This window comes from Rhipicephalus sanguineus, chromosome 8, assembly GCF_013339695.2.
Source record: "Rhipicephalus sanguineus isolate Rsan-2018 chromosome 8, BIME_Rsan_1.4, whole genome shotgun sequence".
Classification (NCBI taxonomy): domain Eukaryota; kingdom Metazoa; phylum Arthropoda; class Arachnida; order Ixodida; family Ixodidae; genus Rhipicephalus; species Rhipicephalus sanguineus.
In genome coordinates this window covers 111,270,405-111,412,790 of record NC_051183.1, presented here as the reverse complement: position 1 = coordinate 111,412,790, position 142,386 = coordinate 111,270,405, and the positions used below count along the sequence as shown (strand labels likewise).

General features: G+C 47.3%; 2 protein-coding genes across 2 annotated transcripts; both read right to left on the bottom strand.

The window, feature by feature from the left end:
• Positions 1-38,778: 38,778 nt before the first annotated feature.
• On the bottom strand, positions 38,779-62,768 carry LOC119403439 (TNF receptor-associated factor 6-like). Its single transcript, XM_049418587.1, has 2 exons — positions 62,239-62,768; positions 38,779-40,031 (listed from the first exon to the last, which is right to left on the bottom strand). The coding sequence occupies exons 1-2, from the start codon at positions 62,524-62,526 to the stop codon at positions 38,919-38,921; spliced, it is 1,401 nt and encodes a 466-aa protein (XP_049274544.1). The 5' UTR covers positions 62,527-62,768; the 3' UTR covers positions 38,779-38,918.
• On the bottom strand, positions 57,460-110,730 carry LOC119402311 (TNF receptor-associated factor 6-like). Its single transcript, XM_049418588.1, has 3 exons — positions 110,421-110,730; positions 94,850-94,956; positions 57,460-58,834 (listed from the first exon to the last, which is right to left on the bottom strand). Exons 1-3 carry the CDS (start codon positions 110,706-110,708, stop codon positions 57,829-57,831), a joined length of 1,401 nt encoding a protein of 466 aa, XP_049274545.1. The 5' UTR covers positions 110,709-110,730; the 3' UTR covers positions 57,460-57,828.
• Between the last annotated feature and the right edge of the window lie 31,656 nt (positions 110,731-142,386).

Below are 142,386 nucleotides of genomic sequence, written 5' to 3'. Positions count from 1 at the left end.
ACTGCAATCTTTCGCTTTAAGCTTTTAATTTTTCGCCTTTCAGTTCAGGAGTTCGATGTGGTCGGTGCATGTTGCTGGTGTGAACTGATCTGAGCTTTTAGTCCGCGGTTGAGAGATGTAGAAAATAAGAAAGTTGAAAATAATGTGCATCCGGCCTCTGCCTCTGCGCTGTTTCGTATGAAGGGTACGTTAGGCGCACTGTAATTTTGCAACGCGAAAAGGTCATTTTCATATAAAATCTGCATGAAGTGCCTTGTCAAAGGCACTTAATAGGTTTCTCTAGTGCTATGAATGCAGAGTGCCTTATTTGGCAGCAGTATTTTCTGTTTCTGAGAGTTCTTCCTCTTTGGGCAGTGTGGTTCCTGTATCAAAACATATGACGCGTCCCTGTAATGATGCCGAATGTAGAAAGTATTTCCTGAATAATCATTTTACCATTCTAACTGCATGCATTTGAATGTCAGCATGCCTCTCATATTTTGCTTTTCACCTCTATTTGTAAAACAGAAATTCAAGCAGCTATGCTGAGCAAGCAAGCAGCAAGCACGGACGACGCGACAAAGCTACTCACGGAGAAGCTTACGCATTCCATCATTAGTGGCGCTCCGTCCCGTGTCCTTTCTTGTGTATGTCCTGCTTTGCGCCTTAAAAATCATTATGAACGTTCACCAACTAGCCCAACAAAAAGTTCTCCTAATCCATCATGGAACACCGTGAAGAACTCATCGGGGCTCTCAAGGGAATCGACAGCATACGCGACGAAACCGATGAGCATGTCGGACCAGTGACGGCCATAGTTGCGGCTATCGTAGGCGCTGTCGTATCGGGAAGTCTTGGACCCCTTTTCGAGAAATTATATGGATAATGGTGACTCTATCTTTCGTGACACCATTTTCAATAGAATAAACTGTTCCACATTTACAGTAAGGAAGTGTCCTGTTTTGTCTCCAGATAAACGTTATCTCGTGTGCCTACATAAGACACTTTGCGACAGGGAAACACACGCGATTTCCAGTGGAACGCATAATTTGCAGTCAAAAAGCATATTCCTACTACATGCAGCGAATACGCACCCGCAAAGGCATGTTCCTGCGTAAGAAATTAATGTAACTTGACCTATTGAAAAAGAATGAGCGCTCGCTAAAAATCGACGAGCACAAACGAGGAGATCACACTCCTCTTTAACTGCAGCTAAATAATCTGGCACATCTATCAATTCATGTCACAGACAGAATTGCGAAAAAAATGTGCAATTTACGAGGCGGTATCACAATTTTTATTTGTCGCGTCTATAAAAGAGCATGTAAACGATGGCAACAGGCCGGTAGCGTCATCTGTCGTGCTACGGCCAAAAGCGCATTTTCTCCGTGACGCTATTGCGCTGCCAACGGGCCCTGTGGGCGCCACGCTCTGCGGTTTCGTTCGCCGCCCACAGAAAGGCGCTGCAGGGTCTTGGGACAACGGGAACGCATGAGTCCGAGGGCGGCTTGCGGTCCGCTCATGCGTCCTGGCGGCTCGCAAATTTCTTGGGTCCCCAATTCTAAAACTGTCAAGTGTTTCGCCGAAGTTGGGATTTCGGCCAATGACTTTTACTTTGACATACACGGCGTGGTCGACCGTGCATGCGCGATTATCTCTTGAGGGTGAGTTTTGTACGTGTGGTGTTTCATCGCCATGGATGCGTTGAAGCTATATACCACACGAAGGTCCCTTTGCTCACTGCAGCGGTCGCTTTTACTGAAGGAGGGATCTGCTAATTAGAAGACCAAAAGTAGGGGTTAGTTGAAGTTACAACTGTAACAGTTCGCGTTCGTCCTATGTATACCTGTGCGTTCTTTTCGTGTGTCTTTCTTTGTGCTGGAGCAGCGCGCTACAAGTTTCGACCTGTGACTGTTTTTCGTTCGCAATCACCTTGTAGATTTTCTTTCGCGGCATATTTTGTGCTTGAGCAGCGCGCAGTACGTTTCTAGCTGCTTGCCGTTCTTGCTGTGGCATTCCAATTTCTTGCTATCGCATTCATTGCTTCGCCGTTGAGGCGAAACTGTGACTTTTTTTTACCAGTTGAACATTTTTCCAGGCTACACGAAGCGATTTTGTCTGTGATCCTGGCTCTACGAAGGCAACTTGGTGATGTTCGTGAAATGTGCTGGGGTTTCATAGCAGTGATCAGGTGGAAGGTTTCTGACAGGATGCAGCCGTGCAGAACATCAAACAATAGTCTTTAAAGATGGTGTCTTCATAATGGGGACATATTCATTTAGAAAATAAATAGTGCTTTCATTAATAGATATCAGCGCTGGATCAGATTCATGCTTTTTAGCCAGGAAGCACTTGATCACGCACATATTACAATCCAAGGATAGCTGTAGATTGGCTCTGAAACCTATTGTTCATTAGGAATCCCTTTATTGTCACATACCTAATATGATGAGTGCATTCTATGTCGCCTTTCCCATTGATTCTCCTACGAATGGGCAAATCAAAAGGGTAATTTCTTTTATTTTTTAAAAAAATTTCTGTTCTATCGCACTGGCGGGTCAGTGGCTCTGTTGTCTTCTTTTTAAAATAATTGAGAACATATTGATGGGTTTGAACTGCGCCGACTGTAGCCGCATTCCAATGAATAAGGCGGCAAAATCTAGTTGAGCTAGTACTTGGGGGCTTATCTATCAATACATGTTTGCGTTCCCAGTGCACCGACACGCGTTTGTGTTTTCTTTAATGTAGAAAGAAACAGATGTACTGTATTATGCCTGCGTTACGAACGTATAAACAGCGCAATGCAACTTGTTGTTTTACAGCGAAGTTGTGTTTAACGAGGTCAGTCATAACCCTCCGCGCAGTATCCCCGCGGAAGGAAATCCTTAAGTGTAAGCCTATAAATATGGCGAAAATTAAGAGGAAAATGGAATCTTGAAGAGATGAGAAAATTCTTGAACATGGGGTGTCGCTGCAGCCAACGTTTGAACTTCTTCAAGGCTGCAGCAGTTGCGACCTTGGAGAAGAAAAGCCCGCTTGTCGCAATGTCGGCTCCCGCCACATTCCGTGTTGAAGAATTTTTCATCTAGTGCCACAGAAATTGGGCAAAGCCCAATACCCACGTCTGTTCCAATGAAATGTCGCGAAACGGAGAATTCAGCGAAAATGTATACGACTGCTCGGACGGCTGCTGAAGATGATGCACGAAACGCCAAGCTGATCCGGCAAGCAACGCAAGACGACGCACGTGGCGGCAAAAAGACGCTTGCTGCTCGAATGGAAAACATTAGAGACTCCACCGCTCGAAAAAAATTTTCTGATTGTGGTGAAAATGAGAAGATCGTTCGTCACATCGGCGGCAACGAGCATGTTTTTGCCCCGTAAAAAAGGAATTATATTTTGAATTTGATGTTGAAAATCGTGAAAGAATGACAGTTAGAGTCACCCAGCTGCGATGTGGCCAATTTACTGGTAGGACAAGAAATCTTCGCAGGTAGGCTCATTTTGCCTAAAACCAAAGTCGTATAACTTGAAGAAAATGTACGTATTTTTACGCACTTGAGGCAGCTTTCGGTTGCGTCAGAGAGCTGTTTTTTTTCCTCAAGCATCCAAAAAGGTGCCTGGTGGCGCTGCTTGCGGGGACGCGTCTTCGATTTCGTCTGCTTCAACTCAGGCGCTATGCCATGCGGCTTTCCGGGCTGGTCGTACTGTGCCGCTATACTGTAGTTAGGATGTCTCACATGTTCTGCGCTGTGAAAGCGTCCATTTATTGTCACTTTTTTAATACAGTCGAAACCCGCGATAACGAAATCCCGAGGGAACGAAATTCTCACCGCAACGAAATATTTTCGGAGCACCGGCGAACGCCCATAGGAGTCAATGCATTTCGTAACTCGCGACTACGAAAGATATTCATACCGCAGTCCCTCATTAACAAAATTTTTGAAACGAGTGCGCAGATAATCTACTCTCGCAACATTAATTACATTCCAAAACTGCTGAAATGCATTCATGCTACACTTAAATTGTGCAAAACTATCGCTACAGCGCACTTGAGCAGCAGCCGCCATCATTGCTTACAAAAAAAAAACATAAAGCTGGCGACAATGATGATGATGATGGCTTGCCGAAACACCTGCTCGTTGTCGCGGACTACGTAGGCAAATCCACATTCCTCATGGAGTTTCGTTCGTTGGCTTGGCTCCGTGCTTGGCTTTGTAGGCTTTGCGCGCACATGCTCGCGTGTGTGGAGCCATTTGTGGAGCGTTTGCTTGGTCGCTTGGTGCAACGTGAAATGTGTGTTGCGATTGCTTCGTCCGATTTCGCTGCCTGCGAAGATGCCGCTTCCAACGAAAAAGCGGAAGTTCACCACGCTGGAAGATCAGGCTGTAATCATCAGTGAGGTGGAAAAGGGCAGAAAAAAAAATAGACATCGCCGAAGAATTCGGCGTTGCGTGCAGCTCGCTGTCTACGATTCTGCGCTGATCCGCGCTGATCCAGCGGAGCCGGAAGGTTCGCCTGTAGGCGCACTTGATGACGGTACTGGTGACAGCGCGGTGCCGCCGTCACTGACCAGTGCAGGGGGCGGACTTTGTGCTGTGGCAAATGAGATTCCCGATCGAGAGGCATGAAATTGCTGCATGGTAAGGCCCGCCAAAGCAAACTTACTGACTTTTGGAAATAAAATGTGTTTTTTGTAAATTCCATGTCTTTTTTGCCGCATTCTCGCGCCAACGAAATTCCCGCAAGAGCAAAATTTTGTGCTTTCCCCGCCGATTTCGTTATTGCGGGTTTCAACTGTAGTCGACTTGGCTTGGATTGTGGCAGCAGTGCTAAAATAAACATATAGACGGCGATTGAGCAAAACAAGTGTTCTGTAATCGTTAAAAAAAGGCTTCATTTAACCGCTAGCGAGCTGAACACGACTGTTACATACATTACAACAGTGTTCAGCGAAAATAAAGTAATCCTACACAAATCACAAATGCTTTTCGGTTTTAAATTTTACCAGCACTACAATCGTCATCGTGTCCACTAACCTGTGTTGTGGGCATGTTTCTCGCCAATGGAAGAAAACCGAAATCACATAAAAATTTCTGTTTTAAAAATTTCTACTCACTTTTCAGAGACCGCTACAAGGTAGGACACTTCAGACGATACGCTTTCCATTGCGGTACAAAACAGAAAAGCCATGAAGAACGTTAGACTGTCCCTTTAAAGAAGCAGATACGTTACATTCAACAACCGATTTTCTGTACATTTCCGTACTTGTACTAAACATTCAGGGCATTTCTGTGCCTTTCATCAAAATTTAGTGTCATCTCCGTGCCGCATGGTACACAGCATCGCTTGTTATCCACCGTCACAAAGGGAAATGGCTCATCATTTTTTTCATTTCATTTTATTTCATTGTAAGAGCCCATTGAAGGGTTATTACATAAGCGGTGGGTACATAACTGAAAAAACATGGCTGATCGCTCTGTCATATGAATAGGTATAACACGAAAGTGAAACGTGTCTTCACAGACGTCGTTGAGCGTTTGTAGTTGTGCATTGTTTCGTCAGAAGGGCGAAGGAATGAATGCTATAGCAACAAATTGTATTGCCACGCGAAGAACGAAAAGCAGCTCGAAACTCGCAACGCTCTGCTCGAGCAGAAAATACCCACGGAAAGAGCACACATATGAGCGCGAACTAACTGCTGTCACAGCTCGGCAGTTAAAGCGCGCTGCTCAAACACTCAAACACATAGGAGCACGCACGAAACGAACGCACAAGCATACACAGCATGAGCGCGAAATGTCACAGTTGTAACTTATTTGGGTGCGAGCAGCGCACCCCTTTCGGAAAATCGGCTGTTGCAATGAGCGGTGTGACCTTCGTTCTCTTTGTAACTTCAACGAAAACTTGCGATGAGAGCACAAGACGTGCAAACCACCCCCATCACGTGATCAGCGCGCGCGCATCGCAACACGCGGGGCGACCACTCTTTAAGTGCCCCCTTCGAGCCCTTCGCGCCATCTCGCTAGTGATAACGAAAACACGCGGAAGAGCCACCAATATCTGAGTATCGCCAACGGTAAATGTATATAACTAGGCGGCCGTTAATATGCTGAAGAACGGCCGTCTGTAGCCGAGTCGGTTCGCGCCGCGCGCTGCGAACCGAGGGTAGCAGGTTAGACTGCCGGCGACGGAACTTTTGTAGCGTTAGCGACACTTGCGTAGCCGGAGCCGTATTCGCGCGGATCCTCATGAGCGGTGCTTCGCATGCGCGAGGATCAGTTATGTCACACAGCTGGCTCAACGGAGCCGGCATCTCACGCGCTCTCCGCCACCGCCGCGCGCGGCTCGCCGCTGCTGGTCTGCGCGTTTGGGAGGAGTGGCATCGTAGCCGCGGCAGGCACAGTGGCGCCTGCGCGCGCGCAGCTATTCGCCTTCGCTGTGCAGTCGCCGTTTGACACTGCGCTGGAGCTGCTTGATAGAGCCTCTGACTGGCGTTTTCAGGTGGGTAACGCCATAGTGAAGGAGAGCTCAAATGCTGCTCAACAGCGCAGAAGAGCCGAGAAGCTTATCTCATCGGATCCCGAAGTAGTTGCCTGACAATTAGCGGTTCAGCGTACGAAGAATGAACAGAGGCAGGCTAATAATCCTAGAAAATCTGGAAAGCTAAGAATAATCAGCATAAAAGTCGAGCAGGTAGGAAGCCCACATGACGTAATAAGGGCTCTGGGTCTCCGCGGATTGTTGAAAGCGCGAATGCGGTGACGAAACGCGAATATGCACGTAAAATCTTCGAGATAAAGCTTCACGTAGTTTTGCAAAATAGTGAGATGTTTAGAGCCGAGGGTGAGCCACCAGAGCGGGTAACTATCCTCGACGTGGGCAGAATTATGGAAAAGATCTACACATTGTCGCATTAGCATGTCATTAATTTCTCTCTGTGTTTTTTGATTTTCTTTCCTAGTTTGCATTAGGCAATAAATGAAAAAAGAATGTGTAGCGTAGCTCTGAAGACACTCGCCTTCGGAGCCTGGCAGCCGGGTTCAAACCGAGGCACCGGAGTGGGCGCTTTATATTTATTATATATATTACTTTGTAGCGACGATCCTGTTATGTGACAGACAACCGGACGGACAGTTCTTTGTTGAATCGGCATGAGAGTGCTTACACGTTTAAAAATACAAGTATCTTGCAACACAGGTGATAAGTGCTAAGAAAATACGGAGTTCCAGAAATTGACCCTCAATGATGTTTAAATGTTCGCAGGAAAAGGCGCAACGATCCAACTATGACATTTTGTTATGTTATATAGAATTTACAAGCGTAAATCTCTATTTCTCAGAGAGCTGCATGTTGTATTTATGTTGTATTTTGTTGTATATAAATGTTGTATTTAAAAAATCCGACAAGTTCGAAAATGAGCCTTGGTTAAAGGACGCGCCAGAATATGTTACATGGTGTACAAATTTGTACAAATTAAAAAAAAAACATTGTTGATAATTATTGCACAGTCAGGAATCAAGCGTACAGACGTTCTTACAAAAAAGAATCAAACTATACCAGGGGCGGGGGGTTGGGGGGGTTCAAACCCCCCCCGAAATTTTTCAATTTTGCTTGTGTATATATACACGCACACATACAAACGCACACACGAACATACATAAAGTATGGTTGAACCGCCCCCCCCCCCGAAAAAAATTTCTGGCTACGCCCCTGAACTATAATACAAAAATATGGCTACAAATGGACACACTTTCAAAGTCGACATCAACAAAGAAAATGTGCAGCTTAAAATGCCACTTGACAACAGGTAAAGTGAATGTACTATTCAGAGAGAGAGAGAAGAAACTTTATTAGCACTTGGCCGGCAGTTTGGTCTTGGTGGCCTCAGATGGCGGCGCTGAGTCCCTGAACTCGGGCGGCATCTTCGGCCTGCCGGACGGCCCAGAGCTGGTCGTTGAGCTCCGAGCTTCTGAGCGCCGCCTCCCAGCGGCGGCGTCGCCGACGGAGAAGGTCCCCCGCGGCTCCCGCAGCCGGGACGGCGGCGGGAACGAGTGAGCCCGAGGCTTCCTGTTGCCTGGTATTGGCAGCAGCCATAGGCGCATCGCGAACGGCGGGCGTTTCTCGACTGTTGTTGCCGGCGCATTCCCAGAGCATGTGGCGTAGCGTTGCTCTGTGCCCGCATGTTTTACATAGATCGGTGGTGTATAAGTGTGGGTAGCAGTGGCGTAAGACGACCGGGCTGGGGTAAGAGTTTGTTTGTAGTAAGCGATAGCTTACAGCATCGTGCCTGTTTAATTTGTCATGCGGTGGCGGGAACTTACGCCTTTCCAGTCTGTAGTGTTGGGTAATGTCTCGGAACGTGATGAGACGATCACCCCACGACCATTGTGGTCCGTGTTGTTGCTGCGTGTCTGTCGAAGTGTCTCGATCCGGCAGATCAGAAGCCCCGTTCTCGGGAGCGGAGGCGGTGGCCACGGAATGTGCCACGGCTCGGCGAGTGAGACCTCGAGCCGCGGCGTGGGCTGCCTCGTTGCCCGCAAGCGGGACCTCGGTGTGTGCCGGGGTCCAAAGGAGGAAGACTGTTGAATTTTGTGGTGGCAATCGCGACGCTGAGTCACCATCACCGCACATCTTAAGGATGCGGGCCGCTTCCCGCGAGACGCGGCCGCGCGCGAAGCCGCGGATTGCCGCCTGCGAATCGCTGATTACTATCGTAGCGTTGGGCGCCGTGGCTATTGCTAGAGCTATCGCGGCTTCTTCGGCCGCCTCCGTATGTCCCGTGGTCACCGTGGCGCTCGTGAGGCATTTGCCCGTACGGTCAACGACCGCAGCGGCGTGTGCGTCTCTCCCGTCCCCATATCTCGCGGCATCTACGTACACAACTTCGTCGCTAGTGCCGTACTTCTTTTGAAGGTCCCTAGCTCGCTGGTTACGGCGCCCGACGTGGTGCGTCGGGTGCATATTCTTAGGAAGCGGCGGAACAATTAGGCGGTCACGAACCGAGGCAGGAACATCCGCTTTTTCTCCCTGCTGAGTGTGGTATCGGATGCCAAGCGACGCGAGGATGTGTCGACCAGTCTTAGACCCCGACAAGCGTTCGTTTTGCGAAACGACATGGGCCTCAATTAACTCATCGAGTGAGTTGTGCAGTCCAAGTTCTAGAAACTTTTCATTGCTCGCATTCAGTGGAACTCCGATCGCTCTCTTGAAAGCCTTTCGAATCATGCATTCAATCTTGTTTTTTTCTGAGCCTAGCCATTTGAGGTAGGGGGCAACGTATGTTATACGGCTTATCGCGTACGCCTGCACGAGACGGATCGCGCAGTGCTCGCGCATTCCGTTACGTCTGTTCGTGATACGACGCAGAAGTCGGATCGTGTCGTCTACCGAACGACGTAGTCTTCGCACCGTCTCACCATTATGGCCGTTTGCCTGCAAGTGTAACCCGAGAATTCTTATTTTGTCCACGTGTGGAATAGGAGTGCCATCTGCCAATAGAACGCTTATTTTGTAGCACTCCCTTTCCTCGTCGCGCGGGGTTTTGCGACCTCTACTTGTTGGTTTGTAGATTAAAAGTTCCGACTTGGTTGCCGAGCATTCGAGGCCCGTTCCTCGCAAGTACTCCTGAACTTCGTCTACACCCGCCTGGAGCGTACGCTCGACGTGACCATCACAACCTCCCCCGGGAACCCAGAGGGTGATGTCATCCGCGTAGATACTGTGACACAATCCGTGTATGCCTAATAATTTCTCTGGTAGCCCCAATAGAACTAAATTGAAGAGTAATGGTGAAATTACGGAGCCTTGCGGCGTGCCCCTAGAGCCCATCTCAAATTCTTGCAATTCCACATCTCCAACGACGACGCATACGCGCCTGCCAGCAAGGAAGTCACGTATGTAGTTATATGTTTTTTGTCCTAGTCCTAATGTTTGAACTCTGTTTAAAATTGCTTCGTGTTTAACGCTGTCGAAGGCCTTTTTAATATCTAGGCCAAGAATCGCTTTGGTTGAGCTGGTAGTGTCATCAACAATGTGGTGCTTCAGCTGAAGCAACGCGTCTTGTGCGGAGAGATTACGGCGGAATCCTAGCATGGTGTGCGGAAATACATCGCGGGCCTCGAGAAAGTCGGTCACGCGATTGAGAACTGCGTGCTCCAGAACTTTTCCTACACAAGATGTGAGAGAAATTGGCCTTAGATTATCAAGCGCAACCTGCTTGCCCGGTTTAGGAATCATGATGACTCGAGCTCTTTTCCACGCTTCAGGAAGGGAACCGCGTTGCCAGCATTCGTTGATATAACTTACAAATCGGGAGATGGACTCGTCATCTAAGTTTCGGAGAGCCTTGTTCGAAACCCGGTCCAGGCCAGGCGCCGATCGGGTGTTTAGTTCAAAAAGGACATTCCGAATTTCCGCTTCGCTAAATTCGGCGTCTAGTTGCTCATTAGCAACGCCGTTATAATCTGGGTGTTGGACGCTCTCTGCCGACTCAAAGTAACGGTCACGTATCGCGCCGAGCAGGTCATCGCCTTTATGATCGGTCACAAGTCTCCGAGTTTTATGGCTTTGAGCGGCACGCGTATCTTCCGGATCCAATAGGTGCCGGAAAAGGCGCCAAGCACTCGCCCCGCGCATCTGCCGCTCGAGGCCGTTGCACAAGTCTTCCCATTGTGCCCTACAGACTTGGAACGCATGTTCCTCAATTTCTCTGTCTAACTGTGCTATGCGTTTCCGCAACGCCCGGTTATGTCTTTGGCGTTTCCACCTCTTGAGTAGGGCTTGCTTTGCTTCCCACATATGCAGGAGCCTGCTGTCGATTACTTCGAGCTTCGCCTCGGGCGGGATGTGGCACGTTACCGTGTCTACGTCCCGATTGAGCGTCGCGGTCCACTCGTCTATATCCGTGATCGGCTCATCGCCTCGCCCGCCTTCTGCTCGCTTTTTGCGGAACGCGTCCCACTGCACTAATTTGAGTCTACGGCCTGTGCCTTCAGAGTATGTTCCACGAACGCTCGCGCCCGTGTCTACCGTTATCTCTATGAGCGAGTGGTCACTCCCCAAGTCCTCCTGCGTGTTTTGCCAAGACACCGCGGTGACATTCGACACGAACGCAAGGTCCGGTAGCGTGTCTGCGCTCACGCTGTTTCCCCGTCGCGTTGGATCGGCAGGGTTCGCGATCAGTTCAAGCCGTTGGTCTTGCGAGTCTTCCCAAAGGTGTTTGCCCTTGAGCGTTTCACGCGTGTATCCCCAGGCCCCGTGGGGCGCATTAAAATCACCCGCAACTAGCAGAGGTGCACCGTTGGCGGCCGTGCTTGCTCTCCGGAGCAGCTCCCGAAATCGGTGCTGTAGCGTGGGTTTACTGTAGACGTTAAGGACAAACAGGCCTCGGCCGCGCTTAGGAATTAACTCTACAAAAACATGCGGTATCCTTACGCACTCAAGTTCGCGCTGCGCTACCGTGATGTTGCGTCTAACTAGCACGGCGGCGACCGGCGGCGGGGGCGACGGCAGCGACCGCGGTCGCGCCGATGATGAGAGCGAATCGCCCCGCCCTCGGCGACCCGCGGCCGCCCCCGGCGTCCCACCACGCGCCGAGCGGCGCGTAGCACGTTTTTCTCTCAGCCTATTGTCCGCAGTGGCCGCGTTTATGGCTTTGTAACCAGCTAGTTTTGCCGCATGATTTGTTTCCTGCAAAAGAATAACATCCGGTTTCGTCTCACGGCTGCGAATAAATTGCTCGAGATTTCCCCGCTTCCTCCTATAACCCCGGCAGTTCCACTGCCAGATCGTGTACTGTTGTTTGCGAGTGTTAGTGTGAGTGTGCTCGTGTCTAGCCATGGTGATGCTTGTGTTTAATTTAGCCCATCGCCGTCCAGACGACTGGGGTGCGGCTGCAGCTGCGGCTCGGCGTCTGGCAGCGCGTTCTGCTGCTGATTCTGTTGCTGTCTAGCGTACGGCTTACTCACCGTTCTAATCGGTCTGCCCGCGGATGGCGGGAGTCGCGCTTCAATGTTTTCTATGCGCGCCGTGTGCGCGGTGAGCATTTGTGTCATTTGTTCAGAGAGCTTAGCCAGCGCACTAGTGAACATGTCATTCATCTGTGCCACCTGTTTAGCAAAACGCTCATCGAGGCTGGTCTCGATAGTATCGATTTGTTTCTGTAGCTTATCATAACGGCCACATCGCTGTGTGGACTCGTGTCTGGCAGGATCTAGTGCTATCCTTTTCGCGGTACACGGGCGGTCTTCGCGTCCGCCTGCCCCCTCTACCGAACTGCACTCGTCATCCCTGTCCACCCCCGCCGCCTCGGGTCGCGACGGCGTCGAAGACCGAGGCGTCGGTGGTAGCGGCGTCGCCGCCTGTTGCTGCGGTTGTTGTACTCGTGGAGCCTCTCCTTTCAGTTTGGAATTTTCCGCTCTAAGGGCGGCGTTTTCGCGTTTCAGCTCGGAGATTATCGATTGTAACGGTCCTAGTCGTTGTTCTAGCGCTCGCTCTACCGCTAGCTCGAGCTCGCTCCCACCGCCGCCACCGACGGCGGGACCGCCAGGACGACCCGCCGAGATAACGCCGCCGGCGGGAAAAGCGGCTACATCCGCCCATCTCACCTGCTGCCACGCGCCCATGGGTCCTTGTTGTTGCGGCTGCCGCCATGACTGATGCTGCTGACTTTGTTGGGTGCCTTGGTTGAAAGCTGCGGCGCCCGGAACGGCGCCACCGCGCGTCTTGGACAGGCTTCTCGGTTTCGGTGTCCGGCTGCGAGAGCTGGACCGCGATTTACCGACGCCTCCTCTCGCGTCTCGGCTTGTCGAGCGTCCTCTTCGGTTGGCGTCGGATGAATGACTGTCAAGCGCCGGATAATGATTGTAGTGACCTCCGTTGCCTTCGGTGCTGATTCCGCTGTTGTAGATGCTGTCGGACGCTGCGGCCGCTTGCTCTTCTTCACGCCTCTTTCGCTCTAGTCGGCGACGCTTCACTATGTATGGAGTCTTGTACCTCGCCTTGCAGACGCGGTCACCTGTGAGATGATCCTTGCCGCACAGTTGACACCGCGGCTCGCAGCGATGGTCAGACGGTGGGTTACTGCTTCCGCAGCCACGGCAAATCTTGTCGGCAGGGTTGGGGCACACGTCGGAGCGATGGCCTAGCCTCCCGCACGCGAAGCACACGTCAATGTGCTTTCTGTAGAGGGAGCATCTGACAAGCATAGGTCCATAGTATACGTGCCTGGGAACATGGAAACCGTCGAACAATACGATGATGTTGTCCGTGGTGCCCATTCGCTTGGCATGCAGCACGCTGGGGTTGCGTTGCGTCACAAGGTTGTTAACGATGTCCTCCGGGCTCTCGTCTTTGGAAATGTTCTTAATCAGGCCCTTGGAAGTGTTCTCCGGGGCGGCCTGATAAGCGTTCGCCTCGAACTCTCGGTTCCCGATGCAAAGCTTGCTGATGGCTCCGTAGCGTTTGGCTCTGTCCGCGGAAGGAGTGCTGAGCACCACAACGTTCTGTTTAACGTTGAGGCAGATGCTGTCCTCTCGAGCCGCTTCTCTGTCAATACCTGCCGCGTTACGAAGGCAGCAGTAAATGCGATCTATCTTGTATTCGGCCCCGTTGAATCCGCCGCGGGGGCGCACAATGATCCTATAGTCATCGGGCGGTAGCTCTGGCATTCGGCTCGCCTTAGCGAGGTGCTGCAAGTAACGAGCACACTTCTTTTTGTTCTGCGCCGCTGTGGCAGTAGCCGGGGCAATCCCTGTAGTCGACGCGGCAGCTGCCTGTTGCTGCGTCTCCGCCTGCTGGTCTTGCGCTGACTCGGACGCGCCGTCGCCCTGTTTCGTTCTCTTTACGCGGCACCATCCTGCTCCCTCGCCGAAATCTTCCGGCCGAATGTCCTCTCCTTCTACCTCTACGACATCCATTTAGCCCTGGCAAAGGCCCTGTACGTTGCCGTCGGGGATCGGGAGCTCCAAGGAGGTCCGGCGACACGTTAGGCTTTCGGGCCCCACCGCCGCAGCGGCCGGCCTATGGCGTCGTGCGCAGAGACGCTGGACTTGGCGTTCGTGCCTCCGTGGCGGAATAAAAGGCGCCAATAAGCGGCCGAGAAATGGTCCCACCTGGCAAAACTTGGTGTCAGGGAAGTCCTTGAAACTGCCGCCGATCGATGGTGAGAAGTGTTTTCCACGATAAATTCGACAAGCCACCAAAAACATAGGAAAGTTGCGGAGCCGACGCGCAACACGCCCGCACTCCCTGTACTATTCAGTGCATATTTTTTTTTACACATTGTCTTTGCACGCCACTCTGCCTGAACCAAATATTCAAATGAAATACATGCTATTAAGACTTTTTTACAGTATCTCAGCCTGAAGAAATTCTAGTCAATGTCGTGTTGCAGTGCACAGCCGCCAAACAGCACGAAATTCTACGTGTATCAAACTAAAAATTGCATATATTGGATCGTACATTCGCTGACACCAAATGTGGTGGTCGCTTACAGTGATGATTACAGAAGCTCCCACACGACACGCAACATGTCGTCGTATACGTAGCCGCCACTTTTCAGATCCCCTACATAAACAATTCACTAAAAACAACGCTGTTATTTGGATTAGTCAGCTCCTTATAATTTTTCAGTGCTCGGTTTGTCTTAAGGATTGATACTTTTTCCGCGCATTCGAGACGGTGCAGAACAGTACATTTGAATTTATGCTTGAATGGCCACTGAATTATTTCGTCGTGGTCCCCTCTGTGCAGCTTAAGCAATGAGGGAAACAAGACACATTCTCCGTCCCTTTTTAGTTCAACACCGGGAGATATCTTGTAACCACAAAGGTAAACCTGCTCGTAGTAATACTCGCCTTCGCCGTCTTTCATTGCCTTGGCTTCAAGCGACTGTATTCCTGGAACGAAAAAGTCGCAACGCGTTCCACTTTTTTGACCATATGCTAGTGCTTTCTTCTGCACCTCTAGCGTTCTCTTCGCGCTTGCTCGTGCGTCTTCTTTCGCGCTTTCGATTGCAGCTCGCACTCGAGGAAGCTCTTCGTTTTGCGTTTTTACGACAGCCATTTCACTGTTCAGCGCACCATGTAGTGTGTTGATGCCATTCAACACGTATTATGCCATTTCACTGATTTCCCCTACAGGCGCTATACATTGGCTCACTGATTACTTTAGAGAGTTCATACATTGGCAGACCTCGAATAGGCTGTCATTAAGGGTGCCGTTTTCTCCAAATGCTCGCTCTAGAAGTCCCTTCATTTCAGCTGCCTGTTGCAGCACTATTTTCTTGACACCTTCTAGTATTTCTGTCACCACAGCATCCCCTGGCTTTTCCACGCACTCTGTTGGCTGAGGTGGTGCATGTACGCTGCATGAAGCTCTCATATGTTCGCCCATGTCATGGCATAAGACCATCGCCGAGCATCTTGGACAGGGTGTGCAGTGGTATTCATATTCTCGGTGTAAGTGCTTGTGGACTTCTGCGGCAGCCATCATATGTGGGCAACCGTTTTGTTGGTTCCAGCATATAACCTGCATTAGAGAAAATTTGAATCCACCACAAGTGTTTAGAGAAATGCAGTGGGTTAGACGCCCCACATACATATATAGCTGATGCTTTTGTATATATATATATATTATATATATATATATATATATATATATATATATATATATTATATAAGTATATATATATATATATATGATGCCTTTTGTGCTCAAAAACATATATATCAGTCCAGAAACAAAAAAGAAACAAAAACGAAGCAAAAAGGACACTTACAGCACCTCATATTGCGGTAAACCAACTAGCTTAATCACAGAGGTAACATGCAAAGGTAGGTAACTGTGTTAAAAACGTTAGAGCGCAACGTACAAGACTGACGAAAGGAAACCGACACCGCACACGTTTGGCTCACACGTGCGAGTTAAAGGCGTGTTCTGGCTGTTACATTTTGTAGCGTTAGCTACACTTGCCTAGCCGGAGCTGATTTCTCGTGGAGCGTCATGCGCCGTGCTGCGCATGCACGAGGATCAGTGATGTCACACAGCTGGGTCACCGGAGCTAGCATCTCACGCGCTCTACGACACTGCCGCGCGCGGCGCGCCGCTGCTGGTCTGCGCGTTCGGGCGGAGGGGCGTCGTAGGCGCGGACGACCAACCTCCTAGACAGCTTTTCAGGCTTGTGCGTCACGTGATGTGACGTCGACGACGTCACATTGCGCCAGCCTACCTTGGCTGCATCAGCTGCGAGCGCTCGCCGCACGCGCGTTCCTCACGCCAACTACTGCCTCAGCCCACTTTGACGAGGTTCCTTGATCGCCAGGTCCGCACGATTTCTCCGGGTAACGAGAAATAATGAATACCATGAATGGAATAATATATTTTGTAAGGGAAGAGACACAGAAACAAGAGACAACGCCCGTTCGTAGGCCGGCTGTTCTTATTCTACCCTTCGTCCTTCTCTTCCTCGCACTAGCTGGGCATGCGCCCGTGCCCGAGCGCCGCTGTCTTCATTACACACGGCCACGCTGCGAGCATCGAGTCCTGTCCAAAAATGGCCCTTCTCTGGCATTGGTCATTTCCTCGCTGGTGAAAACATTCAGAGGTCCTGGGAGCTGTACCACCATAGGTAGCACTAATGCTTCTGGCGGGCGGCATTGGCTGCCTCGCAGAGGCCGGACAAGGCCACGCTGCGACACTGCATGGACAGCTGCTGAAACTATCTCTGGCGGTCGGCATTGACTGTACTGCGGTGGTTCGTCTTGTGAACGCCGCGACTTGTCTTGCAGAGCTGCCGAACATTCTGGGGGCGATGCTGGCTGTGTCGGGGGGGGGGTCGCAGAAGGCATCGGTCGCGATGTGGCCTAACTTGGTGAGCGGCGGAAGACGACCCGAGCGGCTGGCAGTTTGATCGAAGTGGCATGCCATCGATGTCTGCAGCCGTGTTGGTCTCTCCGGCCTCCATCAGAGTGACATCTTTGAAAGGGATGGGAACGTCCCTGCAAGCACTTCCCTGTGCGCGTCTGCGATGTGGTAGAAGCGTCGGCTGTAGAGTCATGGATGTGACAGCATCGCTGCGGACGCCATCGGCGCACACGGGCTGTACTGGTCGGTCTCTTGTACCAGCAGCTTGGCCCTTACTCAGGGAAAGGTAACTATCTGAGCACTCGGCCAATGACTGCGCTGAACTTCGCGTACGGAGCTCCGGTGGGTCTGAGAGCACATTAAGATCGATTGCTGGAGTTGGCTCGTCCAGCTTGTCAACGGGTATCGTGTTGCCAAATCGAGGAGCCGGCTTCTCCACGTGCCAAGCTGAAGATAAGCCTGGGGCTCGCGTAATCGACTTCTGTGACTTGGCCGCAATCTTGGTCAGGAGAAAGGAAGGTCGTGAGGAGGGTCGCGACAATGAGTTTAAGTTCTCGACCACGAAGTGTACCTGGCAGCCTGTGTCGGTGTCTGTCGCGGAGCGTTCCGCGAAGCTTGCTGTGAAGGAGCTGCAGGAGACAGCTGTGCCATCGGGCCGGGGCTCAGGAGCGGAGATGTTGGTGCAGGGCACAGCTACACCATCGTGATGGAGCTCTTGATCTCGGTCACCGAGGGAGGGCAGGGTAGTAGGGGCCCGAGATGCACCGTCGAGGTTGTGAGTCTCACAGCTGCCATGAGTGGTACACAGTGAGTCAGTAGGGAAGGGCCTATGAAAAAGCGGGCGAAAGAGACTCGTCAACTTCGCACACCACTCCGACCACGATCGCTGCCGGACACCTTCGTAGGTATGCCATGCCTTGGCAGCATCGCGAAGGCGGTCGATGGTAATGAGCCATTTTTGATGGTCCGACCAAGCGTGATGGGTGCCGAGCGAGTTGATAGTCTCAACCCACACGAAGACGTCATCCTGGAAACTGCGGAACACCGGCACTGCCCAAACAGCCGGTGATGGTGCTACGGTAGGCGAAACTCCGGGGCATGACGACGCCAACCAGTCGAGTTGGTATGAGAGCTCCGTGAGGGCACACCGCAGCTCTCTGCGGCTCTCGGGTGAGCTCTCTTCATGGTCTTGCGAGGCGGCGGCGGCCAACGCGGCATTGAGCGAGTGCAGTGCTGGCAAGGCGGCAGGACACAGCACGGAGACTGACGCTGCCAAGGCGTTCACCGTGACTCGGAGTCGCGCGATGGTGGCGGAAAGCTCGGCGGCGCTCTCGGGCGATCCGCGAATGGTGCCTGTGGTGACGTCCGAGGAGTACTATACGATCAGCGTACTCACGGAGGAGGGACCCTTGTCCGAGGGAGCTTGGACAGCACCCCTTAGCGGCTCGGGTGCCGCTGGAGTAATGATTAAGCCGTTGTCGCTGCGGGAAGCATGGACGGCATTCCCGGGGTCCTTGCCGTTGGAAGCGTCAACCGCGTTTCGAGGTAACCGGTACCCCTGCGATGTCTTGTCGTGAACTGGTACTGCGGCGTCTATGAAGGAGGCTTGAGCCGCCGTGGAGACTTGGACGCCGTCTACGGACGGTGCCTGAAGCGCCGACAGATTGGCAGGTGGTGGCGAGGAGGCATGTACGCCGTCCCTGGGCGAGAGGAGCCCGTGCGCATTGTTGCCGCGAAGTAGCACGTCACCGGACAAGTAGTTCTCCGGAACCACAATGGATGCCTGGACGCCGTCCGCTGGTGGTGGGATGGATGCTGGCCGCGGTGATCTACTTGCGGGTTCGCCGAAGCCTTTCGACGACTGCGCCATTGTAAGGGAAGAGACACAGAAACAAGAGACAACGCCCATTTGTAGGCCGGCTGTTCTTATTCCACCCTTCGTCCTTCTCATCCTCGCACTAGCTGGGCATGCGCCCGTGCCCGAGCACCGCTGTCTTCATTGCAATATTTATTTATCGCAGGGCAGACGCTGTCTGCATAAAGATCACAGTGCACAGTGTTCTCGGCCCAAATAGACGACGCCCAGCAAAATATATTTCACTTAATACTGAAGATGTGCCAAAAGTACATAATACAGATTTTGCCATAAGAACTGCGCAGCATACACGGGTGAATGATTGGCAGAGAAAAGTTATGGCACTGATTAGAGGCAGACAGTTCTTCGAGGGACGAAAAACGGTCTCTTTCTTGTTCTGCTTCGTATGACGCCAGTGATTCTTGCAAAGCATGGGCGAGTTGGGAAGCTTCTTGTCGGCTCCTGTTGGCATCAGGTGTTTTTCTCGTGCTGCAGTCTGATACTGAAAGATAGGACGGGCAGCCGGGAAATACTGTTGGCACAGATCCAGGACGCAACCGCGGTAGTGGCAGTGCGACTTCGATAACCCTCCCTGTCCTTGGATCCGTGTACGATGTCGTCTTCTCGATGCATGAAGGGTCGAAATGATCCGCGCACACCTGCACAAACGAACAAACGTTTCATGAACATCTGAGAAGCCACTTTTTAAAAGAACTAAGTGCGCTCCCACGAACGGGCCCAGGCGACTATGTGTGAACAAAGAGCAGCCGGAAATCCTTGCTACGAACGTGATTTTGTGGCCGATACTCATCGACCCTGTGTCAGCGCTTTGCAAGAAACAACGCCTACACGGCCTCACATTTCATATCATACTGCTTCTACTTGTACAATCAATGAGGATCTGGGAACGAGAACATCATAAATCCTTACCTTAGTGCACGACATGGGCACGAAATTCTTCCTGGGAATGGCGCGTAGCCACTTGTTGAGAGTGTCGCCGCCTTTAGGGAAGCAAGACACTTGCATCTTCTTTCCCGTCTTGTAGTTTCCGGTACACCCCGGCACCCAGCACTTATTCGGCATTGTCGTATCACTAGAACATCACGCACGGAAATGAAATTGCCGAAAAACAACAGCGGCAAACAACGAACGTGACTGAACCTACCCGCGCTGCGCTCGGTGCTGCTGCGGCTTTCCCGAGTGTCAGCCGGTCGGAACTGACGTCAGATCACTCGGCGCAGGCCTCAAAAGCTGTCTAGGAGGTGTTGGGAAGACACGCTGGCACAGGCGCGCGCGCAGACTCCGCCACCACCGCGCGCGGCTCGCCGCTGCTGGTCTGCGCCGCATTCGAGAGGAGTGACGTCGTAGACAAAGTGGCGCTGGCGCGTGCGCAGCTATTCGCCTTCGCTGTGCAGTCGCCGTCTGCCCCTGCGCTGGGGCCGCTTGATAGCGCCTCGGACTGGCGTTTGCAGGTATGTAACACCATGGAGAAGGAGAGCGCAAATGCTGCTCGATGGCACAGAAGAGCCGAGAAGCTTATCTCATCGGATCCTGAAGTAGTTGCCTGGCATTTAGCGGTTGAGCGTACGAATAATAAGCAGAAGAAAGCTAATATTCCTAGATAATCTGAAAAGCTAAGAATAATCAGCTGAACTTTTGCTAACGCTACTTATATCCTGGCATAGCCGAGCTAAGCCACTGCAATTTTTTTTGTTTTCTTTTCGTGACTTCTTTGGCTGTAAGTTTCCAAGTATTGCACTGAGGACTAGCCCACTTACATCTCCTGTTTCAATGTTAGTAAAGACCTTGCGCAATCGAACGCAACGCCAGGATAGCTAGTCAGTAAACTTCGCGCCTATAAAAACTGGAGTTTATTTAGTATGCGAGTTAGGAAGGAAGAAGACAAGAGAGAAGGCAACGAGATGAACCAGGCAGAAGCACGGTTGGCTACCCTACGCTGGGAGACTAGGAAAGGGAAGTAGAAAGATGAGAGAGAGGGGGAGGGGGAGGAAAGAAGTAAAAGATCAGTAAATGCCCCGACGCGTATGTAGCGGTGGCACTCTACAATAACCAAAGCGTTCACTCTGGACAATTTTTAAATAAAGTTCATTGGCTGACTGACTAACTGACTGACTGACTGACTGACTGACTGACTGACTGACTGACTGACTGACTGACTGACTGACTGACTGACTGACTGACTGACTGACTGACTGACTGACTAACTGACTGACTGACTGACTGGCTGACTGACTGACCTAGGCCCGTAGTCCTCAAAAAAACGCCAGGCCTGCGCTGAAACCGCAGCACAGTCACAGCGAAAGCTGGAAGTGCGGCCTTTCTAGAGCCCGTTGTAAGCTCTCTTGGGACTACGAATACAAGTACACTGGCAATGCTGACCCGAAGGTCGCGGGATCGAATCCCGGCCGCGGCGGCTGCATTTTCGATGGAGGCGAAAATGTTTGAGGCCCGTGTACTTAGATTTAGGTGCACGTTAAAGAACCCCAGGTGGTCGAAATTTCCGGAGCCCTCCACTACGGCGTCTCTCATAATCATATGGTGGTTTTGGGACGTTAAACCCCAGATATTATTAAGTACACTGGCAAGGTGCCCACTACGCCATAAATTGCAATTTTTGTGAAGCTGGGAAGCATTTACTAAGCCATTATTCACCATTCTGCGGAGAAGCGAGGTACCAGCTACACGTCTGTAAGGCATTATGTGCACTTTGTTGACGCGAAGACTGATGACGGTGAAGAATTATGGCTCATCCCTTTGTAAGGGTTTGGAAGATTTAAACGGCCCACCAGTTATGTAATTTGTATTGGGTGACGCCCGGTCGCTATTTCCCTCTCCCGTCATGCTGTATAACATACGTTGAGGTGGGACAGAGAGGGGGGAGGCGAAGAACTTTACTGAGACACCGAGGAAATGGATCATGCGCTTGTGGGCTTCCTTGGTAACCAATAGAAGTGTAGTTGCGAGGAACCCACTACGCTATAAATCATTGTAATTTTTTAGAAGTATGAAAGCAGGCATTATGCCATTTTTCGGCATTCTACGGAGAGCCGTGCTGCCTGCTAAATGCATGTAAGGCTGCGCACTTTGTTGATGCTGTGCTTGATGACGATTAAGAATTATTGCGGATCCCTTTGTAATGGGTTGGAAGCATTCAACAACCTTCTCGTTGCGCAATTCGCATTGTGTGACGCCTGGTTACAGAATTCGCGTTGTGCGACGCTTGGTACTTATTTTACTCTTCTACCGCGCTATATTGCACATGTTAATGTGCTTCCTTCCCGACATGAAGCCTGTATAGGACCTTTTTGCAACGCAGTTTCAAGCACCGGCATGGCTCAGAGGTTGAATACTGGGCTCCCACGCAGAGGGCCCAGTTTCAAACCTCGTTCCATCCTGGAATTTTTTTCTCATTTCGTTTTTTTTTTTAGTTCGAGCGATTGTGGTTACGGACACCGGCGACGGCGGCGGCGGCGGCGCACAACTACTGCGCCAAAAACGGTCGCTGAAACGATCTCATAACATCTGTCGCTGTAAAAGCACAAATGCGCTTTAACTGCCTTGTGAGCCGACGAGCTATGGGGATGGTGAGTTTTGTGAATGCATCTCCGGGAACGGCAGGCGTCAGCAAGACAGTCAGGAACAACTCCACGTTCGCATGCCAGAGGAGGAACTAGGTTCTTCTTGCGTCACAGCAACCATGCCTTCAGGTGGTGCCTGCCTACGTGCAATTCGCCGAAGAATACCGCGTGAATTGTGGAACAAGGAAATGAGGTTATAGTATATCAACGTGTCTGCTCAACATAAAAAATCTGGGAAGCTATTTTTACAGGTGGGTGAAGTGAAGTTTTTTAAGGGCGTAAGTACTGGGGGTAAGAAGCCGAGGGACCAGGTTTAGAGGAAGTATGGACGTGGTGCCATCTCTAGACGGTGTTCCTGGCGCATCAGAGTAACTGAACAGTAAAATGGATTAAAAAAGGTATCCGACGCACAAAGCTAATAGGTGGATAGCAAAATGACGTCTTCCGGTTCGATGCCTAGCTCTTCGCTGCTTCAAGGTGTGTGCCGTTCAGTGTAATCGGGGAGAAAACACGTACTTTCTGCGACGCGGTTGTTACCAGTTATCTTGCCTCCTCCCCGATTACACTGAACCGCATACAACTTGAAGCAGCGAAGAGCTGAGCCTTGACGTTTCCTAGAACCGGAAGTGCTGTAGCAGACGACGCGCCGTCTTGCTATCCACCTATTCTCAAAATGGGCTCTTGACTCTACGCAGTAGAAATACACCGGAGCATTGTGCGAAACATGTAGTGTCGAGCCACGAACTGCGCCAGTGAAATCGCCAAATTGTGTATTAAACGTCCTGAGAATGTACGTACTTTATGCCACATTGCTGTTATTTTCCAAACATGTTGCAGTGGGTCTCTACTATAATAAACAATGAGGCAAATTTGATAACTGAATTTTTTCGTCGCCTTGAGTTTTTTTGTACTTATTTCTCAGGGAGTTACAACGAGCCGCCGTGATAGATGCCGAATCATGGCTCCACGTGCAGATGTTCCCTAAATTCTAGGTGTAAGGATATCAAGCGAACTAGCACAAGAAATATTTTAATGCTCAAGTGAACTGTGGGTGAACAGAATTTGCAAAAGCAATAACGAACAAGAAAATATTTTCTACATCTGTAAGAGCGTTAGGATCATCTAGTAGGAATTTGCGAACCGTTATTGAAAAAAAAACGCGACACATGTATTTTAGGAAAAGATATTGTGCGTTACATGGACATAGTTATTAGCGATTGTTTTGGCAATCAAGCAAAGCCTAGTTCTAGATAGTGCAACGAAACTTTTGAGAAATATATAAGCAGAAAATGGCACCATGAAATTTTCCTAACGACACTCTAGCAGGACTAGAACTAATTCCAACACACACAATTAAGCGACTAGCTACAAAAAGCAAAGTCCCGCTAACTAGCGTCATATTAAAACACAGAAAATTTCAAATGGCTCGGGTAAAAAGAATATTAGCCATACTGACAAAGATTATAGATATAAGACAAGGTCGTGTAGGCCAGTTACAGTTGTTTCGGTGGCAGAGAGCATGATAATGCAAGCGAAAGAGTTAGAGCTGTCGATGTCTGTAGAATAAGGGAACAGCAGCATACGTTCAGGTCAGGCAGTCGTTGAGAGAACCTAATCACTGTACTTACACAGTGCGCAGAAATTTCAAAACCTCTTAATGGACCTTTGTCGGTGTAATTTCAAATGATAATAGGTTAGTTTACGACAACGTTCACCATGAGCTGCCACACGAAATCAGAAGCAGAAGAGCCTAGATGGTCATTTCACGAAGGTGCGACAAACAATACTTAAGTATAACCACAATAAGGCTTTCAGGAACGGCGGCAACAACGGCAATTTGTGGAAAATAATTGAGGACTACAGCAAGGATGCCATTGATGTTCACGCTTTTTCACGCGCGTATAGAGGGATTTAAGCTTGATTTGTCCTAATACGTAATGGGCGAATGGTAAAACTGAGGTTTCCAAGATTAATATAGAATAATCAAACACGTGTACAAGCGGAGAAAGCAAATGATTTATAAGAACTGGGAAATGTATGTGGCGATAGCGCGACGCACCTAGGACCTAATTCTTGCGCAGAGAAATCGGGCACAATGACTTTCAATGAAAAAGAGGGTATTGAAGTTACACCAATCGAATAGCGAGTCACTGCTAAAGCCAGTGATTATAAGGGCATACGTGTGTCCATGAATAAAGCTGAAGACATGCGCCAAACATACACGAATATATTGTGCCAGCAACAGACCACAATAGGGCAGGAATAATGGAACACAATGAACACCTTCAGGCTATAATAATCATGAGGTGGTACGAGGAAATTCCAGATCGGAAATGCAATTCTTTGTTCCGATAGTTTTTTTTAATTGGCACTTAGCGATAGATCAGTGGGCCAATCACGTGTCGCGAATCGAGAAGGGCTCTAGGTCCGACAGAATGGCAAGGATGGAGACATTTAGAGATTTAATAAGGCGCAACAAAAAGAAAAAGAATGAGAAGAGAAAATATTTATGATAACAGAATCACAATGTACAGCGCTTTTTTACTCGAAGCAGTAGGGCTGGCTCTCTGAGAAGAAGCACAAACCGGAGAAAATATGCGCAAAAGTACGTCGCATATGCGCGCTGCAAAAATATATCGAAGCTGATCAGCACAATCTGACGGAATACCAGGATGTTCCCCCAAAAAGAAATTTGGAAGGCAGGCATCTGTATCCGGCTCAGGGGTTCCAAGTGAATGGAACTATTAACTGGTCAACGACTTACTAATACTGATGGCTTCGATACTCCGTGATGCGAGATGTGAGCGCGGTTGTTCAGCTGTTTCGATTTTGCCATATACAAGGAGAACATTGTTAGTGACTTATACGCGCTGCTCTATGACTAGACGTAGATGTCTCTATGACACTATGATAGAACTGTAGGGCTAAACGCTGAGGAAAATACCTTTTGCATCAGAAATGCGAAGACCGACCGACCACATCAAATATTTGCCTAAACAAATCTAAAATCGATTCAATGCGTGGCTGATCACGCTGCTGCTCTCTGCGTATGGGCTCTGGTGACTTCCTCAAAAGTAGTTCATCTCTCTCTCTCTCTCTCTCTCTCTCTCTCTCTCTATATATATATATATATATATGTATGTATATATATATATATATTTAAATTGGCTTGAGCGAACGAACGTAAGAAAACTTTTATTGTTCCAACGTTTCGGCCGGGGTCCGGCCTGCGTCAGGGAATTCCCTGACGAAGGCCGGACCCCGGCCGAAACGTTGGAACAATAAACGTTTTCGTACGTTCGTTCGCTCAAGCCAATTTTTATTAGTCACTGGATCCACTGAAACCACTTGCCTGATATATATATATATATATATATATATATATATATATATATATATATATATAAATTCGAAGGTCGCAGGTTCGGTCCCTGCCCGCGGCCAGCTATCTTTTCGTCCACTTTTCTTTCTTCACAATTACCTTACATTTATTACTAAAAACATCCCCTATATTTTCCTTGGCATTATTGTCTGTTAGTTCTCATTAATATTGTGTATAACAAAGAAAACGAGCCCTTGAAATTAACGCTTCTTTCCTTCATATATATATATATATATATATATATATATATATATATATATATATATATATATATATTGTGAGCGCTGACTATATAGTTCATCTTCATCTGTACAGAAATCATTGTAATCATCAGCTTCGTTTAGCACGCGAGCTGCGCCGCTTTGGGCTCACGTCGTTACTACTACGTTGAAATATAACCTTTCGATCACCGAACTGGGCGTCGTCTCATAATATATATTGTGAGCATTATTCATACTCGTCATCTTCTCACCCGTAAATACTCATCATCACCGCTTGGGTCTGAGTAGTGGGGCTCAGGCTCGAGGGTAAGAAAAAGAAGAGTCTTGCGGCCTGAACGTTGTCTCGCAATATATATATATATATATATATATATATATATATATATATATATATATATATATATATATATATATATATATATATCTGCTGCTGATACTTCTTTCCATATAGCCCCGCCACGGTGGTCTAGTGGTCATGGCGCTCGACTGCTGACCCGAGGTCGCGGGATCAAATCCCGGCCGCGGCGGCTGCATTTTCGATGGAGGCGAAAATGTTTGAGGCCCGTGTACTTAGATTTAGGTGCACGTTAAAGAACCCCAGGTGGTCAAAATTTTCCGGAGCCCTCCACTACGGCGTCTCTCATAATCATATCGTGGTTTTGGGACGTTAAACCCCAGATATTATTATTATTATTCTTTCCATGTATGCGTTCTATACCTTACTCAACCAAATGCATTGGTGCCACCTTTAGGTTCGCCCAGCAAAAGGAAAAAAAATCACGCCATATGCACGAAGTGAATGATGATTGAGGAGCTGGCTCGGAGATAACCGGGTAAACCGTGAATGCTCCGTACAATTCCTCTACTGTCCTATAGAGATGTCACGTGTTGTTATGGCAGTGATTGTGGTCAGGTTGTTGTCGAACCACTAGCGGTCGCAGACCTTGCAGCTGTGGCCGAACGTGTGGTCGAGAAAATCGCGCTTGAAGTGCGCGTCGGCGCCACCAACTTCAGGCAGCGGCTGCTTTCGGCGCTTGGCTGCTGCATCCCACGCCCGTACCTCTTCGAGATTCTCATGCCGCCGCTTCTGCGCTGCTTCGGCTTCGTGAGATTGTATCTCAGGGTTCCCACGAAGGTGACGTCTCTCTGCGGCCTCGCGAGGTCTCGTCGTAGGCTCGTGCCGGCGAGCCCGCGCTACTGCTGCCTTGCGAGCCCTCTGCTCCGCCGCGTTGCCTTCTTCGTTCAATGTATTAGTATCGAAGCGCACTGCCTGAGTGGAGCGAGCGCCGCATGCTACATTTGGCTATGCTATATGTGCTTTTGCCTGCGTTAATATCATCATCAAGGCACTCGAAGAACAAGAGAAAGAAGACTTCTCTTTCGCGCGATCGTTCGCATGCTGCAGTTTGCTACCCTCAATATGGTTTTGGCTGCGTTAATATCACCATCCAGGCGCTCGAAGAACAAGAGGAAGAAGGCTTCTCTTTAGCGCGAGCTGCGCCTGCAGCGGTCGTATCTGCAACTAAGGTTACGCTTACGACGCGGGACTTTGACCCCGCTTAAGAATCTGGCGAGCCAGTTACTAAAAAAAGGCTGCTTCGCACTAGTGTTTCGAATCCTGACACAAGTGCGGAGTTGAGTAGCCTTCTTTGTTTACCTTTGTTTATTCATCCCTGTTTTTCTTTTCTGTCTTCTCTCTATTTTTCCTATTGATTTCTTTCTCTGTGTATTTCTATTTCTTTGTTTCTCTCCGTATACAGCTTTCTCCCTCTTCCTTTCTTTCTGTCTCTCTCTTTTTCTGTCCATATATTTTTCTTTCTCTTTGTTTTTCTGTTATTTCATTCCTTTCTCTGTATTCCTCCCTTTCTCTTTATTTCTATACTATGCTTTACTCTCTCCCCTCCTCATTTCCTCCTCCTCACCCTCTCTTCCCTTTCCCACGCTCTTGCTAATAATAATAATATCGGGGGTTTAACTTCCCAAAACCACGACATGATTATGATAGACGCCGTAGTGGAGGGCTCGGGAAATGTCGACCATCTGGGGTTCTTTAACGTACACCTAAATCTAAGTACACGGGCCTGAAAAAATTTCACCTCCATCGAAAATGCAGCCGCCTCGGCTTGGATTCGATCCCGCGACCTTCGATTCAGCAGTCGAGTGCCATAACCAGTAGACCACCATGGCGGGGCTTAGCACCCTCTTGCTAAACTATACTATAAAAGGCAATGTTTTGCTATGCGAGCGTGCTTTCGAGAGTGCATATCGGAATTTGTTCAATTACAGAAAGAGCAGGATTTGTACATCAGTAGTTGTCGAGGGGGGAACCCGTGACACTGCACAAGAAATTTTAAAATTGACGTCCGCCCAGTAGGACTGGCGCTAGGTCTTATTATTACCTCTATGTGCTTGTTGATATGCATCATGTCTGGAAACAGGCAAGAAAGCAAAATAATAATAATAAATAGTTAGTTATGTTGGATTTAGTGGACCAAAAGCAACTAAAAGGCTGTGCTGTGCCAGCCATATTGTGAAAGGAAAAAAAACGACATTGTGCAGTGAATGTTCAATTAAAAAACAGGTACAAAAAGAGAAATACACATGTCACAATTCCACAACGATGAGAAAAAAGCACTGTTGTCACTCAAGTTCACTATACCTTCGGGAAGTTCATTCCAGTCTCTAATTGTTTTTAAAAAAGAAGGAGTTGGCAAATGTTGTGGTTTTGAATGCGTATTCATGTATTTTATGTGAGTGCTGGCATCTTGTGGAATGGTATGTTGGTGCTAGTAGGTATTCCGACTTATTAATTCCTGTTAGGTTATAATATACACTATGCAGAAGTTTTAATCGAAGTTTCCGTCTTCTAGATTCCAGAGTTTCCCAGCTTAATGTGGCCTTTATTTCTGATATACTAGAAAATGGGTCGTAGTTGTTGCTGACGAAACGGGCTGCCTGGTTTTGGAATTTTTCTATTGTTTCTGCAAGATACTTTCGAGCCGGGTCCCAGATAACGCAAGCATATTCAAGTATAGACTTTGCATGCAGGACGTAAAGAGTTTCTTTTACCTATTTTGTTGCACAATGAAAGTTTCTGCGAATAAAAAACAACATTCTACTAGCCTTTAAGATCATTTGGTCTATGTGTCTCTGCCAATGAAATGATTCTGTTAAGTAAATTCCTAAATATTTACACTCAGGTACTTTTTTGACTGCCTCGCCATCAATACTGTATGTGTGCTGGATTTATGAAATGTTCTTTGCAAAGTTGACGTGGTTGCACTTTGAGATATTTAGGCACATATTCGGCGTGGAGAACCAACGTGTTACTGTATTTAATCATCTTGCAATAATTCAGTGTATGCGATTGAAGTAATGTGACGGTATATGACGCAATAATCTGCGAAAATTTTATGCAAGATTTTATGTTATCTGCTATATCATTTATATCAACCAAAAATAACAGCGAACCTTTAACGCTACCCTGTGGCACGCCTGAAGTTACGTTTACATATGAAGACGTTTTAGAATTTAAAACAACACACTGTTTACGACCACTTAAGTAATTCCGGAGCCATGTTTGCAGCTTAGCATTAATACTCAATGAAGCTAGTTTAATATATAACAGAATATGTGGGCCCGTATCAAATGCCTTGCGAAAATAGAGAAATAATGCATCAACAATATTGTTACGGTCAAGCGCAATCAGTATGTCGTGCTGAAATTCAGTTAGTTGTGTCACGCATGAACTACCCTGCCGAAATCCATGCTGGGAGTGGGCGAAAAAATGATTAGATTCGAGATATTTGATCAATGCGCTATAAATAACGTGCTCTAATAATTTGCAACAGGTTGAAATTAAGGATATGGGACGATAATTTTGTGCATGTTTTTTGCTTCCTGCCTTGTGCACGGGAACCACATTGGCTGTTTTCCAATCCCCTGGAATCACGCCGGTGTCTAGAGACAACTTGTACATTATGCATAAATATTGTGCAATAATAACGCGACACTTTTTAAGTACATGAGATGATATACCCTAAGGCCCTGTAGCCTTAGAAGTGTCGAGAGTACGCAGCAGACTATCCAAACCAGTATATTCGATTTCAATTTCCGCCATTTCATTGCCAATATTTTTTTTGATGAAACGTAGTTTTGCCCAGGAGATTTTCTCAGGTTTCCTACTAACATATCTAGCTTTCGCTTTCGCTTTTTTGAAGGCGATGAGGTTATCGTACGTCGGGTACCTCCAAAATATACTCCAAGCTTTGTTTTGGAGTTTTTTGGCGTCTGTACTTTCGTGCGTCCACCAGGGCTTCAATTTCTTTAAAAAAAAAAAAACCAGAAGACTGGGGAATTCATCGATATTGAATTCCCCAGTCCCTTGATATTCCCTTGATATTAAATTCAAGGACATTCCTAATCAATAGCACCAATATTGGGACCGAACTGACACTGTCATTACTCCGAAGCAGACCAAGCATACTGAGTAGATGAGCCACGTAAAAAGCTGGAAGAAGCTAGGTAATCACAAGCTCCTCCGATGGCTCCAGCCTTGCACAAGTAGTGCAAGCTGAACAAATTATATGCAAAGAAGCTGCTGAGTAGCGTCCACCGAATAAAACACTTGACAAGCACACCGGCACTATGACAGTTACGAGTTGAACTGGGGCCTTTTCAGAATCAACGAGTTTGTGCCCGAGTTCGCGCGTCAATCACTTTGATTGACAGACGGCCGCGGCGAAGAGCGGGTCCGCCCACCGCGTTTCCTCTTGCAGAGAAACAGTGCTCACGACAAGATTCATCTATGAACCTAATCGCACAGACTATGCACACACGCACGAAGAACTAAAGGTTATATCTTCACGTGGGTACGATGTCTCGCATTCACTTTCACCGCTCTCATGACGTACCACTCACAGCTATGAAGCAAGCGCCCCTGGTGGGATTTTCGGCGAGAACTATTTACTTGTTTACTATTTACTTGTTTGTGGAGGCATTGTTTCTACCGATTCGCTACTACAGCAAAATCTTCAGACGTGTTATGTAAGTATAGCAGTAACCTGTCCGTTTATTTATCTGTAATATTCCAGAGAAGCGAAACGAGCTGCACCAGAGTGCTGCGTGTGCGCCCTTATAGGCACCGTACAGTCGAGTTTTCCAGTGCGACTGCAACGCCAGAACGCAAAACCTAGCGGACAAAAAACGCAATAATGAGACGGGGTTGCTCAAAATGGAACGCGATGTGCGCGTCTCCCTCTCTGAATGAGTGGGCGGACTGCGGCCGGGATACACGGGGGACGCGTTCGCGCGTCTGTTTTCTGCGTGCCCCTAACGGCCAATGCCAGCGAACTTGGGACGGGCCAGTGCGAGCAACGCAGCTCCCTCTGGTCAGTGTACGGTGCCTATTGCATTCCAGATTGGAAATTTACATGCTGCAGGTGGAACGAAAGAATTTTCCGAAAGAGGACAAACGCCCACGAACACGCCCGTGGGAGGCGCGATGATCAGTTGGGAAAAAGATAGCGCGACAATCACGCTGACGTCGCTGCACTGTCAAAATGTCGACTGAGTGGCGGCGCTGACGCGTTCGCTCGCGGTGTTCCTTTGAAAACCGCCGCAAATGCCGCACATGCGTACGTACGCCATGCTCGTTCTTGCAGCCGTTTTTATCAACGCTTCTATGGCGTGCTCCGCACTGTCTTCCTGTCATGACCGCCGTAATGCAAGCTCGGAGCAAACTCCTGTGCCCGAGAAAGCTCGGGCCATCCTGCATAGCACCCATGATGAGTTTTATGAACGGCCGATGCTCCGTTCGCCGCTATCAGTGTACAGTGTGTATTGCTGTAGTTTGACTTTTCTTTTCAAGGCCACAAGTTCGGCCAAATAAACAGTTTCATCTTGGACACGCCCACTGCTGCCTTCGTCGACGTCACGACCACGTGACAATATAAATGGGAGGAAATTAGAGTGAACGAAATGACAACTTGCCGCCGGGAGGAACCGAACCTCGGAACCGAACAGCCGGCAGGGACCGAACCACCGTAATGGCTACGACCGGCGCTGACTGACACTCCCAAGTTTAAATGCACAAATATACCCAAATGAATGGGAGGACAACCGCCGCTGTAGCTCGATTGGTAGAGCACTAGACGCGTTAGTCGGAGTTTGCAGATCCGGGCCCAGCGGCAGCACATTGTCCTTTCGTGTACTTTAATTCTTTCCTATTTAGATCGTAATTACTACATAAAACTGACCTATAATTTCGTTTGCTTCATTGTCTGTAAGTTTGTTTGAAATTGTAATTCCCTGCTGTAATCAGAAGTACACTTAAATTAGTCTAGAACTCTTTTTTAAATGCGAAGCATTTCTTTGCGCACCAAACTCACTCTGGCGGTTTCTATCTGCCTACCTGCCTACTTACTTACCTACCTGCCCGCCCGCCCGCCTGCTTGCTTTGCTTGCTTATTTGCCTCCCCGGCTGTCCGGCCCTATATATCTAGGTGCACTCGTGGTGTCATCTTTATCTTTTTATGCACCGAAATTGGCATAGGAGTACAGGGGTGTATGAGAACATGACTAATATCATATTATGTAATGACATGATTAAAATGACATTCTGTTCGCGTGCATCCTGAAAATCTTTCCCACAGTCACTTGTGGCACATACCCACGTGCCTAACAGGTGATGCCATGAATAACATGACATGCCTGTCGCGTGCGTCGTGAAATCCTTCACCGCAGTGACTTTTGGCGCACACCCACATGCCATGGCACAATTAAGCGGGTAGGCGCCACAGGTGACTGGCAGTCTATATCAACCGAGAACTGTGAAAATAAACATTGAGGAATTTGTTAACTGGAGCTATGTAAGCCGAACTCTACTCCGTGCAGAGCGAACAGAAAACTATCATCATCATGCACCGGCACGCGCCCTCTCCGTCGTCGCCTTCATCTTCATCGTCTGCTTGGCTCCCAGAACACGAGCGCTGATTAGTCCGGCGTGGGAAGCAATAACTCTGATGGGCTAGAGAAGTAGTATGGAGAGAGAGAGAAATACAAAAAAAACGAACTAGGGAGAAAAAAGGGAATAGAGAAAAAGTTTGACAGACGGAGGAAGAAATAGACAGACGGAGAATGATATACAAAGAAAGAGACACAGAAAAGCGATAGAAAAAAAGAAAGCGAGACAGCAGGAGAAAGGAACAGAAAGAAAAGAGAATCAAACAAAGGGATAAAAAGAGATAGAAAGAAAGAGGAAGAGAGATATAGAGAGGAAGTCATGAAAAAAGCAAACGCAAAAAGAGCGAGAAAGAGGAAGATGGAAAATGAAATACACAGATATAGAGAAAGGCAAAAGACAAGAAAGAGATACAAAAAACAGAGAAAGAGAACATAGGTTGGAAAGAGAGGAAAAAAGAAAGAGGAAAAAAGGCATATAGGGTCCGTCGTGCATCCGCCCCAGTCGACTCGAAGAAGAAAGGCATCTTTTTCTTCGTTTCCTTTCAAGTCGATGTATTGAATATCCCCCCCCCCCCCCGACAGCTTCTGCAACTATCGTGGTTTTGCATTTACTTCCAGGATCGGAGGCACTGTAGGCTTTCTGCGTCGCACCTTGTTTTGCAGTGCCTCCGGGATCGGCCCCCCTTTGACCAAGCAATGACGTCGTAGTGACGTGAGAAATTTTGGCGGTGTGTGTCATCATAATGACATCATGCAGAGACGTCACCACGTGATGACGATATTTCGCATCACTGCTGCTCACGCTGCCGACGGAGGACGCCGACGCTGGGCGCTGGTCGATTTTCGCGTTTGACGAGGCATATAAGGCGTTCGCCTTGATAAAGAGAAACAAGGCAGGACGCCCGGCTCCGCACTTTCTTCAGGCTTGGAACCACTAGTTCGAAGCTGCCTTAACCTTTATGACACATTACGTGGACGAAACCAGAAAACGTCGTGCTGTTTATAATTGTTGGCGATCGTAACATAACAGACAAACGCCTATATATGTACTTCTGTGACTCAAGAAGCTAGAGCCAATCATTGCTCGTTCTCGCTGGAATGCACAAACGAATCCTTCTCACAATTAGTTTCGATAAAAGTGACGCCTGTGTTGCAACGAAAGTACCGGCGCTTCGTTACAGGGCGTTACCCTTTAGATATCAGAGCTCCCCTTTAGATAGCGTCGATCCACCTCGTAGGATTTGGTTCAGAGTGTGGAATAAGCAGTCACTGGCTGACTGCTTCGCATGAACTCGCTTTCTACAGTGCGGGAAATCTATGGGAATTTATTTCTGGAACGAAGCTATCGACTTAATACCAAATGTTCTGTCGGTTCATTTGGAAAATTACTCATAGCATCTAGATGCGGTACAGCAGCAACATGCGATTTTACCATATATTTAGGCCAAGCCTAAGAAACTAGAGCTAGAAGATTGAGGCAGAAACACAGCTGATACACGCCAATTTTGAATTTGTTTCTTTTACTTAGACATGATTTCATTACGAGGCAGATATTATTGAAATTCGCCACTACAAATTTGTACCTGAATTTATAAAAGACAAATTCGGGGGAAGTGCAGCCCTATACCTAATTAAAGCTTGGCTTTTTGACATCCAGTTTGTATACACCGTTCTTTACGTGTATTTCAAGTCTATGTGTGTAATTCACCGGATCTTTTTTTACTATTGTGCCATACCATTCCCCGCAAGAAAACTTGGAATCATTTCCCAAGCATTCTTAATCGTTCTTAGAAACTACGAATTCAAGTAAAGTCCACGTCATTTCACTTGGTGATTTAAATTTGGATGTTATACTGAAAATACTCTGGAGTGTTTTCACGTACGTTATAAGTCACCGCTGGCCTTTCTTTGTTTTTTTTTCTTGTAGATAGCCTGCGAGTCACTCTCGTATAACCAATTATTCAAGACATCACTACTTTTTGCGAGCTGATAGCAACAACAAATTGCAGGGTCATCCACTGCAAATTAAAGGTAGGTAGCCTGTGTAATTGTTTTTTAAAAGTGGGAAGAAAACCGACCTCAGCCATTGCCGCCCAATTCCTGTGTAGCTAATTTTTCACAGCGTTGCTGAAAAAATAATTTATGCGTCTTAATAATGTGATCAGTAATGATCAATACGGTTTCCAACCCGCAAGTTTACAGAAACCCACTGGTTCACATACAAAACATATTATTCTTAAACACTGAAATGAAACTTTGCACTATCGCTCTGTTTCTTGACTTCAACAAAGCATTCCGTTATGTGCAACAGAATATTTGACGTTTCTTAGGATCGCTTCATATATATATGTTGCAACGTTCTGCGTGCGTCGCTCAAATTTGCACTATCCAAGCATTTTCTATGTCAGGCGCCTGAAAGAAGCGGCCCGCGGACCTTTCGCAAGCCCGGCCGGGCCCGCACATGGCTGCCTTCGTACCATTTTTTAAATATTGCCTAAACAAGGATTCAAATTAGCTATACAGGCGTGACTGGTCTCAATTTTCCTTCGTGTAACGCATCCTATCCGGTCACCATTTGTTGAAACCTAAGCGTAGAACAAGAACTCTGTATTTCCAAATCGGCGTCCACATTTCCGACATTCTCGAGATCAATATTGATATGTTTCCGGAAAGCTGACGCTTAATCCCGTTCAAAACTGACCCATATAGCAGGTACGCAAAAGGCCTTCTTTCAAGTGGCACTAGTAGTTTACATTATGCTAAAGCTGCGCCCCCCTCCCCCCACTCCAACCTTCTTCATCATCCCAGCGAATCGGGAGAATGAGTTCCTGACCCCTGCTCTATCTTAAACTTATCTTTACCTTGCAGGGCTCTCGAGGCCTTATTGGCAAAAAGGAGCGTCCATAGACCAAATCAGCAACCTAGAAAACCACAAAAAATAAATTGCGAACAAGTAAAAAAGAGTCACAGTTTCGCCGCAAGCGCGAAGTAATAACTGAAATTGCAGCAAATTGGAATTTCACGCGAATAACGGCGAACAGCTCGTAACTTGCAGCGCGCTGCTCAAGCTCAAAGGACGCAAAAAACAGCACGCAAAGGACGAGCGCGAACTAGCAACTGTCACAGCTCGACACTGAAAGCGCGCTGCTCAAATACCAAGAAGCACGCACGAAACGGACGCACGGTATACACAGGACAAGTGCGAACTTACATCTCTCAGAGTTGTTACTTTTGTGTTTGAGCACCATGCTCTTTTCGGAAACGCAGCCGCTGCAACGAGTGAAGTCAGCTTTGTGCGCTCTGTAACTTCAACGCAAAATATCCGTTGAAAGCACAAAACGTACAAACCGCCCCCATCACGAGATTAAGTGTGCGCGTACGGGCAACCACGCCTTGTAGGGCAAAGTAGAAGTCGTAGTAAGGCGCGCGCGCATTGCAATATGCCTAAGCAATGACCTTTAAAGCACGCCCTTCGCGCCTTCTTGCTGGTGATACAAGAGCACGCTGAAGGCCTCTGAGCTCTGAGTACCGCCAGTGGTAAATGGTGTATACAAATATTTCGCCGTTAGCATGCCGCACGACGTATGTTCCGTGCCCTAGTCGTTAAACGCTATGCGCTTCGGAGCGAGGAGTCGAAGATCAAATCCCCGGTCGTGTGCTTCAGAAAATATATGTTCGACATAATTTTGAGTGGGTTTTATACGAGGGCTATTCAAAATGTAAGGGCCGTTTTTCAATATTTAAATATTTGAAGATCTGTTTGTGCAGCGCCTACTGTTAATTCTTTACGAAGGTAGTGAATTTATTGTTCTGACTCAGTACTCGTCTGCTTGTCGGGTAATGCAAACGATAATGCCTGCAAAAATCGTTGCTCGCGCCTGTTGGGAAATGCGACCTGTAATTTGATTTTTACTTGCGAAAGGATCATCAGCTTCTCAAATTTATGCGGAGCTGTGCCCAGTTAATGGACATGAGGTGATGAGTGAAGCAATAGTCATAAAATGGTGTTGAGACTTCACAAATGGCCGCACAAATGTTCATGAGTCGACCAGGATTTGGGATTACATCGACGACTGACTGTTAATCGTCTGTCGGATGATTTTCCTCTTGTCAGCCGTACTACAATTTGCACGATTGTAACTGAAAAGCTCAGATATTACAGAGTGCGTGCAAGGTGGGTACTAAAAAATTCGCAGTGGCTTAGCTCGGCTATGCCAGGATATACGTAGCGTTCGCAAAGGTTCAGCTGATTGATCTTAGTTTTCCAAATTGTCTAGGATTATTAGCCTTCTACTGTTCATTCTTTGTACGCTGAACCGCTAATTGCGAGGCAACTACTTCGGGATCCGATGAGATAAGCTTCTCGGCTCTTCTGCGCCGTTGAGCAGCATTTGCGCTCACCGTCTCCATGGCGTTACCCACCTGCAAACGCCAGTCAGAGGCGCTATCAAATCGGCCGCAGCGCAGTGTCAGACGGCGACTGCACAGCGAAGGCGAATAGCTGCGCGCGCGCTGGCGCCAATACGTCTGCCAAGGCTACGACGTCACTCTGAAAAGTGCAGACCGGCGGCGGCGAGTCACGCGCGGCGGTTGTGGATTCTGCGCGCACGCCGGCGCCAGTATGTCTGCCGCGGCTACGACGCCACTCCTCCTGAACGCGCAGACAAGCAGCGGCGAGCCGCGCGCGTCGGTGTCGGAGAGCGCGTGAGATGCCAGCTCCGGTGACCCAGCTGTGTGACATCACTGATCGTCGCGCATGTGCAGCGCGGCTCATGACGCTCCACAGGAAATTGGTTCCGGCTAGACAAGTGTAGCTAATGCTAGAAAATGCTTACCGACCAACTCAAGCAGCACAGAATTCCTAGGCGGCGAACTTCCATGCAGAGAGACTAAAGAAACTGGTGCAGCGGCACGAAAAGTGCGTAGAATTTAATGGTGATTATGTAGTGAAGTAGTTTTGTGCTGAACTAAACGCACAGCCATATATATATATATATATATATATATATATATATATATATATATATATATATATATATATATATATATATATATATATATACGGGACAAGACGGCGATGCCGATGGCAAAACCCAGCCGAAAGTGTTCATAGTGCAATAAAACGCACTCACACCACTTGCCATGTCCTCAGCGGTACGCACGCAAACAGCTGTCGCGACTGTCCTTCGACCACTCACCATTGGCTGTCCATCGCCTCTGCTTTCATACCGTTCTCCACGAATGGCGGAGTGGGCGCAGCGCGTCAGGTGACGGCGCTTATCGCACCGTGTTCAGGAAGGCGGTGAGGAGGGGCATCATTTGAGGTTACCACAACCTCTAACGATAAGCAAGAAATGTAGCACAACGAAACACCTTGTTTAATGATCTTAACTTATTTACCTGTTCTGTCGTCCCTGTGTCTTAATTTGGTCCTTGGTTGTAATCCTTGTTTTTTTTTGTTGCACTGCTTTACTACTGTATCTTCTGGCTGTGTATTTACGCGCAAGCGTAATTGACCCCTTCGATAAATCAGTGTCGTGGAGTGCGCCCCCTTTATTATAACACTGGTGCTTCACGTTTCTGTCTGAACTCCTTTTTGTGTTCTTTCCATAGCACACGTTCACCATTACTAACGCCTAAAGGTGTTCGTGGGCACTTTTAATAAAATGAGCGAATGGTGTAGATATTGAAACAGTAAATACGTGTTCTTTATTTACTTGGAAGTAATCGAGTCAATCAAGTAGCGAACATGCGCAGAAGATAACCGCGGCTGAGGGCATCACGTGGCAACGGCTAATGTTAACCCTGTCTTGCTCTGTATAATTTCCCTTTTCAGCTCGATCGGCTACTTCTACCTAATATTAAAGAAAAACTTATATCGAAAAACAACGCATTACTTCGAATCCCTTTTTCCAGCTTTGAAAAGATACAAGTGCTGTTTTTTGCGATTTTTCAGCACCCATATGTAGAGCAGAGCACAAGTTTTAATGGGCGTCTTCAGGCACCACCTGCACGTTGTAAGTGCACTTAATATACGCCCAGTACTGCGATGATTAAAGAAGCTCCACTACGACACGCAGCGTGTCGTTGCACACGTAGCCCTCAGCTTTCAGTTCTTCTAATTTAAAACGATTTAGGAAGCCAAAAGGCATAGTTCTTGAATCTGCTGGCTTCTCAGTATTTACAAAAGTACGGTTTGTCTTAAGAATTTCTTCTTTTTCTGCGTTTTTTTGAGGGTGCAGAATAGCAAACTTGATTTTATGCTCGAATGGCCACGGAATCACATCGTCGTGCTCGCCCCTGTGCAGCCTAAACAATGGATTAAGGAAGAAACATTTCCCATTCCGGTTAAGCGAAACACCGGGAGATATGTTGTAACCACGAAGGTAGACCTTCTCATAATAATAAATGGTACAGCGGTCTTTCCATGCATCGGCTTCAAGCGACTCTATTCCTGAAACAAAAAAGTCACAACGCCCTTCATTTTTTTCAGCGTATGCTAGTGCTTTCTTCTGTATCTCCAGAATCGTCTTTGTGCTTACTCTTGCATCTTCTTTCACGCTTTCGATTGCAGCTCGAACTCGAGGAAGCTCTTCGGCGTTTTGCTTTTTTATGTCAGCCATTTCACTGTTAAGCGTTCCATGCAGTGTGTTAATGCCGTCTAACACGCGATGTGTCATTTCACTAATTTGGCCTACAGGCGCTATGCCTTCGCTCATTGTTTCCTTCAGGGAGTCCACACATTGGCAGACCTCTCTTATTTGTTTGGAGACCTCACCTGCAATTTCATGTTTCACTGATTCCTTGAGGACGTTAACACTTTGACAAACTTCAGTGAGACTGTCATTAAGCGCGCCATTGTCTCTAAGTGCTTGCTGTAGAAGCACCTTCATTTCACATGCCTGCTCTTGCACTACACTCCTGACAACTGTCGATATTACTTTCTCAATAGTGTCGCTTAACTTTTCCTCGCACTCCGTTTCTTGAGGTGCTCCATGGGCGTTGCATGAAGCTCTCACATGTTCGCCCATGTCACGGCATAAGATCACCGCCGAGCATCTTGGACAGGGTGTACAGTGGTATTCACATTCTCGATGAAAGTGCCGGTGGACTTCTGAGGCAGCCATCATAAATGCACAACCATGTCGTTGGTTCCAGCATTTAACCTGCATTGGAGACAAGAAGGGCGCACCGAAAGATGTTAGAGAGATTAAACTAAAAATACAAACTTCCCTAGCAAGGAGCTTCCTTTCTTTCTCTCTCTCTCTACACACACACACACACACACACACACACACACACACACACACACACACACACACACACACACACACACACACACACACACACACACACACACACACACACACACACACACAAACACACATGCACGCACACACGCGCACACATATCATATATATACGTGTGTATGTACATGCACATACATGTACTGGCGGTATAGCGCTTAAGGAACAAAGGGCACAGCAGCCCAAACAATCAAAGGGGCGCCTTTATATGAATACGCGTTCTATAGCACAACAAACCATCAGAATCACAGAGCAACTGTAGAACGGGAGATAACTTTGTTAGACAAAGAAACGTTGGAATGTACCTACAACATTAAGAAAAAAAATTGGCTGAACTGAAAAATGAACTGAATTAGTCGCTAGACGGGTCTCCCTTTTATATATGAAAGCGGGAAACACACACAGGCAGAAGGTACGTGCTCCGCTTCTTTCGTAGGCGCCGTTATCTTCCATTATGCGGTTTGCACTTCACACGAGGGCTTCGAATGACGTCAAGCGAGCCTTTTAAAATCAGCTGCAACCTAATCTTTTTCGGTTACGCATGGGACCACGCCGTTGGCCTTCAGGTGTTAACCTGGGGTTTTTTGTTTACGCCACGAAACTACCCGTCCAACGAGAGGCATACAACTTCGCTGTAAATGGAACGGATACCACGGTTCTTCGGCTTAATGTGCAGTTATGTGCGAGCTCAGCGCGCACGGCGTCGCCTCTTTTTTCGTTTCGTGTGCTTCCTGCGTCCTAAGAATTCGAGTAATACCGGACCATCTACATCACCTATCTACGCTATTCAACTTTCAATTCACAGGTTACAGAACACAGTTTCTTCTAACCACGCTAAAAAACAAGGCAGAAACCCACCCCTACTTCATTTCGAGGGTCAAGTGGCGAAAAACGCATGTGAGGGAACGGGGAGGCATCCGCAGCACGTCACGAGAAACTAACCGCCCAGTGCGGGGGGAAGTTTATCACGCAAGACGTGGAAGAACTGTCGCTTAACTCTCACTAACCATCACATGGCGCCATTGCGCGAACAGTCTACGAGTAAAAACGACGGTAATAACCGACTAAAGAAAAACAGGAAGCTATAGAGCGGCGAAGATAGCGTAGTAAATTATTTTAAAATTATAGTTTAGCTGCGAAGCTGGACTTAGAGATAGGAAATGCAGTGCTTGGATAAAGCAAGTACATTAATTAGATGGAGAGATGATTTATTAGAACACAGAGAGGTCGGCCTGAGCTAGTGTGCTCTGGCTTACTACTCTGCACAGGAGAAAAGGGAAAGCGAAAAAAGGAGGTATGAATGGTGATGATGGGAACATAAATAAGTAATGCGTACACACAATAACTACGTAACATAGTGGTTTCGCTAGAGTCACGTGTCCCATACTGAAGTGCATAATGAAACCGGGCACTCAACGGGTTTTGCAGAGGCATTCGCAAGAGATTTGCAAATAATTCACAATGTACTCAAGCAAAAATGATGTTATACTCACGCATTTTGGTAAACGTTCAGTAGGACGACTGCAGGAAAGTTACTAAGAGTTTGGCATGCATTGCAACATATATTATGGGCATATAGGCATATGATATCTAGGCGGATGCATAGAATAAATATATAAACATACAATCAGATAGCTTTCCCAGTAGACAATGCAAGGGATTTAGAAGTACATACCCGTATGTAAACGAAGCCACGCACCTTGACTTAAATTTTAAGGCGCCTTAATTGGAGAATTATGATTTCTAATTATTATATGTTGGCCTTTTACATTCGACATCCGCGATTTGAGCGTGAGGGACGCCGTATTAGAGGTCTCCGGAAACTCTGACCATCGGGTGTTCTTGTACGTGCCGCTAAATCTGAATACATGGACCCCAAGCAGTTCGCCTCCTTTGAAATGCAGCCGCCGTGACCAAGATTCGATCCCGCGTCCTTCAGGTGAGCTGTCGAGCACCATAAACATTAGACTACCAGGGCAGCCATGACATCGCATTGACAAAGGAGAATTGCTGTTATGTCATTCCAAAGGCAGCTAATTCATTTCAAAGGCAGGCCTGCATAGGAAGTGTTCTTTTTCTATGTTTGGTTTGCGCCGCAGGTACAACGTATTGTTATAGTTCAGATATGCACGTATTGACATTAATTAGGTGTGGTTGTGTAGTCCGGTCGTAGAGACTCGCCTACGGAGCGCGAGGTCTCATGTTCAAACCCCAGCACCCGAAAAAAAAGAGTATTTTCCTTCTTATTTAATCTATTTGATTATGGCTATGGTCACCCCCAATCTCGGAACGCCTTACTGGTCCGACTAGAGGCACTGGCAGCAGTGCAATATATCGGCCGCTCGGCCCTACGGAAGTGTCCACCCTTTACAAAAGTATGCTTCCCTTTTCTGTTAAATGGGAAAAGAGGGCCTCTACAAGCCCCCCCCCCCCCTGATATTGCGCTCTTCGCTTCTATCGTCTAACGTGATCAATGGCGTCATGAATGCGTCGTTTCCCTTATGAATTATTTCAAGTTAGACAGCTGGCAGCAGGTAGTGGTGGGAGCGGCGCTGCCACTACTAGCGGCTTTCATGTTTGCTCTCAAGGGGATTACCACGTAAGCGTTCGACTGTATAACATGTAATCACTAAAGACGTCACAGCAGTTTATCGCCTACGCTCGTTGAGTAACTTTGAAAAGTAACTGTTGTTTTACGACGCCAGTGATGCGGCACAGCGCACGTCGAACGGCCGAGATAGAAGTGACGTGTCAGTATCACACTACGGTTATCACCGTTCTCTAGCTTCCTTATTCGCACACATTCGTCGCGTGAGATACTTATCTACTCACCTTAGCGAAACGCGTTTGTCGGCCCGATATCGCTTTTCGTAGTTCCTCAATATTGCGTGGAGCCAGCTACAGGCAAAATATTATTCAAAAATTCAACTATAAAGGTACATAGATTCTGACAATTTAATAATTAAACGCCTGCTGCTTATGATGATTATTATGATACGAGTTATTTCCACATGCGCACTGTCGGTCTTTCACTGGTTACAACTTTTGGTATCCCATTTCGCTTCCGGTTTTTAGTTCTTTGCCCGCTTTAAATAGGCTAAGGAAGACCTCTAAAACAAGCTGCCTAAACAGTCGCCAACCTTCATCTTGTCAAGAGATTTCAGAAAGGCATCGTTACTCTCGGTGCGTGTACAAACGTGATAATTACACCCACTGCGGAACCAGCTGCGCGTCTTCTTGCATCGCTGGCTTACCTCTCTTTTCAGCAGATTTTCAGCAGGGAAGTCTATCCAGCCAGCGTCGTCTTCCAGGCAATCGGACAAGCGTATCCTGCAGCTGTTCTGCACTGTTCGTAACAGAAATGGCACGCTACGTGGCCGCATGGCAGGTTCGCGGTTGTCTTGCGTACGAGTCCGCACACACTGCATAGCCTATTTCTAGGAGGGGGCTTCACAAATTGCAAAGGATTCCAGTCTAATTCTTCCGTGAAGCCGACCAGTGTGTATTGCTGGGCTGCAGGCGCCATCATTAGAAGCGGCTTTCTACTCTGAAGGGTAGGTTCGAACTGGGGCCTTTTTCCTCGAGCGAACTACGCCGTCTTGCTATTTGAGCGAGCAGTCGCCGCTCTGGTGAGGAATATCTGTTGCAGCTACGTTGGCAAGCCGTATTGAACCTCCCTTATCGGCCGTCTCGTCGACGTGTGCTGGCGCGTGTGATAAAGTGATAAGCGTATTGTAGGCGCCCCGAGCATCGGTCTACCTTTCAGTGATTTGTGCCAATAGAGGTATTGTATGTAGTTATTTTCCCTTGTCCTTATTCCAACAATTTTAAAGTTAGATTATTTAATCTACTTTCTGATATTTTTCTGTTTTCATTGCATCTGCTAAAGCAGAAGTGGCCTGTATACCTGCATGCTGTACCAACAGTTGCTTTAGGTATTCGTGATAACTGTAATGTGTTGCTTTCTTCTTGCACAAAGTATAATAATATCTGGAGTTTTACGAGCCAGAACCGCGATACGATTATGAGAGACGTCGTAGTGGAGGGCTCCGGAAATTTCGGCCATCTGGTGTTCGTTAACTTGTACTGATATCGCACCAAGAGTTATCCTATCGTTAATTGTAGCAGCTCTGCTTTTGTAGAAGAAGCTATTCGCGGGATCTCCATTCCCTGTGATATTTTTTCCAGTTACGTATGGCATGAACTTCAGGTCCGTCGCACTTGTGCTTTACGGCGCTGTCAAGTTGTTAGTTAAAGTACCCGCGCGCGCGAGTTTTTCCCTGGAGACATTGCCAAGGAATGTTTGGGCATAAAAGAGCTTGTGCACAATGATCACTTCTGTAATGTGGAAAGTTGGACAACGTGGTAACACTGCTCTACATAACAGCGTAAATGGACGGCATACGAAAACTGTGCTTGCCACGTGGGTTTCCTCTTTTTTCATTGGCTGTACTTGCGCTAACGTATTATGCAGTGTCACGTGCAATTCTTGTTTTCGAAACTGAGAACGAATGCCTAAAATGAAAAATTGTCGTTCGTTTCATCTATATAGTACTCATACAACACAACGAATATTATTTCTGCAATATTTATTGGTTAAGGTGGCGAAATTACCTATTTACTTAGCGGCAAATCTGGAGTATTGCTAAAAAGTTGTGTGACATGCTTCGGTCTCTCACTATATGACGACCGGCGTACGCAGGCAGTTTATGTTTTCTTCTGTTTATTGGTGCATTGTCGGGTCAACAAACCATCGCTCACTTTTGCTTAGTTATTTCTCGCGTACTATGCGCTGACTATTTCTTCGCCTATGTGCCGTTACTGGAGCCAACACTTGACTAAAACTAAACTAGCTCACAGCAGCCCTTATACAGCATACTTTTGACTGCATACTGGTTTTGCTGTCGCCCTTCGTGACGATAAGTGCGGAACGCCACGTGAGGAGCCGCAGCCTTGTGTACAGCTTCAAAAGTAACCCTTCCACGGCTAGTGTTTGCACCATCGCTTTCCCTTTCATTGTGCTACATGACTATTCAAATTTCACGACCATTACACTCGTCAGCATTTGTGACATCGTATTTTTTTTTGTGCGTGTAATGTATTTTGGTGTGTAGTACAAGTGCAATATTTAGATAATAAAAGGCAGCTTACACAAAAAATAATTCTTTATTTCGTCTTCCTGTTGCCTTTCATGCGGCCATTACCAAACCTTAAAGACAAAAAAAATCGCATAGCTATCGAAATCAAGTAATGAGGATACACCCTGGGAAATATTACATAATTTAGTACCATGTACAGTATAAGTGGGCCATCGTTTCCACTTCCGAATGTAATCTCATTTTTTGCTTGCTGTTAGCTTACCCCCGACACGCACATGGCGACGATAGGAAGGAGCTGCCATTTTCTGGGCAATTAGGTATGTATGGAAGAGGCGCTACCAGCTTGCACATACCTTGGTGATGTAACCAAAATCCAGTGCGCAATGTTTTCGCATACGTTATAAAAACGCCATTGTCCCCAGCGCGTTCGTTGAGCAAGTTTTCAATGTCACTACTGATGTTCGCAAGAAGAAACGAGTGATCATAACTGACGAAAATTCGAGAAGAAATTGCTGGAGAGATAAAAAAAGAGAGAGAAAGAAGTTACTAAAGACTACGGAGTCTATACTACGTTACAAGTCGAGATAGTTTGTATTTTTCCCGTTAAAAGACCCACTTCCAACCAATGGCGCCGCCGTGTCAATGGGACGTCGCGGGCAACCACCTTGCGCTTGCAGAGAGGGCTTCGAGCCCAACGTTTCTGGGAGAGTGCGCGCCGAAACGTAGTTCCTCAGTACGTCTTTGTCCTGATCGACTGTAAACCTTATCTGAAGTTCATTTCCCCGTTAGAATACGACCGGTGAAAGGAATCATTTATCAGCTGGAGTAGTGTGCTGCAACTTGATAGCTGACGGGGAATTTCTGCTCTTCCAGGTCTTCACCCACCCCTGTGATCCTGGTTTATCGCATTACCGCCTCTTTTCCGCCTTGGAGCACGGCCAGGTGAGATTGGAATGTGCTCTTTGTCGTTATTGACTCAGGACTGTGGTTCGTTACCATCCACGCCACGCCGATGGTACAAAAAGAACAAATGCGGCGGGGTGATCTTTAGCTAGCTATGGGATGTGATCCCGGACACCGTCGGCTTGCGGCGTCTGCACCCGAAGCGCAGCTTAGAAGAAACGGCCGCGACACTGTGCCATCCTCTTGGAGTCTTCGTGTGCTTAGTGTTGGAGGTGAAGGAGATGATAAGTATAACGGCGAAAATACTTCGACGCCGTTCCAAAAGAGTCCGCAAAGCGCGGGCAAGAGACGACGCACAGAAGTGTGCGACGATTTCATATAGTGCATGTTGCCGTCTCTCCTGCACGGCTTCTTTAGCCGCAATGACATACCGAGAGTGAATGTGGCTGCCGCAGATTTCAGCGCTAGCGGCTATGGCATTTTACTGATGCCGCGGAATTTGGTCCACGTGCTCCATGAAATCTGGTTCACGTATGCGAACAGGCGCCCGAACTCGCTGCTGATTGAACGGGACGACATCGTCGCTTCGCAGCAGATGTACCTTCATGGCATCGCCAGGTGCAGAAGGAAGATCGAAATATCTTGTATCTGGATGAAACCTCGGTGAAAGCGGAATACCCTATCGACTGTTTGCACAGGCACGGCGGTTTCTTCTCACCACGACGCCTTCGTGAGTGGTCGGATGAAAGATTTGAAGCAGCCGTTAGGGAAAGCTCAGTACCTGATAGCGACGCACATCGGCAAAGAGGAGAGCTTCGTGGATGGGTTCATGGATGCCTTTCGGGGTACGAAGACAGGCAAATAAGACGAGGACACTCGCGCCACTCGGGGATGGAAGAAGCGGCGCCTGCGACTGATTCGCGCAAGGTCATTCAGGACTAGATGACGTCAAAAGGTCTTAATTAGGATAAAAAAAATGGTCAATAAAAACTTGCAGGACACTTGGGCTTTGTCCCAACAGTAGAACGCGATAGCGTAACCGGACCCCATCCGCATCGCGTTCTCAATCCGTAGCCTCCCTTCGCTTCTGGTAAGACACTTCGACAGTGCCGCAAGAAAGGTAACGTCGGTACGCGAAAAGTTTGTCATTTCAAGCTATCCTACAATGCCTGCTGCAAGTTCACCTGTGAAGTGCCCACTACACCAAAACCTTTTGTAGGTTCGCCTATATTTTTGACACGATGCTACGAAAACCGGCTGTGGGATATCCATATAGACAACAAAGAAATAGTATAAAACAAATTTCATCAAAATCAAGCTAGTACATGGCTGGAAAAAGTCGGACACGTGTGTCCCACTCACTCATGAAGGTACCATCATGCGACCACATCACCGGGTATTTGGAATCAAACGGGCAAACCACGTGGCGCAGAGGAGCCGTGGCCAAGTTTTGCACAGGAACTTTGTGGGTACCTCATTTGCAGCAGCAGAATAGCACATGCATATTCGCCTTACAGGCCTTAAGGGGCGTGGTCTGTTCCTGTAAAGCTCGCTTCGGTGCATACATCAACCATTTTTTTGTCGATTTTGTTTTCCCTTCTTTCACTGTCAAAAAGGTCGAGTACTGATGCTGTCCCTGAATACCTGCCCACTTTTCAAGAGGTATATGATATCAAGAAAATTTTTCCCATCAGCATTGTTGACAACTAGGCTTACCGAAGAGCGCGGCAGTTTCCCATAGTACTGTACTTTGAGGCATTTAACAATCAAGTTACTGCAGAAATCTACAAAATAAACACGTTTACTGCGAGTTGAAATCATCTCTCTAGTAATCCAGAAAAAGAATAAAATTACCTGGCATCCTGAATAACAGCTTTTATTTTTTATCTCAACAAGACTAAAATTTACAAGCTTCCGTAAAAAATGGAACAAACTTGAATGGCACTGTGGCACTACTGCCACCTACCAAAACTGCACTAAAACTATTTTTCTCTAGCTTGCATAGACATAATTAGGTAAGATTGCAGCCAGTCAACTTATCGCTAAATGCGAGTATTAATGTGGGGGGGGGGGGAGTGGCAATTTTCTGTAGACGGAAAAGTGGAACGTATGTGACCCGCTGACGCGCAAAGGGATAATACCTCCTTTTGCAAATTAGCGACGTACCCATTGTACGCTTTCGTAAGGCAACACTCGAGCCAACGCAGCTGCACATTTTTGTTGATGCTTTTGCTGATGATGATAACTGAGATGTATAAGCAACGCCTCCTTTGGAGGTCTCGCTTAGACATAGGCCACCCATAAGTATAGGCCCACCCATTTCAATGGCACAGGCCAACGCCCCCATAGGAGGCCTTGGCCTCCTTTGGCCAACGATTGTGATGGGTGGGCCTACGAACCCCTCATTCCTTGTGCAATTCACATGTCTTGATGCCTGGCGTGATTGAACGCTACTGCACGCAACAATACATGCATTACGGAGACTCCTTGCATTAGATGACATTCGTATAAGGCTTTCCTTTCCATCACCACCTCGCTCGACTGGATCGGCGCCGAAGGTGAAGAAGAACAGCGTCGACTGATCGCGCAGGCGGTCGAAATGCTCGGCCTATGAATTTGGCTGAATAAAAGTCTACTACTACTACTACTACTAAGGGTTTGCAAGCGAGCACTAGTGTTGAAGATTCGACGAGTTGGTTCGTCGTACTTGAACAGGTATAGCGCATTAGGGAAGAAGAAACGGCCGAGTAGGCCGACACAAGAGGATAGAGTGCTGCCGCTCTGGCCTCTTGTGTTGGTCTGCTCGGCTGTTTCTGCGCGTAAGCGCTATACCTGTTCATGTTTTCGAGCGAAGCTTTTATTGACTGGCCTGTGTAGCTGGGGGTGTGTCAAAAACCCCTCCTCACCAATAAAATACCTTCCTCACCCGCAGCTGGCGCGCGCGCACCAAATAAATATTAAAAAATTGGGGGATGCTAAAGCTTCGCCTTTAAGAGCTGAACGCGATAGCTACATCCGGCGCCATCCTCATCGTGCTCTGTTTCGCTTGACATTATGTTCAGTCGCCTGGTCTCACACACACACACTCGACATACCTATAGTAAAGATAAAGGTTTCCGCCGTCAGCAGCGCTTTTATGACAACAGAGTACCCACTACGTGCGTGTAAGAGAATGCGCGCACTAATGTGTACGCCCTTCGTAATGGGTGGCATGCTTTAAACCAGCAGCAATTACGGGCGTGATACTTTTTCAAAGTTGCGATGCACGCACTGCCTGTTCGTAAGGGAATGCGCGCAGTAATGTGTGTGCCTTTTGAAATGGGTGGTCGGCTTTAAGCGACCAACTCTCTATGCAGTTCACATGGTGTGACGTCTGATGGCCATATACGCTTGTACCCCGTTTTACTGCGATAGTAGATTCCGTACTGTGACACCTGTAGCCAGGACACGTATGTTTGTGAAACATTAAAGTTAATTTCAGTGCAGTTCCGAGCAATGGAGTGGCTCTGTGGTAGAACATCTGCTTGCCACGCAGAAGAATCTGACGGAAGAAGCTGCGGACGAAACAGCTGAACACTGGGCAAATGCTGTTCGGCATGCAATGAACATCGAACTAAAGTTCATGATAGATGGTGGTGCAAGTGCGTATGATCTATCTATTATGCATCTGGGTCTGGTTTAAAGACGGTACGGTCTTTAACATTGACCCATGTGGCAAAGAGTCGATTGAAGATGTGTAAGTCTGCCATCTAATAGCACCTACCACTCCGCCATCCCTTCAGTTAGTGTAGAGTGCTGCGTTTAGTCGAAATATGTGAGTTTCCGTAACTGGAGGCATGCTCTTATTTAGGCATGCTAAAATAAGACATGCTCTTTGTGCACTTCATTGTCAATGTAATGTCTGCAAATAAATGGGCAGCGTGGGTGTGGTTCATAGATGGCTCAGGGTTGATTGCCTTGATACGTAGCTATGAGAATCAGAAAAGTTCGTGGCACTCTTTATTTCCTGATCTCATTTGTTGCAATTACCGCGTGGTGCGGGATTTTTTAGCTGGCTCAGCTGTGATTTCCTTCAGACATACTAGTGAGGCAAACAAGAGCTGCTATGTTGTGTTTTATAGCCGAGGTGAGCGCTGTAGTTGTTGTGCATGCACGCAACACTGAAGGTCACTCGCGATAGGAACAGTTGCGTTGTAGCAGTGTTATTTTTTGCTAACACATTGGCATGTCCTGCGTAGTTGACTCAACCACTTGAGGTCACCTTCAGATACATCACTGATCGCTTGAACACTGCACGTTTTTATTTCGGAAACTTATTTGTTGTGAAAAATGTCCGTGTCAGACAGGCGAACTTAGTGTTCTTTCCAGAAAGTGCACTTAGCCTCTTCAATGCAATGCTGAATGTCAAAGCTGAATGAGGATCAAATGTGTCATAACCAGCCTTTTTCTAAGCGCTTTTTCTAAGACACTGTCTGTGCAAGCCGGGTACAGCGAGTTCACGAAACTTACTTCAGTCGGAAACAGTTCTGCAGCGTGTGGTCCTAAGGTTCATTGTGTGTCAATTAAAGGAAAAGACGCCAATTTTCCCAAGTTTAGAGAATGTAGCTGAACCCTATGGCTGAGTAAAAATTGCCTTCTGGTGCAGGATGAGGAAAAAATTTCACGATCTCCCACTAAGGGCAACCATGTGGGGATGCGAAGCAGCGCATGGGTCGACTTAAAGTCCCGTTCATCACGGGCACCTTGCCCGATGTTAATGCGTCCTTGCAAATGGAGCACACCATGAATTGACTGTAGTTACTGTTGCTGTTACTCCTGTTGTTGGAGCACGACACGCGGGTTCATCGCGCGTCTGCCGAATCTCTTTCGCCGCCGCCATCACATGATTGCTGAGAGAGCGTAAGGGGGAGGCCACAGCGTCTTACCCCGCCCCTTACCCAGGCCCGAATCCACTAGCGCGTGCGACCACACATGGTTTTGTCTGTGTTACGCCAAGCTAGGACAGCATACGGTAGCCCGGGCCCCTAAAGTGCAATGCACGTATCATCATCAAGGCAGTCGAAGAACAAGAAGAAGACTTCTCCTTGGCGCGAGCGCGCGCACAGATGGCTATGCTAGGTGGTAGAAATCGGACGGTCGCCACTGGAACTACGGACAAAGCCCAGCGCAAAAGCTGCTTCGCATCTAAAAATAAATCGGCTTCAGTATCTCATTTTTGATCTAATTTTCTCTGCATAATTCATAACAGTGTCCGTTTACCTGTCTGAACCAAAGTGACTTATGATGGAGCATTGAGGGCAAGAAAAGTTCCTTCAGTGTTTTATTTCTTATTTGATTCAGTTTAGCTTCTATCTAGTTATCTGATGTCTTCTGCAGGAATTTTAGTAGATAGGGTTGACCTGCTGTCTGATGTATTTGATAAAGTATAAAAGTATAATGTTAAAATAAACAATACAGAAAAGGTTTGCGAAAGGGAAATATGTTGATTGTAATCCATCCTCCCGCCTGTAATTAACATCATGCAGTGCATCTTCCGCAAGATGATAAATCTCTTCCTCAACATATGATCCAAGTCAGACTCTAACGAGATAAGGAAATGACGACAGACATCGGACATTGTCCCAAAAGTGCACACCAGTATCAGCACCGCGATGTGTAACATGAACCAGACGTTCCAGGTAGCTGCATATATACGCCCGTTTCCATGCATACACTCCTAATCTACATCTAATACATGAACCAGTGCAGATTATTTAAAAGACGAATCTCTACTAAGGGAACCAAAGGCACTTTGACCATTTCTATCTATCTAGCAGCGTCGTAAACTTGGTAAATGTGCGTATGCGCAGAGTGTAAATGCACGCAGAAATTCGATCGATGCGCAGTATTGTTTGGACGCAGGGATAAAGAAACGCGTCTAATAATTGAGGCATGTCATATTGATAACAGCGGTAGCACGTGCTTGAGACAAACGTTGACTGACTTGCATGAAGAAGAAATCAAATGCCTGCACAGTTATTTCCCACATAGACCCCCACTCGTGCGGATTGATAGGTGTCGCCTTTTGCCTGGAAAGATCAATTTTTGTGCCTACTTTCTTTACCGCCACTGCGCGCCTCTTGAGTTGTTACTCAGCGTTTGTGGTGTCTTCTCTTCTGTCTTGTGTCCGTGTTTGCACGCCCTGTCTTTTAACGTGAGCTTTAAAATTCATTGTACGTGTTGAGTTGCGAACAACGCAGCGGAAAGGAGCGGCTTACTCTTCAACTGGATGCTTGAGGCCCGTGTGCCTAGATTTAGGTGCACGTTAAAAAACCCCAGGTGGTCAATATTTCGGGAGCCCTCCACTACGGCGTCTCTCACAATTAGGTCGTGGTTTTGGGACGTTAAGCCGCAACAATTTTAGTTATTAGTAATTGTCAACTGGTCATCCACAATGCAGAACACTGCTGAAGCCGCCACCTTCTTATGCAAGTGGCTGCTCCAGGCGCTCCTTCGGACGCAATACTGAGAATACGTTAACTGCTGACAAATTTTCTACGCTGAATGCTCTGTTTAGCTTCACGGCATGAACGCATGCACATGACCATTGCAGAAGCAACTGCTTCATTTGAAGAGTTGCTTATATAAGACACAATTATAAGGCGGGCAGTGCCTCTATCACTCCAATACAGCACATCTCTCAGGTAGAAAATTTTGATTTAGTGCGTAGAATGCATGCCCATGTGTAGAACAAGTTCAGGGGCGTAGCGACAAATTTCTTTCTGGAGATTCGATAAAGCTTTATGCATGGTCGTGCGTGTGTTTTTATGTGTGCGTCTATATACCCGCGGTAATGTGAAAAATATTGCGGAAGAAGAGGTATTTGAACCCCCCCTCCCTTCCAACCACATGGCTGCACCAGTGGTGAAGTAACAAGAAGTGTTATTTGATTTCAAAGCTGCATTTCATTCCTTAGCCTGCATCACTGCATCTGTCCTTACCAGTAAACGTTTCCTGCTCGCATGTCACTACCACGAAGTGCAGCTTAGTCTCGAAGCAAAAGTGAGAGGATGAAACTGAATTTACAGCGGTAATAAAAATGTGGAATTATTTTTGTAGGCGTAGACTGAATACGAACTCAAAGCACATCCCTATTCACGTTTAATTGACAAAAATCACTAAAGAAACGTAATAATGCGAGTAACCCATTCAACATTTCAATCCCACTGTAACGAGAAACAGAGTGAAGAATGTGGCATATTAAGTCACGCAGCGGAACGCCGCCACGTTCCCGCTCCGACTCGGGTGTCGCCCACGGTACCGACTGTTAGGGTGTTCCCCGTGGATTAAACTCCTCAGCATCTATCAATAAAGTTCTTGACTGACTGACTGACTGACTGACTGACTGACTGACTGACTGACTGACTGACTGACTGACTGACTGACTGACTGACTGACTGACTGACTGACTGACTGACTGACTGGCTGACTGACTGACTGACTGACTGACTGACTGACTGACTGACTGACTGACTGACTGACTGACCGACTGACCGACCGACCGACCGACCGACCGACCGACCGACCGACCGACCGACCGACCGACCGACCGACCGACTGACTGACTGACTGACTGACTGACTGACTGACTTAGCAGACAACTCGTACACTTCACGGTCAAAATTTCGGTTCCTCTATTTGTGGACTTCATCCCAATTTAGTCCAATGCGCTTGCACCCGGCATGGACTTCAACACTCCAACGCTCCAACAGCGCCTATTGCCACTCTGTTTACATTAGGCCCCGCCTCCGTGCTCTTTATATTTTGCGCCATTAACGTCATGCGCAATATATAGTAGCTTACCTAACCTATATAACCGCAATATATAACAGCTTACTAGCATAATCGATGTGAAATAAGCAAGCGCGTGTCACTACCTGCCGAAGTCACTTGCGCGAAATCAGGCGTGGGTAGCAACGTACACCACACGTGCAAGATAGCCGGCAAAAAAAGCAGCCCTTCGCGCTCACGAGAAAATACTCGCAGAGGATCACGACAACCGATTTTGATCACGCAGCGCATCGAATTTTTGAACTGATGTCCCAGTACCTGCAGCCTTCCTGCCTTCCTACCATTTTTGAAATATTGCCTGAGCAAGGATGCAAATTAGCTATACAGGCGTGACTGGTCTCAATTGTTATTCGTGTAACACATCCTATCCGGTCACCATTTGTTGAAACTTCAGCGTAGAACAAGAACTGTGTAATTCCGAATCGGCGTCCACATTTCAGACATTCTCGAGATCAATATTAATATGTTTCCGGAAAGCTGACGCTTAATCCCGTTCAAAACTGACCCATATAGCAGGTATGCAAGAGGCCTTCTTTCAAGTGGCAATAGTAGCTTACATTTTGCTAAAGCTGCCCCCCCCCCCCCCCCACTCCAACCTTCATCATCCCAGCAAATCGAGATAATGGGTTTTCTCACTGCGGCCCTCTAGCTGAGGTGAGTTTGTGACCCCTGCTCTATGTTATTCTCATCTCTACCTTGCAGGGCTCTCGAGGCCTTATTGGCAAAAAGGAGCGCCCGTAGACCAAATCAGCTACTTAGAAAACCACAAAAAATAAATTGCGAACAAGTAAGAAAGAGTCACAATTTCGCTGCAAGCGCGAAGCAATAACTGAAATAACAGCAAATTGGAATTTCACGCCAAGAACGGCGAACAGCTCGTAACTTGTAGCGCGCTGCTCAAGGTCAAAGAACGCAAAAAAAGAACACGCAAACGACGAGCGCGAACTAACAACTGTCACAGCTCGACACTGAAAGCGCGCTGCTCAAATACCAACAAGTACGCATGAAACGGACGCAAGGTATACACAGGACAAGTGCGAGCTAACATCTGTCACAGTTGTTGCTTTTGTGTTTGAGCACCACGCTCTTTTCGGAAACGCGGCCGCTGCCGCGAGCGGTCAGCTTCGTACGCTCTGTAACATCAACGCAAAATATGCGGTGAAAACACACGACGTACAAACCGCCCCCATCACGACATACGTGTGCGCGCACGGGCGACAACGTCTTGCAGGGAAAAGTAGAGGTCGGAGAGGTAGAAGGCGCACGCGCATCGCAATATGCCTAAGCGATGACCTTTAAAGCACACCCTTCGCGCCTTCTCGCTGGTGATAGAAGAGCACGCTGAAGGCCTCAGAGCTCGGAGTACCGTCAGTGGTAAATGGTGTATATAAATAGCTCGCCGTTAGCATGCCGCACGGCGTATGCTCCGTGGCCGAGTCGTTAAACGTTATGCGCTTCGGAGCGAGGAGTCGAAGGTTCAAATCCCCGGTCGTGTCCTTCAGAAAATATTTGTTCGAAATATTTTTGAGTGGGTTTTATTCGACGGCTAGTCAAAATGTAAGGGCCGTTTTTTTCAATATTTAAATATTTGAAGATCTATGTCTGTAGCGCCATCTGTTAATTCTTCGTGAAGGTACTCAAGTTATTGTTCTGACTCAGTACTCGTATGCTTGTCGTGTAATGCAAACGATAATGCCTGCAAAAATCGTTGCTCGCGGCTGTTGTGAAATGCGAGCTGTAATTTGATTTTTACTTGCGAAATGATCGTCAGCGTCTCAAATGTATGCGGAGTTGTGCACAGTTAATGGGCATGAAGTGATGAGTGAAGCAAAAGTCATAAAATGGTGTCCAGACTTCACAAATGGCCGCACAAATGTTCAAGAGTCAACCGGGATTTGCGATTAGATCGACGACTGACTGTTAATCGTCTGTCGGATGATTTTCCTCTCGTCAGCCGCACTGCAATTTGCACGATTGTAACTGAAAAGCTCAGATATCACAGAGTGCGTGCAAGGTGGGTACTAAAAAATTTGCAGTGGCCTAGCTCGGCTATTCCAGGATATACGTAGCGTTAGCTAAGGTTCAGCTGATTATTCTTAGTTTTCCAGATTGTCTAGGATTATTAGTCTTCTTCTGTCCATTCTTCGCACACTGAACCGCTAATTGCGAGGCAACTACTTCTGGATCCGATGAGATAAGCTTCTCGGCTGTTCTGCGCCGTTGAGCAGCATTTGCGCTCTCCTTCTCCATGGCGTTACGCACCTGCAAATGCCAGTCAGAGGCGCTATCAAGCGGCCCCAGCGCAGCGTCAGACGGCGACTGCACACCGCAGGCGAATAGCTGCGCGCGCTGGCGCCAATACGTCTGCCAAAGCTACGACGTCACTCTGGAAAGCGCAGACCGGCGGCGGCGAGTCACGCGCGGCGGTTGCGGAGTCTACGCGCGCGCCGGCGGCAGTTTGTCTGCCGCGGCTATGACGCCACTCCTCCTGAACGCGCAGACAAGCAGCGGCGAGCCCCGCGTGGCGGTGTCGGAGAGCGCATGAGATGCCAGCTCCGGTGACCCAACTGTGTGAAATCACGGATCCTCGCGCATGCTCAGCACGGCTCATGACACATCCACACGAAATCGGCTCCGGTTAGGCAAGCGTAGCTAACGCTAGAAAATGCTTACCGACGAACTCAAGCAGCACAGAATTCCTAGGCGGCGAACTTCTATGCAGAGGGACTAAAGAAACTGGTGCAGCGGTACGAAAAGTGCGTAGAATTTAATGGTGATCATGTAGTGAAGTAGTCTTGTGCTGAACTAAACGCACAGCCAAATATATATATACTGGACAAGACTGTGACGCCGACGGCAAAACCCAGCTGAAAGTGTTCATAGTGCAATAAAACGCACTCACACCACTTGCCATGGCATCAGCGGTACGCACGCAAACAGCTGTCGCGACCGTCCTTCAACCACTCACCATTGGCTGCCCATCGCCTCTGCTTTTATACCGTTCTCCAGGAATGGCGGAGCAGGCGCGGCGCGCCAGGTGACGGCGCTTATCGCACCGTGTTCAGGAAGGTGGTGACGAGGGGCATCATTTGAGGTTACCACAACTTCTAACGATAAGCAAGAAATGGAGCACAACGAAATAACTTGTTTAATGATCTTAACTTATTTACCTGTTCTGTCCTCCCTGTCTCTTAATTCGGTCCTTGGTTGTATTCCTTGTTTTTTTTTTGTTGCACTGCTTTACTACTGTATCTTCGGGCTGTGTATTTACGTGCAAGCGTAAATGACCCCTTCGATATATCAGTGTCGTGGAGTGCGCCCCCTTTATTATAACACTGGTGCTTCAGGTTTCTGTCTGAACTCCTTTTTGCGTTCTTTCCATAACACACGTTCACCATTACTAACGCCTAAAGGTGTTCGTGGACACTTATTAAAATGAGCGAATGGTGTAGATATTTAAACAGTAAATACGTGTTCTTTATTTACTTGGAAGTAATCGAGTCAATCAAGTAGCGAACATGCGCAGAAGATAACCGCCGCTGAGGGTATCACGTGGTAACGGCTAATGCTAACCTGTCTTGCTCTGTGTAATTTTCCTTTTCAGCTCGATCGTCTGCTTGTACCTAATATTAAAGAAAAACGTATATCGAAAAACAACGCGTTACTTCGAATCCTTTTTTCCAGCTTTGAAAAGATGAAAGTGCTGTTTTTTTTTGTGATTTTTCAGCGCCCATATGTAGAGCAGTGCACAAGTTTTAACGGGCGTCTTCAGGCACCACCTGCACGTTGTAAGTGCACTTAATATACGTCCAGTACTGCGATGATTAAAGAAGCTCCACTACGACACGCAGCTTGTCGTTGCACACGTAGCCGTCAGCTTTCAGTTCTTCTAATTTAAAACGATCTGTGAAGCCAAAAGGCATAATTCTTGAATATGTTCGCTTGTCATTATTTACAAAAGTACGGTTTGTCTGAAGAATTTCTTCTTTTTGAGCGTTTTTGAAAGGGTGCAGAATAGCAAACTTCATTTTATGCTGAAATGGCCACAGAATCACATCGTCGTGCTCGCCCCTGTGAAGCGTAAACAATGGACTAAGGAACACACATTTCCCATTCCGGCTAAGCTGAACACCGGGAGATATGCTGTAACCACGAAGGTAGACCTTCTCATAGTAATAACTGGGAAAGTCATCTTTCAATGCCTCGGCTTCAAGCGACTCTATTCCTGAAACAAAAAATTCACAACGCCCTTCATTTTTTTCAGCGTATGCTAGTGCTTTCTTCTGTATCTCCAGAATCGTCTTCATGCTTGCTCCTGCATCTTCTTTCACGCTTTCGATTGCAGCTCGAACTCGAGGAAGCTCTTCGGCGTTTTGCTTTTTTATGTCAGCCATTTCACTGTTAAGCGTTCCATGTAGTGTGTTAATGCCGTCTAACACGCGATGTGTCACTTCACTAATTTGTCCTACAGGCGCTATACCTTTGCTCAATGTTTCCTTCAGGGAGTTCACACATTGGCAGACTTCTCTTGTTTGTTTGGAGACCTCGCCAGCAATTTCTCGTTTCACTGATTCCTTGAGGACGTTAACACTTTGACAAACCTCAGTGAGACTGTCATTAACCGCGCCATTGTCTCTAACTACTTGCTGTAGAAGCGCCTTCATTTCACCTGCCTGCTCTTGCACTACACTCCTGACAACTGTCGATATTACTTTCTCAATAGTGTCGCTTAACTTTTCCACGCACTCCGTTTCTTGAGGTGCTGCATGGGCGTTGCATGAAGCTCTCAAATGTTCGCCCATGTCACGGCATAAGACCACCGCTGAGCATCTTGGACAGGGTGTACAGTGGTATTCACATTCTCGGTGAAAGTGCTGGTAGACCTTTGAGGCAGCCATCATAAATGCGCAGCCATGTCGTTGGTTCCAGCATTTAACCTGCATTGGAGACAAGAAGGGCACACCGAAAGATGTTAGAGAGAATAACCTAAAAATACAAACTTGCCTAGCAAGGAGCTTTCTTTCTTTCTCTCTCTCTTTCTCTCTCTCTACACACACACACACACACACACACACACACACACACACACACGCACTAAGCACGCGCACACGTATTATATATATATACGTGTATATGTACATGCACATACATGTGCTGGTGGTTTAGCCAAACAAACAAAGGGGCGGCTTTATATGCATGCGCGTTCTATAGCACAACAAACCATCAGAATCGCAGAGCAAATGCAGAATGGAAGATAACTTTGTTAGAAAAAGAAACCTTGGGATATACCTACAACATTAAGAAAAAAATTGGCTGAACTGAAAAATGAAGTGAATTAGTCGCTAGACGGGTCTGCTTTTTATATATGAAAGCGGGAAACACACACGGGCAGAAGGAACGGGCTCCGCTTCTTTCGTAGGCGCCGTTATCTTCCATTATGCGGTTTGCACTTCACACGAGGGCTTCGAATGACGTCAATCGAGCCTTTCAAAATCAGCTGCAAGCTAATCTTTTCCGGGAACGCATGGGACCGCGCCGTTTGCCTTCAGTTGTTAACTTGGGGTTTTGTGTTTACGCCACGACACTATCCGTCCAACGAGAGGCATACAACTTCGCTGTAAATGGAACGGATACCACGGTTCTTGGGCTTAATGTGCAGTTATGTGCGAGCTCAGCGCGCAAGGCGTCGCCTCCTTTTTCGTCTCGTGTGCTTCCTGCGTCCTAAGAATTCGAGTAATACCGGACCAACTACATCACCTATCTACGCTATTCAACTTTCAATTCACAGGTTACAGAACACAGTTTCTTCTAACCACGCTAAAAAACAAGGCAGAAACCCACCCCTACTTCATTTCGAGGGTCAAGTGGCGAAAAACGCATGTGAGGGAACGGGGAGGCATCCGCAGCACAGTCACGAGAAACTAACCGCCGTGCGGGGGAAGTTTATCACGCAACAGACGTGGAAGGAACTGTCGCTTAACTCTCACTAACCATCACATGGCGCCATTGCGCGAACAGTCTACGAGTAAAAACGACGGTAATAACCGACTAAAGAAAAACATCTCGTTCTATCGAGATAGCAGTATTTGTAAAAAAAAAAAAGGAAGCTATAGAGCGGCGAAGAAAGCGTAGTAAATTATTTAAAAATTATAGTGAAGCTGCGAAGCTGGACTTAGAGATAGGAAAGGCAGTGCTTGGATAAAGCAAGTACATCAATTAGATGGAGAGATGATTTATTAGCACACAGAGAGGTCGGCCTGAGCTAGTGTGATCTGGCTTACTGCTCTGCACAGGAGAAAAGGGAAAGCGAGAAAAGAAGGGATGAAGAGAAGATAAATAAGTTATGCATATACACAATAACTACGTAACGTAGTGGTTTAGCTAGAGTCACGTGCCCCATACTGAAGTGCATAATGAAACCGGGCACTCAACGGGTTTTGCAGAGGCATTCGCAAGAGATTTTCAAATTATTCACAATGTACTCAAGCAAAAATGATAATATTTTTCAGGCAATTTGGTAAACGTTCAGTAGGACGACTGCAGGAAAGTTACTAAGAGTTTGCCATGCATTGCAACATATATTATGGGCATATAGGCATATGATATCTAGGCGGATGCATAGAATAAATAAAGACACATACAATCAGATAGCTTTCCCAGTAGACAATGCAAGGAATTTAGAAGTACATACAAGTATGTAAACGAAGCCAAACACCTTGACTTAAATTAAAAGGCACCTTCAATGAAGAATTATGATTTGTAATTATTGTTTTTTGGGCTTTTACGTCTGAAATCCGCGATTTGATTGTGAGGGACGCCGTAGTAGAGGCCTCCGGAAATTCTGACCACCGGGTGTTCTTGTACGAGCAGCTAAACCTGAATACATGGACGCCAAGCAGTTCGCTTCCATTTAAATGCGGCAGCCGTGACCAGGATTCGATCCCGCGAACTTCATGTGAGCTGTCGAACACCATAAACACTAGACTACAAGGGCAGCCATGACATCTCAGTAACAAAGAATTGATTTTATGTAATTCCAAAGACAGGTATTTCATTTCAAAGGCAGGCCTGCATAGAAAGTGTTCTGTTTCTACGTTTGGTTTGCGCCGCTGGTACAACTTTTTGGTATAGTTCAGATATACACGTATTGACATCCATTAGGCGTGGGTGTGTAGCCCGGCGGCAGACCCTCGCCTACGGAGCGTGAGGTCCCGTGCTCGAATCCCAGCACCGGAAAAAAAGTATTTTCCTTCTTATTTCACCTATTTGATTGTGGCTATGATCGCGCCAAATCTTGGAACACATTATTGGTCCCACTAGAGGCCCTACGGAAGTGTGCACGTTTTACGAATGTATGGTTCCCTTTCTGTGAAATGCAAAAAGAGGGCTTCTACAGAACCCCCTCCACCCTCGGCATTGCGCTCTTTCCTTCTATCGTGTGACGTGATCAACGACGTCATGAATGCATTCTTTCGCTTGTGAATTATTTCCAGTTGGACAGCTGGCAGCCGGTATTGGTGGGAGCGGCGCTGCCACTACTAGCGGCTTTCATGTTTGTTCTCAAGGGGATTACCACGTAAGCGTTCGGCTGTATAACATGTAATCACTAAAGACGCCCCAGCGGTTTATCGCCTACGCTCGTTCAGTAACTTTGAAAAGTAACTGTTGCTTTACGACGCCAGTGATGCGGCATAGCGCACGTCGAACGGCCGTAATAGAAGTGACGTGTCAGTATCACACGACAGTTATCACCGTTCTCTAGCTCCCATATTCGCACACAGTTGTCGCGCGAGATAATTATCTATCCGCCTTACCGAAACGCGTTTGTCGGCCCGATATCGCTTTTCGTAGTTCCTCAATATTGCGTGGAGCCAGCTACAGGCAAAATATTATTCAAAAATTCAATAATAAAAGTGCATAGATTCTGATAGCTTAATATTTAAACGCCTACTGTTGTTGATGATGATTAGCATGATACGAGTTATTTCCACATGCGCACCGTCGGTATTTGACTGGTTACAACTTCTGGTATCCTATTTCGCTTCCGTTTTTTAGTTCTTTGCCCGCTGTAAATAGGCTAAGGAAAACCCCTAAAACAAGCTCCCTAAACAGTCGCCAACCTTCATCTTGTTAAGAGATTTCAGAAAGGCGTCGTTACTTTCGGTGGGTGTACAAACGTGCTAATTACACCCGCTGCGGAACCAGCTGTGCAGCTTCTTGCATCGCTGGCTTACCTGTCTTTTCAGCAAATTTTCAGCAGGGAAGTCCCTCCACTCAACGTCCTCTTCCAGGCAGTGTTCGCCGTCGATCGGACAAGCATATCCTTCGGCCGTTCTGCACTGTTCGTAACAGAAATGGCACGCTACGTGGCCGCATGGTAGATTCGCGGTTGTCTTGCGTACGAGTCCGCACACACTGCACAGCCTATTTCTGGGAAGGGGCTTCACAAATTGCAAAGGATTCCAGTCTAATTCTTCCGTGAATCCGACCAGTGTGTATTGCTGGGCTGCAGGCGCCATCATTAGAAGCGGCTTTCTACTCTGAAGGACAGGTTCGAACTGGGGGCGTTTCGCTCGAGCGAACTACGCCGCCTTATCTTGTTATTTGAACGAGCCGTCGCCGCTCTGTTGAGCAATATCTGTTGCAGCTACACTGGCAAGCCGTATTGAACCTCGCTTATCGGCCGTCTCGGCGACGTGTGCTAGTGCGTATGATAAAGAGATAAGCGTATTACACGCGCCCCGAGCGTGGGTCTTCCTTTCAATCATTTGCGCCAATAGAGTCATTGCATGTAGTTATTTCTCCTTGTCATTCCTGCGCATTTTTAAAATTTAGATTGCTTTACTTTCTGATGTTTTTGTGTTTTCATTGCGTCTGCTAAATTAGAATTGGCCTGTATACCTTTTTGCTGTACCAACAGTTGCGGCAGTAGCCACTTGCATTCTCTTCACCCGCTTAAGCGCACCTAGCTCTTGACCTCCACTGTACATGGTTTGCTACAGAGGTTCAGGTGGAGCAACTTCACATATACCTTTATGCAGCTTTTTACGAGTCACTGAGAACAGGTATTCATTAGAAGATGTTAAAGATAAAAATATTACACTTATAATAACCTCCTTAAGATACGCGCAGGCAGCACCGGTCATGTGATTCGTGCCAACAACATGTAAAGGGAAACCCCTAATCAGACTCAGTTGGCACACCGTACGCAGGAAAGGATCACTTGCGTAACGGAAAAACAAGAACCGATTACACATGGGCAAGCATGGGGCGTGGTGTTGAGTTACAAAAGACCACGCGCCCATGCTCGCGCAGTGTGAACTGAACTGAAGCATACGCATACGTTCTATATACGATGCAAAATACAATTGGGAAGCAGGGAAATTTGTGCGAGTGCTTCATTCCAATATTTCGTGTTGGCGGACTAAAAGCGATCTGCTGGATACCGCGTAAGGTCCATGTCAGCAATTTGACATTTCAGAAAGATTCCGACTTCGAGAAAACTAAATGCCTAAACCGCGTGTCCGTTATCGCGTTATGACCCTTTTGATGGGCCGTTCTACAGGCTAACGAACACTGGAAAGAACATGAAAGACGCCATGCCGGTTCCACCCGAAAACAGCCTTCCGGAGACTACCGATACCTAGAAAGAAAGAAAGAAAGAAAGACAGAAAGAGAGACAGGAAGAAAGAGAGAAAGAAAGAAAGGGGATAAAGGAAAGCAGCACTTCAAGCATGCCCACGCCAAGCTTCGCTTGCTCCCCTTTCCCCGATTGGTGAACGGCTCCTGAATTTTTTTTTCTAAAGGAGTTGCTAGCGCTAGCGTAGCTGTGCCGTAGAACCCCTCCTTGCCACGCAGAAGGCTCTGTTTCGACTGCCGCTTAAACTATCTTATTATTATTTATTTATTGACATCTATCTCAACTTTTACCGCATGAACAACGCTGATTTTTGGCTCACAACGAACTACGCCGACACCAACCCCGTAATTTCTGCGAAACGAGTTCATTAACGGTTAAAAGGAGCTTCTAGTTCTTGTGGCCTATTTGAAGACACGGTAAATGAAGTATTGTATTGACGGTGCATCTCAAGAGGCAGTATGCACTGTTCTTAGCCTACCGCCCTACCAGTGTGTTCTGAGTTCAATTGAGCTCATATTGGCACAGAATAAACGATGCGTGGCAGCCAGGAATGTCACATTTAAGCTGGAAGATGTAGAGGTGCTCCTGACGGAAAAACTGAGGAGGTAACAGCTGAACACTGGGCGAATGCTGTTTGGCATGCGATGGACATCAAGCTGAAGTTCATGCGAGACAGTCGTGCAAGTGCGAATGGTCAACGAAATGTTATGCATCTGGGTGGCGAAGACGACATGGTGTTTAACATTGGCCCATGTGGCATCGAGCCGCTTGAAGATGTGTAAGTCTACCAGCTGTTCGCATCTACCACTCCATCATCACTTCAGTTAGTGTGGAGTGCTGCCGCTTAGTTGAAATGTCTGTGTTTCCATAACAAGAGGAGCGAGAACTCCTTCGGACAGCAGTGTAAATAAAACATGCTCTTTGTGCTCTTAATTGTTAATGTAATTTCTGGACGTAAATGCGCAGAGTCTATGTGGTTAGTAGCTGGCTCAGGGTTGACTGCCTTGATACGCAGCTATGAGAATGAAAAAAGTTCGTTGCACTCTTTATTTCCTGATCTCATGTGTTGCAATTAAGTGCGTGGTGCGGGATTTTTAGCTCGCTCAGCTGTGATTGTCTTCAGACATTTTAGGGAGGCCAACAAATGCTGTTATGTTGTGTTTTTAGCCGAGATGAGCGTTGGGGGGGGGGGGGGGGGAGGAGTTGTGCATGCGCCAAATACAGAAGGGTACTCGCGATCAGCACAATTTCGCTGTAGCAGTGTTATTTTTTGCTCAACAGAGTGACATGTGCTGCGTACTTCACTCAACCAAGGTCACGTTCAGATACATCACTGATCACGTACTTTTTATTTTTCAACTGATTTTTCATGAAAAATATCCGTGTCAGACAGGCGAACTTAGTGGTATATCCAGAAAGTGCACTTAGCTTCTTCACATTATGCTGAATGTAAAAGCTAAATGAGGATCAAAAGTGTCATTCAGACGAGTCTTTTTTCAAGCACTGCTTACGCGCCACAGTCTGTGCAAGCCGGGTATTGGCCTCGAGGCCCACCACTGGAAACGCCGACGCCACCGTCGGCGTGACGTGCTTGGCAGGATCACGTGGTCTCAGCGGCCGCGTCGGCTGCTTGTGGAGCGCTGCCGCGTGCTTTGAAAACTAGTTTCAAGGACCACATGCGCTGCGGTCTGTTCAAATACGGAAGTTTTCTCGCATTTTCTGCTCAATTGAAACCATTGTAATAGAGTGGCTGCCTCCGAAGGCGACGAACATGGGTCTCTACCGCTCGGTGCCGCAGTGCCGGGCTTACGCAACGGAGCCCAGTGTCAGCCTGCACCGGTAACGGCGGGACAAGAAACTGCGTGAAGCATGGGTTGCAAAGCTAAGAACCGGCAAGTAGCCATTGGCTACGAGACTTGTGTGCAACAAGCACTTCCGCGACGAAGACTTTCGTTATTGCGTCGGGCCTGCGATGTTCGGTGAGTAGCAGACAGCGCGCACTGAGACGATGGCTAAGCGCGCTTCCCGCCGGCAAATGATGCTTAGCTGCCACAGGACAGAAAAGGCGCTACCTTTAACCACGTGCGATACCATCTCAGAACTCTCCCGTGCGACCTCTTGATGCTCCGTGCTCAGCATCCACAAAATCGGCTGCAGATGCGCAAGTCATTGTTTAGATACGTTGAACTAAAAAGTAACTCACAGGGTCCCTTATGCATTCGCCAAATATGACTGGAAGGTGAAAGCCATCTTCTTCTTGTCAGTCGATGTATTGATTCTCCCTTGCCCCCCTCCAAAAGAGTTCTGCACCTAACGCGATTTGCACGGCCTCCGCGACCGACCATGGAGGCAATGCAAAGCGACCTTGACGTTCAATATGTGATCATGTGACGTCGCGTTATGTGACGTCATAATGACGTGACATATTTTGGCGATCTGTGACGTCCTGATGACGTCATATGATAACGCCATCACAGATGACGGAGGCAATACAAAGGGACCATGTCGTGTGAATACGTCATCATGTGACATCACGTTATGTCACGTCATGGTGATGTCATAATGAAGTTATAAATTTAGGAAGTCTGTGACGTCATGATGATGTCATATGTTGACCTCATCACATGACGATAATTTTTTGCGTCACTCGTCTTGACGCCGCGAAGGTCAATCTTCCCGTTTGAAGAGGCATCTGGCTTTCGCGTTCATAAGCTACGCGACGTTTGCTGGTGGACGTACATAGCGAGAGAGTCAAATGCTGCGGCTGTGTGCTGCATGTATGTTGGCAATAACATTTTTTCAGTCAAGCTTGCCTTCCCCTGACACAAACACTATGTCCCAAATTTATTTGTGTCACTCTCTAAGTGACGTTGGGTCTCTCCAACCCCATGTATTTTCTTGGAGCCTCATTTATTTACGTTGGATAGATGCCACCCTGCTGGCGTTAAACATGACACTTCTGCCAAAATTGCTGGGGTACTCGTCAAATATTTACTATATTGTTTTGCGGCTGCTGGTTGCTGCAATAACTTCTATTTTATTCACCGCTATTTCAAGTTCACGTGGGTCCTAGTTCACAGCCGATGTTTGCAGAACAAGTCCGGCGAACGTTACTGTACTTTCTGTCTTTTCCGTGACGTTGCATGCTACCACCATGCTGGATCTCGCAGACTACTTCTCCTTCCACCAACAATCTGAAAGTGGTGAAGATTTGGTCTATGAATTTGTTGATGGCAGAGAGCGGCAAGTTCACTGGAATGCAAATGGAACGATAATTAAGGAGCATTAAAAAAAGGCGTCGCATTTGCTCACGTTTTGTGTGAGCACCAAATGAAACGAATGCACTGAATAAAGAAACAGAAGCAGCGGCATTTGCCCGCTGAGAAGGCTTATCAATACGCAGTGCGAGACAACTTGTCAAATGACACTGAAACGTACACGAATTTAGACAAAAAAAACTGAATCGTCGGGACGGCACATCACAAAGTTGCCATGCGCAGCGAAGCCGTAGTTGTAACGAAAATGTTTTTGAACTGCTCTGATAGCGTCCGCGCAACAGTAGTTGTTTGTGTACTCATAAATTCTCATATTACAGCGAAAGCTGTTATGAGATCATTTGACCGGCCGTTTTTGGCGCCGTAGTTGTCCGCCGCCGCCGCCGCCGCCGCCGGTGTCCGTAACCAGTATCGCTCGAAATAAGAAAAAAAAACGAAATAAGAAAAAAATTCCAGGATGGAACGAGGTTCGAACCTGGGCCCTCTGCGTGGGAGCCCAGTATTCAACCTCTGAGCCATGCCGGTGCTTGAAACTGCTTTGCAAAAAGGTCCTATACAGGCTTCATGTCGGGAAGGAACCACATTAGCATATGCAATATAGCGTGGTAGAAGAGTAAAATAAGCACCAAGCGTCGCACAACGCGAACTCTGTAACCAGGCGTCACACAATGCGAATTGCGCAACGAGTAGGTTGTTGAATGCTTCTAACTAGGGGTGTGCGAATATCAAATTTTTCGAATACGAATCGAATACGAATATCCACCTTCGAATATCGAATCGAATATCGAATATCAAAGGTAAAATGCCTCCACAGTAACAATATTTTATTTACACGTAGCTATATGAAAAAAAAACAAAAAACGTTAACAGCCTAAATGGCAACACAACATACACTGCTATCTCGAGAACACAATGTCCAGGCTAGCACAAAGCACATCACAACACAAGCAAATATCACGGCACAATGAAAGTAATGAATAGATGTTATCATGAAGAAATATGAGTTGCTCCACATGATCAGGCAGCAGGCGCTCCCTTCTAACAGAGACACCGCACCCCCCCCTGCCACTGAAAAGGCACGCTCGCTTGGAAAAGAAGTGGCTGGTATAGGGAGGTACATGGGGCAAAGTTTTGCCAGACTGGGGTATCTGAAGGTGCCTACAGTCCGCCACCAGTCAAATGGGTCACTGTCTTTCTTCAGAAGTGGTCCCGCATAGTGAACGAGTGGTAGTGCGGCACGTTACGGCCACATAATATTGAAAATGTACGGTTACATGATCGCCAACTGCGCTGCACGTCGGAGATCCACCAGCAATAAATCATACTTATTGGGGCGTTCGTCGCAGGCAGATATCGTGCTTCCGTGTACTTACGATATTTATTGCTCCTCTCGGCAACGTTTTTAGCTATACGAACGCAACAGAAATGTGGAAGACGAGTTATTTTATGCATGATAATCGAATCGCATATTCGAATTTTTCGAATATTCGAAGTTATCGAATATTCGAAACTATTCGAATACACGATTTTCGAATCGAATACGAATATTTCGATTGTAATATTTGACGAATATTCGAAACTTTCGAATATTCGCACACCCCTACTTCTAACCCATTACGAAGGGCTCTGCCATAATTCCTCATCGTCATCAGGCACAGCGTCAACAAAGTGCGCATAATGCCTTACATGCGTTTAGCAGGTACCAACGCTCTCCGTAGAATGACGAAAATGGCACTGTGCCTGCTGCCCTACTTCTCAAAAATTACAATGATTTATAGCGTAGTGGGTTCCTCGCAAGTGCACTTGTATTGGTTGCCAAGGAAACCCATAAGCGCATGATCCACTTCCTCGGGGTCTCAGTAAAATTACAATCATTTATAGCGTAGTGGGTTCCTCGCAAGTGCACTTGTATTGGTTGCCAAGGGAGCCCATAAGCGCATGATCCATTTCCTCGGGGTCACAGTAAAGTTCTTCGCCCCCCCCCCCCCCGTCTCTCTCCCACGTCAACGTATGTTATACAGCATGGCGGGAGAGGGAAATAGTGACCGGGCGTCACCCAATGCAAATTACATAACTGGTGGGCCGTTTAAAGATTCCAACCAATTACAAAGGGCTGAGCCATAATTCTTCATCGTCATCAGTCGTCGCGTCAACAAAGTGCACATAATGCCTTACAGACGTGTAGCTGGTGCCTCGCTTCTCCGCAGAATGACGAATAATGGCTTAGTAGGTGCTTCCCAACTTCACAAAAATTGTGATTTATGGCGTAGTGGGTACCTTTCTAGTGTACTTGTATTGTAGCCCCAAGAGAGCTTAACGGGCTCTAGAAACGCCGCTCTTCCAGCTTTCGCTGTGACTGTGCGGCAGTTTCAGCGCAGGCCTGGCGTTTTTTTCTGCGGCCTAAAGTTCACAGCGCGGTGCCAAAACGTGCTCGTAGCAAAAGCGAAACCATCAGTACGAGCATATACATGCAGACGCTCATACATGCAGAGGCACCGACAGTCGTCGCGAACCCGTGCGATCGCTGGCTTGAGGCTTCTTTCTGTTATGCTCCGTTTGGTTATACAGGCAGTCTACTCTAACGAGATATTTCACATATTTTGCACTCAGCGACTGACTACCTTTCACGCAAGAAGCTGGTTCAGGGGCTCCAACGCGGTGACCGCGTGACGCGCGTGCTCGGTTTTCTGCAGTGAGACATCGACTGTAGACAATCTTGTGCTTTCTGTTCGTCGCAAATTATTCCTTTGACAGGAAAGAACATATTTCTTTTCGAAAGTACCTGCAGAAATGTCCCGGAGGGCTACCGCGAGATGATTTTGTAGAGCGCCGACAGCAAAACCTATGGGGCGCGCGCCGGCGGCATCCAGCCTAGCACGCAATCGAGGCGCGTCCGATAGTGGGCGACTCCGTAACTCCTCGCCGCCAATAGCGAGTTCACCAAACTCACTTCAGTCTGAATCAGTTCTGCAGCGTGTAGTCCTAAGGATCATTGTGTGTCAGTTACAAAAAAAAAGATATTCCCAATTCGAGAGCATGCACTTGAACCCTGTGGCTGAGTAAAAATTGCCTTCTCATGGAGGATTAGGAAAAAAAGAGATCTGGTTCAGTGTCTCACTTTCGATCTAATTTTCTCTGCATAATTTAGCACGGCGTCCACTTACCTGTCTGAGCCAAAAGTGACTTATGATGTAGCAGTGAGGACAAGAGAAGTTGCTTCAGTGTTTTCTTACTTATTTGAATCAGTTTAGGTTCTATCTAATTATCTGCTTTCTTCTACAGATATTATAGCAAACAGGCTTTATCTGCCGTCTCATGTATTGGATAAAATGTAAAAGTATAATGTGAATAAAAACAATACACACATTTGGGAAAGGGAAGTTATGTTGGTCGCAATTCATCTTCCCGCGTGTAACTATTTGATGCAGTGTGTCCTCCTCAATATCATGAATTTCTTCCTGAACATATGATCCAAATCAGATGACAGACATCAAACACTGCCCCAAAAGTGCACACCAGTATCAGCACCCGGATGTGTAAGTTGAACCAGGCGCTCCAGGTAGCTGGATACATACGCAGGTTTCCATGCATTCAAGCATAATCTACTTCTCATACATCAGTGCAGATAATTTAAAAGGCGAAGCATTTCTCAGCGAACAAAAGGTACTCTGACCATTTCTATCTAACTGGCCGCCTCGTTACCTCGGTAAATGTAAATACACTCAGAGTTCAAATGCATGCAGAAATTCGATGGATGCGCAGTATTGTATAGGCACAGGGGTAAAGAAACGCTTCTAGTGATTGAGGAACGCCATCTCAATAATAGTGGTAGCGCGTGCATGAGCCAAAGGTTGGTTAACTTGCATGAAGAAAAAATAAAATGCCTGCACAGTTATCCCCTACGTAGACCCCCACGAGTGCGGATCGATAGGTGTCGCCTCTTCTCTGGAGAGATAAATTTTGTGCCTGCTTTCTTTTCCGCCACTGTGCGCTTCTTGAGTTGTAAGTCGGCGTGTGTGGTGTCTTCTCTCCTGTTTTGTGTCCGTGTTTGCACGCCCTGTCTTTTAACATGAATTTTAAAACTCAGTGTACGTGTTGGGCTGTGAAAATTGCTGCGGAGAAGAGCGGCTTACTCTTCAACTGGACATTCACAGTGCTGAACTCTGCGCAAACAGCCATCTTCAGCAGCTCCTTTGGGCGCAACACTGACAATTGGTGAAGTGCTGACAAGTTTTCTAAGCTGAATGCTCTGTTTAGCTTCCCAGCATGAACACACGCAGATGACTATTGCAGAAGCAACTGCATCATTTGCAGAGTTGCTTATATAAGACACAATTATAACGTGGGCAGTGTCTCCGTCATTGCACTAGAGCACATCTCTCAAGAAGAAAATTTTGATTCAGTGCATAAAATGCATACTCATGCGCAGAACACGTTAATGGCCCTAGCCACAAATTTCTTTTGGGAGGAATAAATAATGCTTTATGCATGGTCTTGCGTGTGTTCTTATGTGTACGTGTGTATACCCAGGTAAATGTGAAAAATATTGGAGAGGGAGAAGTGTTTGAACCTACCACCCCCCGCTTCTAACCCCCTGGCTGCGCCAGTGCAGAAGTTACAAGGAGTCTTACTTGGCGTCATTGCTGCGTTTCATTCCTTATCCTGCATCACTGCATCTGTCCACACAAAAAAAATTTACCTGCTCACATGACACGACCACGAAGTACAGTTTACTCACGAAGCAAACGTGAGAGGATGAAACCGAATTTACAGTGGTGATAATGATGGGGAATTATTTTTGTAAGCGTTTAATGAATACGAACTCAATGCACATCCCCATTCGCGTTTAATTGACAAAAATCACTAAAGAACATAACAATGCCATTAACCCATTTAACAATTCAATCTCAATGTAACGAGAAACAGAGTAAAGAAGGTGGTAGATTTAACTACGCAGCGGAAGGCCACCACGTTCCCGCCCCGACTCGGGCGTCGCCTACGGTAGCGGCTGTTAGGGTGTCTCCCGGGGATCTCCCGTTGGCTTAAACTCCGCAGGACCTAACAATAAAGTTCTTGACTGACCGGATGACTCAGTTCGTACACTTTACGGTCAAAAATTGCGTTTCTCTATTTGGGGGCTTGACCCCAATTTGGTCGAATACGCCTGCACCCGGCATGAACTCAGAACGCGACGCCTGTCGCCACTCTATTTACATTTTGCCCCGCCGTCGTGCTCTTTATAATTGTCGCTGTTAGCTTCATGTGCGATATACAACGTGTTGAATGTTAAGGTTTCTGATTTTGTGAAAACTGAACACTGAGAAGAATGTGAAAACCACTTTTGCAGATAAGTTATGTATGCAGGGGGACACAAAGTGAGACAATAATTATCGCTTTCAGCCACCCAATTAACTAAGATGGAATAATGAATTTTTAATGATGCAGCGAGCAGGCATGTTTGAATTTAAAAGTTGGGGGCAGTCGCATTTCTACACAGTTCGACTTGGAAGAATTCTTCGAGCACGCCTGTACTCCGAGATATCCCGCTGCAAAGTTTAATTGTGGTTTGCATAATTACGCATGCAAGGCGGTGAGGACTGGCGCAATGTTCCTCCCTGATGTGACGAGCAGTCATTGCTCGCTGTCGCCAGCCAGTAGTAAAAAGGTAACCGTTGTCATCTTCGCCTATGCCTTCGACCCGTTGTCAGATTTAACGTCGCGCGCAACTGCCGCGGCACATCGGGGCGGAGCTTTGCGCCAGTGCTGACTGTCTTGCCTGCGTAATCATACAAATCGCAATTAAACTTTGCAGCGGGATATCTCGGAACACAGACATGCTAGAACAATTCTTCCAAGTGGAACTGTGTATAAACGCTACTGCCCCCAACGTTTCAATACAAACATGCCCATTTGCTGCAGCCGTTAAAAAGTTCATTATGCAATCTTAGTTAATTGGGCGGCTGGCAGCGATAGTTATTGTCTCACTTTGCATCCCCCTGGATGAAAAACTTATCTGCAAAGGTGGTTTTCACGTTCTTCTCAGTGCTGAATTTTAAGGAAGTTAGAAAGCTTAACTTTGAACACCCAGTGTGACAGCGTCAGTAGGGTACGCATTTGCGCTGGTTGGTTCATGATTAACTGTAGACAAACAACTCTAAGAGACGGGACGAAGCAAGGACACAGACCACGGCACTGACTGTGTCCCTGATTCGTCCTGTCTCTTAGCGCTGTTTGTTTACTGATATAACAGCTTACTTCTGATATATAACCGCAATATATAACATCCTACTAGCGCAATCGATGTGAAATAAGCAAGCGCGTGTCACTACCTGTCGAAGTCAATGGTGCGAAAACAGGCGTGGGTAGCAACGTACACCACACGTGCAAGAGAGACGGCAAAAAAAAAAAAAGCAGCCATTCACGCTCACGACAAAATACTCGCAGAGGATCACAACAACCGCTTGTTATCACACAGCGTATTGAATTTTCGATCTTATATCCCAGTACATGCCGCATCGGCTTATATCCCAGTGCATGCAGCAGGGGCCTTCGTTGACAAGCTTTTTCAAAACACTGCGCACAACACACAAACAAGGCTCTTCACTGAATTCAATTAGGGATACGAATGAACAGCACGAAAGTCGGCTTGAGATAGCACGATCTCATGACGCTGACAGGCAGGCGCGAACGGCCGAGGCGGCCATTTTTATAAAATTCGCAAGCGCGCAAGAACACGCTCTTTGATTTTGGTAAGCGTGGCGCGGATGTGGTCGACCGCGACACTGTTCTTGAATTGTAACGTAGTATGTATAAGCTCGTCCTATTTACTGTGCTTGCCCAAGGTTCATAACATGAAAGAAAAATAGCGTTATAGTAACGGGCAACTTGTCACTAATTGAGAACAACTTTAGTCATCTTTCTGAACAGTTTTTGGAGCTGTCATTGGTCGTCGCAATGAATTACATTTATCATCCACGTGATAGTGTCTGTAGTTGCTTTTATTGCGCGACAAGTACAAGTGTTCTATAGCATAGCGCAAATTGAATGTTCAAGCAACTGTGAAACCGACCGTTTAGACAAATATTTTAAAGCATACCTCAATTATAAGTATGGTTCTGAAGTCTTGAATGCCTGCTGAAAATCGGCGCGTGCTTCCAGGAAACAAGGCGCTGATGAAACGGAAAGAGGGATGCCAAAGAGGGAAAGGAGAAATATTGTTGCTTAAATGCGAACCTATTTCATTCCTAACTGGATGGTAGGAACAACAACAAAAACACTGGTCTCAGTGGAGGGCGTCAAATGAATCTGCTTGTTATATACACTGGTACTTTTTGTATGCGTTTAATATATAGATAGATAGATAGATAGATAGATAGATAGATAGATAGATAGATAGATAGATAGATAGATAGATAGATAGATAGATAGATAGATAGATAGATAGATAGATAGATAGATAGATAGATAGATAGATAGATAGATTCGTGAGCGCAAACGGCAGGACCCCCTCGAGTAGCCGGTTACCTCTCAGTAATGCTTCGATGTCGCGAACTTCTATATTCTATCGTCGGTATGAGTGAGGCCCTCCTCCAGCAGCTCGTTTGGCAGCAGCGGAAGACGAAACAAACGCAACGATTGCGTCACCCATTGCGTAGATAACGCTAGGAAGACGAAGCGGTAGCGCTTAGATTTCCTAGCGCAAGAGACATGGTGGCGCCCTCTGTTGCGTGGCGCGGTTATCAGCCGGTGCTTAAGAAGCGTTTTTCGCGCTTTTAGGCAAATTAGTGCTATTAATTCTTGGTTATTTTGTTGTTCACATTATTTTAGACCTTCTCAGTCCAAATTGTGCAGGTCTTGAACATTGTTACCCTTGTTTTAGGCCTGTATTGACTGTTCTGACCACTGCGTGACCATGCGAATGAGAAGGTGGACGACAAGACGGGCCCCGGAAGTGTGCACGGGCCCCTAAAGAGACACGTACGGCCTCTAAAATGGGCGGTGTCATACACGCCATGTCAGGAATCACCGAAAAAAAATTGGCACATTCTCTTTTTCTTTTCTTTTTTTTTCTTAGAGTGTAGCGCTGCAGCGTATCAACCTCCTTCGATGGAGCAAGAGACGACGAACATCATTAACATATATATCTTGCTTCAGCGGTCATCCCTTCCGCTGCCTTGCTAACCACGTCGTCAACCGTGTGTAAGCAGGTTGTCCGCTTTTTTTTTGCGGGGTGAGGGGAAGGGGGGCGGCGAGATTGACTCTTCCTTCGACGGATCTGACGACAACGGAATAGTGCTATTATTCTCGCTAATTCCTCGTCTGCTGTAAACTTTTCAATCTTTTTTTTTTCTACTGTTCAACGCACGTTAGCCCACCTTATATATTCACTCGACTTCCTCTAGGTCTTTGGTCTCCTATATATTGGGATTTTACGGTATGCAGACAAACGCCCGTGCATATACTGCCGATATGTCGTAGGTGACTCGGCTGCTGACGCGAAAATCCGGCGTTGCATCTCGGCCGCGTGGGTTGCTTCTCGATGGAGGCGAAATGCCAGAGGCACATGTACTGCGCGATGTAACTGCACGTTAAAGAACACCAGACATATCTCGCTTTTGCAAAGCCGGATGAATCCGCCGACGCGGCCCGCAGCTTCCGGCTGATTCATCCGCCGGTGCAGTAGTGAGATATGTTTTGGCACGCCGACTCGCTGCTGATGCTGCACCTTCTGCCAGTTTCGGTCTTCTCGACAATATTAATATAAACCAGGCACTTGAGGAACACGTGCTTGCGGAGGCAGTGAGTTTTCTCGCGCACCACGGGCAGTTCGCGATTGTGCCGATGAGAATCACAGGCGACTCCATGGTCGGTATTTTGAACTTGCGGAAAATGCTTACATCAAGTGTCTTATGTTCTAGGGTAGCCAAAGCGCGGCTTCCCGTGAAGCGGAAAACGCCTGGCGGAAAAAAATCAGTCTTGGGCCGATATTTTCGGATCGGGCTCGCCGCGTGAATTTATGGCCGCTTAGGCGACGAAGCGAGCAGATTTTCTGGTGAGTTATTCCGCTTTCGCCACCTTCAAGGCTAAGTGTGAATGTTCAATCAGGGTGTATTGATACGCTCGCTCCGCTTCAGCGGATACGCGCGCATAGAGCAAACCTATTCAGTGTAACGCAGGCTTTGACAAGCTATCATTCAGTGTAGGGCATATGGTTTATTTGCGGTAAACAAACACTGGCCACAGAGAAAAAACGTTAAAAAAAACATCGAAAGCCCTGCAGAACGTATGATTACGTAGACAACAGAAAAAAAAAACAATTTACAATGCAAACAAATTTTAATGGTTCTAGGCGAGGGGGCCGTTCATGAACTTTACAATTTAAAGAGCTGAACATGTCTTTTGTTGCACATAAAATGGGCCCCAAGTGCCGGTTTTCAAGCCGCGACCTTATGCAATCCCCAGACCATCATAGCCAGTGAGGCAACGAGATGAGTTTTGCTGTCGTGCATATTAATCAATTCGGTTTCGTTAGGCTTTCACCAACGTCTAACACAAAGAAAACTGGTTGAGAAACGTGACACCTGCGCAAACAATTAAATGATTTCTCATGCATTTTATTATTCGATATAGAAACAAAAATACAGTTGTTCGAACCAAGGCATCTTACCTAGATTGCTCGTCAGGAAAGGAGGTCATTGAACACTACTCGGTTTGCAATAAATTTCTGCATTCAATTCTGCTGCTTTTTTTTTAGTTCTAAAGAAAGCGAGGTCTCTGGCAACGCATATAGCACGTCCTGGCACTTTCACGCAATAGTGCACCAAATACAGTAAAACCTCGATGATACGAATCCCGCGGGGTTACCAAAAATATTCGTATCATCCGAAATTCGTATCACCAGAAAACATGGAAAATTAGTATGTGGCAAAAGAAAGTTGGCATACGTTTTGATTTATTGTATCCCAGGGCCGCACCGACGTCATGAACAGCTCTAAATGATTGGCAGTAAAGTTTTTAGGCGTCAACGATCATATTTGTACTCGTAAATATACGGTGAGTGTGCACGTGTGTAATCAATGAACCAGATGTGTTGTTACCTGTGACCGCTGGTAGCCCCTTCCTAGTCTTACTACGATTTTCTGCATGACATCAAAGTACTGCGGCAAAAGTGACTTAAGAGGCGCATTGCACGCGATAGATTGGAAGGCCAGAAAATTTTAGAATCGCTGTCCTTTATTGCTGTTACCTTCTTATCGCGGTGCTGGTTGGAGTTCTTTTCGGGAGATTTATGGCTGTACCCTCACAATCAGGAGGTTTGCTCAAACTCCAGGAGTCTCCCGTGCAAACTGGAGAGTTGGCATGTGTGCGCGTACGTTGCGAGGACTAGCTCCTTCGGCAAGACCGTCAGCTTCGTCTCTTGGGGTCTTCGTCCACCTTTCATGGTGCTTCATGATGGACCCGCAGCCCACGTTTCAGTCTTAATTGTTTCATAGAACGCCTGATTGCGAGGACATGACTTGCATCGATGTGGCAGGCAGGTGTTAACACAGTACAAAGACGCCAACGCCTCGAGCACGGCAGCACGCGTCAACGCGCTGGAAAAAAACATTCGCGCGCACAACATTCGCGCGCACAATCTCGGAGGTAACGACGCGCCGTTGACAGTCGCGCAACGCGCATGCCCGCACCCGCCGCGACTGCCGCGCATTCCGCGAAAGTGCGGGCAGCACCTGTTCGTACCTGTGCGCTAGCGTACGTTCGTATCAAACGTTGCGGGGTGAAAATCGGTTCACAACAACCGTACTCGAATATATTGCAGGCTGATGGGCCCTGGCCGGGACCACAGAAAAATTCGTATCACCTCGCAATTCGTACGAGCCGTGATCGTATCACCGAGGTTTTACTGTAATTCACTTGTACCCTGTGGCCAGGAGAGATAGGGACGTCATGCTTGTGTTTGCATATTTTGAAACCCGCAACGCTAATCATAACCGCATCAGCTTGAATTGATTTTCATAGCGGAGGTGTTAAGCTTTTCGTGATGCCGCGTGGCGTTAACTAAAAACTATCATCAGCATGAACTGGCACGCACTCTCCATCATCTTCAGCTTCGTCCTCTTCATCTGCTGCCTCACTCCCAGATCACGGGCGTCGATTTCTCCAGTGGGGATGCAGTAACTCTGATGTTTATGAGTACACAGACAAACAGAGAGAGATGAAGAATTAGAAGGAAGAAGAGAGATAGAAATAGACAGAAAGAAAGGGAAGGAGGAGAGAAAAAGATAGAAGAACCGATAAAAAAAGAAAGAGAGAGAGAGAGACATAGAAGTAAAGAGATAGACAAAGGAGATAGAAAAAAGAGAGCAGGCATAGTCACGCATAGTATAGTGTTGCAAGGGGTGGGGAAAAGAAGTGAAGGTAAGGAGGAGAGAAAGGAGGAGGGGAACACCACCAGCTCCGCTGCTTCTCCAGTCTTCGCACCACTAGTGCGTAGCGGCCTCAACCTATTTAGATGCGAAGCATCTTATAGCAGAATGCAAAACCGGTGGTGGTGGTGGTGGTGTGCGGTGTGACCACCCTTACTGCGCATGCGAATACCCTCTCCACACTCCTCCTCTCCACTCCCCCTCTCCTCTCCCCCTCTCTCCTTTCCCCTCCCCACTGTTCCTCTGAAACGCGGGCTAGACACTCCGAAATTCTCTCCTACGCAACGCCGCGCTGAGCGCCAGCGCCTGCGCGTCCCAATCCCCCTCTCTCTCATCTCTTACGCTGCCCCCCTCTCGCCCTGCGAGAACTAACGGCCAGGCTAGAGGGAAGACGCGACGCGCGTAGCGTTCCTCTTCGCGTTCCACGACACGAGGTCGGTAGCATGCCCGAGGTCGGTGGCATGCCCAACGAATGCCAACGGAACGCGATCGTGCAAGTGCTCTGGCTTCGCATTGCCTCACGGTCCCCTTTAGCGGGAAATGGTGTAATTTTTCATGACCGTTTTCATACGTACTTGCTTTCTCAGAGAAACCCAGAGGAGCCGATGAGAATAGAATCCGATGAGATGAATTAAAGAGGGCGGGACGCGCTTTCGAGATTCCGCCTTTTTGAACCACGACCAAGCCAATTGTATTAATTATGAATCGTAACAAAACTGCTCCCTCACTGTCGAGTACCCTGCCGGCCGCTCTACGTTCGCATTGCGGTTGTCAATCTGCGATTACGGTTCGCTCTCGGTGGTTATAGCCGACATTGTGACATTGCTTTTTTTATTGTTGTCACTCTGTGTGCTTCGCTTCTTGCGTCGTCGCTCAAATTTCGAATCTTGAAGGTCATCACGCTAGGTGGTGTGAAAAGCGGTGAACAAAAACGATGTCCGGCATTCCTAGGCGTGTTGTCGTGTTCATATCAAGAGCTCTGCTTCCATGTAGTCTGCCACAAATGCATTCAAGCAGTCTAATTTTTTATGCCATCGATTGTAGCGCCAACCGTCGCTTCTGCACCTGTCTCTCATCGTGGACGGCGAACAATATGTGCGGTATTACTGGGCATCTCTTCTTAATTCATACAGCTCTACAGCCATGTAGTTTTCCACAAATACAATCAAGCAGTCCAATATTCTTATAGCGTCAACAGCAGCTGTAGCAGGAATGGGCTCTGTCTAGCGACAGCCTTCCCCTGTGCGCTGTGTCTTATCGCAGACTCTGTCAGACGTAATTACTTGCTCGATTAATTTAAGATTTATTAACGGCAGTGGTGATTCTGCGTCAACGCTTTAGCAACCTTCTCTGGCTGTTTCTTTACGTTGCACATCAACAGATTTTTGTTTTTTGTGTTTGTGAAGTTTGTCTCTCGTTAAAGTCCTGAGTTCATATACGAATGCGTTGTAGAAGAAAAATTAAAACACATAAATGTTTATTCCATGCTTCAGAAGCAAATATAGACATATTTCATAAGCTGTGATCAGTGTTGTGAACATAGGAGGATTGTAACAAGCACATCCGCAACTAAAATGCTTTGTTTCCTTGTTCCCAGTGACGTGACAATTTAACTAAACATTCAGAAGGTTCATTTTCAGACTACTTAATAATTACTAGCACCCATGTTTATCTTTCTGGTGCTTGCATGCTGTACTGATTTATTTATTTGATTCGAAACATCTGATAGGGCCGAGAATTGCGCACCGGATAACAGGAACATAAGAAGTGTAGGCATGGTGTAGACGGCACAGATTCATAGAAACCATGGGAAGGCATTGTTAATATTGTCACACTTATGACGAGAACCTTGTGTTGTTCTGCGCGTTGGGCTGGTTAGGTTAAGAAGCGGCTCAGTGCGAACTTCTTTGTCCTCTTCTATGTAACGACACCGAGGAATCACGAATCCAATACGGTCGCCATTACTCTTTATTTTCGTTCCTCTTCTTTTTCGCCCTCTAAGAACTGTACCCTTGCGTCTTCTTTGCCATCTTCTTCCTTAGACTCCCCCCGTTGTTTGTCGTCACCCCTCCTGGGGTGATACCGAAGAACGTTGCTTGTAGCGGCGAATTCAAGATGTCCGTCATTGAGGTAGCCAATGGTCTTTAGCACACCTTGCTGTACCGATATTTTTATGACTTTAAACGGTCCAAGAATTCTTGTGTCGCTACCAGGCAGACCCTTCCGCACGAGCACAAGATCATTCAGTCCAATATCCGGCTTGTGTCCTTGGTGTCGCTTGTCGAATTGGAGTTTCATCGCCTTTCGGTATCTCCTTTGTTCCTGGTTGGTTTTTCGGTGTTCAAACAATTGCAGTTGATCATCGATTTTAAGTTCTTTGTCGGCTGGCAGTATGGGCACTTCGCTATAGGCAGCAAAATGCGGGCTGCAGCCAAGACTCGTAGTGTGTGTTCTGTTGTGGTGGGCCACAGCCGCTTCTAGGCAGCACTTCCATCCGCCTTTAAACGTTGGGTACATGGACATGAATTGCTTGATGTCACGTATAACCCTTTCCGCGATTCCATTGGCCTGCGGGTGAAATGGAGCGCAACGGCGTAGTGTAATGCCACGGCTATCTGCCCACTGTTGAAGTTTCTTGCTTAAGAATGCGGGTCCATTATCAGATATGACGACTTTCAGCGGTGAGAATATCGCTCGGTCAAGCAAGGCGATAACGCTGTTCGTGTCTTCTCGTCCAGGACGTGCCGCTACCATTCTGGTGCACTGATCTATGGCAATTAAGAAAGACTGTGTCTTGCGAACCCCGGAACTCTTCTTTTTCAGTTCCGCAAAGTCCACGTGGACGACTTCAAAGGATTTGTCCGAATGGTTTGGCAAGACGAGCTCGTCGGGTCGAGGCCGGTATTTCGCTTTATTCACTTGACACAAGTGGCACGACTTGACATAGGCTTCGACGTCTTTTTTCATGTTTGTCCATGTGAACCGTTTGAGAAGCTTGTTGTACGTTCGCCAGAAACCATCATGACCACCTGATTCGGGGCTGTCGTGATATAAGTGAAGCACTTTCGGAATCAGTGTGTCTGGTACGACGAACTTGCCATCCTTGAAGTGCAGACTTTCATACCCTTCCCATAATCTCGTCAAGTTAACTGTTCCATGCGGGATCTCGACCGCCAACCGAGACAGGGCGTCGGCGTCAGTAAGATGGCTACCTTCATGGTGGAAGACGTCAAAATCGTACTGTTGAAGTTCATTGACCCAGCGGGCCAATTTCCCCTTGGCTCCGACATATTCAACAGGTGCGTTAATGCTTGGTGATCCGTGTATAATGAAAACTTTCTTCCGTCGATGTATGATCGGAAGTAGCGCACAGCCATTAAAACAGCAAGAGCCTCCTTCTCAGTTGTGGAATAATTCTGCTGTGTAGGGTTGAAGGTGTAGGAGTAGTATCCTATAACCCTAAGCTGTTGAGCTGGAGGTGAACTGAGGTCTCTTTGGTACAGAACCGCCCCTGTACCATAATTGGAAGCGTCCGTATTCATCTCGAAAGGTAAACTATAGTCCGGTAGAGTAAGAATAGGGTCCGATGATATACGACGTACAAGTTCTTGATAAACCCTTTCGCAATCTTCGGTCCAAACAAAAGGCACTTGTTTCTTCGTGAGCTCCGTCAAGCACTTCGTCATCTTGGAGAAATCTTTAATAAAACTCCTGAAGTGGCCTGCGAGTCCAAGAAAAACTCGAAGTGAGTGAATGTCATGTGGCTTCGTGAGCTTTGCGATCCTTTGAACGGACTCCTGTTTGGTGCTCTTGGTGGTTCCGTCGAACACTCTTCCAAGGAAAACCACTTTCGACTTAAAGAACTCGCTTTTCTTCTCATTGATCTTGAGATCCGCGTCACTAAGAGCTTGTAACACTTTCCCGAGATGTCCAGAGTGCTCCTCTTTTGATCTTGAGTACACTATAATGTCGTCAATATAAACGTTGCAGAAGACTCCCAAGTATGGCTTCAAATACTGTTCATCATCTTCTGAAACCAGGCTGGAGAATTTTTCCAACCAAATGGCAGCCGGTTGTACTCATACACGTCAAATGGCGTAATGAATGCCGAAAACTTCTTCGTTTCTTCTTGCAGAGGTACTTGCCAGAAGCCTTTGCAAAGGTCGAGACGCGAAAACACTTTGCAACCTCCGGTTTCATTGATTATTTCGTCAATATGTGGCATTGGAAAGGGAAAAAGGTCAGTCTGCTTGTTTATCTGCCTGTAATCGGTGCAGAGACGAAATGTTCCGTCCTCTTTTGGTGCAATAGTTATCGGTGAAGCAAAAGGAGACGTAGAAGGGCGTATGACACCGGCATCAAGCATTTTCTGTAGCTCTGCCTTCAGCCACAACTTCTTTTCTCTGGACATGTTGTAAGCCTTCCGCTTCACTATGGACGTATCTCGGAGCTCAAATGGTACTTCAAACTTAGTGGTCGCCTTCGGGTATCCGCCTACACAAAGTAACTCGGGATACATGCGTGTGACGTCTTCTGCGGCAGTGGGCTTGCGGGGGTTTTCGGCAACGGCTGTAAAGGTAGTCAGCAGGCGATCATCATGTGTGGTAACTTGTCCATCCCAATATAGATTCAAACGCAATTCTTGCATTACCGGGCGGGACAAAGAAGTTGATACTTCACTCCGTGAAGGGCCAGTGCTTTCACAGTCGTACTCTTGCCCTGACACGTAATCAAGATATCTGTCCATTCATCATACAGTTGTTTCCTGCCATCATAGCCGTACACGATGACGGGACAATCTCTTCTTATAGTTAGCTGAGGAATCGCGTCCTTGTTAATGACAGTGATTGACGCTCCACTGTCAACTAGAGCTTTCACATCCTTACCATTTACTTGCGCAGGCACGTATATTAGCTTGGCGCGGTCCGTGAGAAAAATCTTTTCGTATGCTTGGGACGAAGGGTCGTCAGAACATCCTTTGGTAAATTTCCTTTTCTTCGTCTGCCTTGTGTTTTTCGTAGACGGCTCGGGTTCGCTGAATGGGTCTGGCCATCCAGGTGCTGGAAACATTTCAGCGGTGGTCACTTCTCTTGCCGAAGACTGTCGCTTTTGAACGAACAACAGCTTCATAATCTGCAGTAGCTCCTCAGGCGTTCCTGGTGTTCCAAGCTGAACATGGCACTGCATGCATTCAGGAAGTCCCAACGTGATGAGGCACACAAGTGACGAGTCGGAGAGTGCAGAGTCCGCCGCATGCAATAGCCTCCACTTCTCGAAAAAATAGTTCGTAACAGGACCAGATAGGTACCTCAAGGCTATTGCACGGTCCCAACTTCGAAACTTGCTTTCACAGAATGTCGCTAGAAAGCTCTGCCTCCAGTCCGCCCAAGGATGTCCTGCCTTCTCTGTTGCTCGGATGTCATGCCAGGTCTTCGCAACGCCTCCCAGGTAGAATCGCATGTGCATTATTTTGTCGCGATCGTGATTCCAAAAATTTTGATCGCATGCGTATTCGTAGAAGTCAAGCCAGGCCTGAGCATTCATTGATGATGATCCATCGTAGATCTCTGGCTTAGTTACTTCCAAAGGTGGTTTCAGAGATCGGTCAACTCCTGTCTGCATTATAAGCTCCAACAGATGTTGTTGCCGCTTGCTATTTTCTTCCTGCAGCTTGATTATATCTTGGAAAATATCTTTGCCTCTTAACGGGCTGTCTGTTTTAGCAATCACCTCTTTTGTCAGTCCGGTTTCGTGTAGTCTATCTTCACTATGGAGCCGGCCAGTATGCGCGATGGCCGCTTTAAGTTCCTCGCAATTCATATCTTCTTTCGAGAATTGGCGATATGTCGCCTAACAGTCAGAGCTCACGCGGACAGATCGACTTTCCACCATAGACGCAGCATGCAACGCTCACCGTCTTGACACATCTTGCAGCGACGTCGACGCGCATGGTCGTCGGAAAATCGGAGCTGTTCAGGCGCCCAGGATCCTGCAGTAGACTGCGCCAAAATTGTAACGACACCGAGGAATCACGAATGCAATACGGTCGCCATTACTCTTTATTTTCGTTCCTCTTCTTTTTCGCCCTCTAAGAACTGTACCCTTGCGTCTTCTTTGCCATCTTCTTCCTTACATTCTACCCGTTGGTGCTCACAAAACCATGCGGCATTAGTCCCCCCTTTGAAAAGCATCGACTCGATGCTTGTAAAAGAAAAAGAATAACTACAACACGCGCAGACGCAGAGAACCAGATCCTGAGTACCAGTAACCGCAGGGAAAATAAGATGACGCACCGACACTTGCGCCATGTGCAAACAGGAAAATACAAAGAAAACAACCACAGGAGTCACATGGTAGCAGAAGTAGCGCGAAAGCACAAGGGCTACTGTGTGTAGTACGGCTTGAGTCGTACGACGTGCACGGTTTCGGGCCGAAGTTGTCGACGTGAAGACACTGCGCCGTCCGGAAATACTTCATAGGTGAGGTCACTGACACGTCGGAGAACCTTGTATGGTCCGAAATAGCGGCTCAGAAGTTTTTCAGACAAGCCTGGTCGTCGGACAGGTGTCCACACCCACACTCGGTCGCCAGGGTGGTACGCGACGTTTCGACGGCGAAGGTTGTAACGTCGCGCATCTGCGTCTTGCTGGTGACTGATGTTTACGCGAGCCACTTGACGAGCTTCTTCGGCGTACTGGGTGTATTGCTCGGCGTCTGGGGCAAGTTCATCGCTGTTATCGCACGGAAGCATAGCATCGAGCATGGTTTGCACGTTGCGTCCGTAAACAAGGCGGAAGGGTGAAATCGCGTTGTTTCCTGCGTTGCCGTATTATACGCAAACGTGATGTATGGCAAAATCTCGTCCCAGGTTTTGTGGTGTACGTCCACGTACATTGAGAGCATGTCTGCTATGGTCTTGTTAAGTCTTTCCGTCAGTCCATTTGTTTGTGGATGGTAAGCTGTTGTTTTTCGGTGACTTGTGCAGCTCAGTTTAAAAATGTCTTCCATCATTTGTGCCGTAAATGACGTCCCTCTGTCCGTAATCACACATGACGGTGCGCCATGCCGCAGGATGATGTGGTGCACGAAGAACTTCGCGACTTCAGACGCCGTGCCGCGGGGTAACGCCTTTGTCTCGGCATAACGGGTCAAGTAATCAGTCGCCACTATAATCCATTTTTTTCCGGTGAACGACAAAGGGAAGGGTCCTAGAAGGTCCATTCCCACAAGGTCGAATGGAGTCCGCGGTGGTGCAATCGGGTAGAGAAGGCCGGCGGGTTTCACAGGGGGCGTCTTGCGACGCTGGCACTCGCGGCAGCCTTGCACGTAGCGGTGTACGCTAGCCGATAGTCGTGGCCAGTAGTACTGCTGGCGCACCCTGGCGAGAGTACGCGAGTAGCCCAAGTGTCCTGACGTGGGCTCGTCGTGGCACGCAAGGAGGACGTCATCACGCATGTCGGCTGGGACAACGAGGAGAAAGGCTTTGTCGCTACCTCGCGCGTTTTTCTTGTAAAGGATGCCCCTTCTAAGACAAAATGATGACAGCCCGTGCGCAATGTGTCGAGGAACGTGGGAGTTTCGGCCTTCTAAGGAATCGATAACAGGGCGCAATTCTTGATCTGCTCGCTGTCTTGACATGAAGTCAGAATCACTGACTGCTCCGAGAAAAGCATCGGCCTCCTCTAAGTCCATATCGGGATGCCCCACAGGTGCTCGAGAAAGCGCGTCAGCATCTTCGTGTTTGCGCCCAGACCTGTACACAATCGTGATGTCGAACTCCTGCAAGCGCAAGCTCCATCGAGCGAGACGGCCAGACGGATCTCTGAGGTTGGCCAGCCAGCACAGCGAGTGGTGATCAGTCACCACTTTGAAGGGACGGCCGTAAAGGTAAGGTCGGAACTTTGCCGTCGCCCACACGACTGCGAGGCATTCCTTTTCTGAAGTAGAGTAGTTGGCCTCGGCTCGGGAGAGTGTACGACTGGCGTAAACGATGACATACTCAGCGCCGCCGTGTCGTTGTACAAGGACGGCGCCAAGTCCGACGTTGCTGCCATCCGTGTGTACTTCAGTAGCAGCGTCCTCGTCAAAATGGGCTAGAACAGGCGCTGTTTGCATTCGCTGCCGTAACTCTGCGAAAGCTGCCTCTTGTTCTGTAGTCCAGGCAAAGGGTACATCATCTCGGGTGAGTCGCGTGAGCGGTTCGGCTATCTTCGAGAAGTTGGCAATGAACCGACGATAATACGCGCACAAGCCGAGGAAACGTCGGCACTGCTTTCTTGTCTGACGGAACAGGGAAGGCGGCGACGGCTGCAGTTTTCTCTGGATCGGGCCGAACTCCATCCGCACTCACGACATGTCCCAGGAATTTCAGCTCTTCATACCTGAAATGGCACTTCTGGGGTTTTAGCGTGAGTTCAGCAGAACGAATGGCTTCCAGAACCATTCTTAGGCGCTTGAGATGTTCTTCGAAGCTCTCAGAGAAGATGACCACATCGTCGAGGTATACAAGGCAGCTTTGCCACTTCAAGCCAGCGAGAACGGTATCTATCATCCGCTGGAAAGTGGCTGGAGCCGAACAGAGGCCGAAAGGAAGAACTCTGAATTCATAAAGCCCATCTGGAGTTACAAACGCTGTCTTTTCTCGGTCTCGCTCATCAACCTCTATCTGCCAATAGCCGCTCTTTAAATCGATCGATGAAAAATACTTGGCGTGTCGCAACCTGTCGAGAGAGTCGTCGACTCGTGGAAGCGGGTAAACGTCTTTCTTTGTGACGCTATTGAGTTTCCTGTAATCAATGCAGAATCGGAGCGTTCCGTCTTTCTTCTTAACTAAAACGACTGGCGAGGACCACGGGCTGCTGGACGGCTGAATAACACCATCGTCGAGCATCTCCTTTACCTGTGTCTGTATAGCTTCGCGTTCTTTAGCAGAAACACGGTAAGGTTGCTGTCTGATTGGGCGAACGTCATCGTCGGTAATAATTCGGTGCTTCGTGAGGGGCGTTTGACCGACTCGAGACGAGGAGGCGAAGCAAGATTGAAATTCCTTCAAAAGGTTGTGAAGTGCGGCCTTCCTCTCGTCCGAAAGCTTCGAATTGACGTCGATGTGGTTCAGAAACCTGTCACCATCATTGATTTCCTCGGACGCGAAGCACTCCGTGACGTCAGCTACAGGGTCTCCATAGGCCACGGTGGTGCCGCGGAAAAGATGCCGGTGCTCGAAGTTGAAATTCGTCACAAGTATCTGTGACCGTCCTTCACGAACACGCACAAGACTTCGGGCTGCACACACACCTTGAAGCAGCAAGAGCGATAGGTTGCTCTCGGCGACCGCGTCACCGTCTCGGAGATCTTCACAAGTGACCTCTATGAAAGCAGCCGCTCGTGGTGGCAGCGTCACGCTTTCGTCAGCAACACGCAGCGCATGTCTCCAACAGCTATCGGCGTCTCGATCTGTTGCGCGTTGCGTCGAGAAGGTCACCATTCGTTCGCGGAGATTGATAATCGCGCCGTTCTCGCGAAGGAAGTCCATGCCGAGGATGAGCTGACGAGAACAGTCGCGGAGGACGAGGCAGGTCACCACAAATGTTGACGCACGGATTTTCACTCTTGCGGTACAGCGACCCAACGGTGTAACAACATGTCCTCCAGCTGTGCGAATACGTGTTCCAGTCCATGGCGTCATCACTTTCTTAAGACTAGTGGCCAATTTTCCGCTAATAATTGAATAGTCTGCGCCCGTATCCACCAATGCGCTGTCCTGACGACCGTCTATCAGCACAGGAATGTCGAGCGAGACTCGGTCACTGTGTTCAGATGTAGATTCCGGCGTTTCTCTGGCACTGCACTCAAATGGGGATTTAATGTCCTCGGCGTTTCGCGCAAGCGTCGATGGGAGGTCTTCCGCACTTTGAGTCCCAGCGACCTCGCCCCCGAAGGTCGCTGCCTTCAGTTTTCCCGACGAGGGCTTGGGGAGCGTCCCCATGCCGTCGCCCCGAAACGTGGCCCAATGGCTGCGGGTCGCCGTGGAGATGGTGACCGCGATTGACGTCGTGCGAATGGTACGCGTTGCTGGGCGAGGTAGTCTTCAATTTCCCTTGGCCTCTGACCAACTTGGGGACGAGGCGAATTAATGGCGAAACCGCGCGGTCCCAACTGTCGGTACGGGCATTCGCGGTAGATGTGACCGGCCTCACCGCAATGGTAGCAGAGAGGTCTTCTGTCCGACGTACGCCAGAGATCAGACTTCCGCGTAGGTGCACGGCGACCGTCGATGTCCAAACCAGCGTGTGCTGATTGAATCGCAACTGGCGGCATCATCTGGATCGGGACTGCGGGGCTAGCGACCGGCAAGGAAGACACCGGCATGCGCAAGGCTTCGGCATACGTACGGCTCCGAATATCAGTGGACACAGGAGCCGGTTCCACATTGGTAGGCATCGTTTGATAGTGCCGGTTGTGCAGCACCTGCTGGACCTCGTCCCGGATAACACTGGCGATGGAGCCTACCTCTGGTTGTCTCGGCCCGTACAGCTTCTGAATTTCTTCGCGGACGACAGAGCGAACGATTTCGCGAATCCATTCGATGCTGTTGCTCCCAAGCGTGGCGCTGAATTCGGGAGACGATGCGGTATTCACTTGCCGGTCGAATACGGCAGACCGCTGATGAAGTATTTTCTCCATCGTTGGGGCTTCAGTTAGAAACTCGGCTACACTCTTTGGAGGACTCCGCACCAGACCAGCAAAAAGCTGTTCCTTCACACCTCGCATAAGATAGCGCAGCTTTTTTTCTTCTGGCATTGCAGGATCCGCTCGCTTGAAAAGCCGTGTCATGTCCTCCACGTACATCGTGACGGTCTCGTTTGGCATCTGAATGCGTGCTTGCAGCGCACGTTCAGCACGTTCGCGGCGGTAGGGGCTCCTGTAGGTCTCCAAGAGGCGATGCTGGAACTCGCGCCAGGATGTCAAGACATCATCTCTGTTCAAGAACCATGTTCGGGCGCCGTCCTTTAAGTAGGAATAGACGTTGCGGAGCTTTGCGGCGTCATCCCAGTAATTGATTGCTGCGACACGTTCAAACTCACTCAGCCAGTCATCCACATCTTCAAACAGCTCTCCGTGAAAGGGACTAGGCATCAGCGGATTCTGAACGGTGCAGTAGATCGGCGTAGAAGACGTAGGAACTTCCATGGCGGCTTGAGGTGAAGTCATAGTCACTGTGTCAGTAGGCTGTTCCGGTGCCTCCGGTGGTAAGCCTCGTTGGCGGCGGCTCGCTCTGTGAACTGGAGTGTTCACGGGCACAGGGCTTGTGTTCCGGCTACCGGGCGGGGTCTTGTGCATGGGGTGAGTCGTGAGTCGTCGTACCCAGCTCCTCCACCAATCTTGTCACACTTATGACGAGAACCTTGTGTTGTTCTGCGCGTTGGGCTGGTTAGGTCAAGAAGCGGCTCAGTGCGAACTTCTTTGTCCTCTTCTACCCGTTGGTGCTCACAAAACCATGCGGCAATATATACAATGAGGATTCAAGTGCTCGCATGTTTGACCAAGCAAGAAAGCTATTATACAGCAAGAACAATACCAAGAGTAAGTGCAAGTTCAATGCGACCAACCGAAAAGGAACTATGATTGGGCCGGAAGAATTTACATTGCGTAAACACCATACAGTTGGACAGCAAATATTTTCTTCTCATTTTTCTTAGAGAGCACAAAGATCATTAAAGTCCTAAACGTGCGTAGTGGATTAGCACATTTTAAATATCAATTCACAACGGCTAAGTTGAAGCATTTCTGGCGCGTAATTTTTGTTTTACGTCTTTTAAATGCGTCGTCGTCTGTCTGTATCTCTTTTTTTATTGACATGATGTAAGAAGATGTTGGCGTACAAATAGGGCGCCGGCTACTCCTTAGCTCTCGGAGTACATAGGGTTCATAAACATAAAGTACATAGTGTCCAAATTTCTAATCACAATTAGCCCGTAGTACATACAATACACAACTTAGCGTAACAATCAAGACATAACATAACAGTCAAACCAACATATTCAACAATCACATGTATGTGTACACACGGTGATGTTAAAAAAAGGACAGCAACTGTTGCATAACATATCCAAGAGAAAAATAGTCAACATACATAAATATACACTCTGCCATTAATACAAAATGCGCTACATTGTACATACGCATTACCTCTTCGTGTCTCCATCATCTTCATTACTCATTTTTCCCCTTCCCCTCTTCCCCTGTGCAGAGTAGCAGGCTAGAGCGCTCAAGCTCAGGCCGACCTCTGCCTTCTAAAAAATTTGCTCTATCTATCTAATAAATGCGCTAGTAATGGCCAAGGATGCCCTTCTCCTCAAGAAAAATTTTCAATGCTTTTAAAGCACACTTCTGTAAGCCTCTTGTTGGCCACGGGCTCAAAAGTTACCTTAAACTTAGTGGTCTGCGGTGTAATGTTATTAACGATGATTTAAGTCCGCTTCTTGGTGCGTCGTGCTGTGGGCATTCTAGAAGGAAGTGATATATGTCTTCATCTACGAATCCACAATCACATTCAGGAGTTTCAGCGCGGCCAATGTTGTGTAAAAAATGCTTGGTGTAGGCAGTTCCTAGCTAATATTCCATGAAAATGCATAAAAAGTTGCGTGTTACTCAGGACCTCTCTCAGGCTAGGAACTTCAACAAGTTCTATCGAATGTCGCCTTGAGGTGTTTAGTCGCCTAACCCCAGACAGTCACACGGATATCGATCCATTAACGGTGCGTACATGGTTACCATTTGGACGCTGCGCATAATGTCAGCACCAAAACCTGTGATTGTTTACAGCGACAATTAAAGGAGCTCCAATGTCACACGCAGAGTGTCGTTGCAGACATAGCCATCTCTCTTCAGGTCTCCTAGATCAAAACAATTATGAAAGCAAGAAGAACGGGTGCTTGATAGATTTTCTTTCAGATAGGTTGGGAGAGAGTGGTTTGTCTTTTTTGCAATCATTTTGTCTTCGTTCTTGGCAGGGTGCAGAATAGTAAAGCTAATTTTATGCTCGAACGGCCACGGAATTCTATCGTCGTGGTCACCTACGTGCAGCTTAAGCCTTATGTTAAGGTTAATACATTCACCATTTTTCTTCAGAATAACCCCGGTGACATGTTGTAACCGCGAAGGTAAACCAGCCCATGGGCATATTCGCTCCCGCCGTCTTTCAACGCCTTGGCTTCAAGTGACCCTATTCCGGGAACGAAAAAGTCGCAACGTGTTTCGCTTCTTTCAGCGTATGCTAGTGCTTACTGCTGCATCTCTAGCAACCTCTTCGTGCTTGTTCTTGCGTATGAATATTGATTTTTAATGTCAGCCATTTCACTGTTAAGCGCTCCTTGTATCGTGTTGATTCCACTTAACACATGCTGTCATCATCAGCCTGTCTACGCCCACTGCAGGGCAAAGGCCTCTCCCATGTTCCGCCAATCAACCCCGGTCCTGTGCTTTCTGTTGCCACGTTATACCTGCAAACTTCTTAATCTCATCTACCCACCTAATTTTCTGTCTTCCCCTCACGCGTTTGCCCTCTCTTGGAATCCAGTCAGTTACCCTTAATGACCACCGGTTATCCTGCCGACGTGCTACGTGGCCGGCCCACATCCATTTCTTCTTCTTAATTTCAACTATGATATCCTTAACCCCCGTTTGTTCCCTGACCCACTCTGCTCTCTTCCTGTCTCTTAAGGTTACACCTATCATTTTCCTTTCCATCGCTCGCTGCGTCGTCCTCAATTTAAGTTGAACCCTCTTTGTAAGTCTCCAGGTTTCTGCTCCGTAGGTAAGTACCGGTAAGATGCAGCTGTTATATACCTTCCTCTTGAGAGATAGTGGTAGACTACTATTCATGATTTTATAATGCTTGCCAAATGAGCCCCATCCCATCCTTATTCTTCTAGTTATTTCACTCTCATGGTTCGGCTCCGCGGTTACTACCTGTCCTAAGTAGACGTACTCCTTTACAACTTCCAGCGTCTCGCCACCTATCGCGAAGCGCTGTTCTCTGCCAAGATTGTTTCCACATTACTTTAGTTTTATGCATATTAAGTTTCAGACCTATTCTTCTACTTTCCGTATCCAGTTCAGTAATCATGAGCTGTAATTCGTCTCCCGCGTTACTCATCAATGCAATGTCATCAGCGAATCGCAGGTTACTGAGATACTCTCCATTAATTCTTATCCCTAATTCTTCCCAATCTAGGGCCCTGAAAACCTCCTGTAAACACGCGGTGAGTAGCATTGGAGAGATCGTGTCTCCCTGTCGTACGCCCTTCTTTATTGGGATTCTGTCGCTTCTTTATGAAGGACTATAGTGGGCTGTGGATGCGCTGTAGATTTCTTCCATTATGTTTATATAGGCTTCGTCGATGCCCTGATTCCGCAGTGCTTGCATGACTGCTGATGTCTCCACCGAATCAAATGCCTTCTCGTAATCTATGAAGGCTATGTATAGGGGTTGGTTGTATTCCGCGCATTTCTCTATCACATGATTGATAGTATGAATATGGGTCTATTGTTGAGAAGCCTGTACGAAATCCTGCCTGGTCCCTTGGTTGATTAAACTCTAATGTCGTATTAATTCTGTTAGCAATTACTTTTGTGAATAGCTTGTAGACAACGGACAGTAAGCTGATGGGCCTGTAATTTTTCAGGTCCTTGACGTCCCCTTTCTTATGGATCAAGATGATGTTGGCATTCTTCCAAGATTCTGGTATCCTCCCTGTCGAGAGACACTTCGTATACAGTTTCTCTATCATAATCTCTCCACCGTCTTTCAACAGGTCTGATGTTACCTGATCCTCACCAGCGGCTTTGCCTCTTTGCATTCCCTTTAGGGCTTTCTTTACTTATCCTGTTAATACTGGTGGGATGTCAGATTCCTCTGGGATATTATTGCTTCTTACGTTATCATCCTGACTGTCTCGGCTGCTGTACAGATCTCTGTAGAACTCTTCCGCTACCTCAACTATTCTATCCATATTGGTTGTGACCTTGCCATCCTTGTCCCTTAATGCATACATCTGATTTTTGCCTATGCACAGTTTTGTCTTCGTAGCTTTGAGGCTTCTTCCGTTCTTTAGAGCATGCTCAATTCTCTCCATATTATACTTTCTTATGTCGGCTACTTTACGCCTATTGATCAACTTCGAAAGCTCCGCCAGCTCTATTTTGTCTGTGCATTTGAGGCTTTCAGGCTTGACGTTCCTTAATGAGGTTTTTCGTCTCTTGGGATAGCTTACCAGTGTCCTGTCTAACGACTGTACCCCCGACTTCCACTGCACACTCCTTAATGATACTAGTCATATTATCATTTATTGCGTTAACGCTAAGGTAGGTTTCCTCGGTTAAAGCCGCCGTACCTATTCTGAAGTGAAACTCTGAATTCCTGTACTTTCCCTCGCAGAGCTAGTTCATTAATCGGCTTCTTGCGTATCAGTTTCTGCCGTTCCTTCCTCACGTCTAGTTGAATTCTAGATCTTACCATTCTATGGTCACTGCATCGGATCTTGTTAACTACTTCCACATCCTGTATAATGCCCGGGTGGTCGCACATTATGAAGTCTATTTCATTTTTAGTTTCGCCATTAGGACTCCTCCACGTCCACTTACGAGTAGTCCGTTTTCTGTAGAAGGTATTCAAGATCCGTAAATTATTGCGTTCTGCGAACTTTACTAGTAACTCCCCTCTGGCATTTCTGGAGCCGATGCCATATTCCCCAACTGCATGATCTCCAGCCTGCTTCTTGCCTACTTTTGCATTAAAGTCGCCCATCAGTAAGTATACTGTGTCTTTACCTTACTCAGTGCTGATTCTACGTCTTCGTAGAAGCGTTAAACCAGTTGATCATCGTGGCTGGATGTTGGCGCGTAGGCCTGTATCACCTTCATCCTGTACCTCTTATTAAACTTAATCACGATACATAACACCCTCTCATTAATGCTATAGTATTCCTCTATATTGCCAGCTATATTTTTATGAATAAGGAACCCCACTCCTAGTTCTCTTCTGTGAGCTAAGCCACGATAGCATAGGACGTGTCCGTTCTTCAGGACTGTATAAGCCTCCTGTGGCCTCCTAACCTCACTGAGCCCTATTACATCCCATCTAGTGAGGCAAGTCTAGCTGTACTATTCGAGGAATGACAGGGTGTTAAACACATGCTGTATCATTCCCTTAATTTGTCCGACAGGCGCAACATCTTGGCTCACTGATTCCTTTAGGGAGTTCATACTTTGGCAGACCTCAATTAGGCTGTCATTAAACGCGCTGTTGTCTCTGACTACTCGCTCCAGAAGAGCCTTCATTTCACCCGCCTGTTCCTGCACTGCTGTCCTGACAACGGTCGCTATTCCTTTCTCCACGGCGTCGCTCAACTTCTCGCACTCCGTCACTCGAGGTGCTGCATGTGCGTGGCATGAAGCTCTCAGATGCTCGCCCATGTCACGGCATAAAACCATCGCCAAACACCTTGGGCAGAATGTACAGTGGTATTCGCATTCTCGGTGAAAGTGCTTGTGAACGTCTGAGGCAGCCATCATAAGTGGGCAACCGAGTCGTTGGTTCCAGCATTTAACCTGCATTGCAGACAAAATCGATCAACCACAACAGGTTAGAAAATGCACTTCAGAAGGCAAAGTTGCCTATTCAGGAAAGAGTATATATATATATATATATATATATATATATATATATATATATATATATATAATATAGGGTATCGAAAGAACGTTCCTGGCTATTGGTTTAATTATATGACAGAAAACTAGTCACAGTGAACAACATAACAACATTTATTCTGAGCTTTCGGCCGGGGACCGGCTTTTATCAAAGAATGCATCAAAGAATATATATATATTATATAGATATAATATATATATATATATATATATATATATATATATATATTATATATATATATATATATACCAGATTCGACCGAAACATGCGTCAGCACGTCCGAGATGAAACTGTTTTATTTGGCCGAACTTGTGGCCGAGAAACTGAGAACTAGACTTACAGCAATACACGCTGGACAATGATAGCGGCGAACAGGGCGTCGTCCGTCAATCAACTGACAAGCGATCAAGCGTGTCGGCTTTTATACAGGCGCTATCGAACTTTCCAGCAATATCGCTGGTGGCGGCGTTATCTCTAGACAAAGCTGGAACATTCGCGTGCGGCTTGCAATCTTAACAAACCGATCTACAACAATCGCGACGCTTCTAGAACACTACTTCGCGGACAGCGTCGAGCGTTGATAACCGTCCCTGCCGGTCAAACCCGAATACATCAAAACAAGACAAGAAGTGGGCGTGGCATTGCCCGCCTCTGAAAAAGCATCGTCCCGATGCTTGTGAAAGAACATAGAAGAGGAAAAAACAAGTGCATACACAACTAAATTACAATAACAAAGGAAAAAATAGAGTCCCCAGGCTCGCTAACGCGCAAAAAACGGCTTAAGGCGCACGACGTGGCACCCCGCATGAGGAACCTCACTTTCTTCTCTTCGGGCATACTTGGGTCGGCGTGTCGAAACAGGCGATTCATCTCTTCCGTGTAGATGGCAATATTTTAGTTGGGCAGCTGCACACGGGTCTCCAGCATAGCCGCGGCCCGTTCCTTGCGGACCACGCTCGTGAACGTGCTTAGGAACGTCGTCCGAAAGAGATCCCATGTTTGTAGGGCGGATTCTCGGTTCTCGAACCACGTCCTCGCGGCGTCTTCTAGGTAGAATTATACGTGGCGCAGCTTGTCCTCGCAGTTCCAGTTATTAAATGTTGAGACCCTTTCGAAAATCTCGAGCCAAGTCTCGGGGTCTTCACATGGCGAACCACGGAACGTCGGCGGCTCCCTGGGTGGCTGCATCAAGATCGCCGTAGGGGGCACTGCGTCAGTCATCCGTTCGGCGGTCGATGTGACGATCTTCGCTGCCTGGCGTTTTTCGGGAAGGAGCCCGTACTCTGGTTGCAGTCCCTTCTGCCGGCGGCTGGTTCGAGGATCCGGGTTGTCCTTAGAGTCGTCCTTCTCGCGGCTTGGGCTTGGGTCAGCGCTCCGCTGTGGCGTCCGGATCATGAAGCAGCACCTCCACCAGATGTCACGTGGTCGTGACGTGGACGAATACAACAGTCCAGCACGTCCGAGATGAAACTGTTTATTTGGCCGAACTTGTGGCCGAGAAACTGAGAACTAGACTTACAGCAATACACGCTGTACAATGATAGCGGCGAACAGGGCGTCGTCCGTCGATCAACTTGACAAGCGATCAAGCGTGTCGGCTTTTATACGGGCCGCTATCGAACTTTCCAGCAATATCGCTGGTGGCGGCGTTATCTCTAGACAAAGCTGGAACATTCGCGTGCTGCTTGCAATCTGTAACAAACCGATCTACAACAATCGCGACGCTTCTAGAACACTACTTCGCGGACAGCGTCGAGCGTTGATAACCGTCCCTGCCGGTCAAACCCGAATACATCAAAACAAGACAAGAAGTGGGCGTGGCATTGCCCGCCTCTGAAAAGCATCGTCCCGATGCTTGTGAAAGAACATAGAAGAGGAAAAAAACAAGTGCATACACAACTAAAATTACAATAACAAAGGAAAAAATAGAGTCCCCAGGCCGCGCTAAACGCGCAAAAAAACGGCTTAAGGCGCACGGACGTGGCACCCCGCATGAGGAACCTCACTTTCTTCTCTTCGGGCATACTTGGGTCGGCGTGTCGAAACAGGCGATTCATCTCTTCCGTGTAGATGGCAATATTTTAGTTGGGCAGCTGCACACGGGTCTCCAGCATAGCCGCGGCCCGTTCCTTGCGGACCACGCTCGTGAACGTGCTTAGGAAACGTCGTCCGAAAGAGATCCATGTTTGTAGGGCGGATTCTCGGTTCTCGACCACGTCCTCGCGGCGTCTTCTAGTAGAATTATACGTGGCGCAGCTTGTCCTCGCAGTTCCAGTTATTAATGTTGAGACCTTTCGAAAATCTCGAGCCAAGTCTCGGGGTCTTCACATGGCGAACCACGGAACGTCGGCGGCTCCCTGGGTGGCTGCATCAAGATCGCCGTAGGGGGCACTGCGTCAGTCATCGTCTCGGCGTCGATGTGACGATCTTCGGCTGCCTGGCGTTTTTCGGGAAGGAGCCCGTACTCTGGTTGCAGTCCCTTCTGCCGGCGGCTGGTTCGAGGATCCGGGTTGTCCTTAGAGTCGTCTTCTTCGCGGCTTGGGCTTGGGTCAGCGCTCCGCTGTGGCGTCCGGATCATGAAGCAGCACCTCCACCAGATGTCACGTGGTCGTGACGTGGACGAATACAACAGTCAGCACGTCCGAGATGAAACTGTTATTTTGGCCGAACTTGTGGCCGAGAAACTGAGAACTAGACTTACAGCAATACACGCTGTACAATGATAGCGGCGAACAGGGCGTCGTCCGTCAATCAACTGACAAGCGATCAAGCGTGTCGGCTTTTATACAGGCGCTATCGAACTTTCCAGCAATATCGCTGGTGGCGGCGTTATCTCTAGACAAAGCTGGAACATTCGCGTGCGGCTTGCAATCTTAACAAACCGATCTACAACAATCGCGACGCTTCTAGAACACTACTTCGCGGACAGCGTCGAGCGTTGATAACCGTCCCTGCCGGTCAAACCCGAATACATCAAAACAAGACAAGAAGTGGGCGTGGCAATATCTACGTCGCTGTACGTCAGCTATTTCGACGGCCCCTCCTGGCAAGGAAGCGCCGTAGTCCCCTGATAAGCGAGACGTTCAAGGTCCGCGTGCCGGTTATTTCGCAAGAAGCACGGTTTAGAGGGGAGCAGTATGGTAGCGCGTGAGTCGAGTCGCTTGGTTTTTTATTTCACGTTTCGCTGGCTTTCTTTAAACTCCGCAAGCGATCACCACGCAGTATGTGCGCTGCCAAAAAAAATGCATTTGTCGCTTCGGAAGGCCTTGTACAATTAAACGCACTGAGTCCTAAAGTCAATAAATTAATCAGGGCATGATTGACGTTTGCTAACTGCCTAATTAGGAGCAATATAAAAAGATTGACTAACAAGCACCACATGGCGGCCTACCACATGTTGTCGATTTCATTCAGTCCAGGTTAACCACCCTTTATTAACATTTCGTTCCAGTTTTACGTGAAACACCCTGTATAGTGCGCTCTCAGGGGCTCCAGGAATAAACAACGCAGCAACCAGTCAAGCAAAAGGACGCCTTTTCCCCGTTCTCTACAATACACCACTTAGCAGAATCACACAGCGAACGTAGAATGTGAGTTACTTCGGTTTCAAATCAAAGGTTGAAGGTAGACACGATACTACAAAAAAAGCGCTGCTGTGCGTTAAATGTTCCTTTAATGTATTTATAATTTATGTATTTTGAATCATGACCTGCGCTTGTATATATATATTAGTTGTATGGTGCGTTTTCTTGGCACCACGTCAATGTGCAGTATGCTTTAAATTTATGTAATTCCTATTTTGGTTACTGTTGTTTGCTTTCACTATATCTTGACTGTTGCTGCCACCACCATCTCTGCCTGATTTACACAGAGCGATGAACGTAGTCAAGCATATAGTTGCTTTTATTCTCACACCTCTATAAACTTTGAATTGGTGGAAATAAAGCTACAATGATGATGACGCATGGTGTTTTAAGACGCAAGGTCCAGTGATGGCCAAAAACACCAGGTCATGATATGTATTGTGGTGAATTATTACGTTTTATAGCTGTAATACAGCTTAAAATTCTGCTCTCCAAGGTGCGAAAGACACAAAATTATTAAAATAATGGGAGTGATGTGAAACGTGCATGATGATATTGAATTGCAAGTGGTCATGGTGCTAAAATATAGAAATATTGAATTAGCACGGATGCCTCGTCAGGGCCCCTGATGCCAAGAGCCTGGAGGCAGGTGCTCTCTTTTAATATGTATCCGCAGCAGTATCTTACTCTAACAGGCTGTGATACTGGTCACCTTTGTAAATTGCATGAAAAATGCGTACGTTCTTTACAAATTGATGTAATTGTATCATATTTAAAAACAGGTTCTCTAATAACACAAATTGCTGCATGACGGGGTATATCTTGCTGGAACGCCAATAAAAATGTTTTTTTCCTTTGAGCCTCTAGGTCAAAGCATTGATGGAGTGTGTGACGTACGGTAAGGGGATGGCCGCATCTGTCACAGCTGGATGAATCACCACCGGACAATTTGTGTGCGTGCGTGTGTGTGTGTGTGTGTGTGTGTGTGCGTGCGCGCGTGTTTGTGTGTGTGTGTGTGTGTGTGTGTGTGTGTGTGTGTGTGTGTGTCCTATTGTAAGCCGACAGAGTGTGACATCTGTGCGGCGTGCTTTTGTTGTAGGTGGCCAGTGGCCGAGTTGTGCTTTGATCAAGTGTAGCCCACTACGCGCTTGTAAATGCCATGACCTCTGGCAGTACGCCCTGAACGTTTTCCGTATGATTCGTTTTACGTATATTACAGGAACAGCCACTGAAGAATTGACAGCAGTTTACGTCGATGGACGTGCCGAGCTGGTCAGCCAACACATTTCCTACGATCTCGTGGTGCCCTGGGACCCAGCGCACCGCGACATCATTCGCGCCTTGGATGCGCAGGCCGCGCATAATATGAAGCGGAGCGATATGAAGGACTACTTTTTTTCAGAGATTTCAAAGACTTTACTGCATTCAAGGGTATGACTGCATGCCCTTGGTATGTTTACTTCTTTGTTGTGTTTAACGACTGTCAATAACGTGTAAGCCTCGGCTGTGAGTGTGCTTGTGTTAGCGCGCAGAACGCCGGCATCCGAGAAAGATGGGCCAACCGCTGCGCAAGGCACGCCAGCACGGGACTTCGGTGAAACAGTATAATATTCTGGGCATTGATACTTATGGTGCAACTCGAGGAATGTGTATTCGAATGTGTATGAGGGGGGCGTGCTTTGTGACCGCGACGAATAATCTGGCAGTCTAAAAGCTGCCACTACCGCCGCAGGGGCTGCATAACAGGGTGAATACAGCGATATTAAAGTGGCGGGACACTTGTTTCTTCAGTCAGCACTCTAACATGCATTGAGAAAGTGTGTGCCAATGTGAGCCGGTTGCGAAAAATATGTATGCCCTTGCACTCAACGCGAAGGCTGTAGGAAGTGTGTACCAGGCGAAGAGCACCCTTCAGCGACGCTCGCCTCCCGGGCAAGCAAGCGCTGGCGTTCCAAGTGTGGAGCCTGCCCGGTGTCCATGGCGGGAAAGGAAACTGTTTTTGTGATGCAGTGGTACCCTTTCTTCTTCCACTTTTCCTCCTCGCCCCCACATCTCTCCTCCCAGGGGCGTAACCAAAGGGGGGATTGGTGGGATTCAAACAACCCCACCCCCTGAAAATTTTCACTTTTGCATGTGTATGCATACACGCACACATACAAACGCACGCACGAACATATATAAAGTATGATTGAACCCCTACCGAAAAAACTTTCTGGCGACGCCTCTGTCTTCTCCCAACTCTCACTTTCCTTGTGCACCCATTTGCTGCACGGGTATGCTATGCTTTACCCTCCACTTCCAGTGGCCGTCCTCCTCACCCTAATTTCCCTTTCCACCCTTTGCTATACTGTACTAGGCATAAATATGCTACGCATTACCCTCGCCCTCTCATTTCCTTCCTCATCAAGATCGCAGCACTGCTCCTCAACCTTACTTCCCTTTCCCCACCCTTCTATACTACAGTACACGTGGCCACACAACGATCCACTTCCCCTCCACTTTTCCGTCCTCTCTTCATACTAACATCTCTCCTCCTCACACTCACTTCCCTACCCCTTGTTGTATTCCCATATACACGGCTATGCAATGCTCTACCCTCCCCCTCGTTCTTTCCTTCCTCCACAGCCTCACTTCCGTTTCCCATTCTTTGCTATACCGTTCTACGCATGACTATGATGTTTATGCTACGCATTACCTTCACCCCTCGTCATTTCCATCCTCCTCACACTGACGTCACTCCTCGTCACCCTCACTTCCCCTTCTCACCTTCTTGGGAGGTTATACAATACATGGGTATGCTATACATTGCTGTGATGTACATGGTTTTGCCTGCCTGATGTCATACATGGCTATGTTATGCATTGCCTTCTCCACTCATCATTTCGCTCCTTCTCACCCTCAAGTCCCTTTCCCGATTTCTTGCTATGCTATACGGGCTGTGCTAGACATAGTTTAGCCTACGTAACCCAACTATAGCTATACTTTACTTTCTCCCTTCCCCCGTTTCTTCCTATTCACCCTCACATTCATCCTCCTCACCCTCAGTAACCTTTCGTGCCTGCTTGCTTTACATGGTTTTGCCTTCATGACGCCAAGCAACGACATGAGATGACAGCATACGATGACAGTATACTTCATCCTCACCCTCTCTTCCCTTTCTCGCCTCCTTGCTATACATGGCTATGCTATACAGTTTTGTATGCGTGACGCCAAGCGACGATTTGACATGACGGTATACGACAGCATAGAACAGCGTACGACAGCCCGGGCCCCTGAAGTGCTCCGCACTTAAAACTTGAGAACTGGACAAGTCGATGATGGTGGCATACGCGGGTTGTTAACTGATTGTGTTCAATGCAGAAACTACATGAACGACGAATACGTTCCCTGCAGCTAGAGTGACCACTCCTCGCACAATGCATGAAGTATTTCTACTAGGCTTGTCTAAAGGCGTCTGTGGACAAGCGGATGCCTATATAAGGGAAGGGCTCAACGTCTTGAGACCGCTTGGTGTGGCAGAACAATATTTATTGCCCCATAACCAAGGCGTGAGCGTATAAGGCATTATCAATATACCATGTAATGCCACTTGTGGCATTATTAATATGCTAGTAGGCAGCTACAGTAAGCAAGCTGCATACTAGCATGATAGTATGTACAGCTTGTTTTTGGTTTCGTTTAGGTTCGCTGGATGGTCACATAGTTTAAATTCGCTCTTTTTAGTTTCCCAATGCTATTTCGGAGCAAGTTCGGAGCAGTTCCTAACAAATATTACTCTTTGGAGCAGCCTTTCTTTTTTGGAGCTATTGGAGCAGCACTTCCATCACCGCTGTTGCTACCCCAGGGGGAACTTGACAACAGCTTTAGTATGCCTATTGTCTTCATGCATTTGTCTCTAAGCGACTATATGTGCGATACAAACGTTAACTTGGTACTGAGAATTATACCTAGAAACTTGTGTTCTGTGAACCTGAAATTGCCACCCTGCGTGCCAATTTCATCTTCAGGGTATATTTCCTTTTCTCTAGACAAAAAGACACACGTGCTTTTTGTGGGTTCGGTCTGAACTCATTCTCAACCGCCCATTTGGAGATCTTGTTTAAGACCGAGCTGGACCTATCACCCGCAGATTTCGAGAGAACGCGATTGAAAACCTATGTGCATATCGTCATGATGCGTTGAATAAAACATGTTACGTTGTTACGTTGGATGTTCAGACGGATATAAATAATTTTTATAATAAAAAGCGCTCAGCTCAGCACCCCACCCTGTGGTACTACGGTTTCTTCTACAAATGTTCGGGTCTAAACATCGCCCACTCAAACACGGAAATGGCGGTCAGACCGATAACATTTGATCACAGTAAAGAATATATTACTATGTGTACCTATGTGGGAGAGGTCTCACTATATCCCAATGCCTCTTCTTGTCGAGGAATACAGAAAAAAATCACCGCCATATCCCCGAAGTGAATGATGTAAGAGGAGCTTGCTCGGAGATGATCAGGTAACCTGCGGCTCCTCCGCACACATTCCTCTACCATCATATATAGACGTGACAACGCTGTTATATATACATTAGCCCTCATCGCTTCGGCCTCCCGGGCTCTCATCGCAGGGTCTTGGCGTCGAGCCAGAGCTGCTGCCTTGGCTGGGGTGTTCATGCTGCGGAACGGCAATGAAGAGTGTTCACTGAGTGAGGTCCCGGCGAAGAGAAAGGAATCACGCCAAACGCGAGCGTCAAACAAGAAGCGCGGCCCTCTGTTCACTGAGTGAGCCCCCGCCGAAGAGAAAGGAAGCGCGCCAAACGCGAGCGCCAAACGAGACGCGCGGCCCTCTGTTCACTGAGTGAGCTCCCAGCGAACAGAAAGGAATCGCGCCAAACGAGAGTGTCAAGCCAGAGGTGCGGCCCTCTAGCGGTCACCTATCTAGCTAGCTCATGCGCCGCCGTGAGCGGCGGCGCGCCATCTAGTGAGCATTCTTGAAATCACCGGAGCGTGTACACGCCTCCGACGGACAAGGCGCGAACATAAGAATCAAGCTCTTAAAACTGCTTATGAAGAAAAGCTTCACGTATGCAGTGCCTCGATACGTATGAGATGATCAGTGGTGGATTGGCCTTCTCGAAACCAGCACTGGTATGAGTCGAGCAATTTCATTCTAGGTAGTAGAGTAAGAGGCAGTTAACGATTTCTTTCCAAATACTGTGCAGATGCAACTTGTTAGCGCTGTACATCTACACATTTATACAGAGGACGTATATTTTCCTTGCTTAAGAATTGGAATTTTAATAGCCTCCTTCTAAGCAAAGGGGAGCTCGCCGGAAAGCCATATAACGGTGTGAAAGCAAAGGAGCGTTCTTGTATTGGGGATCGTAGTTGCTTCAACATATCGTATATTGCGTGGTGTGAACCTGGGGTAAATTTACGACTGCAATTCAGGGCTGCCTGCAGCTCTGCTAAGCAGAATCATTCGTTGTGCGCCTTCATTTTAGCCTATTTTCTTCGTAACTTTTGTGGTTCTGTTAGCGTTTTGTACATTTGGAAGTTATGGGAGTAGTGTGATGAGCTGATATGCGCCCAAAATGTGTGTCTAAAAACAAACCTTGACCTTCCTAGCTTGCTCTGTAGTTATTAACCTAATGCCGGGAATACGTTTGTTGGCAGTTTTTTGTGCACCCTCTTCGAGAGTTTTCCTTCAGCAGTGCAGGAGTTGATGCTACATATAAATTTCCCCAACTATCTCGCCTAACTTCTCGACGCGCTCTCCTTGCCTGCGATTTGACCTCCTTGAAGTTTTCCACGTTTTCTGCTGTTGGGCAATCGCAAATCTCGACCTTTGTTCTGGTTCTTCCGCTTTTCTCCATGCCTCTTCCCACCATGGAGCACATCGCTCGAAACCCATGCCGCTCACTTGAGTAGTCCATTTAGAAGCGGCATCAAGTATAAAAACGGTAAAATACGTAACAGCATCATCTATAGTTGTAGCGGACATCTCAGCCATCGTCATGTGAGTAAGGGTTCGGCACCGTTCTCAATCGGCTGAGTAATCCTTCCACCGAGGGACCTACGGGGGCAGTTAATCTTCGTTCGGCGTACTCGGGATTATTGAGAAGTGGTCACTCCCATACGGGTTTGTAAGAACGTTTCATTTAAAATAAGGTAAAAGCGCCGGCGATAAAATGCCCAGATCTATGGCAAAGCATGATTTATTTGCAAAATTAAAATAGGCGGGCTTCTGCGTATTCAAGAGACATGGCGCAGAGGAAAAGAGAAGCGGTTAAATAATGTGACCTCAAACAAAACCACGATGATCCCCCACAGGCTAATGTGTGCTTGAAAACCACCAAGAATCAAATAGGCCTCTGGGAGCTCATTTATTATGATTCTAAATTGGGTCTGTGAAGCTGATAATGTGGAGTTATATATAGAGACAAAATTGTAATGATTTTATATAAAAGTACAGCCACTGCCACAAAGGCAGGAAGAGCTTCAAGTGCTGGTATCCTTTACATCGATCAGCTATTTTGGCCACACCGCCAGAAGATACGACAGCATCTTCGCTGCATTTTCGCAAAATAATGTATTGCCTGAGGAAGTTGTAGTGTTCGGGAGTTAGGTGTCTTTAATGCATACATAACACTTTCTGAATGAACTTACACTAGTTCTTGGACGTCATCTAGGTTTCTCAGTGATGTTCTTAGGTTGTGTTGTACAGTTTTGACCATGACAAAAAAAACATTGTGCTGCATGTCTCGCAAAAGGATGGAGATTGACTTACTTTACGGAGCCTTTGTCAGGTCCTGTAATTATTTTTTTTCCATTTTATAGCGGTCAAGACAGCCTCGCCGCCCCTTAGGCGCTGTCGGCGCCTCTTTACTGAGATTGGTATCCATAGCTTCTTGCGAGCCACTGGACCACCGCCACAGAGTGCGATGTGTGCATCGGGTGGACTTCGCTCCGATCGACAAAGGCTTTGTGCCCACCGAGCACGATGTGGATAGGACCCTCTTCCCCTCTTTGCCCTAGCTGCTCGCGGACTTTTCAGAGGCAACTGATGGGGACATGTTCAGAGAGGGCAGAGGAGTGTTGGCTGCTCCTACAGTAGGGGCGGGTGGCGTTAGCTTCGGCACGCTGGGCGTTGTCCCGGCATCCGCCAGAGGGCGTAGTGGTGCCGCCCGGTGTTGCACCAGTTCAGCGAAAGATGTTTTCGGTGCAAATGACGATGAGATCCGTTGTCTTCCGTCACGGAACATATATTTTCCTTAAATTTTACAGTAGCAGTTTCTTTTTCTTTCTTCCTGGATGCGCGAGCTCTGGAGTATGCGGAGTGACTGCCGTCGGAGTCGGAGTTTGCCGTTGGATCTCATTAGAGGATTTCAGTATGTCCGGCATACCGCTAGAGACCTTTTTTTCGTGGGCGCCGCCATATTGCCTAGTGGACGGCGCCGTCTTTGGTCTGGCAACCGACTGGCACGTGCGAAGTTCCGCGCTTGTATGGAAGCTATGCGTGCGGTTGCAGTTGCAGTCGTTTATTTTCGCTCTGGCGCGCGGAATCTCGTATCAATGGGTGCAGTTCAGGTAGGAAATGAGTCTGTGAGGCGTCCTGAAAATGTTTCATCCATTGAGGATCAATGATGTTAATATACGGTGGCGCGAATGTGTCGCAAGTGGTCGTTATATATTTTCGGCAATGTCTGTCGGTAAACCACGCAAATATTTCGACTCGTTCTAGCTGGGCAAGCAAGTGCCGGAACTCACTGGGTATACAACGACTTCTTTTTCTTGCACTGTAATCTTCTCGGTTATTTTATGCTGTCGCAGCGACTACCGCTCGTGCATGCGGTCGTGCGTGTGCGTACCCTATTAAAAATCGTGGGTTGGTGGATGCTGGAATTCTTGGTGGACAAGGTGGAAACAATAGTGGATGTGGTGGAAGCTGTGGTGGTCATAATGGCTGATGATGGCGAGAGTGGAAAAAATGGTGGCAGATGGTGGTGGTGGTGGCGAGCTTCTTTTGGTGTTAAGTGGAAAATGCTGGCTGATGGTGGCGAGAGTGGAAAAATGGTGGCAGATGGTGGTGATGGTGGCGAGCTTCTTTTGGTGTTAAGTGGAAAATGCTGGCTGATGGTGGCGAGAGTGGAAAAATGGTGGCATATGGTGGTGGTGGTGGCGAGCTTTTTTTGGTGTTAAGTGGAAAATGCTGGCTGATGGTGGCGAGCAAAACGTGTTTCGGTGGATGGCTTGGTGAACAAGCTGGATGACGGTGGCATGATGGAAGTGCACGTGACATTATGTGAAATCACTGTCACTTCTAATGTTTTGCTGTTCAATGTGTAGAAAAATATGTTTACAGTTCAAAGAAGCCAACGCCGATCATTAAGCTTTTCAGCACGCTTTTTTTTATTCATGCGGCGTAACCGCCTCAAGATTTGTGGAGCACAGCAGCCCTGAATGTTTACATTTTACGCACGTACTTATCAGGTTTACATCCGCGATGTGCTGCTCCATTGTGATGTTTACAAGTCTAGAAGTGTCGGTGTGAACAGCGACAGTATTTGTGTTACATCGGCGCGCAGTTGCCGAGAAGTAAATGAGCCCTTCCAGCGGGTAGACCAGAAAACAGCCGCCGCTTGATACCGCGCACGCTAGAAACGCAACTCTGGCAATGCTTGCACACTCACTTACCTCAGCGGCACTTTAAGGTAACAGTGGAAATGCGTGCGAAGCTAAAATGCACAAACTTTTACCTTCGGCCTGCGTCGAGATAAGCCCGACCAAGTATCACTTCCACCATCATATTCTATCACCATGATTGCCACCAAAGGTTAGGCATAGCTTACCGACCGAGTCCGTCTACGTGTTATCGGCACTTCTGGGTTTCAGGATACACGATTCCGATGAGTACGAATGACTTTACAGCACAGCTGTGGCATCGGCTAACCTAAATGAAGCGTTTTTTCTTGGGTACGGTGTCCGCACAAGAAGCGATCAGCATAGATGCGACGCGCTTCCAGCAAACGCCTCCGCTCACCAACCGCCGCCGGTCGCACTCGCCGGCGCTTCTCTGACACGTATGCGAGAACATAGACTTGTCAATTCGAACGCCTTACTGAACCAATATGATGGCATATTTTTCCCGCGCACTGCACTTGCGTTTGGCCGAGCTGTTCTGCAGTTGTAGCTAATGATACAGCGTCAGATCAGTGCGCTGGCACGGCTGCGCTGTAGGTTGCGCGAAAAAAGCATCACAATACTCAATCAACTGTACGCGCGTATTTATCGAATGAGATTTGAGTCGACATAAAGCCTCTGCACATGTCGCCCTTTGGAAAAAGCGAGAAACGGCAATTAAACTTAGCTGTAACATTCGGCTCACTATACCCGCTCCTCGGTCCACTTGACACTTTTTTTTGGAGTTACGTTGTGAATTCTACAAGAAAGTTAGCGCTGTTGCCATTATCGACGTGCCATTCGTTACCGGCAGCAGTTTGTTCGCGTTTAATAACTATGCAAATTTTAGTACGATGTGAAGATCGCGTCTGTGTCCAGTATGAGACATACAAAGCTGAAGCCAAACGGTGTATTCGTATGTTGACTAGTCATTTTGCAGTACTCAAAGCAACTGTCATATTATTGTATGAGGTGCAAAAGTAAGTAATAAAAAAAAAGCGTGGCGTAGTCGTAAAGTACTCGGCTCGAGATCCGAAGGTCGCACGTTCGACTCCCGGTGGCGGCAGTTTCTTTTTTTGCATACGGCTTTTTTTTTTCTTTTTTTGTACTAATGCTTTCTACATCGCCTTCTGTACAATTATTTATGTGTAACAGCTAATCACGATGGTCCCGACGCTGTAGAGCCGTTTTACGCTCCGCTATTCCCAGCATCCATCATACGCCAGCATCCAGCATGCACCATGTGCCACCATCTTCCAGCACCATAATCCACCATAATGGTGGATGGTAGAATCCACCATCCCACATGGTGGATAAATTTTCAATAGGGTAGGTCTCGATATCGTGGCGTGGACCATCTGTTTGTTGCTCACAAACTGTCGGCTATCTTGTTCCTCAACATTTAAGTGACCGTTTATTACTCGCTCGTTTGTCCACAGGTGCGATCAAAATAAGAGCTGTTTACAGAGAGGTGCTGGTACATAAAAAAGATAATGTTGTTTACATTCCGGCGCTCTTTTTTTCATTTGAGAGTCATGACATTTGATACAATTTCGGCGGCGATAAGGTGAAGATGGTTGGAAAGTTTCTTCTGTTGGTGAGGTACCAAATGCGCCCGGGCTCGAGCCTATGTATCGGAGGTGATTCGTGTTTAGAATTTTTAACACGAAAGTGTTTTATGCCGGGGTCCACTACGGCTTTACTGACGTATTTCCGTCACGGATATGACGTTGTAAAATATAAAGATTAACATTGGGCAAAGAAAAAAAAACAGAAGAAAAAAGTTCCGTCCCCGGAAATCAATTGACGACCCCTCGCTCCGCCGCGCGCAGCACGAAACGATTCGGCCACGGACGGCTCTTTCTTCGCAATGCTAACGGCGAGCTATTTATACACACCATTTGCTGGTGGTGGTACTGAGAGATTGGCGTTACAGCGTGTTCTCGTTATCACTAGCGAGATGGCGCAAAGGGCTCGAAGAGCGCGCTTTAAAGGTCGTCACCGTTGTGACGAGCGCCCGCCTCTACAGGGCGTTCTCCCTCGTGCGTGTGCTTATCTCGTGATCGGGGTGGTTTGTGCGCCTTGGGCTGAGATCACGAAGGTCACTTGGCTCACTGCAGCGGCCACTTTTGCGAAAGCAGCGAGGTGTTCACGCAAAAATAAGGTACAAATGTGACAGTTCACTCTCATCCTGCGTCCTGCGTATGTTCGTTCCGTGCGTCCTTTCTCCTTGAGAAACGTGTTGCAAGTTTCGAGGTGCTTGCCGTTCTTCGCGTGACATTACAATTTGTTGCTGTAGCATTCGTTCCTTCGCCCTTGGGGTGAAAGAATGCACAATAAACGATCAACTCCGTCTGTGAAGACACGTTTCACTTTCGTGTTATACCGATTCCTATGACAGAGGGATCAACGATGTTTTTTTATAACTTCGTCTGCCAGATGTACTTTTCTTGCGAAATTGTTACTGTCGTTCGCAAATCTAAGCAGCAGAATTCGCACTTATAGAAACACTAGACAAGCATAACAACGTCGTTTCTGTTTTGCGCTCACAAGAGAATTACCTAGGTTGTATATTACTGTCCGGCTTGTCGGACACGGATCTTGACCACGTAAAAAACTGTCTTCCTTAGGTAGTTCTACACACGAAGCGACAGAACTTTCTTCTTCTTCTATCACTGTTTATTTTTCTTCCTTTTTTCTTTTTTTTACTGTTTGGTTTTTTTATCACACATTGAATACGATACACACTGCTTTCTTACGGAAATGATAACCTCACGACAAGGATCTGTAGTGTTCAGTGAAGGTTCGGGCTTTACAAGGCCGGTGCTGGGCACAAATTAAACGTATGATGCCTGTTACCCTACTGCTAAGTGAGGGATTTCTCGTCCGTTCTAGTAACGCTACAAAAACTGCAGCGATAACCGTTTTGAGCCGAGATACGATGCTAATTGTTACACCTGCCACGTCATATTAAAATTTAATAATAAAACGAAGCGAGAACGAAGCGATATTTCAGTAAGGCACCGCAAATTTCTGTGTGTGCATAAACATCCATATTTCACCCGATGCAGAACCAAATTTGTGTCTTCTTGCATCGCTGGCTCACCTCTCTTTTCAGCAGGTTTTCAGTAGGGAAGTCTCTCCAGTCAACGTGCTCTTCCAGGCAGTTTTCACCGTCAATCGGACAGGCGTACCCGTCGGCCGTTTTGCACTGTTCGAGGCAGACACAACATGCTACATGGCCGCAAGGGAGATTCGCGGTTGTCTTGCGTACGAGTCCGCATACACTGCACAGCTTATTTCTAGGAAGGGGCTTCACAAATTGAAGAGGATTCCAGTCTAAATCTTCCGTGAAGCCTACCAGCGTGTATTGTTGGTTCGCAAGCGCCATCATTCGAAGCAGCCGTCTTCTCTGACGGATGGGCTCGAACCGGAGACGTTTCACTCGCGCGAACTATGCCGCCTTATCTCGTGTTTTCGACGAGGAGTCGTCACCCTCTGAGCAATATCCGTTGCAGCTACATTGGCGAGCCGTATTTAGCCTCTTTGTCACCAGTGTCGACGACGTGTGGTGGCGTGTATGATAAAGTACAATGAACGCGACCCGAGCATGGGGCTTTCCTTCCATCATTTCTACCAGTAGACACATTACTCGCCGCGGTATTGTGGTGTTTATTTATTTTCTTTTTGAATTTATTTATAGACATTGACATAAAACAATTTACAAAAATACAATATTGGAAGAAACGCATCTGGATCCCTAGCCTAGGGCTAGTTGAGATTCATTAAAAAATAACCATGAAAAAAAGGCATGTCACATATCAATAAAGAAGCGTACATGCAAAAATATTTATACTAATAATATAGCACTTCTAAAAGTAAATATAACATTATGCATTTACAGAGGTTAGCGACTGATCATACGTATGGGCAGAAAAAAAAGGAGGAAAAGAACAGTACGTAAGATAGCGTATATAAATAGCATATCAAACATTAAAGCAATAAATGAACGTACGAAAGTAATTTGCTGATATTAGGCCACTTTGAAAACTAATTATGACATATGTATCTAGAGAGCATAACAATAACACATAAGAACGGAAAGTAGAGAAAATACATTGATATTCATACATACACATATATTTAATTGCAAGGGAGCGTATACATAAGTAAATGTAACAGCATGCAACATGATTATACATGGTAGTGAATTCAAAATGGCTGTTTCTAGCATGGCTACTTTTGGTGTCTATATGTTACTTAAGAAATATTTTTTCTGTGCAAAAGAGATATTTTTATTCTGTTTTAGTTCTCGTGGAAGCCTATTCCACACGGCGACTCCATTAGCTGTTAGTTTACCGTACACGTTTTGCTGTTTGCTGCGTGAGATAGTTCCCTTTTACTTCGCTGCGGCTTTCGTAACTAGAACATACAAAATGTGTTGAGCAAACTGGATAGTTGGTGTTAATACTAGAATGGACCATAAGTGATGTTTTATAATAAATTAGCGTGCTGAACGGCATGATATTTAGGCTTCGGAAGAGTGGCAGCGTATATGCCGTATAGTCTGAATTGGGTATAAGGCGGATCGCTTTTTTCTGAAGTTTTATTACTGGTTCTAGGTATGTGCTGTGTGTGCTGTATGTGTGACCCCAGGTAACCACATATTATTTTAAGTGGCTATGAAATACGCTAAATTATTTTTAAGGTGGGTAAGTGAAATATGTCTCGGCATTTGTACAGAAGTAAACAAGCTTTGCTGAATATTTTGCAAACTGCGTCGATGTGAGTTTTCCAGTTAAAATTTTGATCAAAGAGAACGCCTAGGTATTTTATCGAGTGTACTCGTTCTAGCGCTGAATTGTTTAGTGTAAGTGTGCATGGCTATCCCTCGAGTTCTTTGCGCGGTGAAGTAAATATGATTTACTTGGTTTTCTGAGTATTTAAAGTTAGTTTATTAGAACAGAACCACTTATATATATCGACAAGCTCTGAGTTTGCACATACAAAGGTATGGTCCAAGAAATCTTGAGCGCATATGAGAGCTGTATCGTCAGCGTACATAAATATTGAAAATTGTTTTACAACGCAAGGTAGGTCGCTGATGTACAGTGACAAAAATATTGTTCCAGGCACTGAACTTTGAGGTATACCTATTGTTATTTCAAGGAACTCGGATTGGATATCAGCTAGCTGCACTGCCTGTCTTCGATTTTCTAGATAATTTTTAAAGAACTCAAGGCACATTCCACGAAAGCCATAACATTCTAGTTTATTTAATTATGTGCTGCGGTTCACAGTATCGAAGGTTTTCTTTATATTCTCACGTGGTCGTGACGTCGATGAAGACACCAGCCGGCGTGTTCAAGATGGAACTGTTTATTTGGCGGAACTTGTGGCCGGGAAATGAAAAGTCAAACTACAGCAATACACGCTGTACACTGATAGCGGCGAACAGGGCGTCGGCCGTCGATAAACTGCTCATGGCTAGGACACGCCGTCTTTTATACATCACGCATCGAACTTTCCTGTCTTAGCACTGGTGGTTGCAGAAGCTCTGAAATAGTCTAGGCTGTTCGCGGCTTGCGCGCAATCTTAAGAAAACGGTCTACTACAATCGCGAAGCTTCTCGAACACTGCGGCATGGACAGCGTCGAGCTTTGACAACCGTCCTTGCTGGTCAAACCCGAATACATCAAAATTAAACAAGAAGTGGGCGTGCCAATATCAAGAAATATACCCACAACTGTTCTGTTGTTATTTATGTAGGAATTTATAAGTTCTGGAAGTGACAAAATAGCCGCTTCGCTTGATCTACCCTTTCTAAACCCATGTTGATAAGAATACTTTCGTGTACTAGGAAAGACATGATTCGATTGACTATTACTTTTTCGAACAAAATATTTATGGTACTTAAAATGAAGATGGGACTGTAGTTTTCTGGGATATTTTTATCATCAGCCTTGTGTATTGGGATAATCTTTAATAACTTTAGAAGGTCGGAGTATGTAGTGGTATAAAATGATAAGTGAAAGATTTTTCCTAAAGGTACACGAAGGATATCGATGCGTTCTTTTAGTGCATATGGTTCTCAGTGCTGACCCGAAGGTTGCGGGACGAACTCGTGGCCGCAGAGGCCAAATTTCGATGGTGGCAGCATGCTAGGGGCTCATGTGCATACATTTAGGTGCACGTTAAAGACCCCTAGTGGTCGTAATTTCCGGATCAGTCAGCACGACATGTTTCACAAACATATCGTGATTTTGGGACGTAGAACTCCAACAGCAACAACAACAATAATAATAATAATAATAATAATAATAATAATAATAATAATAATAATAATAATAATAATAATAATAATAATAATAATAATAACAATAATAATAAATATTATTATTATTGTTATCATCATATTTCTTAATTGTATTATTATAATATTATATTAATATTATTATTATAACAATTCTTGTTTATTTTTATTGTTCTTTTTGCGTGCGCCTGCACAAAGACCTTACGGTTGTTCCTGGGCACGTTAAACAAATGATTGATTGATTGATTGATTGATTGATTGATTGATTGATTGATTGATTGATTAATACTATTATTATTTGCGGGTACATTCTATGTGCTACGTGGCTTACTTTTGCTTTTTTTGTTTCGCTTCCCATTCTATCAACATAATCTAATAAATATTCTTTTTGGATATTTTGATTTGGTTTTATTCCGTAAAAACAGAAGTAATCAATATTCTCTTTTGTTGCACCAACATTTCGTTTAGTTACTCGTGATAACTATGATTCATTCTTGATAAGAATGATTCAAGCACAATACAGGCGGCACCCCTAGTAGCTATTACAAATAAGCATGAACTATCGTCAAGTTGAATGTTATAGTAAGACAATAGAAAGTTCAGTGTCTACATACATATTAGGTTGGGGGTTTTACGTCCCAAAGCCACGATATGACTATGACAGAGGCAGGCCCGAAGCCAGGAATTTTTTTCGGGGGGGGGGGGTCACTTGCTGAAAGCCTTGACTGCTTGAGAAAAACGCCTGTTATCATTACTTATTTTCGGTAAAACACCATGTATCATACAAATTTCGGAGCCCCCCCCCCCCCCCCCCCCGCGGCTACGGGCCTGGACAGAGGCCGTAGTGGAGGGCTCCGAAATTTTCGACCGTCCGAGGTTATTTAACGTGCTCCTAAATGTACGCACACCCGCCTCTAGCATTTTGTGTCCATCCAAATTCGGCCGCCGCAGCCCGTATTTGATCCCGCGACCTTCCAGTCCCCAGTCAAGCACCGTGAAAAAATCAGTGCCCAGGAAAAATAACCAAAAACGGCTCGTTAGGACGTTCGTGAGAGAAACAGTGTATTTGGTAGTATACTGATTCTCGAAGCCCCGTCCTAACATCGTTAGGCCGTTTCCTTATAATTTCTATTATTATAATGGAACCTCAATTTCACTATTTTACAAAGCCGCAAGGAATGTTTGTTACTGTATACATCAGGGATGTCCAGACGAGTTTAAATTTATCCTGAACATCGCCTTGACATAACTGTAAACTAAATTGGAATGTAGCTATGTCAACATCAGAAATGACGCGGATGGTTAAAAACTAGAATAAAGCATACAACTCATTTTTGTTGCACGTTAGATAATACATGTTGCAGTAAACAGGCGTGAAAAAACAATGCAGAGACATAGGTTATGTGTTGGTTGCAAATAAGAACAGGAATCGCAGTGTTCTCCTGCTTAGCACCCCTTTATGCCAACCGGTACTCAGTCAAGCAAGGTAGAGACTTGCATCCGCTCCTCAATAAGGATTAAGGTGTTGCAATTCTTACATATATTCCTTTTTTTTTGCTGGCCGCCTTGGTAAGCTAGCAGATAAGCTTACGAGGTGCCCATTTCGGTGATACGGGTTCGTTTACAGACCACGGCGGCTGCGCTCCAATAGGCGCGGGATGCAAAAACACCCATGTACTTCAAGTGCACATTTAGTAACCTTTAGTCGTCCAATTTAGTTGGTAGTCATTCTTTAAAGAGAGGGCATCCAAACACAGACACAAGAAAGAAGTCAGGACACCACAAACGCCGACTAACAACTGAAGAGACGCACAACGGCGGAAAAGAAAGAAGGCACAAAAACTTATCTGCGCATGTCCATGCAATAGGCGAAACTATCAATCCGGCACGCGTGGGGGTCTACGCGGAAGACAACTGTTAAGACATTTGCTTTTATCTTTATGCAAGTTAAACGACGGTTGGCTCACGCATGCGCTACCACTATTCTCGATGTGCCATGCTTCAATCATCAGGCGCGTTTCTTCGTTACTGTGGCGGTACAACATTGCGCACTCACTGAATTTTGGGGTGCACCTACACTCTCGAAAATGTAAGGATAGATTAGAAGGTGAAACTCCGCTCAGCGATTTCTTATGTCCCAATAATCTGTGGTTAATGCAGCGGCGCGTCTGTGCTACAGAGAAGCGCCCGCAGCTGAAAGGGACCTTATACGCCACACTTGTACGGCAATCAGTAAATTTGTTGGTGTGTTTTACGATACAAATATCGGTCCGCTTTTTATTGCGATAGCAATTATATGGACAGTCTCGGCTGGTTTTTGCCCGTCCCCGTCGCCGTCATTCACCGTATATGTATAAGTATGTATTATATATATATATATATATATATATATATGAAAGTGCCACAGAAAAATAATCTAGAAAAATGCTTCCGAAGCGCGGAATCGAACCAGGGACCTCCCGCTCCGCAGCCCGTGGAGCTAGCCACTACGCCACGAAACGCCGATCATTTGGAAGCTAACGGCGGGCTTTATATAAAGACCCTTTACCACTGGCCGGACTCAGAGACGGCAGGCGCTTCTAAGCGTTTCTTCAATGCCACCGAGATGGCGCGATGAGCGCAAAACGAAGGTCTTTCGCTCGCTGCAGCGGCCGCGTTTGCGAAAGGAGCGCGCTGTTCAAAGAGAAAGTAACAACTGCGACATTTAGTTCGCGCTCGTCCTGTGTGTACCTGTTCGTTCGTTTTAGCAGTGCGCTGTTCGTTCGTTTTAGCAGTGCGATGTTTTAGCAGTGCGCTTCAAGTACCGAGCAGATATCGAGCTGTGAGCTTCAAGTTCGCGCTCGTCCTGTGTGCATTCTTTTCGTGCGTCATTTGGGCTCGAGCGACGCGCTGGCAATTTCGAGCTGCTTTCTGTTCTTCGCGTTAGATTCCAATTCGCCGTTGCGACGAAACTGTGACTTTTTGTCTTTTACTCGCTCATTCTTCCTCAGCACAGCGGCACAAATCTTACCTAGCTCATTGGCAGCCGTGAAAACAACATTAACGCCGTACCTACTTCCTATTTTTTTTAGCCTGTGATATACGCAACAAATGTACGGTATACCTACGGCACGTTTCTTCCTATCGCCTTCTGCAACCATGCTCGGACTTAACATGATGGACTTCTTTAAACGTTCAGCGACAGTGGCTACGTAGACCCCCCACGCGTGCCGGATTGATAGGTTATCCTATTGCATGGGCATGCGCAGATACGTTTACGTGCCTTCTTTCTTTTCCGCCGTTGTGCGTCTCTTCATATGCTAGTCGGCGTCTGTGGTATCCTGACTTCTTTGTTGTGTCCGTGTTTGCGCGCCCTGACATTTTAGAATGAATACTTACCAAGTAGCTGGGCTCTATGTTATTCTCAGCCTAATTGGGAGTCCAACACTATGGTGCAGCTCATGTGGTTCTCACGTGTAAGACACCATTATTACATTATAACTAGTGGTAAAGCCTTCAGTGGCCATGTCGACTTTCGTGTCTGCGAGTCTAATATGAAACTCTGCTAGACAGCTACGTCTCACAAGGCTCCGATCAAAAGTCCACGGGACCTGCTCTGAGTGTCGGCGTCACTGGCGCCAAAGTAGGGACTTTATGAAAGGCATAACATGATGTCGTCACCACAGTCCATCGTCGATTGGTCAAAGAGGGAGGATCGCAGAAGGCATGCAAAACTACATTAGGTGCAGAAAGCTTTCCGGGGAAGGGGAATGGGGGGGGCGGATTAAGAACAATCGACTACGATGAAAAAGAAGAAGCAATCGATTAGTTTCGCCTTCAAATATTCTTATGTGAGTGCAGAAGGTACCGCGTGATCTAAATGTAAGTTAGACAACTATGGCACTGAACGTTGTTTAATACCAATATTTTTTGGAGCTTTACGCCGCAGCTCCTGTAAAGGTTATGCGCCTACCTGTCTCTTTTTTGTGTGTCGTGTCTACTTCTCGTATGTAACGCGATAATACAAGCTAAGTTCATGGTACAAATGATTTTTCAGCAACCATCCAAGCAACAGCCGCCCTCATTACAGCTATACTGCACTGATTATAGTTTCTGTTGCGAGATGAAAATATTTCCAAATGTAAAATAAATTTTGCGTTCGTACCTTAGAAATTCGGATTAATCGGCACTTGCCGGTCCCATCGCATGTCCCGTTATCTACGCTGTTCGGTACATATATATTATCGGCAGACGCTGCAAGGTGCACCAGGTTGGGGAGTGACATAAACAAGGTCAACGGTGTATGATTTCTTTCATATAATTTGCGGCGAGGTGAGTGGCGGGCATGGGCTCTTGGGGTGTTAAGGAAGCGGCCGCAATGCCATAGCAAAATGCTCACTCGATACCTCGGTTTACGGGCAGCACTGATGCTGTTTACAATGAAGGGCGAGAAAGCGATCGGATGCAACTTCGCCGACCTGACTTTTGTGTTCAAGCACTTTGCTATTGCTACTCTGCTCAACATATTTCATTTCATGCGTTAAGGGTATGCGAGAAATGAGCGAAGTCTGGGGCTCTGCGAAGTTATTGTTGCGCTTCACTTGGCATCTCAAAACAAACTGCTTCTAGCCTTGCTATTCCGCGTAAAATGATTGGTTTATTGGAGGCTGACAAACACAAAAAAGAGCCGAGTCACCTCGCCACACAATTCTGCATAGCACGCGCGATAACCAGAGGACGTATGTTATCACTGCTGCTGTGTTGCTCTCACAGTCACTGCCTTCTTGCGCAAGTTCACTGATGGCTACGTTTGAAACTCGCCTCATTATTTCGTCTGCAACAGACACCAGAACTTCGCTAGGATAACGTTCATCATGCAGACGCATGTGCACTTGTCAAAACGCTTCGTCGATGCAATGCGGGCAGGATTTATTAAGTGGAATAGTGAAACGTGATCCTGTAAGTGATATTTATAGGCATTTGTAATTGGCTCCTTGAAATAACGAAAACGGTGTAACTGCTGTGGCACTAAAGCATGTCATGCTCCTACGACTGATAAAGGTGAGTTAATAAAAAAAAATATTAATACTTGGTTCTTTGGGTGCTTTGGAGGTTGCATGTAGTGGACACAAACACTCGCGTGTAACCGCAAAACGGAGCAATATTCATCGCGCTACTGAGCTCTAGGAGACGGGTTCGATTCAGGCCCTTGGTAGATTTCGATAGGTGCGAAACGCAAGAACACTCGTGCACATAGGTTTAGGTGCGCGTTAAGCAACCATATCTCGCTGAACCGAAATGAATTCGGCTTCACCGTATCAAGTTGGGTTGTTGTGAACAACCTCAAGGAAACGGCTCATGAGCCAGAGCGAGAATTCACGCGCGGCGACGATCAATCAGCCACCGACGAGCTGGGCCCAGACATACAGTTTAACGACCATTACTTACCTTCCACGAAATTACATCTCCCTATCGTAACGACAGAAGCCAATACCCGTTACCACAAACAAAGCTCGTACCCGCGCAAGCGGGAGCCTTTCGCATGCTACAAACGAGATCGTACCCATCATGGGACCGACTCAGCCATTACAACTCAGACACCACTTCACAATGTCCAGATTCCACAGAACTTTATTGTTCTCTCTCGCACATGCTCTGGCAATGTCCCGCGTTACCTTAGGGACCTCTCACCAGTGATTCCGACCAGTGAGCTCCGAGCTCCACTACCAACTCAAGGCAGTCGAGAGAGTACAAGAAGCGGCGGAACGCCATCACGTTCCCTCCCTGACTAGGGCGTCACCTACGGTAGCGCGTGCTACGGTGCCCTCGTGGATCCCCCGGCGGCTTAAACTCCTCAGGATCTTTCAATAACGTTCTTGACTGACTGGCTGGCTGCCCCAAGTCAGCCCGGCTCTTCAGGGCGGCTGGAGAACTCATTATTTTTAATCATTGGAACACTATATGGATAAGACTGAAGACAAAAACGCAGGTATATAAGACAGGTTTGGAATATAAAAAGCGGCACCGCTTTATTACCAGCCTCGCTCTCGTTTCCCTATAGTTACCAGGATCCCTTCTTGTATCCACTAGGGCAGCTGCCGTGTTCGCCGGCATACCACTGTGATTGCGCACCGCACTTAGCGCAATACATTTGTCTGTGTATATTTGTGCGCCTGTTTAAGAACCGCACTCAAGCTGTAACGAGCAGCCATCCCGTACTCCTCGTACCTGCGTCTCATACAGGACATCTGCTGATTGGAACGCTAGCCTGGCTAATTTGACCTGCTTCAAGTTCAGGAAGGAGATTTACGTTGTAAAGGGAAGCCATATTATGCTTCGATCCCACTGCAGCCATTTTCCATTACTTATCTTCTTGCGTATTTCACTCACCTTGTAGTGTTATCCCTCACAGCGGTGTACCTGCTAGGTTGTAATAAACTGGATGGCATAAAAAGCGTAGTCTTTGTGCTGGACACACAGATAAAACTGGGCCCTAGATTATACATTCGCGATTTAAAATCAGCTGCTACAGCATATACTTCTACACTATACCTGATAATTCTACGTTCAAACTATCTGCTTTCGATAGCGTAAATATGCCACCGATTTATTAACACCGCTTCACGTGGGCCTCAATAAGAGCCAAACGTATGTATTATAAGATTCCATGGTAAGCTGTTGTCTCTTCCACAACCGAGGTATTATTCGTTAGAATGAATTGGAGGCACACATAGGGCTATATTTCGGTGTATTCGTCGCCTATAAACATACACGGACACTTCAATAGCTCTGATTAATGTTGAAAAATTACAGGATTCCTAAAAACAACGTTAAATAAAATCGTTTTTTTTCTTTGTTCACAGCAAAATGCGTACCTAAATTCGAACCAAATACGTGACAGATTCGCAGTATCAGGTATTTCGGTACCGACATACGGGGTACTGAGAGATAATCAGTTTGAAATGTGGTCGCGAATGATTCGTTGCCGTGTTCAGTCTCCTAACTGCATGCTATCTGATGGATGTCGACCTGTGCTTCTTTGACCACGTGCAGCTCATGCACATTCATTTAACAGCAAATCATGGACTCACTTCTAGTGAGAATTAAATAATCTCGAGCGCTACGCGTAGCATGTTATGGCCCACATCGCCGCAATTAATTAATAAAAAACTCTAATAAAGGAAGCAACACACTTACTTGATTCTGCTGGCTTCTAAGAGTCATTAAAGTGATGGTGCATCTTAATGGTTGTTGCATTTTTCTTCTTCTTTGGTTCGGTGTAAAACAGTAAACCTGATTTTATGCCCAAATGGCCACCGAATCACTTCATCGTAGTCACTTCTGTGCATGTCGAGCGTAAAATCAAGAGATGTAGATTCGCCTCTTTTTTTTCAGTTGAACACCAGGTGTTATGTTGCAATCGCGAAGGTAAACCTGCCCGTGGACATATTCGCTCTTGCCGCCTTTCGTCGCCTTCGCTTCAAGTGACTATATTCCCCGGAATGACAAAGTCGCAACGCATTTCATTTTTTTCCGCTTGTGCCAGTGATTTCTTGTGCATCTCTAGCATCGTCTTCGCACTCGCTCATCCGTCGTTTAGCGTGATTTCGATAGCAGCCTGAACTCGCTGAAATTCTTCGACACTTTGATTTTTTAGGTCAGCTATGTTAGCCTTAAGAGCTCCATAAATTGTACTGATGCGATCCAAAACGCATTGTGTCATTTGTACTGCACGCGCACTTTCTTAATGCACTGATTCCTTGAAAGAGATCATACTTTGGCAATCCTCAGTTAGGCTCTCATTAAGCGCGCCGTTGTCTCTGAGTGCCAACTGTAGAAGTGCCTTCATTTTACCGGCCTCCGGGTCTACTCTCCCGACACTTTTGAACATATCTGTCTCTACAGTGTCGCGTAAGTTTTCCACGAACAGCAACCATAACTCAGACGATAGAGCAATCCGTCTTCAGTCACGTCAGCGCTCTCAAAGCCAGAAATACGCAGCGATTTCACGAACTTACAGCACCGTACATCACTCAGATGGAATCAATCATAGCAAAATACAATCGTCAGATAAGTCAACTCAACGAAAGCAAGCATGCCAAGATCGTCAAGCAGCTGTCAGGGCGACGCGACATGCCAGCTACAACCCTACACACCAATATAGACAGCGACGATGCCTCCACCACGCAACATGATGGCTAGCCGCGGTGTACAGTTTACAGTAATACAGTCGAACTGTCGCAGTTTTCGGCGTAAAGCAGCGTCGCTGCATCAATATATCAAAACCTTAGAGTCGACACCAGAAGTAATAGCTTTACAAGACGTCGGGCAACACGCAGCTAAACTATCCACTTACACGTCCTACGCTAGTGCCGATGGCATATCGGCAGTTACGTTCGTAAATAACCATTATGCTGCTCTCCAGCACGACCTCGACATGAGGGCTGCTAGCTTACAATATGTATTCATTCAATTTTTGACGCGCAACAAATCCCATCATTCAATATACGTTCTAAATATATACAGTCGTCCAGCGGACCGGCACCATACGTTTACTGAGGTCATCCGCAAGGCTAAAGCCATGGCAGTACGGGCTCCCCTGCTAGTGGTGGGCGACTTTAACGCCAAACATGCAGATTGGGGTTACGCCATCGAGGACGCCAAAGGGGGCAAGCTACATAACCTAATGACCATAGAAGGGCTCACGCTGCTCACGGACGCGGACTATCCCACTCGGATTGGCAACAGCGTATCGCGAGACACATGTCCAGACCTTACCATGACTCTCAATGCACCGCATCCAAAATGACTAAACTCCCAAGAAGCGCTGGGCAGCGACCATTACCTCATCCATACCACCATAACATATGGGTTTCATAAAGTACGCAATAAATCAGTCCAACTGGTGCATTGGCAAGCCTTTCGCAAGACAGAAAACATTCCGTTTCACCAGCCGCCCAATTCTTATGACGAATGGGCGCGAACACTTATGCAGCTCAAGCTGGAAGTGACCAAATCAATCAAAACCGACCGGGACACCCCAGCAGTAGATCAGCACCTGTTGCATCTCTGGTACGCAAGACGGTAACTGACCAGACGATGGAAGCGCCAGAGGCTTAACCGCAAGCTCAGACTTCGCATCACGCAGCTCACGGCACAAGCAGAAGAATATGCTACCAAACTTGCGAAAGAAAATTGGTTCGCCATGTGTGACGCACTTACGGGCACATTACACACTAAATCAGCCTGGCATTTACTCAGGTATCTCATAGACCCGGACCAATCGCGTGGAGCCGCCCGTCGAAACCTTCAGCGGGCAATCCATGCTTATGCAGGAGACACTGCTCAAATCTTTCGGAATCTGGAGGACAAATACATCAATACCTCTGTGAGCGCTGACCACGTCCCCGATTACAGCGGACTCCCAAATCTGGAAATGGACCGAGACTTCACGGCTGCGGAAATTAGAGCGGCAATTGATATGATGCGTCGTGGAACGGCTCCAGGTCCAGATCAAATTACTACCACCCTTATGGCCAACTTAAGTGACGACAAGCTCAATATTTTTACTGATCTGATTAATAAGTATTGGGTAGATGGTATCCTTCCTCAGGAATGGAAATCGGCCGAGATTACCTTTATTCCCAAACCCGGAAAGCCAATGAATATTGACAACCTTCGTCCCATTTCCTTGACCTCTTGTGCAGGCAAGGTAATAGAGAAGGCACTCCACATTAGGCTCACTGCATACATGGAAGCTAATGACCTCTTCCCGAATGCAATGTTTGGCTTTAGAGCGCATTTATCGGCACAAGATGTTCTATTTCAACTAAAGCACGACATAATTGATCGCCCCAGTGGAGCCACGCAACAGGAGCGTGCCATTCTGGCCATTTACTTTGAAAAAGCCTTTGACAATATCCGGCACTCGGCTATCCTGGCCAACCTGGCTAGAATAGGCAGCGGTGAACGTACATACAATTACGTGCGCAACTTCCTGCACAACCGTCACCTGATCATACGACTAGGCGACGCTAAATCAGCCCCCATCACAATGCGAGACTCTGGAACACCGCAAGGGGCAGTAATCTCGCCACTGTTATTTATTATAGCATCACTGGATCTTCCTAGGGCACTCAACGAGATACCCGGAATCAAGCACGCAATATACGCTGATGACGTTACTATATGGACCAACACCGGCAGCATGGGACAAATGGAAGACGCGCTTCAACGGGCTGCGGATACTGTGGAACGCATCGGTCGGACATGTGGACTTCGATGCTCCCCCACTAAATCAGAATTGCTGGTATTTAGGCAACGTGGCAACCACATTCCTTTGAATGTACAACTTGCTCAATCGCCGGTCAAGGAAGTGGAAACCATCCGCGTCCTCGGAGCACACATTAATAATCAGGGCAACAAGGCAGCAATTCAAAGACTCCGTACTACCTGTACCAATATCTCCCGAATGATATCTAGAATTGCCAATCGACACCGTTGCATGAAGGAAGCGGACATACTGCGTCTTGTACAGGTCTTTGTGATCAGTCGTGTCACCTATAGCTTCCCGTACCTGCGCATCCTTAAAAAAGATGAACTCAACTTAGACCGCCTCCTATCGAACGTCATATGGGAAAGCTCTTAATCTACCACCGTGGGCCATGAATGACCGACTGCTTGCGATGGGCATCTATAATACAGCCTCAGAGCTCTTCGAAGCACATCGCACTAACCAAGTTATACGACTCGCTCGTACGAAAGCGGGTCGCGCCACGCTAGACGCCATCGGCATCAATCCACCAATTCAGGTCGCCCATAAACTGTCACTACCACCAGAATGGCAGAAGGAAGTTCGTATTAGCCCTTTGCCACGTAATATGCACCCCGTCCACCACGAAAACAGGCGAGCTGCCAGAGCCAAAATATACAACAAATATTCGGATTGTGAAGATGCCTTCTTTGTAGATGCCACCCGACCCCTGCACAACCGCACCACGGCAGCCGTGGTAAACAGGGGACAGGTCGTGGACTGCGTCTCGGCTACCGGAATCGACATTACAGCCATGGAAGAAGCCGGTATAGCCTTAGCCATGCGTAATACAAAAGCCACCTTTGTCCTCACGGATTCCCAGGCGGCGTATCGTAATTTCTCATGAGGTCAAGTCGGTCGCTGCAGCAGGCTGCAGCCACTCGTCAAGAGGGTCAGTGGATACAGCTGTTATGGGTACCAGGGCACGCAGGAGTTCGAGGCAATGAGCTTGCTCACGCCTCCGCCCGCGAACTCTTACACCGGACCTCCGCTGCTTCCTCCACAACGCAACTTATCGCTGACCAGGACGACCCCCAGCCCCTCCTTTCCTATACCGATATCCTGCAACACATTAGGCTGAGTAGACGCACTCTACCCCCACCTAATCCTAACGCTAGATAAGGCAACGCATGTCGCGTGGAGACGATTACAATCATTATCTTTTCCAAATCCTTATATATTGTCCAAAATAGATCCCTCGGCCTACAATCCGCAATGTAAATTTTGTGCCCAGACGGCCACCTTATTCCACATGGTCTGGGAGTGCCAAGAGAATCCTAATATATCGGCCAAACTTAATCCTACATTAGTCGAGTGGGAGGCGACCCTGTCCAGCTCTGACCCAGGGCAGCAACAAGCACTGGTCGACCGAGCCCGGACTGCGGCAAGAGCCAATGGTCTTCCGGATAGGAGGTCCAACCACTAGAGACTCCACTTGTTTGCCAATAAATGTTTTATTCTCTCTTCCACGAACTCCGTTGCCTCAGGTGCCGCATAGGCCTGGCATGAAGCTCTCAGATGTTCGCCCATATCTCGGTTTAAAACCATCCTCGAGCAACATGGACAGGGTGTGCAGTGGTATTCGCATTCCCGGAGAAAGTGCTGGTGGGCTTCTGAGGCAGCCTTCGTAATTGCGCAAACATGTCCTTGGTTCCAGCACTTGACCTGCATAAGAGAAAAAAACCGAGTCAATCACAAGAGGTTTAAGAAGTGCGCTTCTACGTAGAAACTTGCTAATAGAAGAACATCTGGTGCATATGTTTCGGGTCTCTTTCGCACAAGAAACAAAGGGCACAGATTCGCAAACAAACAAAAGGGCATTTATTTCACCTTGAACAGAGCAGACCAGCTTGCCTTATTATAATGCGAATGTGGAATGTAAATCAGCTTTTCTAGAAAGCTTAGAGAGCGAGAAAGACACTAGATTACCAACGAAAAAGCAACAGGCACCGCTAGCGTTCAAGTCGCTGCTGTGAGATGAACATGTATAGTGAAAGTCCAGAGTTAGCGCGTTTTCTATAAGATTGCTTTGCCTTGTCTATGTCTTGGCTGTGACTGTTGTAATAATACAGTACGACCTAGCTCAACTATCACTTCATTGTATAGCGATTTAACACATCGCGAACTCAATAAAATTTAATTCACAACAGCAGCATAACGAAGCAGTAATGTTCACACCCCAGCCAATAGCCCAGCCTATATTGTCCGTAGGTGAAATCTGGCGATTGGTTGCACACTCGAAGGAACAAAAAGGCGTCCGTGAGACAGTTACGAGTAATTCACCATCTTGCGCCCAATGTTAGTCAAACGCCAGACGAGAACCGACGTTCCTCTGATGCCCATGCAACCGTGCCGTCATGTGGAGCCACCACAGCAACGCTTCAAGAGAGAGAGCCGCGCAAATCGATAGGTAAGGAAATAAGCAATTTATAGAGAAACATAGGAAATGAGCCTAGACAAACTAAAGATCCAAGAAATCTGGAATACCAGAAAGGAAACGTGATGTTTAGGTGAAACAGGTACCGCGAACAGGAAGTAATAGTAAGAAAATCAATGGAATAACAATTTTAATGCCCAAGTGAATGGTGGGCAAAGTGAATTCCCGAAAGGCGTTAACGCGCACGGCAAGGATTCGGAATCTGCGCAGCACTGCCATATTAGAGAAAGAGGGCGCGCTGCTCTACATGAGCGACGTTATTAGCGATAGCTTTACCGAGCAGAAAAAAAACGCCCACAGCTAGATCCCAAACACAAGCCTGAGAGCTCAACGCTTAACCTGTAAACGTTTATCGAAAAATGGCAGGAAAAAAAAATGTCCGTAATGACATGACAAAGGGATTACGAAAAATCACAATGCACCTAAACACGCGTCTGGCAACAAAGAGTGAAACAATGTCTGCTAATGCCCTACATGAAGTAATTAAAACGAAGAAAATTCAGAGGAAATTGGCTAAAAATGAGATGAACTCTACATATGAGCGCAAAGAATGAAGACAAACTCGTACAGGACAGTTGAAGTAACGTCAGTAGCATAGAAAGTGATAATGGAAGCAATAAAATAACCGCTCTTGAATTGGGAGGGAAGAAATGGTACATTCGGGTGACTATCGAACGGCTTCGGCAAAAGCGTACGCTTAAAAGATAATATATTTGTTCTGACACCGTGCATAGACCTTTCAGCAGCTTGGAATGAGTTTTTGTGGGTGGTAGCTCAGACATTAAGAGTACACAATAAATTCTAATATTAAGTTCCTTAATTGTAATAATTGTTCGGGTTCAACGCCCCAATTCCACGATATGATTACCAGAGACGCCGTAGTTGAGGGCTCCGGAAGTTTCGACCACCTGGGTTCTTTAATGTGCACCTATATCTAATTACAAGGGTCTCAACCATTTCCACCTGGCCGCTTTTCGGAGCCTCGCCAATGTTGTTGCTCGTTTTGAACTGTTGGGCCGGTCGCGTGACGCAAAGTTGCCAGAGTCCCGTCTGTGATGTCGTCCATGTGCGCGCTGCGCGAGTTTCCGTCAAGTCGCCGCGTCCACGTGTGCTGCCGTCGGCCGTTGCCCAGCGGTAAAAAACAGGCGTTGCTTCTCACGCTCGGCGTTTTCGTGCTGACGGGCTTGCACAAGCACGCTGTCTATGGAGAGGCTCGGAGTGTGGCACAGCTTTCCTTAGAGGCGAGGATCCGACAAGCCCACGAAGAAACGGTCGCGAACATGACGCTCTTCAACGGCAGGTGACGGGTAGTTACACTTGCGTACCATGTTCCGAAGGGCCATGAAGAAACTGTCAACGGTTTTGCCTGGCCTGTTGCGTCCGCTTGTGGAACCGATAGCTCTCGTACACCTCGTTTACGGGGTGAACGAAGTACCTTGTGAGCCGTGGGGGTGACTTCCGCGTAAGGCTTGTACGTGTGTTCGTCGGACATCAGCGAACTGAGGAAGATGCGAGCCCGTCGACCAAGCAGTAGAGGAGGGTCCTAACCCTTGTCTCGTCCGGCGCTGCGTGCATGCCGGTGGCGATGTTGTAGTCTTGGAATTGCTGTAATCAGGGAAGCCACTTGCCGGCATCGTCGAAAGAGAATGGGACTGGACTCCGGAGACTGGAGGCAGCAAGGGCAGGAACTGGAGCGTCCTTATTAGCCATGTCGAATGGCAAGAACCTGGGATCCCACTTCTGACGCCATGTGATGGGCGGGTTCGAGCCGAGGTAGCCGAGGATGCAGGCCGAAGCCCGGGGGCCGCGGAATAAATACGGACGCTCCAAGACCCCAGCAGAGGTGACCACCGTTTATTCACAACACACCCTTTCTATCCACATCCTAGAGGGCGCCTCATATCCGGCTTGGCACTACCGCCTTTTTAGTCTATTTCCTATTTTACGTTATTTTATGTTGCTATATTTGGTTTGTGCGGTGGTGTGCGTATGTTGGTTGGTTAGTCAAACTTTATTAGTAGTCCTGAGAGAGGCGACTAGCGTACAGTAGGCTCCTGTCCAATTCGGAACTCGCAGGTTCAGCCTAACCGCCGCATCGTGGGCTCTCTGGGCGGCCCGAAGCTGATCCCCGTTGTTGGAGCTTCTGATGGCGCAGGACCACCTCACTTAGTTGGCTTTATCGCTGCCCAGTAACGAGGGGCATCGCCAGAGCATGCACTCAAAATTAGCTACCTCCCCGCAACGGGAGCACGAGCTGCTTGTGTAAGTATTTGGATAAATCTTGCGAAATAAAGAGAAATTTGGGTACGGACCAATCTCTAGCAATCTGTCATTTTCCGAACTTTGCGTAATTGGCTGTGAGGATGGGTATTTCATCCTATAATGCTAATCTTTTACGCTGATATTTATTTTCTTTCTTTCAATGACCAGGGTGTTTAGACGAATAGAAGCCTTCCCTGATATTGCTGTTTTGACACGTTATAACGCTTGTTTCCATGGTGTGAGGGTGTTAGTTATCGACAAGGTAAAACCTTAAGGATGTAACGCGGTGTACTGTGCATATTTTTGCCACATCAGTGCCGCACAATATTCAGGATCGAACAACTTATATTTTGCTGCACTGTTACGCTGTTACGTGCACAACCTTTTCCCGGGGAACTTCACAGAATGATGCTTATGCATAAAATGATATTACGCACCACAATCACTTCCGTAAGTGAAAAGCTCGACAATGTAACAACACTGCTTCACACGCATCACAACGGAAACGGAATGCACACAAAAACGAAGAAGGTTGGCCCATTGATTTCCCGCTTTGGGATCGTTACTTGCGCAGTTGCTGTACGCATTGTCGCTGGTTTTGCTGGACAATCTGGTGTCGCGCACTGGGTCCGAATAACCTCAATTATTCTTCACTGTTCGTGAAATCGATGAAGGATTCATACAGAATCTAGAGGTGAGTATTGCACTAATAGAGCGTTTTTGTTTTTGCGGTGTTTCGCTGTTGTAAAGGTATAGCGTAATACCGGATAATGTGTGCCATAGCTACCGCCACGTCAAGTGGCGCCCAGATATGGAGGATAAAAAAACAAATAACCAATGCGCAAGCTATGCCATCCGACATTCCGGAAGCGCTCATCGCCACTCGCTTAGTCTACAGCATCCATTATTTGAGTGTGGCTCTCGAACACGATTCCGAATTGACACGACTACTTTGCTGTCAAAGCTTAAGGACATGAATCTAAACAAAAAAAAAGCATCCCTTTGGAGCTAACGAGCTATAGAGCGCACGATGGCCACTTGATAGATTCGATATGATCAGCAGCCGCTTTCGGCGGCGGGGCCTTGTTTTTCTTGTGCTCTTATACGCAGATCACACCTGGTGTTCCGCTATACGCAAAGCATTGCATTTATAGCGTAATACCAGTCGGACTAAACCGCTCTAATGTAAGCCCAATCTAGCATCGAGCATCGAGCGGGTTTTCGATTTCGCCGCTTATGTTTGCGACAAGAAACAACGAATGATGACCGACAAAATTTAAAAATGAGTTATTAGTGAGGAAAAGGAGGAAAGACAAAAAAACGGCTGCAGAGCGGATATCAGCTTGTTCAATTTACTCTATTTGTTCAAGGTAGAAGGAGAGAGAAGAAATAGTAGAGAAGGAAAAGAAGGGAGGTTAACCAGTTTAGAAAAACCGGTTTGCTACCCTACACATGGGAACAGGGTGGGGGATATTTAACGATGGAGAGGAAACAGAGAGAGAGAGAAAGACAGCACATGTCACATCACGCGGAAAGTCAGTCACAGTCCGTCACTCTTGCATGGTACGCGACATTACTGTCACATCCGCTTCTCCAAGTCCATTTCTCTGAAAAACCTCAGAAGTGCCTTTGTCGCCTTCAGCTGCGATGTCTTCTTTTGACGACATGCAAGAATAGTTTCAACAGACATTGTATAACATTATAACATGAACATTATATACCGGACAGTCGCACAGGATGTGCTGGAGCGTCTCCTCGCAACGTCAGGCATCGCAAAGAGCGTTGTGGGCCATTCCAATGCGAAAGGAACGGGATTTCGTAAATGCCACCTCTAGCCATAAGCGATAAAGCAGTGTGATCTCTCTTCGGCGGAGTCCAGTCGGCATCCAGAGATGCATCAAAGAGGACAGGTGGTGGTGTTGACGATTGGACTGGTTGGTTTGGCTGCTTGGTGGGCACCATAGAGCGAGTGTGATCTCCTGTGCAAGCCCTCGAAGACTGCTGGCAGCGTCAGACCTTGAAAGCGGTATGGTATCTTCCTGTGTGCTTTCAAGAGCTGCCCGAGCGGCATTATCGGCGTGTTCGTTCCCTATGACGTCGCAGTGACTGAAACGTCACGTGGTGCCCTTTCTCATGTGAAATATGGAGAATACCTCGAATATCGAATGCGAGCTGTTCGTATATCCCGCGACGCAGAGCAGATAGCACAGATTGTTGGGCTCCTTTTGAGTCGCTGAACATCGACGATTGTTGAGGTGGTTCCCGATTGACCAAACAAAGTGCAGCGCGCAGAGCAGCTATTTCCGCAGCTGTCGACGTCGTGGAGTGGTCAGTCCCAGGGCTGATGGTAATATCTCTTGCTGGGACAACCACCACACCGCTAGATGGAAGCTTCAATGATGGTGACGTAGAAGAAAGCAGCAAATTGACTTGAGCAGTTTCAGGCAATTTTCATAATTCTTCGTGTATAACTTGTGTAACAATACTCGGAAACTTTATTGATAGTCAAATTACACCGTTACAGTTCGAACTAGAGTTCTAAAGATTCTTGAACAATGAATGTCACCTAACGAAGAAAACTTCACTTATCGAAACGTTGGCTCGAGCGATATACGCTATCGTCAAGAGACTGTAAGTAGTTTATGGACATTCAACGTTTTCCTTCATCGCCGCCTTCCTCCTCATCATTGTCACCACCTTCTCTATGCCTTTCCCTTTCATAGCGCTGAGTAATAGGCCAGAAAATTGATTCAGACAGACCTTTTAGCTTTTCTTTCATAATAAACCTCTCTCTATCCAGTTGAAGGATTTTCTTTTTGCACCAAAAGCTGTTATGAGATCACAACAGCAGCCAGCCGATTTTCGTGCCGTAGTTGTCCGCCGCTGGTATCCCCGGTGTCCGTATCCGCTATGACACGAAATGAAAAAAAAATGAAAATCCAGGATCAGATGGAATTTGAATCCGCGCCACCTGCATGGTACTCGACTATTCTACCACAGAGCCAAGCACATGCTTGAAACCCATTCGCAAAAATACCCTATAGAGGAGTCATGTCGAGCAAAGAATCACCTCAGAATATGTAGTATAGCGTGGTAAAGAGTAGAATAATAACCAGGCGTCACAGAAGGCGAATTGCGTAACGTGTGTTCCTTTCATTTTATTTCAAACTAAAATTTATTTGAGACAATAAATTTTTTTATCAAAACGCAATAACAATGAGACCAAGGAGTTTAAAAAAAAAACTTCTGGAGTGGAGGCGGCGCGCCGCCGCTGGAGCCGACGACCGCCATATTGCTTCAGGCAGAACGTGTGGGTGGTCGTTTGGGCACGCGCGGAAGTTCCACAGAAGGCGAATTTCTCCACTCCTTTGGTGACAAGCTAGTGTTGTGGATGTCTCATTTGTTGGACTGCGATCCACTCGACAACCACATTTACAATTTGTCGAAGACGCCTCCCAAGCTGTACATTAAAAAAGCCGGGCCTGCGCGGAGAGCGCAGCACAGTCACAGACCAAGCTGGAATAGCGGCCGTTCTAGAGCCCGTTCTAAACTCTTTAGGGGACACTAATAGAAGTACACTTGCAAGGTGCCCACTACACCACAAATCATAATTTTTGTTAAGTACGAAAGCATTCACTATGCTATTATTCGTCTTTCTGCGGATAAGCAAGGTGTACCGCTACACGTCTGTAAGGCATTATGTGAACTTTGTTGATGCTGCCTGTGGGTAATGACGATGAAGGATTATGGTTGAACAATTTGTAGTGGATGGGAAGCTTTAAATCACAAACTCTTTGTGCAATTATTGTGTGACTCCTCGTTGTTATTTTACTCTCCTAATGAGCTATATTACTCAAGTTAACGCGATTCCTTGCCCGATATGACGCTTGTATAGGATGTTTTTGCAAAAGAGTTTTAGTCACCAGCGTGGCTCTGTTACTTTTTTATTACCGGCTTATTAACGTCGCATGTACATCAATAATAGACACCATTTACAGTAATACACAATACTACAAAAATGTGAAGGTACCCAACAAAAAAAATAAGGAAGACGAAAAAAAAAACGTGACTGGCTTTCTTTAAAACTCCTTAATGTAGGCCAGAGGTTCAACCCTGGCCAACCAGTCAGGAACAATGTCTTGTTGTTGGAGCTCATTTATGTATTGAACAATGCTCTCGCGCACGTGCAGGTTGCCTGTCAGGGTCGCAGGGAAATCCGGCCATTCTTGCCCGCTATAAACAGTGGAGGCCAAGAAGAAAAATTAGGTCAAAATGCATCCCATCCTCATTTTCTATCTGCGAAAACCTGATTCCCAGAGGATGCAGCCAGAGGAAACTCTTTGTTCAGCGTTCTCCGTAAAACATCCCAGATGTATACCTCTTCCCAACAGTGTAAAAAATACGTGATCTATTGTCTCCGGTTTTGTGCAGATAATAAAAAAACAGCCTGGCTCTGTGGTAGAGTGCTCGACTGCCGCGCAGAGGACCCAGGTTCGAATCCCATACGATACTACATATTTTTATTTATTTCATTTTTTTTCCTATTTTGCGCTACAGTGGTTACGGACACCTACCCCACTGACGTTGTGATCTGATAACAGCTTTCGCTGTAAAATCAGGCTTCACTACATTTCAAAAGAAATCAACCGGAAAAATTCCAGAGCGGAGTTACAACACGGCTGACAAGGCCTGTTATTTTTTAAAAAAATCGTAAACGAGCGTAAACAAGAGTTGCAACAAGCTCGTCAATCAGTCTGCTTTCGTATCTTTTCTTTTTCTGTGTTTACCGTTTAAGGGCGCGTGTTTTATATGGTTAGTTTCGTGATTGTCAGCATTATGCGTAAACAAGAGCTGCAGCAAGCTGCTCAACTAGTCTACTTTTGTATCTTTTGTTTTGTTTAGTTTTTAAGAGAGCGTGTTTCATACGATTAGTTTCGCGATGATGCAACTTGAAGTTCTTGTGGGATTTGCTGCTTTTTCGATTCACGTATAAACCACATACTTTTTTTCTTTTTTAAATTGTACAAAAGCCGGGGCTGAATAAAATTTTATGTACCACTTATTGGCTCCACCGTGTGCTTCATTTCGGGAACGCTGCAAGCGCATTCTACTGTTATCAGCCACGCTTAAAGAGATGTATCGTGGCGTAAGAAACTGCATTCTTCATTCCTGTAGGACAAAAAAATGGGCCAAATAAGTGACGCTAACTGTCACTTTCTCATGCTGAAACGCCCCTGCGGAAGCTCACAATTACGCTGCCAGCGCTCATGCTACGCTCCCTCTTGCCTGGAGCAAGATGGCTGCTGTTAGGTTTCGCCGCTCATGAGTGGATCCTGCAGACGGGACGGCGCGGCACTGTACGTCGTACAAAGCTTCTTTCTTGGCTCCCTCTCTGCGTGGTCTTTGACTGTGCAATTATCAACGGAAGGCAAACTGCAGGGAGCAGCTCGATACCCCGATGGCCAGCATGGGTTGCGGTCAAGCGACCGTTCTCAGAGGTCGGCGGCCCGAATGTGTGGAAAAATGAGGAGGACATCCCCTGCTCTATGCCGTCGCTCGAGGCGACAGTATGCGTGACCCCAACAACGACCGACAAGTGCTTTCGCAACAATGCAAGGTCGAATGCGTGGGAGGCAGGGTCACGCAAACGCCTTTTCTTTCCCGGAACCGTTTAACGACTGGCCCCGCGGGTTCAGCTCGATGAGTGTGGGAAAATGGCGTGAATTCACCAGGGCTAAGATACCGATGTATTTCGACCGTGAGAATCCCTGAGAGCTTGGGAAGGAGAGGGAGAGCCATGATGTGAAAGAGTGCCAAAACGCCTGTCTGCACTATAAAGACACTGCTGTCGAGATTAGGGACAGCCCAGTAGGGAGTGGCTTAACATGAGGATAAACGGATTGGATAAGGGAATGTCGAGGCGGACCACCAGTGGCCACCTCCCCTTTTCTTTGTTACCGCAAGGTAGTTAAGACTGGACGGAATTCGTTTCCCTTCAGTCTAGGCTGTAATCACTTAACTGATCGATCAGTAAGACTCCGTACGATGCAACTTTTGTCTGGGCCGTAACCACTTGGTGGTCGAACAGTGAGACTCGGTTCTTCGTATGTAGTAACAGTGTTCTAGGCTCTAACTTAAGAAACGTTAAGTAGAAGAGTAAGATGCTGTTGATGTCTATGTTATCATCAGTGTGCTTCGGCAAGATGTACATATGACTGTAAATATTTCGCTGCAATATACCTTCAAGGTTTTATTACCTCCAACCTACCTCCTGCTTCATCGACGTCGATCATCTCCTTGACGGGACTTCAGCCCACATCAAGGAGAAAACGAACAAAGAAAAAACATAACTGGCGCAGTCTGACAGGGATCGGCGAGATCTACAGCACCATACACTGGACCAGCGCTGAGAAGACCCGAGGGGCAAGGCATCCAACAGCCACCAGCGGCAACGTCGTGACGATCCCACAGCTGTCAACTCCGGTGCCGTGGAGGAGATCCAGGAACGACGGAGCATTCAGCAAAGGGTGAGCAGGATTTCTTGCGTCTTTCTCATGTTGGCATGGCAGTTTATGTGTAGAGCACATGGAGAGAACACGCGGGGGATGGAGTTTAATGGAGATGAGGCTGCGAGTGTAGCGGATACGGATCGGAATCGAGAGCCCTCAAATGATGGTAGTCTAAATTCTGACAAATCAGCTGAGGCGAGAGTGCCTACTCAGAGGCAAGAATCGATGCAGCAGGCATCTCAGGTTTTGCCGTTTTCAAGTGAAACGAGAACGCTCGAACTTGAAATCCAAAGGCTCAATCTCCAGATTTAGTACGAAAAGCTATTGCAAACTAGAATGAACGCGGAACGTCTCAATGGCACGTTGTCCAACTCTGAGTCGGAGACGGGTGATCAGAGGAGACGGTGTTTCGATTCTGTCCAGCAATGTGCAAAAGTGCTGAAAGGGTTCCGCCTGCCGAGTGACGCGGATGTACCATTATGGTTTGAGGAAGTAGAAAAGCTGTTTGCTACTTACCAAGTACCGTATGAGAGTCGCGTGCATTTGGTTATACCAGCACTAACGGAACGAGTTCGTTACCTACTGCGTAACCTCAACCCTGAAGAGAGTGCAGATTACGAGGCAGTTAAAGCAGCAGTGCTGACGGAACTGAAGCTTTCCCCGGCAGAGTATCTGCAGAGGTTTGAACGAGCAGTAAAGCGGAAGGAAGAGACGTGGGCGCAGTTCGCGTCCCGCGTGAAAACCTATTCCTCATACTACCTCCAAGTGAGAGAGGCCGACACGGTAGAAGTGATGGCCGAACTCATGGTTGCTGACCGTATAAAATCGGGACTAAGTACGGAGGGTCTGGAGTATGTGAGATTAAGGGAAGGCGAGGGATGGCTTAGGCCAACTGAGATCGCTAAAGTGCTCCAAACTTTCGAACAAGCGAAAGGGAAAGGGCGTGCTTCAAAGCAACCAACTGTAGAAATGGGACAGAAGCCGGCGACACGAGTTGAGAAAGGGGATCTGAAATGCCACTTATGTCATGGCTCAGGCCATTTCGCTAAAGAGTGCCCGAAAGCTAGTGATAAGGAGAGCAACCCGAAGAAGGCTACCGAGCCAAAGCGGAAGGTACAAAAGGTAATATTAGCCGACGATTCGGAAATAGAAATACCCAAGGGAGTCCTTAGCGCAAGGGTGAAGTCTCTGAAACACGAGGGTGAGGGCACAAATAAACTGCAGTTAATTCCTGTGTCATGTGCAGATGTATCCGCAGATGCGATTTTCGATACAGGGAGTGAAGTAACTGTCATTCGGGAGAGTCTGCTTCCGCGTAGTCTAATAGAGCCGTGTGGCACGGTAAGGTTGGTGTCTGCTTTTGGTAAAACGATCGAGGCAAGGCTAGCTACGTTGCCGGTAAAATTAAATAGCCCGCGAGTGGTGACGTAGCCTCAGAGCGTCGACCTACTCTGCGCGTTAACTGATCAGGTCGTCGAGGGCACAGATTGTTTGTTGACCGAAGAAGATTGGAAACTTTTGTTGAAGGCCAGCAGCCCTCTGGCACCCTGTCGAGTACCGGCCGAGCCTGCTCATGAGGCAGAACAAGCATTAGAGAAACCAAAAGTAGTGGCCTGCAATCTTACCTTGGAGGAAAAAGACGTTTCCGGGGAAGATGCGCAAATTGATGAAGAAAGGGAGGCGTCGTTAGGCCAAAGAGAAGAGTTCCGCAAAGTGCAGTTGGGTGACACTACGCTAAAAAATGTTGGGATGATGCTCGTAGTGGGAAACCCGGCATGTTCATTTCAGACGGACTGTTATACCACTGTGACTCAATAGCAGGCACTCGAGTGAGTCAGCTAGTTGTCCCCAAAGAGAAGCGTACTGAGGTGATGCACTTAGCTCATGAGTCACTATGCGGGGGGCATCTAGGGCCAAAGAAAACAAAAGCTCGCATGAAGTATAACTTCTTTTGGTCGGGTATGGCGAAGGAGATATTAGATCATTGTCGTTCGTGCCATGCATGTCAAATTCGTTCAGACAGGCGTCGCACGGATAGGGTGCCTATAACTCCGCTCACTAGACCCGTACACCCTTTCCAAGTTGTCAATGTAGATGTAATCGGACCCCTGGACACACCGTCAGCGAGAGGGCATAAGTACGCTCTGTGCTTAGTGGACCTTTGCACGAGGTGGCCAGAGGTGGTCCCACTGCGCTCTTTGACAGCTAAGGCGACTTGTGATGCACTGATTGAGATCTTCAGTCGCACAGGCGTTCCGGAGATGATCTGCTCCGATCAAGGCACTAATTTCAAATCTCATCTCACGCAAACGATGCTGGAGAAATTAGGCTGCACACCAAGATTCTCAGCCCCAGAACACCCAGAGAGTAATGGAGTTGTAGAGAGGTGGAATCGAGTACTGAAAAACATGTTGTATCATGTCATTCAGAGAGACTCCAAGAATTGGGACAAATTGATCCCAATGGTTTTATGGGCTTATCGGGAAGTTGAGGTAACCGGAGTAGCTCCGTTTCGTCTATTGTATGGAAGGAATCCCACGGCACCGCTTCTATTACTGCAGAGGACATGGACGGGAGAAATACCGGTGCCGGCAATATTGAGAGAAAGCCCCGCTAAGTATTTACAGCAACTTAAGGAGCAGCTTGAGACTGCCGCTAATATTGCTGAGCTAATGAGTGTAACTCATCAGGAGAGTTACGCCAGGGCGTATAATCGCAGCACCAGGCTCAAAGCTTTTAACGTTGGCGACCAAGTTGTGGTTTTCGACAATGATCGGAATTGTAAGATGTCACCTAAATGGCTAGGCCCATTCACAGTGGTTGGACGTGAGCGCGAACATTCTTACCGTGTTGAAACATCTGAGCAAAAGGTGAAAAGTGTCCGCGCCAACAACATTCGACCTTACTATGCAGGGGTCAGTCATATTGGGGTCGTCTTCGATGAGGACCATGATTTTGGGGTGGTGGAATATGCTCTACAATCATCCACTATAAAGCGGGAAGAGCTAGTGCTAACGAGCGAGAACGTTGCTCACATTGATGCTGAAGCGCAGGCGGAAGTACAGGCGGTGTTCCAAAAACATTGCACACTCTTTCACGGCACTACGAGTATAGCGAAGGTAGACGAACATAAGATAGAAATAGAACCGGGCCACCAGCCAAAAAAGGTGTTTCCTTATCGGGTGCCGGAACTATTAAAGAAGGAAGTCAGCCGGCAAGTTGACGAACTTTTGACTTGGAAGTTGATCTACCCCACGGAGAGTGAGTTCGCACACCCGGTGGTATGCGTCGGAAAAACAGATGGGACTATCCGCATGTGTGTGGACTACAGGGCGTTAAATGCCGTCACCAAAGTGGATGCGTTTCCTATGATGAATCCTCAGGAATTGATTTTCCGAGCAGGTAGAGCGCAGTTCATTACGGTAGTGGACCTTAGGCGCGGGTACTGGCAGGTACCGATGGAAGAGGAGAGTCAGAAATTCACCGCGTTTGTAACGTACGAGGGTCAGTACGCATGGAAAGTGATGCCTTTCGGGCTAAAAAATTCCGCGGCAACCTTTCAAAGAATGGTGAATAAACTCTTGTCGCAACATCAAATGTATGCCACGGCATACCTTGGTGATATTGCTATTTTTTCTAGCACTTGGGAGGAGCACTTAAAGCATCTCGACATTATTCTTAAGGTCTTAGATAAGGCGGGACTGAAAGCCAGTCCGGAGAAGTGTCAGGTTGCGCAATCCCACATACATTACCTGGGGCATATTGTCGGTTCAGGGGCACATGCACCAGACCCTGAAAAATTAGCAGCGATTAAGAACCTGGTACCACCGCGCACCGAAAAGGAACTACGCAGCTTTTAAGGCTTTGCGGCTACTATCGCGAGTACGTCCGAGGATACGCAGAGGTGACGAGCCCGCTCACGCTGTTAACAAAGAAAGCGGTACCTAATAAGATACCCTGGCCGGAGGAAGCCCAGGCGGCATTTGAGATTCTCAAACAATCTTTGTGTGAGGCCGTGGCGCTTAACACTCCAGAGCCATCTCAGCCCTACTGGCTTTTCACAGACGCATCAGCTACGGCGGCGGGAGCATGCTTGGCGCAAATGTCAGCCGAGGGGCAAGAGAAGCCTATCGCCTTTGCAAGCCACCGCTTCTCACCGACCCAGATGCGCTGGTCGACCATTGAGAGGGAAGCGTTCGCAGTAATATGGGCCTTAAAGAAGTTTGACTAGCGGCTTTTCGGTGCCATAGTAAACGTCGTTTCCGACCACAATCCGCTGTCGTACTTTACAACTTCGACTCCGCACGGGGCGAAGTTGACAAGGTGGGCGCTGGCGTTACAGAGATATCATGTGTCAGTACAACATCGGAAGGGCGTATGTAACGGTAATGCGGATGCATTGTCAAGGCTCCAGAATAGTTTATGGAAGCCATCAGAATAACAGTGTCATGCCAACTGGGGGGACGTGAATGTTCCTGCCCACTTGCTGCTGTATATTGTGGACTGTGTGATTGTCAAGTCAAGAAACAGACACTAGTGATCTTACTGCTTGAAGCAGCAATGCCTGATTGTTTAGCATGTACTTGTTTACATTTCTTGTATTCTCCTATCTTGTTGTCTTGCAATTGTGTTTGATGTTTGTGTGGACTGTTGTATGGTTAGAAATTCCAGCGACCTAATTGCGGCAGTGCTTTATCGTATCACTGAGCGTAAAACAGCCCAGCGTACTTTTAGAGGGGACGTGTTAGGTTTCGCCGCTCATAAGTCGATCCTGCAGACGGGACGGCGCGGCACTGTACGTCGTACAAAGCTTCTTTCTCGGCTCCCTCTCTGCGTGGTCTTTGCCTGTGCAATTATCAACGGAAGGCAAACTGCAGGGAGCAGCTCGATACCCCGATGGCCAGCATGGGTTGCGGTCAAGCGACCGTTCTCAGAGGTCGGCGGCCCGAATGTGTGGGAAAATGAGGAGGACATCCCCTGCTCTATGCCGTCGCTCGAGGCGACAGTATGCGTGACCCCAACAACGACCGACATGTGCTTTCGCAACAATGCAAGGTCGAATGCGTGGGACGCAGGGTCACGCAAACGCCTTTTCTTTCCCGGAACCGTTTAACGACTGGCACCGCGGGTTCAGCTCGATGAGTGTGGGAAAATGGCGTGAATGCACCAGGGCTAAGATACCGATGTATTTCGACCGTGAGAATCCCTGAGAGCGTGGGAAGGAGAGGGAGAGCCATGATGGGAAAGAGTGCCAAAACGCCTGTCTGCACTGCAAAGACACTGCTGTCGAGATTATGGACAGCCCAGTAGGGAGTGGCTTAACATGAGGATAAACGGATTGGATAAGGGAATGTCGAGGCGGACCACCAGTTGCCACCTCCCCTTTTCTTTGTTACCGCAAGGTAGATAAGACTGGACGGAATTCGTTTCCCTTCAGTCTAGGCTGTAATCACTTAACTGATCGATCAGTAAGACTCCGTACGATGCAACTTTTGTCTGGGCCGTAACCACTTGGTGGTCGAACAGTGAGACTCGGTTCTTCGTATGTAGTAACAGTGTTCTAGGCTCTAACTTAAGAAACGTTAAGTAGAAGAGTAAGATGCTGTTGATGTCTATGTTATCATCAGTGTGCTTCGGCAAGATGTACATATGACTGTAAATATTTCGCTGCAATATACCTTCAAGTTTTTATTACCTCCAACCTACCTCCTGCTTCATCGACGTCGATCATCTCCTTGACGGGACTTCAACCCACATCAAGGAGAAAACGAACAAAGAAAAACATAACTGCTGCCAACCGGTTTCCCAGGCTTCACCCGCTCGCGTGGGCGCGTATAGGGGACTTCCACTCCAGAAGTTTTTTTTTTCAACCTCCTTATGGGCGACACATGTAGTCTTCGTAGATAACCTTACATCGAGGCAGACACAATTTATCGAGGGTAAAACGACTTGGAGAAGACGGCGTATTAAAAAAAATCATGGTTGTTCCCTCCGTCACAGGAATCGGTATAACACGAAAGTAAAACGCGTCCTTGCAGAAGTAGTTGAATGTTTACTGTACATTGATATAAGAAAGCTTGCACAATGTCTATTGGTATTTAGCAGCCATAGCACTGTTTAACGCGAATGCACCTACGTTGAAGCTTGGTGGTACGTCTTTATCCCGAAAATTAACTTCCATAACCAACGATTCAACAAACGCTGAATTGTGGTAGCTGTAATAGTTAACGGTGAGAGTGTAACCAGAAAAATGGTGTGAAAGCCAGAAGAGCATGGCTGATTGGACGCAGAACTTGCGCTAAACTCGGTATCCCGCGACATGTTAAAGGGCAACTGAACACCACGACCGGACTAGAGGGAAACGCAACGCGCGGCCTGTCTCCCATGTAGCCCGGCAGCAATTTTTCTCGAGGCGAGCGTAAGCGGGGAACGTGGTGCTACAGCTGGGTGAGCTAGGCGCGCCACACAGAGCTGTTTTTGGTGAGGATGGATGCTATGAGCGAGGCCGACGCTTGGGCTAAGCTCGCTACCTCGTGGTGTTAAGGCGTTGACAACATTGCACTTCTATTGGAAACACCCCGAATGGGACGGACGCGTGGGAACGTCGCGTTGCAGGATCTAATGGCGGAAGCCACGGTCATGATGTATTACTTTGTTTTACCGGTTCCAGAGGGCGACACCACCCCGCTGACCAAGAGCACTGGGAGTGGAAAGTCTGAGACATAAAAGGCTTGTTTCTAACGCCTTCCGAGTGTGTGACCGTGTCGCAGTGGATAGCGTGCCCGGAATCTGCTGTCGCGGACCGAGAGGGCTTTGGTTCTACTCCCGTTGGCGGAACTTTTTTTCTTTGCCATCTGATCATGTGCGTTTGATCGTGCGATCGTGTGCATCTAATCGTGCGCAGTGATGTCACTTGTGTGTAGCTGGACCCCGGCCTGAAACACTTTCGTGTGAGAAAACCATTAAATAGCTTTCTACATATAAGCATGAGGGCGGTTGTATATAAGAAAAACTATCAGCGCATCAGAACATCTAGCATACCTATGTATCAAAATCCGAAATGTTACACGTAATATGAAATAGAATTTAACGTTGCATTTCAAGACTGACCTCAAAGTTTCAACCGCGGCGGGGCTGTAACGTGAAACAAATATTCATGTTACGTAAGCGCTCCTCGTTCATTTATTCATACATATGAATCGCGCCAACAGAATCACGTTAGCGTGCGCATACTGCGTGCCATAATGTGCGCATACAACC

Bases quoted from the DNA above. Each gene is read 5' to 3' on its own strand.
- LOC119403439 (XM_049418587.1), bottom strand. From the start codon at position 62,526: ATGATGGCGCCTGCAGCCCAGCAATACACACTGGTCGGATTCACGGAA. The intron at 40,032-62,238 runs GTAAGCCAGCGA...TCTCCAATGCAG, and splicing joins AAAATTTGCTGAAAAGACAG to GTTAAATGCTGGAACCAACG.
- LOC119402311 (XM_049418588.1), bottom strand. From the start codon at position 110,708: ATGATGGCGCTTGCGAACCAACAATACACGCTGGTAGGCTTCACGGAA. The intron at 94,957-110,420 runs GTGAGCCAGCGA...TCTGCAATGCAG, and splicing joins AAAACCTGCTGAAAAGAGAG to GTTAAATGCTGGAACCAACG. The intron at 58,835-94,849 runs GTGTTTGGCGAT...ACCCTGTCCAAG, and splicing joins CACTGTACATTCTGCCCAAG to ATGCTCAGCGGTGGTCTTAT.